The sequence below is a fragment of the Pelobates fuscus genome, chromosome 1, assembly GCF_036172605.1.
Source record: "Pelobates fuscus isolate aPelFus1 chromosome 1, aPelFus1.pri, whole genome shotgun sequence".
NCBI classification, from domain to species: Eukaryota; Metazoa; Chordata; class Amphibia; order Anura; family Pelobatidae; genus Pelobates; species Pelobates fuscus.
Window position 1 is genome coordinate 442,576,881 of NC_086317.1, and position 118,885 is coordinate 442,695,765.

A 118,885-nucleotide genomic window follows, 5' to 3' on the forward strand; every position below is an offset into this window, starting at 1 on the left:
GGAAGCTGTTTAGACTGAGGAGACCTCACCCGGGCTCCAGACCCCCCCCCCCTCTTCTTTCCCTCCTGTATCTGCCCCGCTCTCCCACCCCCACTTCCCTTTTACCAATCCTCAACCTGACGGACCTTTCACACTACAAGACACCAGAGGACTCTGGCTCCCAACTGACTAGACATTACACTGACTGACAGGTAACCCTATTCACACTCAAATGATTAAAATCGAAACCTGACCACACGACATAGTATGGAAAAATACCTTTTTGGGTGGACTTATGTGACAGGAAAAGTAATCCAGACGGACATAGACACGACAGTAGGCTATCGCTTAGACACGAACCCACGGACAGCTGTGGTCCATTAGACACGGCCGATATCCCCGAAAAGACACCCCACCGAGAAGGGAAACACCTGGGGCTGCTTAATCCCTACGTTATTCTCCCGGGGGACACACTGTTCCAATTACTACACACAGCTACGGAATCTGGTCCCTCATGAAATACCCACGCAGATACCGGGTACTCATATCCTGTTACGACACAGGTACTGGGGTAGTAAGGGGATGTCCCCGAAGTGGGGATACTGGAAATACGTTGCTAATAGGTGGGGAACTGGGAATGGGTACTGCCAACCTCAGAGGCGCCCAAATGATTCCAAGCAAACCCAGGGGGAAGCAATCAAGTGTATATGCCAAGGACAACTTTGCTACCTATGTTTCCTAGAAATCTGCTTCTTATTTATGCACCTCAACTAGTTTAACTGTTTCAATGTTGCCAAAGGTTAAATCTACATTTCCGTGTGACTTATGAGAAAATGCTGTTACTGTTACCTGTGAAACCTTACCAATAAAATATGATTGACATAAAACACCAACATAACCCCTGCAAACAAAACCCTGCATTCAAACACCAAAACTACACACAAATACATCCCTGCATTAAAATACTAACACTATATACAAACACTGCAATTGAACGACAACACTATATACAAACACGCCCCTGCATTTAAACACCAACACTACACAGAAAAGCACGCCTGCATTCAAACACCAACACTACATACAAGTACACCACTGCTTTCAAGTGGCAACAGTACACACAAGCACACAACTGCATTCAAATGCCAACCCTATACACATAGACTACGTCTGCACACACACACACGCACACTCCATACAAAACAATGCTTTCATTCAAACACATAAACACTGCTCACAAATAAAACTCTGCAAGGATGGGCAATAGGATGGTAGATCCCCAGTATCTTGGGAGATGTACAACAAATGGGAATCTACTTTCTTGCCGCTCTTGCAATAGGGGTGGGGCGCAAAAGAAATTGCACCAGGGTCAGCGCTTCCTATAGGCCAATTAGGCCGCTGCCTAGGGTGCTTAAAGGGGGCACCGGCACAAGCTTTACTGCTCTGCTCGTTTGGCCTCCCCTCTATGTTGGAGTAATTATACAAATCGTGCCGCCAGCCATGTTACTGGGCTTAGGGAGCACTTGCACCCGAAATAACATTGGTCCGGCGGCATCCACCTCAGCCTGCTGAACCAGGCACCCCACAACAGACACTTATTGCTGCACCAGCGTGATTTTCTCGCTCCCGCCCCTTGCCCTGTACGTGTGGACAAGAGGGCAGGAGCATAACAGGTCCAGGGCTGAGACGGAGTGAAGGCAGCCAGGCACAGTAAAGCTGACAGTTAGACAAGGAAAACAAAACCATACATGCAATAAAGGTAAAAGGGTCAATGGGACATCACAATGTGTGTTTCAAAGATTTGTGTTTGTGTGTGTCTGCATGGGTTAGTGTGTGTCTTTTTATGTGTGTCTGTATGGGTCAGTGTGTGTCAGTCTGTATGGGTCAATATGTGCTTGTATGGGTTAGTGTGTGTCTGTATGGGTCAATATGTGCCTGTATGGGTTAGTGTGTATCTGTATGAGTCAGTGTGTGTCTATATGTGTGACTCTGTATGGGTCAGTGTGTATCTGTATGGGTCAGGGTGTGTCTGTATGGGTCAGGGTGTGTCAGTTTGTGTGTCTGCATGAGTCAGTGTGTGCGCGTCAGTCTGCGTCTGTCAGTGCGTGTGTGCCAGTCTGCGCCTGTCAGTGTGTCCGCGTCAGTCTGCGTCTGTTAGTGTGTGTCAGTCTGCATTGGTATGTGTCAGTCTGCTTGGGTAAGTGTATGTCAGTCTGCATGAGTGGTTGGTAACATTTGGGGCGGCAAATTATTTTGTTTTGCCTAGGGCAGCAAAAATCCTTGCACCGGCCCTGCCAGGGCCCTGTCAAAATAAGTTCCACCACTAGAAAAAAGATCCACTTGAAAATAGTGTGGATGCACGTGGTTGTAAGTGAATGCAGTGAACCACATTGCAATTTTAACAACCAAATTCTGAAAAAATGAAACAAAGTAGTGAGTTGACCTCATCTAAATGCACTTTTTATACAGTGTTAAACCACTATTAAAATCAATACTCTGTGAGCCGAAGGGAGACCCCTGCTGTTCGATCTAAGTAACACACAGAACATCAAGCCAGTAGGCACAAAGAAATCTATATATTGTGTGAGAAGAAAGAAGACTCCTTTCGTTTGGTCTAAGTAATGCAGGTAGCATAACATTAGTGCAAAAACTTTTAAAAAGCACAGAAAATCCAGCCCACAATTCTGTTTAAAACGTAACCTTTAATATAAATTCATAATAATGGAATTCTATATTGTTAGAATGTTCATCTAATATAATGTTAATTCTAATTAAATTTGAACTACAATCTTTAGTACTAATTAATAGAGAACTAGCAATTGAAATTAAGAAGGTCGAAGAATTTGAAAAAGAACCACTGTTGGAAAGTGCTATGGAAACAAAGTTACAGAAAAATCTGGATAACTTTGGCAAAAATATTAAACAAAAAAAATCATCAAAAATTTCAGAGAGACTACAAGGACTTTCAGGAAGGACAGATTTTTAGACACAAATGACAGGAGAGAGACTAAAATTAAACAAACAAAACATCATCATCGGATGAAACAGATTGGTCTGAATCAGAATCCAGACCCTCTCAAACTACACGCCCTTCAAACAGATCGTCCACATCCCGTACAGGTATACTTAAACCTAGAGAAAATAATATTTCCTTTATCACTCCTACAAGTTTGAGTACTTCTAACTCAAACTCGATGAGCCCACAAACATCAACCAACTCTACTAGTTTGATTGCAACAATTCCATCCTCCTTGTCTTTTTTAGACCAGGAGTGGCCTCGACCTCAGAGGGAGCTGTTACAACACGGAGACAAATGGGCGTACAAAGCACATACAATGAACAATGAGAACACATTTCACAGACAATACAAAGTGGTCAAATTGTCAGATTTTATCCTTCAGAATATGCATTTAATGTTGCTGAATAAAGGATTATCATTTGTACCTACCCCAACCCTAAATTTGTTTGATTGGGCAAAGGATCTAAATCTCTTTGGTAGAAAATTGTACCTGCATGTACAATTCCATAAGAAAATAAAGATTAGAAATGCTAAAGATCTAGGACTCAAGGGGATGCTGGTGGTTATCAAATACTATTTGATCTAGTGACAGAACAGGAATCAAAAGCCCCTTTAACTCAAAACAAAATACCCAGTTGGTTCACTCCAAATTTGAATGAGGTGACCAGTGTCGATCTAATTTGAATAAAATGGAACAAAAAGCTCTCCATGAACTACAAAATCAGAAAAATATAGTTATCAAACCTTCAGATTAAGGGGGAATATTGTTTTACTTAACCAACAATACATTGATATGTGCATGGCCCATCTTAAAGGATCACTATAGTGTCAGGAAAACAAAGCGGTTTTCCTGACACTATAGTGCCCTGAGGGTGCCCCCACCCTCAGGGTCCCCCTCCCGTGGCGCTGAAGGGGTTAAAACCCCTTCAGCCACTTACCTTTAGCCACTTCCAGCGCTGGGCTCCCTCGGCTCTGGTGTCATCTCCTCCCCCGTCCGACGTCAGCAGAGCCGAATGCGCATGTGCGGCAAGTCCTGCGCGCGCATTCAAGCTGTCAATAGGAAAACATTTCTCAATGCTTTCCTATGGAAACTCTGCGCGATGGAGGCATCATATGCCTCCAGCGTCGCAGATGCGCCTCTAGTGGCTGTCCGGAAGACAGCCACTAGAGGCTGTCTGAACCCCAAATGTAAACAGCAGTTTCTCTGAAACTGCTATGTTTGCATCTGAAGGGTTAAAACCTGAGGGACCTGTCACCCAGACCACTTTATTGAGCTGAAGTGGTCTGGTTGACTATAGTGTCCCTTTAACCGATTCTACATGTTATAAATTACTTACAAATGATTCTACACTGGAATACCTTAAAATTCTGAAAACAATCATTCAAAAAGCCTTGGATGACAAAATCATTACGAATGAGGAGTATAAATTCTGCATTCCATTTGGTAACCCAACTGTGGCAACTTTTTATTGCCTTCCTAAAATCCACAAGGATTTCAAATAATCCACCTGGCAGACCTATTGTCTCTGACAGCTGCCTAAGGCCTCGTGCTACCTGGGGCCTTGCGGCCGCCTAAACTGCCTTAGGGCAGACTATGGTGGTCAGTGACCAAGGACCAGACACCAGGAGGAGGCCCGGCGGGTGCGATGCCCCGCCTGTCTGGTGGTCCAGTGGCCATAATAACAGGTCTGCAGCTCCACAGACCATGTGTCTCGCGAGATCTGGCCAATCAGAGCGTTGCCGCGGGTTCCTTGTGTGCTCCTTATACACACACAAGATGCAACCCTATTTTTTTCCACTTTGGGTGTTAGTGGGGCCTCATGTTTGAGTTTCGCCTAAGTCTAGAATTGCCCCTGGCTATAGTGCCAGGAAAACGAGTTTGTTTACCTGGCAGTAAAGTTTCCATTTAAGCTAAAAAAACTCAAAAAAATTAATGCATGTATAATCATATTAATGTTGGTGGTTTATAATTGTCAGCAATAATAGGGATTTTATGTGCACACAGTGAAGAAGTGAGACAGTGCACTTGTGGGCATTTTACTTCTAAAATCTAAATCTAATCTAAACCAATGACCAATAGCTTTATTGGGGTCTAGTCACTAAATGCCTATTTCAGCAGGAGACCTGCAGGCGTTGGAGGCTCATCGGGTGTTCGATGCACTCAGGGCGAACCCGAAAAGGCAAGTCTGAATACTATTTGATCTAGTGACAGAACAGGAATCAACAGCCCCTATAACTCAACACAAAATACCCAGTTGGTTCACTCCAAATTTGAATGAGGTTACCAGTGTCGATCTAATTTGAATAAAATGGAACAAAAAGCTCTCTATGAACTACAAAATCAGGAAAATATAGTTATCAAACCTTCAGATTAAGGGGGAATATTGTTTTACTTAAACAACAATACATTGATATGTGCATGGCCCATCTTAAAGGATCACTATAGTGTCAGGAAAACAAGCGGTTTTCCTGACACTATAGTGCCCTGAGGGTGCCCCCACCCTCAGGGTCCGCCTGCCGTGGCGCTGAAGGGGTTAAAACCCCTTCAGCCACTTACCTTATTCCAGCACCGGGCTCCCTCGGCTCTGGTGTCATCTCCTCCCCCGTCCGACGTCAGCAGGGCCGAATGCGCATGTGCGGCAAGTCCTGCGCGCGCATTCAAGCTGTCAATAGGAAAGCATTTCTCAATGCTTTCCTATGGACGCTCTGCGCGATGGAGGCATCATATGCCTCCAGCGTCGCAGATGCGCCTCTAGTGGCTGTCCGGAAGACAGCCACTAGAGGCTGGCTGAACCCCAAATGTAAACAGCAGTTTCTCTGAAACTGCTATGTTTGCATCTGAAGGGTTAAAACCTGAGGGACCTGTCACCCAGACCACTTCATTGAGCTGAAGTGGTCTGGGTGACTATAGTGTCCCTTTAACCGATTCTACATGTTATAAATTACTTACAAATGATTCTACACTGGAATACCTTAAAATTCTGAAAACAATAATTCAAAAAGCCTTGGATGACAAAATCATTACGAATTCCATTTGGTAACCCAATTGTGGCAACTTTTTATTGCCTTCCTAAAATCCACAAGGATTTCAAATAATCCACCTGGCAGACCTAATGTCTCTGGTAATTAAAGTCTATGTAGATGATGGAAGTGCACTCAATCCTTCGTCATGGAATTCAGGGTGCTCTAGTGGATAAGTCCCAGTACCAGAAAGTACCAAACATAGAATTTGAATATAAGAAATAATCCAGGCACTCCAACAAATTCCAAAGCAGAGGCAATTTTTATTGGAACAAGCAACTAAAAAGCAAAGTTTCGACCCATTAGGGCCTTTGTCAAGCTTTGTCGCACTCTAACCTTACCTGGAGACCGAGATATCGAGTTGCGGCCTATAGCAGACGGAGAAGGGGAGAGGCAGGCGCTTATCCCACTCCACATAACCTGACATGGACATGCACAGCTCCTACCCAATCCTTTGGACCGGTGGGGTATCCTCTGAGCTGCAATCACAGCATGTCTCACCATCTATATATGCCACCCAAGATGGCGGCCTATCCCCAGGACGAGCGAGACTTAAGCTTGTCTCCACAGTCTCTGGGCCATCAGTTGCTTACCACAAACAACCAGAAGCCAGAGCAAGCTACCATAGCTGGCGCAATTGAACGTTCTTTACTTAGGCTGGATGAAATCTTTAAACATTTTTGGGTAACCCTGGCGGTGCATGCGGCTGTGAATCCAATCGACCTCCTGACAGATGCTCGAGGACGCAAACTGAGGGGACAGATAGCCCACCCGGGCTGAAGGTCTCTAGGGGCTCTGCCCCAGTGCATCATGCACATCGCCAGAGGACCTACCTGTCACGGTTCTCACCGCGACATCCAGACTGTGAGACGAGGTCGCCCCAGAAGTGCCCAATAAGGGATTTGAACCTGGGTACTTTTTAGTCCTGGGCCTGCTATTTCTTCTGTGAGCCACCATACAGCCTGAAGTTTGTATCTTGTCTTGTATCCAGCACTGGGGGCTGGACGTTATTCTGTGGCTGTTCCAACATTCTCAGCACACCTGTAGCTGATGGCCTCATTAGCCAGGTATAAAACACTGCATCTCCCAGAAGGCAGTGTCAGTTCCTTGACTCTGGTGATCGGTTTGCTGTTTCCTGTTCTCTAGTTTGCTCTTGACTCTGGCTTGTGTTTTTGTTTATTCTGACTTCTGGCTTCCTCTGATCCTTGGCTTCCCACGACTATTCTCCTGGTTTATCCGTTCCAGTACCGCGACTCGGAATTATCCTGCACAGCCCCCATGCACCGACTCACAGGCCAGGTGAATTCTTGCCTGACCACCTCGGCCTGTGTTTTCTTGTAAGGGTGAGCATACATCTCTGCCTGCCGGACTCCCAACCCAGGTAAGCCCTGACACTACCGCCGCAAGAGGTGAGTAACCATCAGGTCCACCCGGCACCCGTATGTACGGGAGAGACTTGGACTCAGCGAGCTCTCAAGTCTGTGGCCCAAGAATGCTGGCATGCCTACTAACTCGGGGCGGATGGGAAGCCCTGTCCCGACCATGCTTTACAGCTGCTTTTTACGAATCCACTGCAGCTTCCTGTAACCTCCCAGTGTCTGGCATTGGTTGAATGAGGTCTCAAGCTGCCCACGGACCCACCACATAAGGCATACTGCCCCACGCTATTACTTGCCACCATCCTGATCTACTCTTATTTTTCATTTTTGGCATGTTGCCTTTTTCATTTTTTTACTTTTCTATCCTACCAACTGCCCTAAGGTGCTTTCTTGATCTGTGCTCCACTCCCAATGGTATTCTTATTATTGTATGCAACTAATAGCTCCACACCACTTATTAGGATATGTTCAAGCATACATGATCACATGTCTAAATGTTACTCTTAAAAAAAAAAATTGATGTTTTTCTTATATGGAGTATTGTGTGCCATGTTAAACTGATCACCAGCATTGTCTGTCGAGCATTCATACTCTGTTGTTTTATTCTTGATGTATAAAGCACTAATCACAATAAAGGAAAGATTGACAAAAAAAACAATATACCACTTGGTCAATATCTACAAGCAAAAAGGAATTGTTCAAGGGAGGATGACTTTGAAAGAGAGGCTAAAGATTTAAGAACAAGATTTAGGAAACTGGGCTATCCAAATAGGGTCTTAAAAAAGGCTTATCAGCAAGTAAAATCAGTGGATAGAAAGGAAAATCTCCATAAACCCACAAGAAAAAACAAAACTTACATCACGGAAAATAACATCAGATTCATTGGCACATTTGATCGATACCAGCAAAACTAATTTTCTAAAGGAATTGGCAAATCCTCAAGCATGACCACATCCTCAACAAAGCCATTCTATCTTTTCCTTCTATGACTTTCAGAAGATCAAAAAAATCTAAAAGATCTTCTGGTACACAGCCGTCTTGAACCTCAACCATCTATAACCACCTGTCCGCAACCCACGAAGGGAACCTACAGATGTGGGCATTGTAAAGCCTGTGATTATATTTTTCCATCAAAAATTACAATAAGCAATCAGACACACAAAACATATACCACTAATAGTTTTGTTAATTGCAGTTCAATCAATATTATTTATCTAACTTTATGTAATTGTGGATTTCAGTACATAGGGAAGACCTTCCAAAAATTAAGACGGAGAGTCTTACAGCATATAAACTCTATTATCAATCCCAAGATATCCACACCAGTATCCAGACATGTTAGACTTTACCATAACGCCGACCTCAAAGTACTGAAGTTTCAGGCGATACAAAATAAGAAAACTAAACTCCTGTAAAGGCAATACCAATTAACTTTTACTAAAAGCAGGCACGCCGGATTTATTAATTCAAGACCATGACTCCAAAAGGGTTAAACGAAGAGTTTAACTTAACCCCATATATACGTTAAATTCAATAGTATATTCAGACTCTTCAGTGTATCTTATACATCTTATGATGTATGCCTAGTTTATGGTACTTTTGCATATGAAGCATCTCTTTGAAATTAAGCTTATTAATTGATATGATATTTCTGGGTATTTCTTGGGGCTGATTATCAGTCCACAAAAGCCCCAGATGAAATGATTACGATATTCATTTTTAGTCTGTCTGTCAGAGTTAGACTTGAATGGTAGGAAAGCACTCATATTGTTGATATACATAGGTAAGCTTACAAGCCCCTATGTCTATATCTTATATTATTTTATTCTATTTATTCTTTTATGATTTGTCTATTGATTTGTTTATCCATCTATAAGATCAAAGTAAGTGTGTTCTCCCAAATGGATATTCTAGTACCGACAAATACAATGTTGCTTAGGTACGATATCGCAACATTGTATATGAATTACAGTTCATTAGTTCTTAATATGAGAAATCTTCTACAGTCGTGGAATCTCGTACTTATTTCGGATTAAAACTTACTGTTTACAAGATCTAACCCTTTGGTTCATTGTGGAGGAGTCCACAATCGATCACTTACAATTACGTCCATAAAAACCCGCCCTTGGGATGACGAAACGAGTTCCAATTGGATGCCGCAGAAACTCAAATGCGATTGAGTTTGTAAGAGAGCAGTAAGGAAATTTTCCCATCAAGAAAGATGCATTAGTGGGCGGTAGGTAGAAAAAGGTTGACTACCCCTGGTGTAGGTGGTCAGAAGACAAGACGTCCACCATTCTCCCAGCCACGTGTTTGCTTATACAAAATGGGGGCCACCCAGGAGAGCATTCATTAATTGTTTCCCTTGTGGTTTTGCACTTAAGTGGTTGGTGTTAACGTTCTAATGGGGTACAGGGGTGGTCCTTGTTCAGGAGACAAATGGATTCCATTCCTATGAAGTCTCCTGAACGGCCAAAGAAGAACCACACGAAATGACCGGCAAAACACACGAAATTACAGGGGGGAAGATATGGACAGCCAATATAGGGAATACAAGGTTGCAAATGTCAATTCCGCTACAGAGTTCTTACATCTATATAAAGCCCCTGACAGCATAGATAGTTTTCCCTTGAAGAGCCCGTTGGTTTGGCGAAATGCGCGTTGGGACTTCTTAAATCTGTGTGTGATGAGTTAGTATATGTGGGCAGTGATCACTATGGAGATATTCCGGGAAGATTTATATTACATGTTGACTCAGAGATTTCATCCCACACAGAAACATATCTACTTTTTAACTTTCGATTTATTATTCATCCTTTGGATTGCTGACAGCATATACAGTTGCAAGAAAAAGTATGTAACCAACACCTCCAATCTCATCTTATTGATTGGAATCCAGTTGGCTGACATCTCACTCCAATTAGCTCTTGGAGATGAGATAGTATAGGGGTTCACATACCTTTTCCACCTGCACTGTGAATGTTTACATGGTGTGTTCAATAAAAACATGGCAACATTTCATTCTTTGTGTGTTATTAATTTAAGCAGACTGTGATTGTCTATTGTTGTGACTTAGATGATGATCAGATCACATTTTATGACCAATTTGTTCAGAAATCCATATCATTCCAAAGGGTTCACATACTTTTTCTTGCAACTGTATTACAGCTTTAGGGTATAGTCAGGTAAGGGGAAGAGGAATACAGGTGTCCTAGTCAGCACTAGGCCCACTGGGCTCTTAATCTGGCCCTGGATGTGTGTATAGTGGATGCAATGTGCAATTTTGAACTTACTGGGTGGAATGGGGGCTGTATTGTGTGTGTGGGGGGTGGGGGGTAGAGAGTTTAATAATTTATTTGTACATTTCTTATTTACTAATACTAACTATTTTTAGTAAGTAAAGTTTTCTGAAAGACCCCAAAATTTTTAATTTTGGTCTTTCAGGTTCTTAATAAATTGATAGCTCCCTAATCCTTATGTGGGATTTCCATAATTTCGTATCCTTAAATATGGTACCAATATAGGTAGTTATCTACTAAACGGCACGGATCAGAATTTCATTTGTCTGAATGATATTCCTAAATGAAAATAATGGCTGAATTACATCCAAAAACAAATGGATAAGATTTAAAGGAACACTATAGGGTCACTAACACAAACATATATTCATGGCCCTATAGTGACAAAAGCACTATCAACCCAACCCCCCAGGCTCCTCTTACCTCCCTAAATATAGTTCAATCTTACTTTTATTCAAGTCTGCAGCTGCTGCCTCTGCCCGCCTCTGACCTGCCTGCTGTTTGCTGACATCATCAAAAGTGTCGGTCTACGCCAATACTTCCCCATAGGATTGGCTGAGACTGTCAAGGAGGCAGATCAGGGGCAGAGCCAGCACAAGTCAAAAACAGCCCTGACCAATCAGCATCTCCTCTTAGAGATGAACTGAATGAATGCATCTCTATGAGTAAAGTTCAGTGTCTGCATGCAGAGGGTGGAGACACTGAATGGCAGTACTGCACACTATGCAGCACTGCCCTAGAAAGCACCTCTAGTAGCCATCTGAGGAGTGGCCAGTGGAGTTATCACTAGGCTGTAATGTAAATACTGCATTTTCTCTGAAAATACAGTGTTTACTGCAAAAAGCCTAAAGGGAATGATTATTAAATACAATAAGCTGTAGTTGTTCTGGTGACTATAGTGTCCCTTTAATTCAGACAAAACAAAGTTTATGCAGAATACATTTGGACGAAACGAGAATTTAAGAGGCGCACAAGTCTACATATTTCTATACACAGAATCTCATCCATTAACCGAGAGAGCTCGGCTGATGCTCTCAGCCAATGAATGAGCGTCAGGATCATCACGCGGATCTGTAGAAGCCAGATATGATAACCCTCCCTACAGATTAGGCCCATTCATAAAAGGTCAAACCAAATATTACATTGAAATTTGCATAATTATGTTTTTATTTATGTGAGAAGGTGTTCCATTCCCTTAAATATACATTAAGAATCTTAATTTGAAAAAAATTGTTTATGAAATTAGATATCGCTGTGGGGTTCTAACCTTATTCCTTGTGGTCCAGTGGACTGAGCTGCTTGTCTGCACCTTCTGTGGGTGCAGGCCACTGAAAATGCTTCCTTCCAGTCTCTAACCGCTATGGAGCATTGGCAATAATCTGACTCAATGAATGTGCAGACCTATAGATGCTTCACTGGTCCCTGTAGACCTGAAGCTTTAATGGTAGCTCCAGCTCTTCTGCCTGGGATCTCAAAAGGGTATATATTGGATACTCACATATAAACAGGGATGTATTTATCACAAGGCAAACGAGGCATTTGCCTAGGGCGGCACTTTCAGGGGGGAAAGTGCGCCAAAAAACGCCACCCCAAGCTACCAGACAAATGCCTTGTTTGCCTCATGTTCTGGGACTGTCCACTGTGAGTGAGTGAGTGTAGCTGTCAGTGTGTGTCTGTGAGTGAGTGAAAGTGTGTGTCTTTCAGTGAGAATGGGTATGCGTGTCAGTGTGTGCATGTCATTTTCTGTGTATCTGAGAGTGTGTGCCTGTCAGTGTGTGTCTGTCATTGAAAGTGTGTGTTGGTTAAACAGTGTGTGCCAATGACTGTATCTGTCAGTGAGTGTATATCAGTGCATGTATCAATGAGGGCATGTGTCTGTCAGTCAAAAAAGTGGCCTTGACATGAATTGGAGGGGCAAATTTAGATTTTGGGGGTGCCCGAATTTAGTCGTGCCTAGGGCAGCACAAATCCAAAATACACCACTGCATACACACAATTCCCGGGCACGGTTCTCTATCTTGGGAATCATGTAAAAGCTTATGATTAAATACTGTGTTGTACTGTGAAATATACCAAGTGTTTTGCGTGTTCTTTTTTTGCACTATTTATACTGTATGTCCATATATCAATAAATACAAATTAAAGTTAGGGAGTGGTTCCCTTCCTGTGAGCATGACCGTGTGTGCCCACAAGTTTGATATTGCTAATTGTGTCTATAAAACCTTGGAAATAAATATTACCGCTAACTTCAGCAAAGGAATATAAAGAAAAGGCTGTATAAAATGGCCCAAAATATTCCATTTTAAATAGCTTTGGTTCTCTACTATTACCAATGGAGTGCGGTATGGGTGCCAGTTTAAATTTCAAGGCTACTATTCTGTCTACATGAGAGTTAAAAAAAAGTCTACCAAACTAGGGTGTGTATTTCTTTTCACCAGAACCACACTTCTCTGAGCTAAGCCTGGTGGTGCAGAACAGAGCTTAGCTCTGGAGAACAAAATGAAGCTCCTCGCAGGAGCTCTTGCTTCCAGTTGCAGAGAGGCAGGGAGCAGTGCATGGCAGACCGCAGAATAAGTCAAACCATTAGTAAACAGTTTAACTACTTTAACTGGGGGAGGGAGGCACCAGGGGACTCTTGGTACAATAAACACTACAGTGTGCAGTAGTGGTTATGGTGCTTGAAGTGTTTCTTTAAATTTGGGGTCCAAAATTCATACGCATTTTTTAAAATCCAAATGCCCATATCTAGACCAACAGGGCTGTTTACCGAAGTGGAAATTGTCAGTAATTTACCAGAATGCGTTATTTTATTTTTTGGGGTGGTGGAGGGCAAAATATTTAAACTTGAATCATTCTGTTTATCAGCTTTTTTTCCCCCCACATTAGCTACTTTGGCTAGAAGGCAAGGATTTGTAAATAGTGCTTCTTATAATATATAGTTTGCCATAATCTCTAGAAACTAACAAACCCCAGAGCACTTTTTACAACAGATTTAAGGATAAAAACAAACAAACAATCAACCTTTGAAATAAATAGATCACATAAAAGGAAATCGTCAGGTAAACTAATATAAATATTTCCTTTTCAATGCTCCACTTTAGATTTTTAAGTTTATTTTGGTCTTAATGCTGAAAGCCCCTGGTAAAATCCCTGAGAAATCTCTGTGAAGGAAAATAGTGGATTTGTTTGAGGTGATTTCGCCTGCCTGGCGCTCGGCAGCCGCTAGGTGGCGCCCGCCGCCAACTCGCTCTGCCTCGGTGGGCGGGTCGCCAGTCTGCCATTGGCGACCAGTTGCAGCCGCTGACGCCAGAGAGGCCGTTAGAGCGCTTACTTTTTTTTTTCACGGCGCCATTTTGAAGCGGAGAGAGCTCGCACCGTCTGCGTCCCGTTCACCGTAGCATCGCGTTACAGCTCGATACCCAGCATGGCGAACAGGAACCTGAGGCAAGTGCGCATCGAGAAGAGCAACAACAATAACGGCGGCGGTGGTAACTGCGAGGACATGGCGTCCCGCCCGCAGCCGCTGCCCCAGGGCAAGAACAAGCGGCCCCTGGAGGTGAGCGAGGGCGACCCTTCCCTCATGCCGCCCAAGATGGATGACGGGGAGGAGGAGAAGGGGGTGACCATCGACATCAAGAGCCTGCTGAAGCCCGGGGAGAAGCGCTACACCCAGCGCTGCCGCCTGTTCGTGGGGAACCTGCCCACCGACCTCACGGACGGCGACTTCAAGAAGCTCTTCGAGAAATATGGCGAACCGAGCGAAGTGTTCATCAACCGGGACCGCGGCTTTGGCTTTATCCGCCTGGTGAGTGGGGTGATGGGGCAGCGTGCTGCGAGGGTGTGGGGGAGGGGTGGCATTTGGTAAGGGGGGAGGGGTGGCATTTGGTAAGGGGGAGGGGTGGCATTTGGTAAGGGGGGGAGGGGTGACATTTGGTAAGGGTGGGGGGGGTGGCCTTATATTGTGCTGCACTGCTGTTATGGGACCCTTTCACTGCCTGAGGATAATGTCAGGGGTGATGACCATGGTCCAGCCCTGGCATGCCAAGCTGGGTTGCGGGCGGACCTCCTCCTGCATGCCAAGCTGGGTTGCGGGCGGACCTCCTCCTGCATGCCAAGCTGGGTTGCGGGCGGACCTCCTCCTGCATGCCAAGCTGGGTTGCGGGCTGACCTCCTCCTGCATGCCCAGCTGGGTTGCGGGCGGACCTCCTCCTGCATGCCAAGCTGGGTTGCGGGCGGACCTCCTCCTGCATGCCAAGCTGGGTTGCGGGCGGACCTCCTCCTGCATGCCAAGCTGGGTTGCGGGCGGACCTCCTCCTGCATGCCCAGCTGGGTTGCGGGCGGACCTCCTCCTGCATGCCCAGCTGGGTTGCGGGCGGACCTCCTCCTGCATGCCAAGCTGGGTTGCGGGCGGACCTCCTCCTGCATGCCAAGCTGGGTTGCGGGCGGACCTCCTCCTGCATGCCAAGCTGGGTTGCGGGCGGACCTCCTCCTGCATGCCAAGCTGGGTTGCGGGCGGACCTCCTCCTGCATGCCAAGCTGGGTTGCGGGCGGACCTCCTCCTGCATGCCAAGCTGGGTTGCGGGCGGACCTCCTCCTGCATGCCAAGCTGGGCTGCGGGCGGACCTCCTCCTGCATGCCAAGCTGGGTTGCGGGCGGACCTCCTCCTGCATGCCAAGCTGGGTTGCGGGCGGACCTCCTCCTGCATGCCAAGCTGGGTTGCGGGCGGACCTTCTCCTGCATGCATGCCAAGCTGGTGTGCGGGCGGACCTCCTCCTGCATGCATGCCAAGCTGGTGTGCGGGCGGACCTCCTCCTGCATGCATGCCAAGCTGGTGTGCGGGCGGACCTCCTCCTGCATGCATGCCAAGCTGGTGTGCGGGCGGACCTCCTCCTGCATGCATGCCAAGCTGGTGTGCGGGCGGACCTCCTCCTAAGATTATGTACACTTGGATATTCTCAACACTATTTTTTTGCGTAAAAAATATAAACAGTTGAAATATTTTGGGTGTACTCAAAGGACTTATGAATGAATTAAGGGTTTAATGTGACAAAACAAAAATTTACATCTATATCACATCAACGTTTCGACACCCAGTGGGTCTTACTTCTGAGAAAAACCCTGTTAGTGCACCCTTTATGTAATTTGTTTATAATTAAATGATAATGGGGACCATCGCATTGTATGCCATGCCAGTTTAACCGTTGGTTCCCCGGAAGCCAATTTTCATCCTGCTAAACTGGTTTATGATGGTCTGCCAAACACCTCTCCATCCTCTTAAACTGGATGACAATGGTGTATGATAGCAGGCATAGTTAGGATGGCTTCTTTAGTGATCTTACCCAGCATGCATGGCAAGAAAGTGATGCCCCGTGACAACCCCAGAATGCTTGGCTGCTTAATCAATCTTTCTCTTTATAGCAGTATCTTCTATCAAATGGAAACTTGTACTGGGGCAATCTAAATATTTGTGCTATTTACATTTTAAATTTTCTCCTCTTCAGGAATCAAGGACACTTGCAGAAATTGCCAAAGCTGAGCTTGATGGTATGATCCTCAAAAGCCGACCACTGCGTATTCGTTTTGCAACACATGGAGCTGCCTTAAGTGTTAGAAATCTTTCTCCTGTTGTTTCAAATGAACTTCTTGAAGAAGCATTCTCCATCTTTGGTCCTGTTGAGAGAGCTGTGGTTATTGTGGATGACCGTGGCAGAACAACTGGCAAGGGTTTTGTAGAATTTGCTGCAAAGCCCCCAGCAAGGAAGGCTTTAGATAGATGTTCGGAAGGAGCATTTATATTGACAACGTGAGTTAAACAAATTCTACTTGTTTAAGTGTGAAATCAGTATGGCACCATCATTTTGTCTTTATTGAAATTTTACTATTTTATCCAATGTTTAATTTTCTGTTGGAGAGCTGAAGTGCACAGTCTGTGTTTATTTATGGTTTGAAGTGGTCGTGGTGGAGGAGTTGGTATGTGTAGTGCTTCAGCTAACCCCTTAGTGACCAGACCACTTCAATTTTCTTACCGTTTGGTCAAGGGCTGTTTTTACATTTCTGCGGTGTTTGTGTTTGGCTGTAATTTTCTTCTTACTCATTTACTGTACCAACACATATTGTACACAGTTTTTCTCGCCATGAAATGGTCTTTTAAAGATACCATTATTTATATCATATCATATAATTTACTATAAAATAAATTATAAAATCTAATAACAAAATGTAAAAAAAAAAAAAAAACACCTTTTCTAACTTTGATCCCCATAATCTGTTATGCATCTACAACCGGCAAAAAACACCTGAGCTAAATAGTTTCTAAATTTTGTCCTGAGTTTAGAAATACCCAATGTTATGTTGTTCTTAGTTTTTTTATTTTATTTTTTTAAAAATTATAGGGCTATAAGTACAAGTAGGACATTGCTGTTTCAAAATATGTTTTTCAAATTTATCAATAGTGACATTGTAACACTGTTATCAGTCATAAATCTGTTATTACATAAATATGCACGTAGAATTTATATATATATATATATCTATCTAAAAAAGGGAAACACTTAAACACCATGTAACTCCAAGTCAATGACACTTGTGAAATCAAACTGTCCACTTAGGAAGCAACACTTAGTGACAATCAATTTCAAGTGCTGTTGTGCAAATGGGATAGACAACAGGTGGATATTATAGGCAATTAGCAAGACACCCCCAATAAAGGAGTGGTTCTGCAGGTGGTGACCACAGACCACTTCCCAGTTCCTATGCTTCCTGGCTGATGTTTCGGTCACTTTTGAATGCTGGCGGTGCTTTCACTCTAGTGGTAGCATGAGACGGAGTCTACAACCCACACAAGTGGCTCAGGTAGTGCAGGTCATCCAAGATGGCACATCAATGCGAGCTGTGGCAATAAGGTTTGCTGTGTCTGTCAGCATAGTGTCCATAGCATGGAGGCGCTACCTGGAGACAGGCCAGTACATCGAGACGTGGAGGAGGCCGTAGGAGGGCAACAAACCAGCAGCAGGACCGCTACCTCCGCCTTTGTGCAAGGAAGAACAGGAGGAGCACTGCCAGAGCCCTGCAAAATGACCTTCAGCAGGCCACAAATGTGCATGTGTCTGCTCAAACGGTCAGAAACAGACTCCATGAGGGTGGTATGAGGGCCCGATGTCCACAGGTGGGGGTTGTGCTTACAGCTCAACACCGTGCAGGACGTTTGGCATTTGCCAGAGAACACCAAGATTGGCAAATTCGCCACTGGCGCCCTATGCTCTTCACCGATGAAAGCAGGTTCACACTGAGCACATGTGACAGACGTGACAGAGTCTGGAGACGCTGTGGAGAACGTTCTGCTGCCTGCAACATCCTCCAGCATGACCGGTTTGGCAGTGGGTCAGTAATGGTGTGGGGTGGCATTTCTTTGGGGGGCCACACAGCCCTCCATGTGCTCGCCAGAGGTAGCCTGACTGCCATTAGGTACCGCGATGAGATCCTCAGACCCCTTGTGAGACCATATGCTGGTGCGGTTGGCCCTGGGTTCCTCCTAATGCAAGACAATGCTAGACCTCATGTAGCTGGAGTGTGTCAGCAGTTCCTGCAAGACGAAGGCATTGATGCTATGGACTGGCCCACCCGTACCCCAGGCCTGAATCCAAATGAGCACATCTGGGACACCATGTCTCGCTCCATCCACCGTCACGTTGCACTACAGACTATCCAGGAGTTGGCAGATGCTTTAGTCCAGGTCTGGGAGGAGATTCCTCAGGAGACCATCTGCCACCTCATCAGGAGCGTGCACAGGCGTTGTAGGCGGGTCATACAGGCATGTGGAGGCCACACACACACTACTGAACCTCATCTTGACTTGTTTTTAAGGACATTACATCAAAGTTGGATCAGCCTGTAGTGTGTTTTTCCACTTTAATTTTGAGTGTGACTCCAAATCCATACCTCCATGGGTTGAAAAATGTGATTTCCGTTTTTTAATTTTTGTGTGATTTTTGTTGTCAGCACATTCAACTATGTAAAGAACAAAGTATTTCAGAAGAATATTTAATTTATTCAGATCTAGGATGTTATTTTTGTGTTCCCTTTATTTTTTTGAGCAGTGTACCGTATATACTAGAGTCAACCCGAATATAAGCCGTGGACCCTACTTTTACCACAAAAAACTGGGAAAACTTATTGACTCGAGTATATGCCTCGGGTGGCAAATGCAGCAGCTACTGGTAAATTTCTAAATAAAATTAGATCCACCAAAAAATATTAATTTAATATTTATTTACAGTGTGTGTATATAATGAATGTAGTGTGTGTATATAATGAATGCAGTGTGTGTTTGTGTAGTGTGTGTGTATAATTAATGAATGCAGTGTGTGTGTATATAATGAATGCAGTGTGTGTGTATATAATGAATGCAGTGTGTGTGTATATAATGAATGCAGTGTGTGTGTATAATTAATGAATGCAGTGTGTGTGTATAATTAATGAATGCAGTGTGTGTGTATAATTAATGAATGCAGTGTGTGTGTGTATAATTAATGAATGCAGTGTGTGTGTGTATAATTAATGAATGCAGTGTGTGTGTGTATAATTAATGAATGCAGTGTGTGTGTGTGTGTATATAATGAATGCAGTGTGTGTGTGTGTGTATATAATGAATGCAGTGTGTGTGTGTGTGTATATAATGAATGCAGTGTGTGTGTGTGTGTGTGTGTATATAATGAATGCAGTGTGTGTGTGTGTGTGTGTGTATATAATGAATGCAGTGTGTGTGTGTGTGTATATAATGAATGCAGTGTGTGTGTGTGTGTGTATATAATGAATGCAGTGTGTGTGTGTGTGTGTATATAATGAATGCAGTGTGTGTGTGTGTGTGTGTGTATATAATGAATGCAGTGTGTGTGTGTGTGTGTGTGTGTATATAATGAATGCAGTGTGTGTGTGTGTGTGTGTATATAATGAATGCAGTGTGTGTGTGTGTGTGTATAAAATGAATGCAGTGTGTGTGTGTGTATAAAATGAATGCAGTGTGTGTGTGTGTGTGTGTGTATATAATGAATGCAGTGTGTGTGTGTGTGTGTGTGTGTGTGTGTGTGTGTATATAATGAATGCAGTGTGTGTGTGTGTGTGTGTGTGTGTGTGTGTGTGTATATAATGAATGCAGTGTGTGTGTGTGTGTGTGTATATAATGAATGCAGTGTGTGTGTGTGTGTGTGTGTGTGTGTATATAATGAATGCAGTGTGTGTGTGTGTGTGTGTGTGTATATAATGAATGCAGTGTGTGTGTGTGTGTATATAGTGTGTGTGTGTGTGTGTATATAGTGTGTGTGTGTGTATATAATGAATGCAGTGTGTGTGTGTATATAATGAATGCAGTGTGTGTGTGTATATAATGAATGCAGTGTGTGTGTGTATATAATGAATGCAGTGTGTGTGTGTATATAATATAATGAATGCAGTGTGTGTGTGTATATAATATAATGAATGCAGTGTGTGTGTATATAATATAATATAATGAATGCAGTGTGTGTGTATAGAATATAATGAATGCAGTGTGTGTGTGTATAGAATATAATGAATGCAGTGTGTGTGTGTGTGTGTGTATGGGATTGTTGTGTATTGGAACACTGTTATCATGGGTCTGTAACTTTTATATTGTAGTTCCCCACAAAGTCCATGTGGGAGAACCCCTTGTATGGGGAGTTGCATAAAAGGCCCGTGTGGCTACCAATTAATCGGTTAACTCCACCCTCAACACGCAGCCTCTTCTTGTGATTGTAGGGAGCAGCTATAACCCCTGCTCCTGGGATTGCTCTTTGGATTGCTATAACCACTAGCTCTTGTAAGAGCTTCACATCTATACTCTCTTGGAGCTGGATCCAGGAGTTTGGTCCAGGGTGGGAAGGGACGGCGAGACCCCAGCCAAGCTGCGGCAGCTAAGGGGCTACAGTGTTTATGGTGCCCAGTGCGGTGCTTATAGTACTAAAAGCGACTAGGAATCAGCAATTGACTGAGGCATCCAGTTGGGGTGCCAGACGGTCCGTCACTGTCTGTATATATGTCAGTGTGTGTATCTGTATGTAATTGTGTTTGTGTATGTGTGTATCTGTATTTGTATCTGTATGTGTGTGTATGTGTATGTGACTGAGTCAATGCTTTCCTGTGGGGAAGGCCACATGCACATTATGTCCCATCCGTCGATTGATGTCGTCATCAGAACACAACCCAGTGCTGAGAAACCTTGGCGCTTGTATCTGTTACATGTAAAAAGGTGTGTTTTTATATTTTTTAAAACCCTTTATTTGCTGTAGGGAAGGGATATTAGTGTTAGGAATACTATAGTGTTCATTTAAAGGGATACTATAGTCACCAGAACAATTACGACTTAACCCCTTCAGGACTGAGTCAATAGTACACATTCTGATCAAAAAAAATGTAAACAAAAATTGGAAATTGCGCTATATGTCTGTAATTCACCTCTTTCATATTATGTGCACCCACACGTATTCTATATCATTTTGTTCAGGAGAAACTGGACTTTAATTTTTCATGAACCATTCATAATTGCAACATAATTTATTATGAATAAAATAAAAAAAAACTGTGAAATTAAGATTTTCAAAAAAAATAAAATGCAAAAAAACATATATTTGGATTCAGCAAAGTCTCCCATTAACCGTTTTTACGGTGTTTTGGAAAGTTACAGGGTCAAATATAGCGCATTCCATTTTTCAGTTTTTTCACATTGAAATTTGCCAGATTAGTAATGTTACCTTTGAGACCGTGTGGTAGCCCAGGAATGAGAATTACCCCCATGATGGCATACCATTTGCAAAAGTAGACAACCCAAGGTGTTGCAAGTGGGGTATGTCCAGTCTTTTTTAGTAGCCACTTAGTTACAAACACTGGCCAAAGTTAGCGTTCATATTTGTTTTTGTGTGAAAAAAGCAAAAAACTAATATTTGGCCAGTGTTTGTAACTAAGTGGCTACTAAAAATGACTGGACATACCCCATTTGCAATACCTTGGGTTGTCTACTTCTGCTAATGGTATGCCATCATGGGGGTAATTTTCATTCCTGGGCTACCATACGGTCTCAAAGGCAACATAACCATTCTGGCAAATTTTGAATGTGAAGAAAATGAAATGCAAGCCTTGTGACTCTCTAACTTTCCAAAACACCATAAAACCTGTACATAGGGCTACTGTTATACTTGGGAGACTTCACTGAACACAAACATAAGTGTTTCAAAACAGTAAAACATATTACAACAATAATATTGTCAATAAAAGTGCCATTCATGTGTGAAAAATGCAAAAAAACTTCACTTTTACTAAATATACCATAGTTGTAATACAAGTTACCATTTTGAAACACTCATATTTGTGTTCAGCGAAGTCTCCTGAGTAAAACAGTACCCCCCATGCACAGGTTTTATGGTGTCTTCGAAAGATACAGGGTTAAATATAGTGCGTGCAAATTAAATTCTCTGCACTTTCTGCCTGGGTTGTCAGGCACGTCAATCAAAATGTAATTAATTAAATCACATAATGATGTTTAAAGATTACTTAAATATACACGTAGAATTTTATTATATATACATATATATGTATTTAAATTCTATGTGTATACTTATGCAGTTATTTATGTAATTATATATATTTATCTATAAATATTTGCAGTTATTTGTATTTTATAGATATATAGAATGTCATTCTAAGTGTATTTTGTTACACAATATATATATATATATATATATAATATATATATATATATTTCATTCACCGGAAGGGGTGGTATTGATTGATACGCATGCGCAGAGGGAAGTGGACCACGCTAGTGCACAGGTGATGGTGGTTAGGTAAGTTAAGTTTTTCCTGTTTAAGTTGAATTTTGTAACATTGTATTTTGTGTGCTGATGAAAGTACACAACGGTGGACTGAAACGTCGACCTTCAGACAAACTGGAATAAAGGTTTTTACTTTTGATTATTGAAAAGTCCTTGAGTGCTGGCTTTTTTCAAACTCTATACATTTGTGTAGCCGAGCACCGGGCAGACACTTAAGGAAGGCTGGAGTGCAACTCCCATCAATTTTTGTGTGTTTGTGTGTGTGTGTGTGTGTGTATGTATGTATGTATGTATGTATGTATATATATATATATGTATGTATATATATATATATATATATATATATATATACACACAACCACACACACACAGTGCAGAATTATTAGGCAAATGAGTATTTTGACCACATCATCCTCTTTATGCATGTTGTCTTACTCCAAGCTGTATAGGCTTGAAAGCCTACTACCAATTAAGCATATTAGGTGATGTGCATCTCTGTAATGAGAAGGGGTGTGGTCTAATGACATCAACACCCTATATCAGGTGTGCATAATTATTAGGCAACTTCCTTTCCTTTGGCAAAATGGGTCAAAAGAAGGACTTGACAGGCTCAGAAAAGTCAAAAATAGTGAGATCTTGCAGAGGGATGCAGCACTCTTAAAATTGTAAAGCTTCTAAAGCGTGCTCATCGAACAATCAAGCGTTTCATTCAAAATAGTCAACAGGGTCGCAAGAAGCGTGTGGAAAAACCAAGGCGCAAAATAACTGCCCATGAACTGAGAAAAGTCAAGCGTGCAGCTGCCAAGATGCCACTTGCCACCAGTTTGGCCATATTTCAGAGCTGCAACATCACTGGAGTGCCCAAAAGCACAAGGTGTGCAATACTCAGAGACATGGCCAAGGTAAGAGGCTGAAAGACGACCACCACTGAACAAGACACACAAGCTGAAACATCAAGACTGGGCCAAGAAATATCTCAAGACTGATTTTTCTAAGGTTTTATGGACTGATGAAATGAAAGTGAGTCTTGATGGGCCAGATGGCTGGATTGGTAAAGGGCAGAGAGCTCCAGTCCGACTCAGACGCCAGCAAGGTGGAGGTGGAGTACTGGTTTGGGCTGGTATCATCAAAGATGAGCTTGTGGGGCCTTTTCGGGTTGAGGATGGAGTCAAGCTCAACTCCCAGTCCTACTGCCAGTTTCTGGAAGACGATTTGGTTTTGTTTTTTGAATGTCAGAAATGTATATTTGTGAATGTTGAGATGTTATATTGGTTTCACTGGTAAAAATAAATAATTGAAATGGGTATATATTTGTTTTTTGTTAAGTTGCCTAATAATTATGCACAGTAATAGTCACCTGCACACACAGATATCCCCCTAAAATAGCTAAAACTAAAAACTACTTCCAAAAATATTCAGCTTTGATATTGAGTTTTTTTGGGTTCATTGAGAACATGGTTGTTCAATAATAAAATTAATCCTCAAAAATACAACTTGCCTAATAATTCTGCACTCCCTGTATATATATTAGTAACAAAATACAGTTAGAATGAGATTACTTATGCATATATCATTTTAATTTTTCAAAAAATATTTTATTTGTTTTATTTAATTTTTTAATTATGTGTATGTGTATATGTATGTGTATATGTATGTGTATATATATATATATATATATGTATGTGTATATGTATGTATATGTGTATATATATATACCGTATTTTTCGCTCCATAAGACGCATTTTTTTCCCCTCAAAAGTGAGGGGAAATGGTCTGTGCGTCTTATGGAGCGAATATGAAGCTTTACTTACCTGTCTTGCAGCGTTGGCTGGCAGCACAGGGCGCACCGCGGTAGTGGAACTTGAATTTCATGTTCCGGTTTCCGGCGGGACTGAAAGGAAGTGTGCACAAGCTGAGTGCGCACTTCCTTTCAGTCCCGCCGGAAACCGGAACATGAAATTCAAGTTCCACTACCGCGGTGCGCCCTGTGCTGCCGGCCAACGCTACAACACAGGTAAGTAATTATGGGACAAGGGGAGGGGGACAGTATGGGAGAGAAGAATGCTAATGCATTTTCATTTGTAATAAAAACTTATTTAATATTTTATTAACTTTGAAAATGTGTAGTAAATGGTTGATGGGGTTATGGTATATTAAAGGAATAGTCTAAATCTAATGGTATATTAAGGAGATACCAAATATTTAATGCATTGTAAAGTAGTGAAAGGGCTAAAAATCAAAACAAATATCAGTAATTGTTAAAAAAAAAAAAAAAACACAAAAAAACCAATGGATTACTGCTTTTTGGTGTGACCACTGACTAAAATTGAAATTATCTTACACCGTCAATACAATATGACATTTGCATAGTTGTAATATCAATATCTGGGCACATCTGGAGGCTTCTTATGAAGGCAGATTTATCTATGGGGAGGGGGGGGAGATGAAGTCTATGGGGAGGGGGGGGAGATGAAGTCTATGGGGAGGGGGGGGAGATGAAGTCTATGGGAGAGAGGACACTATGGGACAGGGGAGAAAAAAAATATTCTGTACAAACTGTCCCATAGTAAGAAACACTATGGGACAGTTTGTTCAGAATATTTTTTTTCTGGGTTTCTTCCTCTAAAAACTAGGTGCGTCTTATGGTGCGACCTCCACGGATCTGATTTGTTATTCCAGCACTTAACAGATTCTCAATCAGATTGAGATCTATGGAATTTGGCAACACCTCGAACTCTGTCGTGTACCTCAAATGTTTTCAGTATGACCGGTTGCACTATTCTGCTAAAAGAGGCCCAGGAAACAGTTGCCATGAAGGGATGTACATAGTCTGCAATTTCTAGGTAGGTTGTACGTGTCAGAAACAAATGCAAGGACTAAAAGTTTCCCATTAGATCACTGCCCAGAGTATGACAATGCCTCAGTTGACCTGCCTTCTTCCCACAGTGATTTAACATTTACCATACTGGCCATACATGGTATTCTATACTCTGCTATAGAATATGTTCACATCTCTACAGTGTTAAAGGGATACAGAGCTGTATTTTTGGCACTATGGGTCCCCAGGTGAATAAATGGTTAAAAGTCCATTATCTAAGCACATTTTCCTGCACCGATGTCACTTGGTGCTGGAGCAACACTTTCCCCCCCTCCAACGAGCAGGTGCTAATGCGCATGCGTGGCAAATGCTGCGCGCACATTTGAAAAATCTTATGCTGGTTGCCCTCATCCAGTGGATCCAGGAAGTCCTCAAATAGCTGTCTGGGAGACAGCCTTTGGTGCACCAATGTAAACACTGCAGTTTCTCTTGAACTGCAATGCTTAACAGTACTAAGTGCAAAACGGACACTGCACCTAGACCACTTGAATTAGCTGAAGTAGTCTGGGTGCCTGTAGTGTCCCTTTAATAGCTTGCTAGACTCTGCAAGAGCCTCCTGCAAGAGATACAATTGTTTAAGGTAAATTGCATCTGATTTAACCCCTTAAGGACACACGTCATGATTCCCTTTTATTCCAGAAGTTTGGTCCTTAAGGGGTTAAAGTGAAACCCTTTTTTTTTTTCATGCAGTGTCAATCAGGGGCGATGTGGCAAGGACTGCATAAACAGAAACAAAGTGATTTAACTCCTAATGGCAGTGAATTGAGTAGTGAACCTGTGATACACTAAAACTGCTTTATTAAACTAAAATTGATTAGGTGACTATAGTGTTCGTTTAATATATGGAATTGTTAATTGCAAATCATTTGAATCTGCTTGTAATAATTGTACAATGTTGCCATAAGCTGGTCTGGTGTCTGATCCACCTTTACCATAAGTCTAAAATGACAACATGACTAAAACCTTTTGATGGTCTATTCACATTACCAATGATCTGTTGCAGAACTCCTAGGCCTGTTATTGTGGAACCAATGGAGCAGTTTGATGAGGAAGATGGCTTGCCAGAGAAATTCATGAACAAGACACAACAGTATCTCAAGTATGTACTGTTTATTTTCAAAGTGTATACATTTTTGTTGTTTTTAATTGTAAGAGGCACTTCCCCTATATGCTGTATGGGTAACTCAGTGAATTAGTTGTGAATAAAACTTTTGTGAAAACCTTTCACCTTCGGGTAGTTATAAGGTATAAATTTATCTATACATGTTGCTACTGAAATCAATAGCAATCATATAAGTTATTTAAATTGCCTGAAGATCACTCCCTCCATGATAGAGAAGTCACAGGCACTAAGTACTGAGGCATATATGCATGGTGGCAATGAAGGAGACAATCTTTCTTGTCTGGGATTTGAATGTGAGGAAGTTTTACATTTTGTGGTAGTTGGTCAGTTAGACAGGTATCTTGGCAGAAGTGGTGACACAGCTGTTGCTGGGGGCTGGAGCTGGCATGGGATTGGTTGAAGGTCGCGAGCAGTAAAAGAGCGGGAAACTGGGACAGTATAAAAAGCAGTAGCACAAGTTAAATCCTGTCAGTGTACTGAAGCAGGTGCGGCATGGACGGACTCAGCCCTCCTTCCCTTTAATTTTATTTAATTGTATGGTTGTGGTGTTATGAAGCATTAAAGGGACACTCCAGGCACCCAGACCACTTCTGCATATTGGAGTGGTCTGGGTGCCAACTCCCACTACCCTTAACCCTGCAACTGTAAATATTGCAGTTTTCATAAACTGCAATATTTACATTGTAGGGTTAACTCCTCCTCTAGTGGCTGTCTACTAGAGGGCACGCTATGTGAGGACCTCCAGCGTCGCTAAAATCCTCCATAGGGAAGCATTGAAAGCATTTTCAATACTTTCCTATGGGGAGGTCTAGTGCGTGGCATTGCCACGCATACGCATTAGGTCTCCCCGGCCGCACATGCGCAATCGATTTGGGGAGGGCAGGGGAGGAGTGTGGGCGGACCCTAAACCACCGCCGTGGGACATCAGCGGTGGTCTCGGGTAAGTCACTGAAGGTTTTTTACCCCTTCAGCAACATGGTATGGGGGCTGGGAGGGAGAGGGGACCTGCAGTGCCAGGAAAACGGATTGTTTTCCTGGCACTGGAATGTCCCTTTAAGCAAAAGTCATCCTCATGGGTCAAGTTCTGAGGATGGATATGGTGGTAAATGGTTTTAAATAAAAGGCGGTCAGGTTAGTTATGACTGGCAATATGGTGGTTAATAAAGTTAAACGTGTTTAAGTGGATGTTATATGGTTACAACATTATGGTTGTATGCTCCTTGAGCTTTGAATAAACACAACAGCCAAGCCCATTGAAAAGTAATTAAACGTTGTCTGTGGTAATTTTGTGGTCTCATTTTATTTATACATAAATAATGCCCATCATACATAAATCATGTGTGCATAGCTTCATTGGATCGTGATGACACTTGTGGTATAATTGGTGCAGCTGTCATTTAAAGGAGCACTATAGGGTCAGGAACACAAACCTGTATTTCTGACCCTATAGGGTTAAAACCACCATCTAGCCCCCCTGAGACCCTCATGCCTCCCTAAAAATAGAAAACTTGTATTCAAGCCTGAAGCTGCTAGCTCTGGCTCTGTTTCCTTTAGACCTGCCTGCTGACATCAGCAGAAGTGATAGCCAAACAAAGATATTTACACAATAAAGTGCAAATCACACAAGGTGTCAGAGTGGTAGCAGAGGTACAAGTGCAACTCCCCAGTGTTTTAAAACCACTTAAAAAACACAAATACAAGTTAAGCAGAGATAGAGGAGTGCAAAAAAAGAATAATATACTTATTCACATTCGGTCATCTTTTGGATTTCACCTACATAAGAAAGTGAAAACATAGCATAATACTGTTTGACCAAACTATATAAAATGGAGAGGTATAATTTTCACTCACACTCTGCAGAGCCACATATAGTAGGCTCTGACTGTTTTGGTTCTTAGAGAAAATCCCTTTCTTATTGTCTCCACTCCTCCGGATCACTCCACTGGTACCAGGAACAACAGCAGATACAAATAACTCCAGGAGAGTGGGGATATTTGGAAAATGTAATAATATACAAATTAAATAAAAAACAGGGATATAGAATAAAAAAGATAGCAGCACTGACGCGTTTCGACTCTTTGAAGTCTTTCTCACAGTGCATGTACTATTCTATATCCCTGTTTTTTATTTAATTTGTATAATATAACATTTTCCAAATATCCCCACTCTCCTGGAGTTATTTGTATCTGCTGTTGTTCCTGGTACCAGTGGAGTGATCCGGAGGAGTGGAGGAGTGGAGACAATAAGAAAGGGATTTTTCTCTAAGAACCAAAATAGTCAGAGCCTACTATACGAGGCTCTGCAAAGTGTGAGTGAAAATTATACCTCTCCATTTTATATAGTTTGGTCAAACAGTATTCTGCTATGTTTTCACTTTCTTATGTAGGTGAAATCCAAAAGATGACCGAATGTGAATAAGTATATTATTCTTTTTTGCACTCCTCTATCTCTGTTTTAACTTAGAAGTGATAGCCTGATCCAATCACAATGCTTCCCCATAGGATTGGCTGAGACTGTCAATGAGGCAGATCCGTGTCAGAGCCAGCATGATTCAAACACAGCCCTGGCCAATCAGTATCTCCTCATAGAGATGAATTGAATCAGTGAATCTCTATGAGGAAAGTTCAGTGTCTGCATGCAGAGGGAGGAGACACTGAATGTTTGGATGCATTTTAGGCAGCCATGACCCAGGGATGATCTTTAACAGCCATCTGAGGAGTGGCCATTGAAGTTATCACTAGGCTGTAATGTAAACACTGCATTTTCTCTGAAAAGACAGTGTTTACAGCAAAAAGCCTGAAGGTAATGATTCTACTCACCAGAACAAATTCAATAAGCTGTAGTTGCTCTGGTGACTATAGTGTCCCTTTAAGGGAGGCCACATTTGGACTCTTGCTTATTGCTAAATAAAGGAGTCAGACTGAGTGTGTATATATGTATATATATCTTTTTATATATATATATATATATATATATACACACATATATACACACACACACACACACACACCTTTCTGTGGCTTTTGCCTGTACTGGCAACAGATACTCACCCCCCAAAAAAGTAAAAAATATTTTCTTTAGTGACACTGTTAAAAGGTGGTGATTTATCAATTTATTTTTTTTACTTTTTTTTATAAAACAAATCTGATTTTGACACTTGACATTCGTTCTGGTAGTTAATTTATGATGTTGCATTATATATAAATATAGTCATTTGTGTAACTTATCTCTATGAGGCCTCTTGTTTCTTAAATGCTGCCAGGGTCTTGTTAATTGCAGCACTCATATTCTGCAAGTCTACGGCTAGCAGCGAAATAAGTGGTTTGCAATCCAACAGCCAGCGTGCCAAAATTGGACATCCCTGTTTTAATTTCGTAGTGCTTTCTCTTAGCATTATAGTTTCAGTAAATGTTTATTTTTATTTTACATGCATTGCTGCTTCTCAACTGTCAAGATTTCCCAACTTTAGTTTGAGAAACATTGACCTAAAATAATCAACTCAAGGAGGCTTTTTTTGTTTTTTTCTTCATCTTTGTCTGACTAGTCAGTGGCCCGGTTAATGTTTCAAGAGTTTAAACTCCATTGTGTATTTCCTAATTTATTTATTTTTTAATAAGTATAAGAGTAAACTTACAGAAAATGTATTTTAGGGAACGGGAAGAACCACCACGTTTTGCTCAACCTGGAACATTTGAGTTTGAATATTCTTCAAGATGGAAAGCACTGTTTGAGATGGAAAAGCAGCAGAGAGAACAGGTTGACCGAAACATCAGAGAAGCTAAAGAGAAATTGGAGGCCGAAATGGAAGCAGCAAGACATGAACATCAGCTGATGCTCATGCGCCAAGGTGAGAACTGACGCACAGATATATTGTCTTTGTCTTTTGACTGACTTCAGCCAAATAAAATAGGATTTTAAATGTACATTTTTCAAATATAGAAAAATCTAAATAAGTAATCAAAGCTATCAAGGTGATGTTTCAGGTAACTTTAACTCATTCTGAAATCTACAATGTCACATTTTGTATGTGGAAATAAACCACTAAAAGGTGTTACTTGTTGTGCCTGGTCTCCTTTGTGTATGGCTGCATTGAGAAGTTTTTGTACTATAGACCGTGTCACCAGGGATTTTTGTCCATTTGGTACTGGAAGTGCCATCCCTTTCTGTACACACTGAGATAAACATCTCACATCTGTAATTAAATATGAGCTACAAAAATTATTCCAATCACCATGAACACTTTTGCTTTTAGAAGTGGTAATGGTGGCAGAGTCTGTGTGTGCATACACAGAGATATTTGCACTTGTGTGCTGGGAACTATAGGAATTTTTTATCCCTGGATGTTGGCATTCTTATTTTAGCTTGTTGATTAAAATTAATTCCAAAGGTGTTATCAGATGTTTAATCCTCCTCCCCCCCCCCCCCTCCCCTCAATCGTTAATAATTTGGGGCTAACAATTGTGAGTTATTTCCATTAGGATTGCTCTTTTCTTATGAGTATTTAAAGGGACACGGGGCACCATTGCACTCACTTTTCTTACTGGGGAGCTACTGATTTTCTTAGTGTCAACTAGGAAATGAAGGGGCACAGCGATCTGGTCCGGTTTTGCCAACTATGGGGTTAGTGTTCATTTAACTCTTATGTTAAGACGGCACCTGGGACTGCGTTGCACCTTTACAACTTCATTGCTATTGGCTATGGTGGCCGGAATTGACCTTTCAATCAAGGGGATAAATGGAAGCTTGCTAGTAAGATACTTGGTAGACTTACTGTTATCTGATCATGTTTTAAGATGTGCCATTTATTTATTTTTTTGTAGATCTCATGCGGCGCCAAGAAGAGCTTCGAAGACTGGAAGATTTGAGGAATCAGGAACTCCAAAAACGCAAGCAGTATCATATGAGGTAAAATTGTGTTCTTTATCTGAATCAACAAAAGAGCGAAAAATTATCCATGCATTGGTTAGTGCAAGTGATTTTTATACAATCTTCTCTTAGGCATGAGGAAGAACAGAGGCGTCGGGAAGAAGAATATGTTCGCCAACATGATCCAGAGGAAATAAGGCGTCAAGAGGCGTTCAAGTCAAGCTACATGGATGCCGTAAGTAAAATGTGTTTTCCCAACAACACCGATTTCATTATGGATATGGTTAACTACTCTTGCATTACAGACCTTTTTTGTCAGCAGGCTATGGCTTTTACATTACATTCTCAAAATGTTTGATTGTCCATTCTTATCAGTCGCTTGTTACTTTTGTATTGTATCAGTTGGGTCACATATTTGGGAACTTTGCTTTTGTTGTGATGCATATTTCAGGTAATGTTCCACAAAATGGAATTGTGTACTGGAATCTGGGGAATACCAATACTTTTCCCAGCGGGTGGATTGTGTGGCCAAATATATTAACCATCATCCTAATCTACAGGACTGTACAAGGTTTCATTAAAAACTTCATTTATAAATTTTCATTTTAAAGCTATTTTGTCAAAGCTGCTAATCAACATAAGGAGAGTGGATAATGTGAAACATTTGTGAATGTCCTATTGCTTATATTTTACCTATCACGATCTACATGTATATTTCACGTAAAATTTAATTTCAAGTGGCATCTCCAAAGAGGTGTTTTTTTGTTTGTTTTTTTGTGATGTCTTTTGAGGCAGTGTCATCTCTACTTGTGGTAGATATTCAAAGTCCATTATCAAGGAATGATGCATATGAATAAATGATAGGTTTGTTTAGTTGTTCCTAAAAACACACCTGTTATGTGAAGATCAGTAACATTTATGAATAGAAAAGTTTTTTTTTTTGTTTTTTTTGTGTGCCTCTTCCCCCTAATGTATATTACAGAAGGATCCAGTCAGTCTTTTAATTTTAACCCCTTATGGACTTCGGCTTTTTTGAGATGCAAAACATTTGTGATGAAGGTTTATTTCGCGTTTTTGCCAGGCATTCGTTCCAACAGTTTTTCCCTTTCTGTTTAAGCGCACCCATACATATTATACATAATTTTATAAAGGAAAAATAGAGCATTATTTTGATAACCTATATGTATACATTATTCACGAATTACTGCTGATTTGTTAAATTGCTCAATATGTCTAGGATTGCAATTCATTATAAAAGTTATAAAACAAATAACTGCAAGGAGTGAATTACGATTTTAAATTTTAATAGTAGTCACAGAATTCTAAACAACTACACAAAATTATATATTTGTAGAAGGTACATCCCCAGGCGATTGTAATTAAGAGCATTTTGACGATTTCATTCCATTATTTTATCACAAACCTAGGTCAAATTAGTTTTATTTATTTCTTTTTGGGGGGTATCCACCTCTCCCCCACTGTTTTATTTTGGGGAACTTCACAGAACATGCCTTTTCCACTACATGTTTGTATTCTGCTACTGTTCTCAAATACAATGATACTTAACAAGTATACCTATTCCCCTAATCCTTCCCATGATGCATAATTCAAGTCCTAATTCGACTTTTCTGGTGTTATTATAATAAGCATTAATAGTAATATTAATATTATATGTTGGATTGGTCCAACATATAATATTACTATCAGTGCTTATTATAATAACACCGATCTTGCTGCAGGGGGCAAGCCGGGAGACCTCTCCAGGGTCTTTTTAGGCTCTAGGGATCACCCTGACACTGGGGGCACTGTGCCTGGAGGGGCTGCCAAAATAATGAAATTTAGTGATTGAGCTACAGCTGCGTTTAAAGGGCTATGAGCAGTGCTCACTAGGAGTGCTGCTCATAGCCCTCCTGTAAGTCTAGTGCCACTAACTGTGGCACCAACTGACAGAGGGAACCCCCAGGTATCAAAAGATCCTTTTAAATTCTGCTGGCAGTGAAAGAAATACTGCAGTTCATAAAGTTCACTCAGCTGCACTATTTTAAGAATTCTGAGCAGTGCTCCAAGTCAGTCTTGGGGTCAAATTGCCCCAGCTTACAGAGGGAACCCCCAGGTATTCAGAGATACGTGAGGGTCCTTTGTACAAGCAGAGATTTAACTCTCTACTAGTACCTTAAATACATGACAGTCTCTGCTGTCACTGGGCATTAAAACCTTGCACGGTGACACAGACCGTCTTGTGGTCCTTAGGTTAAGATTTGTATTCATTAAAGGCAACCTGGCAAGAGCAAAACTACTTTTGGTTCTTTTTAGAAAGTGTCAAACTCCATCTATAAATTGTGCTAGCAAATTTATAGATTGGGAGAAAAAACTTACTAGAAACTGTCAGTAAATTATTCAGCATAGACTCTGCCGAATAATTTATTTATGAGAGCAAACAAGGCTACAAACATGCTGTCCTTTTCTCTCTCTGTTGCTATGGAAACTCCCTAGCCAACGCTGCCAGTACTTGCTAGGGAGCATAGGAAAGGAGTGACATGACATTACTCTTTCTATATGCCGACATGCTGGCAATGAAGCCAGTGTGTCAGCGTTGTGGAGAAGGTTTGCCTACTTTGTGTCCCCAAATGGGGCAAATCAGTGAAGAGACCAGGTGGAGCAAGGAGGGACTGTAGATGGGTGTTACAGAAGAATAACATCCACCTCTGCAAGCATATTGCATTGCAGGAGTGTATGGTTAGGTAAGTGATGACAGGTTCCCTCTCAAAGCTTTACCCAGAATTGTGAACATAGAACACTTAAGAAATAACTAAGTTGGTAGCTTGTGCGCATGTCTTCTAGAATCCCTTGCAGACAGGGCATCTGAGACACAGTATGCACCCTTCCTCCAAATCATTCCTCTAGATTTGCACCCTCTTTTTTTTGGTGAACACGAATGATCACTCACAAGAGTTTTTTTAAAAAAACAGACTTTCGTGCCAAAAAAGAGGGTTCGAAGAGGAAGAAGGGGAGGAAAAAAAGTGAGAAATATGGAGAAAAAGAAGAAACCCAAAAGTGAGGAAGCTGAAAAGGGGAGCGAAGAGCTGGTAATAATTTGTCATGTTTCGTTTTGAATGTAGTTTAGTTGAAGATTTTAAAGATAGACCGTTCCAGATAGAAGCAGAGAAGATAGAGAGGTTGTGGTGTTGGACCAACCAGCACCAGTCCCTCCAAAAGGTTACAGGAGATATGAGACTGGGCTTAACCCCAGAGCGTAATATAGCAAAACGTACAAAAAGATGGGGTAGACCGCCAACTCTAAAAGAGGAGGTGGGATCTACTCCAATCCACAGATACCTCCAAGTGTAAGTATAGCTAAAAAATGGTGGGGACCTTTATTGACAATCAAAAAAATATATAAATTAAAGTAAAGGCAAAAATGCTAGATACTCAAACGTAACTCCAGAAAACGTGTAGCTATTGTGAGAAAAGTGAAAACATCACCTAGTTAAAATACCCGGGTAGCTGATGTCATGAAGACAAAACATAGGTAATTAGGGGTTAATCGTAGCTTGTAGTATATGGGCCTTAATAGATCCCCAAGTAACTTCACGTTAACGCCAGACACCTGATGGTACCGTTGGAAACACCTCTAAAAATAGTGAGGACCCAACCCAATAGCCAAACACAAAAATCCCAGTAAGGGGGCGTGGCTTGACCGCGAAGCCGAGCGGTCGCATGTGAGCAGAGCTCCCGCCGAGATCAGGCCCTGAAGCAGACAAAAGAGCAAAAACTAGCTTCAAATTCATACCCCGCACATCAGCATGGATAAGAGTATCCAAAGGAAGCCCCAAAAGAAACCGACAGAGGCCGGTGCGTCAGTCGCTGACATGTTGGCGGCCGCCTCAGCCCGAAAGTGCCAGCAGTCCCTGAATCACCTCACGGCCCCAACTCACCGAAGGGGGACACCCCCCAAATTCTGGCCAAACTGATGGAGGTAAAATCCTTTCTGGCGGGGGGAATCAGCAAATCTACTGCCGAAGTAAAAGCAGAAATCGTGGCACTGGGACACCGCACAGCAATACTGGAGCAAAGACAGGAGACCACAGTGATAGCTCACAATGAAATTACCCTCCATGTGAATAGCCTCACCAAGCGGCTGGAAGCAGCAAAAACCGTGCTGGAGGACTTGGCAAACCGCTCCCGCCGGAATAACATCAGGCTACGAGGGCTGCCTGAGCAAGAGGGAGAAGGGAGCCTGACAGAAACAGTCATGGCGATCCTGAAACCCCTCGCACCAGATATCCCCGACCACCTCTTGCAGTTAGATAGGGTACACAGAGCCCTGGGCATGCGGAAAACGGATGCCAAACAACCAAGAGATGTTATCATGCGCTTTCAACAATTCGAAACTAAAGAAGCTATAATGAAGCGCAGTAGGGAAGGCCCCATTACCTACAAAGGGGCATCAATTCTCTTGTTCCAAGACCTTGCCCCAGCAACGTTACAAAGGCGCAGAGTGGCGACCAATCACAGAAATCCTGAGAAATCACAACATAAAATACGCCTGGGGACACCCCTTCAAACTAATGGCCCTCAAGAACGGCAGACCAAGAATACTAATGCCGGGCGGTGGCGCAGCGGCGTTTCTGCAAGCACTGGACATCCAAGCTCCACCGGAGTTCTACTGGCAGACAGCAACCACGGCGGACCTGCAACCCCTACCACAGGAATGGTACACAGCGGGAGAGTGAAGAAGCTGCCCACAGCACAGCTCCACCTGACCTCCATCAACCAGATCACACATCCGCGAGAAATATACCTAGGAGGAAGACTCTTGGGGACACTGGTGGCAAGTATGAACCCCTCTAATATGGTTCTGTACAATAAAGGTACAGCCCCTAGATATACTAAGATTAAAATGGTTACGCCAAAAGGAGCAGCAGGGCCAGACGTAGTCGGGCTTAGGCCACCAGCATAAGATACAGGAACGAAGAGGGCTATATCTTTAGAGCACGGTCACCGACCAGCCAACCGCTCCCAAGATGGGCACAGGTTCGCCTATTGTTACACGAAGGTGCGGGGCAGCCTGCTTCCCATAGAGCAGACGCCCAACACTAACACCCACAGACGACACACACAAGAAGGGCCAGAATAGAGAGAACCCCTCCAATATCGAGCATAACCCTCTTACACAACGCCCCCTAGATAACAGCACCAGGGGCGGGAGGGGTTACGAACCAAGATTATCCCCAACCTCATAAGTGCAACACGGACAGATGAACAAGATTGACAGGGCACAAAGACACTAAAGTCGTGCTCACGCATACCTCTAAAAAGGCCTAGTTAGGAATACACAGACTGCGGTTCATGCATCAGGGCGCTGAACCCACCGTTGATGGGCCGGCAGCTCTGATGAAGGCACCCCACACAAGTCTGGCAATAAGACCAGACAGTTGAATTATTTGTTAAGTTTGTTTAACTTTTTATGTTTCTTCTGTTTATTCATACATACCATGTATAATTTTCCATGTTCCTCCTCTTTCTCCTCCCCCCTCATGGACATCGGAGCAAACTAATCTTGAAGAGCGCACGCCTAGAGATAAGAGGCACCCCCACGCGAATCTCACGGGGCCAGGCGAAAGCGACCCCTGTAAGTCAACCCAAATGCACTCACCCCGGACATCACTACGCACGCATCACATCCCTAAATGTTAATGGGCTAAATTCCCCCCAAAAAGCGTAGACTCCTATATAGAGAAATCAAAAGACTAGGTCCAGATATAACTTTCCTACAAGACCCTAGGGTTATCCCTGAGAGACCACACATACAACACAAGCTACGAAGCCAGATCACACTCCAAACGGAACGGAGTAGAGATTTTAATACACAAACGGTGCCCGCTACAGATCACAACGCTAGACCCAGATCCGGACGGGCGATACCTGATATCAGTGATACTATTCAAACATACTATTCACCTAATAAACTTATATGCGCCTAACGAACCCTCCTGAGAATTTTGGGCCCACATGGAGGGAAAACTGATAGCACTACCACATGGCATAAAAATAATGGGAGGCGATTTCAAAGCGGCCCCATGCCCAGCCACAGATAGGGGAACCATAAGAGACCTACCACGTTCCCATGGCAGGGGCAGACAAGACAGATTAATACACAACTTAATTCACATGACGGGACTGATAGATGTATGGAGAGCCCAACACCCGGGGGACGTAGATTTCACATTTGACTCTGCACCTCACGAATCGACTACTTCCTCGTGAACGACCAAGCCATACAAAAGATCACAAAATACGCAGTAGGTTCCATCACATGGTCTGACCACGCAGATAAAAGCATTGAACTAGATAGCCTATGCACCAAGCCTGTGCACCACGAACCCGTGGAACTGGAAACTGAACGCCTCCCTACTAAAAGACCCAGCTATCAAGGAGACTATACGTAGGGAGATTGTAGAATACTTCCAACTAAACACCACACAGGACCTGACACCCACGACCGTTTGGGCAGCCCACAAAACGGTTATTAGAGGAACCCTCATTAGAGAAGCTACCCGAAAAAGTAACAAAAAAGATAACATTTAAAAACCCTCCTCCACGACTTGCACACACAGGAACAGTCAAACAAAACCAACCCCACTCCCGACGGACTTACCGCCTTACAGACCACCAGACGACACATAAGAGACACTAGTAAACAATGTAGTGAGGGCCATGACATGGTCCAGGCACATTCTATGAACAGGCTAACAAAATGCATACGCTCCTGACCCGCACACTACGTCCGCGGCCAAGACAATCACACATTACCGCCATTAGAGATAGGGCGGGACAATAGACCCATGGGTGTTCTTGCTATCTAGAACGATAGCAGACTGGTCAATGGGGGAACAAAAACTCCTACACAAAATCACCATAGCGGCCCGACTCACCATGGCGCAGGCATGTCTTAAACCTGCAAAATGCGGTTTTTCATAAGATAAAGATTTGGTGCTTATTGAGTAAACAATAGTGGTTGCAGGATTCTGTGGAAATAGTATTGGTATCAATAGCTGCAATGTGAGTTCACAAAGTAGCAATAATAAATAAACAAATGTATCAGCTACTTGTATCTTTTCTTCCCATATAAGGGCAAGAAAAAAAAATAGCTGAATAGAAATGATCTAGTAAAGGTTCCATCATATATATAAAGCAATACACTGGGGAATAGGTAGAATAAATGGGAGAAATATATTGTCCCACTGTAGTAGAAATTTTTAAATGCTATGTCATTTATATTGTGCAGCCGACAGATTGCTTAGAATAGAAAAGATTTTATTAGCAACAATACACTGTCTATAACTTACACATTTAATATAAAAGACAATAAAAGTTCCCAAGTATGAAGAGCAGTTGCTGCCAAGTCTAAAGTCTGAGGGTCCAAAAGATGTAAAAAACTCTTCTCACCGGCCGGATGAAATCGAGTGTGAACCTCCTCGTGCTGTAAACAGACTTGCTGCCAGCCGCGTGCGTTCCACTGCGGCTCTGGTTGCGTTCCAGCCTGCTCTCCTGGGAATCGATGTAGAATGCCGCCTTACGCGTTTCGTGATCATAGGATCACTTCATCAGAGGATGGCATTCTCGGTTTTCCCTTCTATTAAGTACTCTCTGGTCTAATTGCTCAGTTCACATGTTAACCCCTTATCTACTGGAGCATGATTTACTAAAAACGGATTTCTACTACATAAATCACTTTACATTTTCAGTAAAATACATACAGATAAAACCATAGCATAATTACAATGAAAAACTAAATACTGACATTTCATTTGGACACATTATATTGTAAACACAATCATATTGCAATGGTGTGGAACTACACTAGATAATGATTAAAATGTACAGAATTAAATGTACAGAATATCGGCAAATTATATCGGCTATCGGCCTGAAAGTTCACAGAATATCGGTATCAGCTCTAAAAAATCAATATCAGTCGATCCCTACTTAACACACCTTATAATAACGCAGAGAGAGGAGTCTGAAGAAGAGGAGTCAGAGGAGGAAGGTGGCTTTGAGGAGGTGGAAGACCAAACACAGCAGGCGTCCCAAACGGCTTGTTGTCACCTTTCGGGGACCCTTGGTGTTGTACGTGGTTGGGTGGAGGAAGAGACCTTCAGTGACATCAGTGAGGACAAGGAACGGGACATGGCTCGCTTGGTATTCAAACTTGTGCAAATGGGGAGTTTGCGGTTGTGCAAATGAATTGTTTGCGGTGCGTTAAACGGGGAGTTTGGTCTGTCACTGTGAAGCGGGCGTAATCCTTACGCTACCTGATCGATACAACATCATACCTGATGTTTTAAAGCACGTTATTCCAAACAATTTAGGAATGTTTGGTGATTTATGCCCTTTATGGATTAAAACCAGACTCTGCATCAACTATGTAATTTTCCATGGGAGTTTTGCCATGGATCCCCCTCCGGCATGCCACAGTCCAGGTGTTGGTCCCCTTGAAACAACTTTTCCATCACTATTGTGGCCAGAAAGAGTCCCTGTAGGTTTTAAAATTCGCCTGCCCATTGAAGTCTATGGCGGTTCGCCCGTTCGCGAACATTTGCAGAAGTTCGGAAAATGTTATGTTCGGGACATCACTATTCAAGTGGTTAAAAAAAAATATGCTGATATAAAGTATTTCCAATTCTGGTATGCGTCTTCTCATATCCTCTATAGAGGGAAATATCCGCTTGATTAAAACGTCAGACTTATGCTAATCCCCTCCTTTTCACTGTTGTGTTCTTCAATGGCTTTCCTAAATGGGAACAAAGAAGGTTTATACATTATTTAGCTAATCCCTTTTGCCTGAAATGACACAAATCTTCTTTGGTACTATAGAGTTTGTGGTCATCTGAGACTGTCCATAATCAGAGTGAAGAAAATATTGGAAAGCGAGTAGCCTAAGATGACCAAAACTGTGTCTGAATACTTAGGTGTCTAGAAATGATCAAATAGGAGAAATTACCCTGCACCTAAAAATGTACATTTGATTCACTTTCTTTTAAAATTTTACCAGGTTATTTCCTAAAGTATGACATTTTGGGAATATGTAACCCATGGACAGGATTGAGTGAGCTGAACTGCACAGTGAGGGCACCCAGGCAGACTGATACAAGTAATTTAATACCTGTCTGTCTGTTTCTCAGTGCCAGGTTAATGGTGCGTCATTCTGCAAAACATTTGTTTCTTCAAATTTCACAACAATTTGAACATGCACACATAGAGCATATTAATTTGGCTTTAAGCTGCCAAATATGGCGAAGATGTTTTGTTGACTGGAGTGTTCCTTTGACAGACATAATTTCTTCTTAGTTTGAATTGAATTATTTTTATGCAATGTTATTAACACGCTGGCATTACAATAACCAGTGAAATTTAGCCTCATTGCATCTAGAATGTAAAGGAACACTATAGCCACCTAAATTACTTTAGCTAAACAAAGCAGTTTTAGTGTATAGATCATTCCCCTGCAATTTCACTCCTCAATTCACTGTCATTTACGAGTTAAATCACTTTGTTTCTGCTTATGCAGCCCTAGCCACACCTCTCCTGGCTATGATTGACAGAGCCTGCATGAAAAAAAAAACTGGTTTCACTTTCAAACAGATGTAATTTACCTTAAATAATTGTATCTCAATCTCTAAATTGAACTTTAATCCCATACAGGGGGCTCTTGTAGGGTCTAGCAAGCTATTAACATAGCAGGGGATAAGAAAATCTTAATTAAACAGAACTTGCAATAAAGAAAGCCTAAATAGGGCTCTCCTTACAGGAAGTGTTTATGGAAGGCTGTGCAAGTCACATGCAGGGAGGTGTGACTAGGGTTAATAAACAAAGGGATTTAACTCCTAAATGGCAGAGGATTGAGCAGTGAGGCTGCAGGGGCATGTTCTATACATCAAAACTGCTTCATTAAGCTAAAGTTGTTTAGGTGACTATAGTGTCCCTTTAACAACTTTATGTCTGCAGTTCCAGCCAAGCCCACCTGGCTGTCAATAACATAGCATGTCTAATCACATCATGAAAATTAAATTTTTAAACGTATAGCAAAGTGTTTACTTTAGAAGTTCTTATCTTGTGATGTTAAATGAATTGTCTGCTGTTGTAAAGTAGCATTCTATATCAAATAGCTGTGGAATAATATCAAAACTTAACAAGAAATATCAAGAATTCTTTAAAATAGGCTTCTATGTTGGAGAACCACTTTTTTGCCACATATTGTAGCATAATGCAAATATTTTATTTTAGTCCTTTAATTTGTATATATTTTTTTTCTAAGTCTATCCTACTAGCCAGGCCTTAAAATGTACTCGCCATTGCATGCTCACCAGGTTTGTGGGTTGCGTGATAAATACTCTTGGCTGTGTAAGAAGTAGGATTTTATGGTAATAGGAAAACAATAAACACATATTGCATGCTTTTCTACCAAGGAGCCCTTTCACAGTGTTCCAGAAAACCTTAAAATGCCACTTACGAATTTTTGTGGCTTGAAAATTGTAAAATTGTGCAAGGTGGTATGACAAAACACTTCATCTGGTACATAGTCTCCACCAAACCTGTGAAATGTTTAAGTTGTTACTTGAATTTGATAGAAATTTATTTGCTTTCTTTACAGTTTTACAATAACAAAGATTTTAAACAAATTTTGGAAGTGTAAAATTATTTGAAAATATGGTATTGTTCCTTTCATTCTTAGTTTAAGTGGCATTTTGATCTATGCTAAACTATGCTTTGCGCTAAATTTTTCATTTTAATATTTTTTTATTTATTGTTTTTAACAATATTAACGATTTCTAGATTTGTTCAGAGGGATTTTACATTACCAGTCACTTTAAAGGCATATCATCCTAACTTTTCCAATGCAATGCCAATATAAGTTTTGTGCATTGTTTTATAATAAGGTCTGTCTTATTTATTTTTATACGATTATTGTAATAATTATTAATCCCAGTGTTTATTGACCTTCTGAAAATTAGTCTTTCAAACTGTAAATAACAAATCGTTGAACATTTTTTTGAGGATACGGTTTTAAGTTGGTATCTGTAGAATTTGTGATAACCACTTTTAAGACTAGCCATTTATTTCAATAGTTTGTTTACAGATAGGTGCAAATGTTTTGCTGTTATCCGTATAAATATAAAAATTTCATATGTGCAAATATTTTTATTGTTCAAGTCAGCTATGGATTGATTGCAAACATTTCTATGAAACAAAGCATGTAAACCAAGCATGATATATGAATGGACATGTATAATTCACGTGTGTTGTGGTTTGTTTTTTATGTGTTTTTTTTTTTTTTTGGTCTGATCTATGGCTTGATTCTGGTTACACTTTCTTTACGTCTTCCTGGATGTTTTTCTCGGACACGGTTTCCCAGAAAAGGGTTTTTACAGTAAGCCGCTCTATTTCATTAGCCTAAACTACCAAGTGATTGCAAGTTCTTCTTGTGGTTTACCAAATATATCCTACGTTCGTGCCATGGGGAAGGGACTATTTGTATGGTACATAAGCAGCTCAAATTGGTAATTCTCAGTAAAATAAAACAATATATTCTAGATGTATTGTGATATCAACATGTCTACCTACACTGGCCATAACTGTGTCCATTTAACATCACAAGTGAATAGTGTTTAAACATTGTGATAAATTATATTTTGCACAGATTACAATGTAGCCACCATGTTGGCACCTAGTTCATCTGCAAATGTGAGGCTCATGCAGCCTAGAAGAGAGGCATACTGCTTTTAATCCTTAAACATTCACCTTACAATAACTTAGAACTAGAACTTTGTACTGAATTTTTCATTTTTCTAAAATGTCTGATAAAATGTGATCTATAATTGCAAACTGCATTATAGTTACGAACTGTGGTCATGAATGTTCACCGTTGATAGATAAAGAAACATTATTTCAAATGAACTACTGTTGCTCTTGATATAAAATTCTGAATTTCGAGAACTGCAGTATTGGCTTTTTATGATTACAATTTTACTACATTTTTTTTTAATTATTCAATGTTTTAGATTGATATTATTAATATCCTCTTATTTGAGGAATAAGGATAGCAATTTATTTTGTATTTTTTCCGCTTGCTTTAGCATTACTGGGTAATTTTTACACTTTATAGATTGGTCTAGGTTTTGCTGTGCTCCTTATAAAAATACGTTTATTATATTTCTTTAATGTTCAAAACCTTGATAAGGACCATGTAAAACAACTCTTTACTCTGAATTAAGATTATAAAATGTTATTGAATCATTCGATTTTACTAAACTCATCAGGAAACAAAAATCTTTGTTCTGTTTGTTTTCATGAAGATTAATTCCTAATGAGTGTTTTCCTTTATAATTGGAAATGCCAAAGTAATATTATTGTTTGATGTACAAATAATAAGTTTTAACTTGAACTGTTTATCATAAATTAGATATTTATATCGTGAACAAATAGACACCCTTTTTCTGCAATTAACAAAATTAGTGTTTATATTTTAAATGCTTGTTTACCTTTAAACTTTTATATGTTGCTTCTATTTTTCTTACAAATGTTAAATACTGTTTGAAAGTGTTTTTCACAGTTGTTGTGGTCATTTCTCTTGCAACCACATCTTGCTCCTTGCTTGAAAAGAAAGAAATGGAGTGACAAACATTGCTCCTTTCAGACAGTTCTGTTGTCAATGAAGCCAGCATGTTGATGGTTTATGTATGTATTCAGTGTATCAGGAGTTATTGCTTAAAGGACCACTTCACACCCATAGAGCACTTACGCTTGCTCAACAGTTCTTTATGGGGAGGAGTATCCCATAATACTGACAGTTTATAGAAGTGCAGATTCTGTTAGAAAATATTCCTTTTTATAAATAATTAATGAAACTCCACCTGGCTGTTTGACAGGAATTTCTTCCTGCTTCCCTTAGCCCTCTTGAGCTAATAAAAGTGGTAGGCGTGCTCTACTTGAGCACTTAACTTCCCCTCTGCATAACTTAGACCAGCATCTAGACCTCAGTTCAGTCTGGTGCTTGTGCTTGCGTGCATGGAGAGCTCTGTAGAAGCTTCTAAATTTGAAGCTCTGGTTGGCTATTTCTGGGGAGGGAGGGGATGGCTTGCAAAGACTGCACTTCATAAGAACTGCTGCTTTAGCAGACTGTTTTAATATATACCTCCAATGTATAAATGAGTGAAAATACATTGGGTGGCGTGTAGGATGCAGGTGCATCAAGAATTCCCCAGTATTGATAAAACAGCTTAAACTGAATGGGAAGTTCTGCAAATACAAAAGCCTTATTAACCATTTTAATTAACCATAGCTATACTTTTTTTTTTTTTTTTTTTAAATGGATTGAATGCCCGTTTCATTGAATTGCAGTTTTAATCAAAATTTTAGTCCATTGGGAAAGTATTCTAATCTTCAAATAACCAATAATGAACTATTGAAGGGCATTTTAATGAGATTGGTATCTTGTGACTCAGTTCCAGGAGTGGATTTTACATTTTACTGAAAGCGGTTATTTTCTATCCTTGCCTCAGCTGCACATGAATAGTTATCCTACTCAGAGTACTGCTTAACCTCTTAATGTGAACTTAAATGTTTCAAACCCTGGTGATATTTTGTTTAGAGTTTTTCTTGGTTAATTATTTGGCAACGTAAATATCTCCTCAGCAGATATTTGTAATTTGAAACAATTTGTGCATCCTGAGGGATTACCAGTGATTAACATTATTTTATGTGCATTCAGTTTGCTTGTAATAGATTTACATACTATTATAATTCATGCAAAATGAATATTTATTTTAATATAATTAAATTGCCTCATATTGTGAATAATTTGTAATTTTTAAACCATTGACTTGTTTGCAAAGTGTTCTATTCAGTACATTTCATGTATTCTAGGAAAAGTGGTATAACTGGTAAGCTTAAAGAGTTACTCCAACCACAGTGACCACTTCCGCTTTTACAAATGTTTCAACTTGAAGCTTTGCACATAGTTATTTGCAGGGGGGGGGGGGGGGGGCTAGTCACACCCACTACACATGTGACTTTGTCTGGCTGTAACCCTGTTATGGGCTGCCTTATGTCAATTCTGTACATATTTTATGTCCGCACTCATTCTTTCTCCCATTGTAGACAGAGCCTGCAAAGGAAAGATGGTCTCTGCTCTCTCCTTAACTGTATTCCCTCACAATTTTTTTTTTGTTTTTTTCCCTTCTCTTACTCTCCCCCTTTATTCGCCGGCTCATAGTGTGTACACACACTCTGAAACGGTTAAATGATCCAAACAAAGGCTTCTCTATAAGATTCTTTTGGTTGGACCTCTGTCGGCTTCTGTGACATAACAAGGGAGCAAGCTGAGCAGCTCTGGGAGCTTTGCGCAGCACTTGATTCAAGGTAAGTAAAACTTAATACAAAGAAATAAAGGTGTATTGGCGCTACCAATAACCTCAAATCTAAAATTGCTGGTGCAGTGAAAAGGGTATCCCACAACACTTGGAGATAAATAATAAAACAATATAATAAATACTGCACCAGTACGAAATTACAATTTGGGATCAATCTAAAAAACACAAATAACAGTGCAAAATGTGTGTATATATATATAAAAAAAGCCTTGCACTCCAACTCACATCAATACGGACCCGGTGCTTGATTGCACTGAATAGATACAAGCGAAGAAAAATCAGCACTCCCAGGATTTATCCAAAGTGAAATGTTATTTCTTTATTCCAACAGTCAACGTTTCAGTTCCTCTAGGGAACTTTCATCAGGACAGAATACAAAACGCAAATAAAATCAATCGAGTTAAATAAGGGAAGTAATCAACTTTACTCACAGTTCAGGTTTGCAAGGAATCAATCAGCCTATCCTCCGAGCTTCTGGGCGGGTGCAGGGCGGTTCAATAGAGCTAAGCGCGCGTTCAGTTTACTTTCTGATTGCCCGCGTCCTCCATCACCATGGAGACGTCGGGCGCATGCGCTTCAAAGAGTCTTCCTCTGCTTTCTGATCGCCCGCGTCCTCCATCACCATGGAGACGTCGGGCTCATGCGTACTTGCAGATAGGAAGTCCTCTGCACCCTACCACTCGCACGGAGGCAGGAGAACGCCCAAAATCCTAAATTCTACATTAATAGGCTCCCTCTTTCCGGGGGAACATAAATAAATCCTCCTCAATAAGTAAAAAAAATAAAAATCTCTGTAAGCCAGGTACACCAATAGCCTTAAAGTGACCATCTGAAACACAGTGACCATATTTAAAGTGAAATATTGATACATTAGATAATTATCAAAAATACTCCAAATTGCATCTAGATGTACATATAATCAAAAAATCTAGATCCACATATAGTGAGAAAATCTATATGTACTGTTTATAACTACTGAAATATATAAATATATATATATATATATATATTTATATATATATATATAATGACCCCTCATGTAGAGTAAAACTCAAAGGATTAAAGCCGTCCCAGGCTCTATATAAGTGCAGAATCCAAAATGTATTAAACAAACTATTAAAACAGGGACAATAAGCAGTGTATAAATAGTAAAATATACTAGGCACAAAGCCTAAATAAAACACTGCAGAGTAAATAAGAAAAGGTCCCAGATACAATACTTTGGTCTAGCAGCAAACGCGTTTCAACTCCAGCTGGAGTCTTCTTCAGTGTTGTGGTGCTCTCTCCTCTGTGATTTTTAACCCCTTCAGGACGGAGTCAATAGTACACGTTCTGAACAAAACAAAACGTAAACAAAAACTGGAATTTGCGCTATATGTCTGTTCAACCGTAATTCACCTCTTTCATATTAAATGCACCCACACTTATTATATATCATTTTGTTCAGGAGAAACAGGGCTTTCATTTCATATAAAATATTTGTATATGAAACAATTTATTATGAATAAAATTAAACATTTTTTATTTTTTATTTGTAGTTCCGCCTCACATTTTAGCTGTAAATGTCATAATACTGTTAGGTTTTACTGCAACAAAAGGCACATATTTGTAATCAGCGATGTCTCACGAGTACAACAGTGCCCCCCATTAACAGGTTTTATGGTGTTTTGGAAAGTTACAGGGTCAAATATAGAACGTTCCATTTTCAAATTGAAATTTGCCAGATTAGTAATGTTACCTTTGAGACGGTGTGGTAGCCCAGGAATGAGAATTACCCCCATAATGACATACCATTTGAAAAAGTAGACAACCCAAGGTATTGAACGTGGGGTATGTTTAGTCTTTTTTAGTAGCCACTTAGTCACAAACACTGGCCAAAGTTAGCGTTCATATTTGTTTTTGTGTGAAAAAAGCAAAAAACTAATATTTGGCCAGTGTTTGTAACTAAGTGGCTACTAAAAATGACTGGACATACCCCATTTGCAATACCTTGGGTTGTCTACTTTTGCAAATGGTATGCCATCATGGGGGTAATTCTTATTCCTGGGCTACCATACGGTCTCAAAGGCAACATAACTAATCTGGCAAATTTCAATGTCAAAAAAATGAAATGCAAGCCTTATATGTGACTCTCTAACTTTCCAAAACACCATGAAACCTGTACATGGGGGGTACTGTTATTCTCGGGAGACTTCACTAAACACAAATATTAGTGTTTTAAAACCGTAAAACATATGACAACAATAATATAGTCCATAAAAGTGCAGTTTGTTTGTAAAAAAAATGCAAAAAACGTCACTTTTACTTAAAATATCACCGTTGTAATACAATTTACCAATTTTAAACACTATTATTTGAGTTCAGCGAAGTCTCCAGAGTAAAACACTACCCCCTATATACAGGTTTTATGGTGTCTTGGAGAGTTACAGGGTCAAATATAGTGCTTGCGAATTAAATTCTCTGCACTTTCTCCCTGTGTTGTCAGGCATGTCAATCAAATTTTATTAATCAAATGACATAATTATGTTAAAAAATTACTTAAATATACACGTAGAATTTTAATATATATGCATTTATAGGTATATAAATTCTACGTGTATACTAATGTAATCTTTTATGTAATTATATGTATTTATCTCTCTCTCTCTCTCTCTCTCTCTATATATATATATATATATATATATATATATATATATATATATATATATATATATATATATATATATATATATATATATATTTGCGGTTATTTGTATTTTACATATAGATAGATATATATAGAATGTCATTCTAAGTGTATTCTGTTTCCAATATATATATATTAATAACAAAATACAGTTAGAATGAAATTACATATGAATATATAATTTATTTTAAATTTTGTTTCAATATTTTATTTATTTATTATTGTAATTATACGTATATATATGTAGATATATGTAACGTCATTCTAAGTGTGTTTTAATACTAATATATACTAATATTAATATTAAAATAAATTACGTATGAAGTTACATATATATAATATGTATATATATATTATATATAATATATATATATATATATATATATATAAAGGCATTTCATTTATTTTATAACATTTTAATATTTTTTTATTTTTTTTTTACACTACCTACCAGCAGGGGGACTGTCTAATATTTTAGACAGTCCCCCTGCTGGCAGATCCATAGCCAGCTATAGGGGGCCATGTGATCGCTCTTTGAGAGCGATCACATGGCCCCCGGGGCCTCATTTGCCGGAGGGGGGCTGCCTGGGCTCTCAGGCAGCCCCCCAGAAGAGGATCGCGGTGGAGGTGAGTACACAGTACCTCCTGGGGCTGCAAGCCATTACGGCGTTCTATGCCGCCGCAACTGCTTTAAAGCACTTTAAAGCCGCGATGGCATAGAACGGCGTTAAGGGGTTAAATACCTTTCTTAATCAGTCTCCAAACTATCCCGGCTGTGTATCTTCTTACCAGCAGGATGTTATTTGTGTTTTTTTAGATTGATCTTGAATTGTCATTTCGTACTGGTGCAGTATTTATTCTATTGTAAGTAAAACTTATTTTAATCATGTTTTTTCAACTTTTTTTTTTAGGGAGGGGATGTGCCAAAAAACAATGCCAAAAAGGGCATTATTCAAACAAACAAAAAAAATACCAAGAGGTTGGAGTAACCCTTTAAGTGTTCCTAGTCCAATACATATTTCATCCATAATTGTTTTGGTTTTTGTTCTTTGTTGGTTGTTCTGTTGACATAACAGGAATATTTAATGTATTTTATTTGTTTAGTATTCCTTTATACTATATTTTTTTACAATAATTACCCTGTTTGAAGTACTTTTCTACCTTCTATGTGCTAATTATTTTGAACTTACAGGGTTTTATGGTGATCAATAATTAAGATATAATCTGAAATTTTCAGAAAACCATTCTAATATATTTCTTTAACTATTCTAAGTTGTCTCTTTGAATAGATTGTGTCGTTCCTAAATTTGAGTTAAATGTTTTTTTTAGGTTGACTATGAAAACTATTTTTATTTTCAGAGAGAACAGGATATGAGAATGGGTGATATGGGCGTCCGAGGATCAATAAACATGGGAGGTAAAGATCTCTTTTTTTTTAAAAACCAACAAAAAAAACCCAACAAAAACCATCCATAAAAATACTCCTTCATTTTGCGTCTTTCAATAAATTTTTGGGGTTGACTGTACATACTGTAACCAATTTTATAAGGGCATTTTAAAGTATGTCTTTAAATCTATGGAATGTGTTTATCTATGTGTTACATTTTTGCCTGTACAGTAGTATGTATTAAACTGGAAACATATCTTTAGGGTTTTCCTGTGAATTTAACATCCTGTTTTTTTCACTTTTCATAGTTTTCCTTGCATACTTCTGATTTGCTTTGTGTTCTTCTACTCACAGCAATATTTATGGTTATATTTGTTGCATTGTTTACAAAAAGCTAAATGTATAACCAAGATGAAAATTATTCTAGCTTTACGTCGTATGGTCTATATATAGAGATCATTTCCTGATCGTTTAGGGAAAAGACTTGCTTGGGTTTCTGGCATTCTCACCCTGGGTGAGTTAAATGCTAAGCACATTGTAAGCTTGACAGAGTTGCTTAGACCAGGGGTAGTCGACCTTTAATACCTACCGCCCACTTTTGCATCTTTGTTCATGGTAAAACTTCCCTAGTGCGATTTTTTTTTTTTTAAAGGGCCACTATAGGCACCCAGACCACTTTAGCTTAATGAAGTGATCTGGGTGCCAGGTCCATCTAGGTTTAACCCTTTTTGCTGTAAACATAGCAGTTTCAGAGAAACTGCTATGTTTACCTATGGGTTAATCCAGCCTCTAGTGGCTGTCTCATTGACAGCCGCTAGAGGCGCTTCCGCGCTTCTCAATGTGATTTTCACAGTGAGAAGACGCCAGCGTCCATAGGAAAGCATTGAGAATGCTTTCCTATGAAGACTGGCTGAATGCGCGCGCGGCTTTTGCCACTCGTGCATTCAGCTGATGACTGAAGAAGAGGGAGAGAGTCCCAGCGCCGCGGGAGTCCGGCGCTGGAAAAGAGGTAAGGGATTAACCCCTTCCTCCCCCTTCAGCGCCATGGTAGTGGGACTCTGAGGGTGGGGACACCCTCAGTGCACTATAGTGCCAGGAAACGAGTTTGTTTTCCTGGCACTAGAGTGGTCCTTAAAGGGTTTTATTTTTCTTTAAAAAAGTATGTAAATGTGTGTGAGGGGGGCAGTGTGTGTTTGTGTTGCTCTGACCAGCCTGATTGCAGGAGAAAAACGTAGCCTCCCAGGCCCTTCCTTCCCTCTGCTGGAACGAAGTGCCAGGGGGCTGGTGAGGGAGATCTTTGATTTCCTCACCAGCCTGAGAGGGCTTTCAGCAAGGCTGGTTCTGCATGGGCCGGCATGGGAGATGAAAGGATCTAGCCTGCCGGCCTTGGTCCACGACCATCTGGGCCCACTGGGAATTTTTGTGCAGAACCCACCACCGCCAACCTGAAATACCACACTGCCCACTAGTGGACGGTAGGGACCAGGTTGACTACCCCTGGCTTAGACAAATAGTACCAAAATGCAAATTGTATTTTCCCATAAAAGATAATGTGGGCTCTATTCTTAAAATATTGAGATGTTTGACAATTAATGCAGTCCCAGCACCTTTGCTGAAATGTATTGTTCTTTAATATCAATGTTGTCTCATACGTTTGAATTCACAACACTTAATTACAGATAGGAGTATGGCTGCTAGACGCTTAAAGGCACATTGGTCACTCAGGCCACTTTTGCTCATTAAAGTGGTCTGTCCACGGTTCCAGTCCGTTTATCCCTGCATTGGTAATTATGGCAGTTATTGAGGAACGGCAATAATTACATTGCAGGGTTAAAGGACCATGATGGTCATCCAGACCACTTCAGCTCAATGAAGTTGTCTGGGTGCCAGGTCCCCCAGGTTTTAACCCTGCAGCTGTTAACATAGCAGTTTCATAGAAAAGGTGCATGAAGATTTCACCAATTAAATTACCTTGGAAATCACCTCTAAGTGGGTAGGCATTATCAGTGGAATGTGCCTAGTGGTTCAATGTGTTTTACCCAATTAGTACTTTAGACGATTTTTTTTAGAAAATAACAGATAAATTCCACAGTGTTTTTACTCCTCTTTAATGCTTCCCTGTACTGACTGCCAGGTGCAATTGACAGCGCTTCTAACAATTATTGACCGGGAGCCAAGAAGGTGGTGCTCAGCTGTAGGATGGTGGAAGGAGGGGAAGGTGGTGTTTATTTTTACCATTAGTTTGATTCTGCATGAAAATAGTTGTAAACATAATATTAAAAGGGACAGTTTCTTTTTAACAGACCTGTTGGACTTGATACCTATCCTGTTCCTTTAAAAGAAGACAATGGTGCAGGTGGCATTGTATTAAGATTCTGTTAATGTACTTCCTCCAAATCATAATAGTTTGGGCAAACCACCTTGAAATGTCAGTTTAACAGAACTCTAATTATATGTTTTCTCATGTTCAAAACTATCCGTTTTCCATTAACATCTCTATTATTGGGTTACACTGTATTTAGTACATTTAGAAGCCTATGTTGTCATTGTTGGAGATTTTTGATACCTTATATATATTTGGTGCAGCCCTCAAGGGACGCTCTCTAAAATGTCATACTCCCAATATCAGTAAACTAAAGGCTGCACACAATTGTTACTTCAAAATAATCATTACCAAAAGCGTTAATGCATGTACAGTAAACACGCAAAATATGTAGACTAAAAAGTGACACATGGGTTAAATACAAAAGCAACTGCCCATAATTTACAGAAAGTCTACCATAGGTAGACCTATGACCAAAGAAACCCCCACATTTCAATGCCAAAGAGCGTGCCTTTCTCAAGGGATGCAGTGCGCGCTGGCAATAGATGTAATTTGTGCACAGATCTGACATTAAATACCATGAGATGTCCTTGAAAGCCACACCTTTGTAACAGACAGATTTTGAGAAGAACATAAAATCCACCTTGCAAAGACATTAACTGTTCTCACTGTGAATGAGAAAGTTGTTGTTGGCTGATTTTATTTATTGTGAAAGGTGAGATCTTACTGCTGAACTTGTTATCTTATGTACAGTCTTACCCCAAAAATGTTTTTTTTAGAAATTGAACTGATCAACAATGGTTCATAAGCCCATCCAGTATTAATAGTACTGAATTGTGCAATTATTGCAGACCATTTAGAAAGCTCTTCTAAGCATAGATTGTTTTACATAGATACCTATAGCCAAGCACCTGCTGTTAGCCAAGGCCCTCCTCCAATGATGGGGATGAGCATAAACAGCCGATCGACCATGCCTGGCCCTGCAATGGGTTCTGGTACCACGATGGCTACTGAGGGAGCTGCAAGCCTTGGAGCAGCGATGATGCCGGATGATGGAACAGTGGTAATGTATCCGTAGTATATTTTCTATATATTTTTGTATGCATTTGTATTGTATGACATAAGTAGACAGTTGTTTACATAATGTATAACAAACTTCTTGTTGCCTCCAAAAACTTGTGAATTCTGTGTTCAGCAAATGGAGCTAATCCAATGTTTGCTAGACTTGGTATTTCAAATGTTTGAGAGCCTTTATTTCTCATGATACTTAGACAAACTATAATCGTCAACGGTTGTACAATAGGCTGATAATCAGCTAGAGTGCCTGATAATCCACCACTGGACCAACTGCTGACCACTTTAAAATAGAACTATTAATAGTTTGTTTTTTGCTGGAACCTCTGCTGCAATAATTGTTTAAGCTTTTGAACAGTTTCCATACAGGTAAATACTTTTGCATATTTATTTATTCCCTAGGCATATGCTATTTTCATGTTTCTGCCACCCTGAATAAAGTTTTTATTTGTTATAGTTGTGTTTAACAACTTTACAGGCTGTTTTGAGAGCATTGTGAAGCTCTCCCTTATGACCATATATGTTGGGAATTAAATGTTTGAAATTTCTGTTGGAAGATTTTCTTTTTCTTTTTCCTGTTTGCAAATCCTTCACAGTATCACGAGCTTGTCATAATGGCACGATAAATCACAAGCAATGTAATACTGGGTCTTGGGTATGTGGTGGTGAGGTTTCTGTAACTGGTAAGAAACCACCCAACCTTTTATAGTACTGAATGGCACTTAAAGAATTAGCCCTTTTGTTTTGACACCATTTATCTAGATATTGCTGTAATTCCAGATCACTTTGTATAGTATTCGTTAGTCTTTATAGCACAGTCTAATTTACAAATCTCTCTATTTCAAACAAAGGTTGTGTTTCATGGAAAGAAACCCATTTCAGAATTCTCCTATAACAGCAGTATGATATCATGTGATGTGTGATAATATGATGACGTCAAAACTGCAGAAAATGTATATCCGCATGTTGATTTCTCAAGAAATACATATATAGAAATATTAGGGAAAAGTCGGGAACCACCCAAAAAACTTTAGGACACTGGTTGTTGGATATGTCTATTCATGAACTCCTCACCTATATATCTGCAAAATGCTTAATCTAGGTTAATCTCATTATTTTGAATTCAGTAGAACAATACACTCTGGCTTTTGTACTAGCAGTATTGATAGCAAATGTATAGATTGGGAGAAAATGTTTTTTTTTTCTCTTGTGAATTCGTTCTTCTGCATAGACCTCTTTGTCAAACAACTGACAGAAAGCATAAGCGACCTCCTGTTTCCCCCTCACCCCCCAAAAAGTGCTGTATCTTTATTTAACCCCTTAAGGACCTAACTTCTGGAATAAAAGGGAATCCAGACATGTCATGTGTCCTTAAGGGGTTAAACCTTTTAATTAGCAAAGTGTAATGTTTTCCTTTTTTTTTTTTTTTTTTTTTTGGCAAATACTTTTTTGGCAAATACTTTTTTGGCAAATACTTTTTTGGCAAATACTTTTTTGGCAAATACTTTTTTGGCAAATACTTTTTTGGCAAATACATTTTGAAAAATTATATGAATAAAATAGCTGAGCAGGAAAGAAATGAGATTTCCTACACGTGACTGCCCTGTATCAATACTATACTCACAACTGAATAAGTCTGAAACGCCAACGGCAGGCAACAATAAAATCCTGGTGTCACGATGTCTGCTGTTTGACTTCCAGGAACAGCAAGGAGTGGCAGCCATGTTGAATGTGACTAAATCGGGGAGAAACCCCAGTTTTGTTCTCGCAGAGCACTTGTTGGATATGCGGACTAAAAGTTAACCTGTCACGAATTGCCTTGAAAGCAATCCCCCTGCCGCGTCATCTGGTCTGCTGACCTTCCTTGCTTCGCTCCTCCAATGAGCTTATACTCATTGAGAACTTAGAGCGCATGCGCAACAAGCGTAGCGCCCCGCCTATCACACGCTTCACGCAGAGGTTCCTTAAATCTCTAGCGCGCTCTCAGCTCTTCACTGTCTAATGCAGGCACGCTCACATCGGAGCTCCCTGCATCAGACCCATGTGACGTTAGACATGCTCATGCAGAGCGTGAGGACGTCGAACGTCATTTAAGCCACTTTTGGTCCGGTAAGAATCTGGAAACACCTTCGAGCAGCTGTCTGAGAGACAGCAACTAGTGGTGGGGTTAGCCCTGTAATCAAAACACGGAGGTTTCTCCAAAACCGCAGTGTTTTGACTAACAGGGCTAAGGGGAGGGGGGGAAGGCACCCAGACCACTCCAATGGGCAGAAGTGGTCTGGGTGCCTACATTGTCCCTTTAACAATGGCAACTTTAATCACAGACTAGCATGTATAAATGTGTGTCGATCAGTCTTCATTTTGATTATTATTTTATTATTTATATAGCGCCAGCAAATTCTGTAGCGCTGTACAATGGGATCAGCTTGAATGACAAAACCACAAGGTTGAAAAGTGTTCACCTATGGTGTTGCAACAATCAATCTAATACTCAGATAAGGCAACAATAAAACTAAATATCACAACGTGAGTGCATGCAAGGTGTATAAAAACTTCTAAAACAATGTGATCTGAAAGAAAAACTTTTCACAAAAACCATATGAATGGTCTGGCAAGAATTTGGTTTTCAAGTGCCAAAATAGAGTTTCCAATATAAAACAATTTATACACATAGAGAAAAAGCTTCATCCGCTTGAATGATTAAATATAGTGCTAACCATATCAAAGAGCTACTCCTAGTGCATCTTTACAAAGCTTATGGTGTGTAGATCAGGGCTGTCCAACCTGCGGCCCCCTCCAGATGTTGCTGAACTACAACTCCCATGATTCTTTCAATGAAACAGATAGCCATGGAATCATGGGAGTTGTAGTTCAGCAACATCTGGGGGGGCCGCAGGTTGGACAGCCCTGGTGTAGATAATGGCTTATTGCTTTATCGAAAAGCCTGTCCCCTGGCACGCTCATGTCAAAGGAGGGTTTTTTTTTTTCCTTCTGCTTTGCTGTCGGAATTGTTCTATTAGGGCATGCTGTGTACACGCAGCTAGGAGACACATTTCTCTCTCTCTCCTCCCTTATAGAGAGCCTGCTAGATCCCTAGATACAGTATCTCACATTTTTGTAAGTGACTGAAGAAATTACACTCTGCTACAATGTAAAGTAGTAAGTGTACAGCCTGTATAACAGTGTAAATTTGCTGTCCCCTCAAAATAACTCAACACACAGCCATTAATGTCTAAACAGTCGGCAGCAAAAGTGAGTACACCCCTAAGTGGAAATGTCCAAATTTGGATCAATTAGCAATTTTCCCTCCCCGGTGTCATGTGACCCATTAGTGTTACAAGGTCTCAGGTGTGAATGGGGAGTAGGTGTGTTAAATTTGGTGTTATCGCTCTCACACTCTCATACTGGTAACTGGAAGTTCAACATGGCACCTCGTGGCAAAGAACTCTCTGAGGATCTGAAAAAAAGAATTGTTGCTCTACATAGTTATTTTGAGGGGACAGCACATTTACACTGTTATACATGCTTAACACTTACTACATTGTAGCAGAGTGTAATTTCTTCAGTGTTGTCACATAATACTGTAGGTTAGATTAAAATATTTACAAAAATGTGAGGGGTGTGTGAGATACTGTATGCATATCTGTTGCTCATTGCACACAAAACTGTTTACTTGACTGCATTTAAAGTGAAAGCAGCCACAGTATACAGTACTTAAAGGAGTACTATAGTTCCAGAAAAAAAAAACTAGTTTTCCTGGCGCTGTAGTGTTATTAGGCCCCCTCCCCTCCCGCTGGGCCAAAGGGGTTAAAACCCCTCTGGCCACTTACCTTAATCCAGCGCAGGGCTCACTCGGTTGTTGACCTCTTCTCCTCCTGCTGACGTCTTCTCCCTAGTGGAGACAAATGCGCATGCACGGCAAGAGTGGCACGCGCATTCAAACCGCCCATAGGAAAGCATTACTCAGTGCTTTCCTATGGGGATCTGAACTCGCACAGCGTGAGTTCAATACGATTTTCTGACTGAGAATCGCGAAAGTACCACTAGTGACTGTCAGGGAGACTGCCACTAGAGCAGTGGTTCTCAAACCAGTCCTCATGGCCCACCAACAGTCCAGGATTTATGTATTTCCCTGTTTTATTCCAATGGAGATATTAACAAAACCTGTACTGTTGGTGGGTCTTGAGGACTGATTTGAGAACCACTGCACTAGAGGCTGGATTAACCCTGCTATATAAACCTAGCAGTATCTCTAAAACTGCTATGTTTTCAGCCGCACGGTTAAAACTAGGGGGACCTGGCACCCAGATCACTTCATTGAGCTGAAGTGGTCTGGGTGCCTATAGTGGTCCTTTGTGTCATCGGCTGATGCAGGGACATTGTCTCACCTCAAACCTATCTTCAGGCTTTCACTCTCTCTTTTGGCGGCAGCTCCTAATGTTCTACCTGCCTATAAATTACATTGCCTATAGCTGCTGTACCTTTGCTTTTAGTTACTAACTAATCTATTCTGATTCTTAGCTGGTGGTTCCTATCTTTAGGATTTATATTTCTCCTGCAACGTATTCAGTGTTCAATTTACTTACTCGGCATATAATAACTCATTATGTCTAGTTTATGCAGGAATAAGTTTATCGTGTTTTTATTACGACATATGCTCACACATGTGCCTAGCCTGTTTTGGATCAGTATCCTTATGACTTAAAATTGCAGCAGCCCATGCTAGGGATTTATTCTTGCAAACTTTTTGACAAATTTTACAGCTAGACACGACTGACTCGCTTGTTACTACTACTGACCTTTTATATAAAAAAAGTGCCATGTTTATACATGCCATGCGTTATACTACTATGTATGTCATTAAACGACTTGTCTATGCTGTCGTGGCATTGCAAGTGATTATGGTCCTGCTGTAACTCGGTGAAAAATAAAGAATAAAAAAATCAATTACATGCTTTGTAACTCAATTTAATAAAATGTATATATATTTTTTATTTTTTTTATTTTACCATCAGCTTTGGACTTGGAATGAAAATGCCTTACCTTATGAATTACACTTTGAAAAATATGATTTGGGAATGGGGGTGATGTTATCTAGTGATTAGACTTTTTCTAACATTAGAAATCCCATGTTATTGCTCTATGCTGTTGGTATGTTTTTAATAGGGTGGCAGAATATTGTAAATATGCATATTTGCCTGCAGAGGTTCCAGATTCTAAAATGTTAAGCCATGTAAAATATTGGAAGTTGGGTTTTCCCATCAGTACAAATTTGTGCAATTTTATAACTCTGCCCCAAATCTTCAAAAATTGTTATACTGTTGGTACTCTGTGTTTGAAGTGTGTCAAAAACTGTTATTTCATATTGCATCTATAAGAAACTTTATTTTTTTTTTATTAGTTGCTTTAAAAAAAAAAAAAAAAAATGGTTTTAAATTAAAGGGTTACTCCAAGCACTATGACCACTTCTGCGTTTTGAAATGGTCATGGTGCCAGAAGTCTGTGTAGCATTTTGCTATGACATGATGCACATTGTTTTAACCCCTTTGCTGCTGGAGGTGTAACTCCACCTCGAACAACACCAATGGGGCATCATTAGTCAACCTGGAACACACTGGCTAATGACAGTTCAGTGCATATTTCTACACACAGTGGGACATTCATTGGCTTAGAGAGTTCAGATGACACTATTAGCCAGTGGATGAAATCCTGGTTCTGTAGAAGTCAGATGTCTTAAATGTGCCTACAGAAGAGGCTTGGTGCCCGGCTGGATCAGGTACGAGGACCTTTGCAAAATGGCTTGCCAGGGAATGCCAGCAGGGTCTCCTGTCATCCTTACCATTACAGCGGACTGTAATGGTTACGATGATTTGGAGTAATTCTTTATAGGATTTCTTTTACCACCATAATCACCTAGCCCCTTGCTTAGCATATTTCACGATTAATACAGTATTGAATGTTACACTTAAACATTGCGATACCAATCTTTTCGGTATATTTTTATTGTGCTTAGAATGCTCATTTAATGATTAAATATGCTATGGTTTGGTTATAGAACTAAAGTCTCAATTTCTAAACCTAATATACCAATACTTTTGCATTCCATTTAAAGTGGATGTATGTTTTTTTTTAAAAAAAAATAAACTCCAAATATTCTCCTTCATATCGTGTTTTGGGAAGGTTGCTCATAAAAGGTATTTTCACAGCTACAAAAACATAGGCTATAGTTTGTCTTTAACCAGAATTCCCCCTTTCAGATTTAAGAATACTCTCTATTAGACAAGTGGCAGTGGAAGCTTTCAATAAACAAAAGCAGTTTCTATATTTAACCCCTTAAGGACCAAACTTCTGGAATAAAAGGGAATCATGACATGTCACAAATGTCATCTGTCCTTAAGGGGTTAAAGGTACAAACCAGTCACCAGAACGACTACAGCTTCATGTAGTGTTTCTGGTGTGTGGATAGCCTTTTCCTGCAGACTGAGCACTGTAAACACTGCCGTTTCTGAGAAAAGGTAGCATTTACATTGCTGCCTAGGATACACTTCTAGTGGCACGCCCTCACTCAGAAGGCCCACCAGAGGTGCTTCCTAGTCCTGTGCAGCAATAGCATTCACCATCTTCATGCTCTGCATGGAGGTGCTGAACTTTTTCCTTAAGGTTCATTAATTCAATGCATCTCTATTAGATGCTAACTGGCATAACGCATCCTTTTGCCACGCATGTGCAATAGCTTCACAATGCTATGGGAAAGCATTGGATTGGCTGAGAACATCAAGATTAATGATCTCAGCCGTGGAGGGAGGGGCAGCCTTGGCGAAACCGGCGTGACGTGTGAGAAAAGGGTAAGTAAAACTCTTTTCAAATTTTGACTGAAATAGGGGAGGCGGGTCGTGAACCTAAATAGAAACTCTATGGTGTCAGGAATACTTGTTTTGTATTCCTGACAATATAGTGTTCCTTTAAACCAAAAACTTTGTGTTTCTCTAAAATTCTTGATGCTTGATTTAAAAAAAAAAAAAAAAATTAAAAAAAAAATTCTTGTTTGGTATACTTTAACTTTGTATTTATTAGGGAACTTTTTCAGATTGGTACATGCTTCAAAACTATTGTATTTTTAAAAAACACTGTTATTTAGTGGAATGTGTAATATAACTTTTAACTATTTACAATTTTTTTCTTTAAACTATACTGTTTTCAATTTGATAGGTATGACTTATTTAAGCAACCATCCATATAGTGTTCCTTGTAAATTCTGCAATATGTGGTTCTATAAGTAAGAAATAGCATTGTTTTGAGGCAGAAACCATTAATAACTTGCTTTTTTTGTTTTATTCTATCATACTTGTAGTTTAGTGACTAATGTAATTGCTCCTTTCTTCCTTCTATGTATGATGCATCCACCGGACTGTCTTCTGAACTCCGTGACTGCGCTTTTTCCAATTATGTTGCCAATACATTTAATCTTCTGTATGGACTACGTGCTGAACGAATGCACTTTTAGCGCAATGATAGATTCCCACAAGCATCTCCATCACAGATGGGCTCCCCCCTGGTTAACAGAGCAGGAACAGAAGCTGCTCAACCAACCATGGTTGGTGTAAGTGCAGTTGGTGGTGGTGGTGGTGGACCTACTGGCTTTGGTAGAGGAAACCAAGGGGGAAATTTTGAAGCGGCTAACAAACGACGTCGTTATTAGCACATCATTCCATACTGTGTAGAATACATTCAGTGAAAGATTCCAGTGGAATGCCTTTATTTTTATTTTTAAATTGTCATTTAAGACCTTTTTCTTGCCGTATGTGTAGTATTTGTAAGAACCTCTTTTGTTATGTAACCTCATACCTTTTGTGTTTTGGCCAATAATATGTGATTAACATGCATCATTGTGAAAAGTTTGAACGTGACTGTGATTTACACTAAAAAACATGTTATAGTTCGCTACATGCGGTTATATAAACACAATAAAAGAAAACGACATGTTGGATTGTATAATGCAATTTTTAACCGTAGCAGTTCAGTCTGTAGCCTCAATAAAGGAAGAGGGAATTTTACTTTGTGGTTTTGGTATTTTTATTTTTTTTCCTTTCAGTTGTTTTCTTTGTAATAGCTTCCAGAAATATACTTTACTTAACTTTTTAGTATCTCATTATCAAGTTATCCTCTGTAAAATTGGAAACTTAAAACCATTATAGGGACATAATTTTCTTTATCACAGGATACATAAAGAACCATTCAGCTATTATACTTCTAGATGTTTTTTACAAGTTTTCTGGGGCAAACCCAGCTTAAAATATTTGGGGGAGGGGAGAGAGAGGGGGGTTGTGGCTCCCTTGCACTTCTTACTTTATGCTTTGCCCTACAAACCATTATGTTTGGAGATCTGATAACATGTTACATTGCGACTTGATTAACTAATTACAACAAATATTTGAAGAATAGTACACTTGTAGTCTTTTCCTATTTTAACAAATGTATAAGCATTCGTATTTGCAGCACAATGTATTAAATTACCATATGCTAAGCTGACCATTACTTGTGAATGATTGCCATGTCAACTTTGTGTTATGGCACCTATTAACTGTGCAATGAAGTTTAAAACAAACAAAAGTCTGACAAGTCTATTGCATCTACTCCGTTTTAGAAATGCATTCGCTGTAACTTGGATGGAATCAATAGTTTTGGGTATCTAATAAAATGACCAGTGTTAAATATTATTTCATTTTTCTAAAATATATTTGCAAGACCTTTTATTATGTGCATGTCTGTCTGTAGAGGAAAATGTCAACTCCCTACAATTGGTTGATACATTTAGCAGTTTGTTAATTGATCCGTGCTTATTAGACAGCTTACAAATTAAGCCGTGTTTGCCTAGTTGAAAACTGAGTTTTAACTTGTCTGAGTCAGAAAAATGTAAACTATATTTGTTTTGCTTTAATTTTTTTTTTGTCTGCCACCACACATCATCTTGCTGTTTTTGTCAGTGAACCACATTAAGAACAGTAGGATATTAGTCAAATTTAAAGTGTTCCTAGTTTTCATACTTTTACTATGACCAATTTAAATTGATCATGAGAAACTGATTTATTGACCTTAAATTCCTTAAAACAAAAAAGATGCACATTTGGAAAAAAGTATATTTTTTTTTCTGAGGCATGGGCCATGTTTAACGGGAACTGTCACTTCCCTCGAATTTTTACACCTTTTACTAAAACATTGATAATCAGCTATAACTTGTTTTTTTCCCAAGAGATGTGCTTCATTTTCTCATTTCTACTAAATATTTAGCATAATCCAGATCAGACCAGGAAAGCTGTGGCAAACATTTCAAATGAAGATGAGACGTAGAAACCGTGTATAATTTCTCCTCGTGCTTTCTCTATACTGACTGTGGTGCAAATGAGTCTAGCTGCAGAAATACATAGTTGCAAATTGTAGGCAACTGACATTTCCCTTTTACCAGGCGCCACCCTCCTTTTTTTTTTTCCCCCTGCGGTTTATAAAACGCTTTATGGCATAGGTAACGGAAGTAAGATGTTACTCAACTGTAATTTCCGTAATATTTCTGTATTAAATCACCTACACAAACCTGACTAAAGGCCTTGTTTCTCAAATCTAGTTCCGAGATGAATAAGATCCTTTCATTTTGTCTTCATACCACTTTGAAAGGTACTACTTCGCTATTAGTGTTGACTGATGACAATGATTTAAAAAAAAAAAAAAAAAAAAAAACACATGCAATATAAAAAAAATAAAAAACGTTTTTTTAATGGGGATCTATACTTATGCATGGGGATCTATACTTATGCACATCACATATTGGTTCTAGTTAATTTCCAACTAATAGCTCGTCTTCAAAAGAGGGGGGAGGTAGGGCGGGCAAGCTGGGTTTTACTATGGCCCTTTACCTCTTTTCATTGGTGTGGTTTGTATATATTTTTGCTCCTGGCCACCAGACCCTGCATGATAAATTTAGTTTCTGATTGCATAACCTCTGACATAAAAACCTAAGGAAGTTTTTCAAGTTCAGTGCTCTAAAATAACTGGGTTCTTTGTTTTAGTATTATAAATGTCTCTATCTAAACTTGTCTAAAAATCTTTATTTTTAAAATTAGTTTAGACCATTTTATTTTTACTTTTCCATGTGCATATCATTAGTTATGTGATTAAATGTTAAATCACACAAAATGTTTAGACATTCCAATTGCCTTTAAATTAAAACCCTTTACTTTATTAATTCCTTATTAGAGACTTAACACCAACACACCAGTGTTTTAAAACTAATTCAGTCTATTTAGACTTTTTATTGTATTAATAATTTAAATTGCCTGAATATGACCCTTTGTCAGGCAGGATTTTTACCATGTTTTAGATGACGAATGCTAGTAAGCTGCTCCAGCTGTTTAGTTTCATAGCTGAGATCAGCCAACACTCATGCCATTATGTAAAGTCCCTCTAAATAGGCTAGAGCAGAGGGAAAGGTAAGTTACTTACTTTTGAGTAAATGTTGTTTGCACTAGTTTTGCACAGCATGAATTACACAGTATGTATTTGTGCCTCTACTAAAGTATCATACCCGCTATAGTTTATCACATTGGTTGTGGTGCCAGTTGTCTTTGTGTGCAGTCTTATTTCCATCTTACATTTTTTGAGTAGTTTGACAATACCCAAGACTGTTTCTGTTGAGGTAATAATGAACATATTACCATATCAGTGCACATTTAGATGACCATGATGGGTTGTGAACTCTGAGGGGATGCTTATTTTTAACTCTCAAATTGTAAGGACTGCATCCAAAGACTCTTGTTTCATATATACAATAACCTTTAGTAATCATGGTGCTTAGTGTCCCTTTAATTTTAACGAACACATTTTTAAATATTGCAATCATGTATATTATTAATGTATATTTGTAACATTTACAAAATAATTATTGCACTCTGATTATGGTTCACCAGTTTAATTACTTAATTGATTCACATGACACACATTTAAATAAAAAAAAAAAAAAATTATCATCTTTTTTTTTTGTGGATCCTCTCTCAAAGTTGAAATGCCAAGTCTGGTGCTTTTTAAGGAACACTCTAAGCTCCATTAACACAATAGTAGAGTTAACACTTTTAGTACAGCTTGACTTATCTGCAGTCACCTGGCACCTCTGCCCTGCCTCTACCTTAACCAGAAGCTCTGACATAAACTTGTCAGTTAAGGGCTCACTTTATTGGCAAAGGTCGATCAGGTGATGCTCTCAGGCAATTGGCTAACGGAAGTTCCGTGCAGATTCTTCAGGCTCACGACCAACTGTACTGAGGTGGGGAATGGTGCCCTGCGGACCCCTTTTATGAAATCAAAGCGCAGGAAGTAATTTTGTCAGGTAAGAGAATTTTGTTATCTCAGAAACAATGGTCTGACTTATATTGATGGGCTATTAATCCCATTGACCAGAGTAAATGGCTCTTGAATGGTGGAGACTTCCTGATCATGGCTTTCTCCGGCAGCCGCAGCACATACCTCTGCAAGTCTTGCCAGTTTTAGTGTCTGTAATTGTAAAACCTGTACATGGGGGTACTGTTTTACTCGGGAGACTTCGCTGAACACAAATATTAGTGTTTCAAAACAGTAAAATGTATTACACCAATATCAGTAAAAAGTTTTTCACACACAAACGGCACTAACACTGACAATATTGTGATATGTTTTACGGTTTTGAAACACTAATATTTGTGTTCAGCAAAGTCTCCTGAGTATAACAGTACCCCTCATGTACAGGTTTTATGATGTTTTCAAAAGTTAGTCAAATATAAGGCTTGTGTTTCAGTTTATTCACATTGAAATTCGCCAGATTGGTTTTGTTGCATTTGAGACCGAATGGTAGCCCAGGAATGAGAATTACTTCCATGATGGCATACCAATTGCAAAAGTAGACAACCCAAGGTATTGCAAATGGGGGTATGTCCCGTCTTTTTTGTAGCCACTTAGTCACGAACACTGGCCAAAATTGGCATTCAAATTAGTTTTTTGCATTTTTTACACACAAACAAATATTAACGCTAACTTTGGCCAGTGTGGAGAATTGCCATGTGAAAAAACTAAAAAATGTAACATGCTATATTTTACCCTGTAACTTCCCAAAACACCATAAAACCTGCACATAGGGGGTACTGTTTTACACGAGACATCGCTGAATACAAATATGTATTTTATTGGAGTAAAAGCTGACCGTATTACGACATTCACAATTAAAATGTCATGCAGAACAAAAAAAAAAAAAAAGTCTTAACTTATCACTTTTTAAAACATTTTATTCATATTAAATTGTTTCATAGCTTACCGTATTTTTCGCTCCATAAGACGCACCTCACCATAAGACGCACCTAGTTTTTAGAGGAAGAAACCCAGAAAAAAAATATTCTGAACAAACTGTCCCATAGTGTTTCTTACTATGGGACAGTTTGTACAGAATATTTTTTTTCTCCCCTGTCCCATAGTGTCCCCCCCCTTCCATAGTCTTCTCCTCTCTCCCATAGACTTCATCTCCCCCCCTCCCCATAGACTTCATCTCCCCCCCTCCCCATAGACTTCATCTCCCCCCCTCCCCACAGACTTCATCTCCCCCCCTCCCCACAGACTTCATCTCCCCCCCTCCCCACAGACTTCATCTCCCCCCCTCCCCACAGACTTCATCTCCCCCCCTCCCCACAGACTTCATCTCCCCCCCTCCCCACAGACTTCATCTCCCCCCCTCCCCACAGACTTCATCTCCCCCCCTCCCCACAGACTTCATCTCCCACCTTCCCACAGACTTCATCTCCCCCCCTCCCCACAGACTTCATCTCCCCCCCTCCCCACAGACTTCATCTCCCCCCCTCCCCACAGACTTCATCTCCCCCCCTCCCCACAGACTTCATCTCCCCCCCTCCCCACAGACTTCATCTCCCACCTTCCCACAGACTTCATCTCCCCCCCTCCCCACAGACTTCATCTCCCCCCCTCCCCACAGACTTCATCTCCCCCCTCCCCACAGACTTCATCTCCCCCCCTCCCCACAGACTTCATCTCCCCCCCTCCCCACAGACTTCATCTCCCCCCCTCCCCACAGACTTCATCTCCCCCCCTCCCCACAGACTTCATCTCCCCCTCCCCACAGACTTCATCTCCCCCTCCCCACAGACTTCATCTCCCCCTCCCCACAGACTTCCACCCCCCCCTCCCCACAGACTTCCACCCCCCCCACAGACTTCCACCCCCCCCCTCCCCACAGACTTCCACCCCCCCCCTCCCCACAGACTTCCACCCCCCCCCTCCCCACAGACTTCCACCCCCCCCCTCCCCACAGACTTCCACCCCCCCCCTCCCCACAGACTTCCACCCCCCCCTCCCCACAGACTTCCACCCCCCCCTCCCCACAGACTTCCACCCCCCCTCCCCACAGACTTCCACCCCCCCCTCCCCACAGACTTCCACCCTCCCCTCCCCACAGACTTCCACCCTCCCCTCCCCACAGACTTCCACCCCCCCCTCCCCATAGACTTCATCCCCCTCCCCATAGACTTCATCCCCCTCCCCATAGACTTCATCCCCCTCCCCCTCCCCATATACTTCATCCCCCTCCCCCTCCCCATAGACTTCATCCCCCTCCCCCTCCCCATAGACTTCATCCCCCTCCCCCTCCCCATAGACTTCATCCCCCTCCCCCTCCCCATAGACTTCATCCCCCTCCCCCTCCCCATAGACTTCATCCCCCTCCCCCTCCCCATAGACTTCATCCCCCTCCCCCTCCCCATAGACTTCATCCCCCTCCCCCTCCCCATAGACTTTATCCCCCTCCCATATTGTCCCCCTCCCCTTGTCCTATAATTACTTACCTGTCTTGCAGCGTTGGCCGGCAGCACAGGGCGCACCGCGGTAGTGGAACTTGAATTTCATGTTCCGGTTTCCGGCGGGACTGAAAGGAAGTGCGCACTCAGCTTGTGCGCACTTCCTTTCAGTCCCGCCGGAAACCGGAACATGAAATTCAAGTTCCACTACCGCGGTGCGCCCTGTGCTGCCGGCCAACGCTGCAAGACAGGTAAGTAAAGCTTCATATTCGCTCCATAAGACGCACAGACATTTCCCCTCACTTTTGAGGGGAAAAAAAGTGCGTCTTATGGAGCGAAAAATACGGTAATATTTGATCTTTAATGAAAGCACTATTTCTCCTTAATAAAATGGTATATAATAAGTGTGGGTGCACGTAATATGAAAGAGGTGAATTACGGATGAACAGACATATAGTTACATTCCAAGTTTTGTTTACGTTTTATTTTGTTCATAACGTGTACATTTGGCTCAGTCCTTAAGGGGTTAATGTTTGTATGTGTATATATATTTACGTAAGCTTAAGTTGATCAACAATTGAAAGTGCAATAGACTCCCTACCTGGGAATATTTTACCAAGGAATCTTGCTTTGCAACTTACTTTTATATCCTGCTCTGGACTTTGAACTTTAACTACATCCAGGAGGCTCATGCAGGGTCTAGAATGCTATGAATAGGGGAGAAAATAAGAAATTCTAGAATAAACAGAATTTGCAATCAAATAAATGTAATCATTAGCTCTCACTTTATAGGAAGTGCTTAGAATGGCTGTGCAAGTCACATGCAGGGGGTGACTAGGACTATAAAAACCAAGTGATTTAACTCCTAAATGGCAGATAATTGATCAGTGAGACTGCAAGGGCATGCTGTATACTCAAAACTGCTTCATTAAGCTAAAGTTGTATTGATGACTATCGTGTCCTTTTACGTTTACTGGGAAATTGTATACCCATTAAAGTACATAATTAGTTGATTGCTCACAATACAGCCCATATGACACAGTTATGGTATAAAGAAGTTTACATTTTAAGTGATGTGTTATTAAACTCCTTCTCTCCTCCCCCCCCTCCCCTTGTGTGTATTGTTTTTTTTGGGTTTTTTTTTTTATTAAAGTGGGTTTACTTTAGGGTTGCCTCTTTTGATACCATCGCCTGATAACCTCTTTCAGAACTTCTATTAGCCATAGTTGTTCTGAATAATCTTTATCTAATATCAATATCTAGATGAACTAATCGTTTTGATAGTCAAATCACAAACAAACCTATTTGTTTGTCCAGCATTTAATAGGCATTTGATTCATTCGGTGCAACTGAATGGGATTTGTGCACAAGTCTAGTTAATACAGCGTATGAAATGCTTTTATTTGCTTTCTTAATTGTGTTGATATTTTGGGGTAATCAACTTAAAGGGACTCTCCAGTGCCAGGAAAACAATCCGTTTTCCTGGCACTGCAGGTCCCCTCACCCTCCCAACCCCCATCCTTGGTTGCTGAATGGGTGAAAACCCCTTCAGTCACTTACCCGAGACCCCCGCCGATGTCCCTCTGCGGTGGTTTTTGCTCGCCGCCGCTCCTCCTCTTCCTTACGTCAGCCGGTGGGCGAGACTGATCCTGCCCGCCGGCTGAGGAGACCTAATGCACATTAGAGCTCCCCATAGGAAAGCATTTAAAATGCTTTTCAATGCTTTCCTATGGGGAATCTGTGCTTGAGACACGGAAGTGCCCTCTAGTGGCTGTCTAGTCGACAGCCACTAGAGGTGGAGTTAACCCTGCAAGGTAATTATTGCAGTTTATAAAAAAAACTGCAATAATTACACTTGTAGGGTTAAGAGTAGTGGGACTTGGCACCCAGACCACTCCAATGGGCAGAAGTGGTCTGGGTGCCTGGAGTGTCCCTTTAAGTGTATCTGGCGGAAACAAAAAAAAAAACCCTCCCTATTCAATTATCAGCAACAAAAGTGTCTAAAGGTGTGTGTGTGGGTGTGTGTGTGTGGGGTGCAGTTTTATCCGGGGTGTATTTTATGTGGAGAGTCAGGGTATTCATTTAGAAATCGCACTCCATTATATAAAGTAAAATATAGGATATAATTTTAGTAATAAACCTGTTTTTTGCCATATGTATATATTTATATTTTTCACTGAGCGTAAGAGATTTTTAATGGATGAAATAAACAGATATTTTACCTTATATCTATAATTGAGTGTGGTATATGTATTTGAATTTATTTAAGGTATTTAATGTGGGCTACCTTGATACCTAGCACCATTAGGGATAAAAAGAGTGCCTGTGCATATTGAATCTTTTGTATTAATTTAGAAATATGTGAATGAAGCTTTGTATGTGTGTAATGGTAGTTATTGTACTTTAACCCCTTAAGGACACATGACATGTGTGACATGTCATGATCCCCTTTTATTCCAGAAGTTTGGTCGTTAAGGGGTTAAATGGAATATATATATATAGTCTCGAAAATAACAATCGTAATTTCAAGACTATTGCTTCATTTCTGTCCACCCCACTTAGCTATAAAAAAAACAAAATAGATTTCTCACCTTGTTTACAGCACCATAACTCCTTTACACAATCTCCTTGAATCCATTGCTTCTCATAAAAAAGCAATGGATTGTTGGTACCCATGTGTGGTCAAACGCTACGCTCCACCAATTAAATGCTGTTAGCAGCATTTGCTTCCCAGCCTGAGTTTAACTTGTTCTGAATGAGGAAGTGCTTCTTGTTGCAGTCAGGAAGATGGCCCCTAGTGTTAGATTAAACTCTTTAATGTAAATACTGCAGGGCTATAATGGCAGGACCACTGCACCCAGGCCACTTCATTGAGGAAGTAGTCTAGGTGATTATAGTGTTCCTTTGAACAATAAGGATGTGAAATTATCTGACTGAAGAAGTTGTTTTATCTGAGTCCATACATATGTTCAAACCTCAACTAGATGCACACTTGCAAAAACAGAATGTTCAAGGATATAATTTTTCAATGTAGGGTAATAGCTTCTTCCAAGGATTAATCTGACTGCCATTCTGGGGTCAAGAAGGAATTTCCCCCCTAGTTTGTAGCAAAATTGGAAGTACTTCAAACTGTTTTATTTTTATTTTTTTGCCTTGTTTTGGATGAACCGCAAAAAAGCAAATGTGAGGAAGGCTGAACTTGATGGACCCAAGTCTCTTTTAAGCTATGTAACTATGTATGTTGGTCTGTGTGTGTATATTTGAGTTCTAGACATTTGTATTACCTGCTCTCCTTTATGCTTCTGTATCTTCTCCACCCCTCCTACCTTGCAATCCTCTTTTCATGCTTGCCACTCTATATGTGACTCTTCTCAAGTCCTTTTCATAGTTGCCCGTTTACTGTTTTTTTACAATGTCTATTTAATTACCAGTAATCTTCCTTTTTCAGTTTCTCCTTTTTGCTTCTTTTTCACTCTGCACTACATACCTTCTGAGTGATCTGTCTCACACCTCTAAAGCTCAGCATGACCTTTTTCACGATCTGTTATAATTCAGCATTGTTTAGCTTGAGCAGAAGATGCAGTAATGGTTTCTTTAAGTTGATCTAGCCACGATCAATAATTAACTGTGCCAAATGGTATCTGTTTAATAAGGTTTGTAATTGTAGCAGGTTTTTATTCCTCCAACGTACATATAATAAAGCGCACTTGGAAATTAAAACAGCCGGGACCATTATGACAACTCCAAAGAAATGCAAATACCATCGGAAACGTGATCTGTGCTTTGTATTCTTACAATGCATTAGAACGATTTTTTTGTTTTTATATACCTGCAATTACATCATACCCAAGGTATGGGACATTTATATTGTATGATTGTTTCCTTACATTTTCATAAAGAATACTGGGCATGTAAAAAATATTCCCTCATGTATTTGCCAATGTGTTACTGCCTTTTATGCAACTGTAATTATTAAATACATAGCATTTTGTGATTATTTTATTTAGAAAATGTAAAACCTTATTATAGATATATAGGTATATGTGCTTATTGCCTGTGTACATTTGCCGTTTAACATCTTTAATATTTTGGCCTTCATGTAACTTGTGTTCTGTGGCATATTTGTATCTCACGTGTAGGTTTGCCCTTTTGGAGTATTGATTTTATTTTTTTTTTTTCCCCAGCACCTAAGCTTGAAATATGCAAATTATTCATTGTGTTGTTTAAAAGAAACCACCAGTAGTAAAGTGATTAGTGCAAACACAAAATATATATATATAATAACTTAACTTGTAGGTGCAACAGCATCCCACGGTTACCTCCCAGTTGGTAACCATATAGCATAAATGTATAGGAAGATAGGGATTTTGGAATATCGCTGAAGTGCCTAGAATAAAGAACAAAAACGTAGTGCAATATTGTCTGAAACCAATATAAAACAGGGTATTCCATTACACTCACAAAATTCGAGCGTTTAAGGCGTGTTACAGGTGCCTCCCCACGATGGTTTTTTTTTCTTATAGAAATCCTCCTTCAATAATGACCGCAGGGTGCCCCGGTTGCTAGGATGATCCAATGATCCAGCCTCACCAAACAGCTCCCAGAAAAACGGTTTAATTGATAAATAAAATCAAAAGTACAAAATAAGTGTCCGTGTGGCAGCCAGTATGTGGGGCCGTACAGAGGTGTCTAAAAGTGAGATTATTGGAACACAATAATATCAAAAAGAAATTGGAAACCCACTCTGTTCCCCTCCATTGTAATAGCTGCCCCCTTTTTTCTTTGAAACAACTACGTTGTATAGGTATAGAATGTGTATTACCCCATTGGAGGGGAGGAAATAGAGAAAGGAGATTGGCACAGAGGGAAACATACTGGATCCACCAATTAGGAACATTATTACCAAGGGGTTTAAATATAGAGGTGGATCTAGTGTGTTTTTTGGGATGTTAGTCATTCTAACATTCTAGTTCCAATATATTTATACTTCCCCTTTTTCTAAACAGCTATTTTTTTGGAACATTTTTTTTATATTGGTTTCAGACAATATTACACTACGTTTTTGTTCTTTATTCTACGCACTTCAGCGATATTCCAAAATCCCTATCTTCCTATACATTCATTGTATTGTGTAGGATTTTAGGTTTAGTTCCACCTTCCAACGCTGCCTTTGTATATGTCCGTGATCTTTGAAATAAGTAACCCATTGCATTTAACTTATCACATTGCTAATTATTTCCACCTGTTTGTTAACTTGTCTAATTTACTTTCTAGTGCCAATTATTATTCCCATCCAAGCTACCCCTTCCTTTGCATTCAGCTGTCCTGCTCTTAACATATTTTCATAAATACTCTGCACTTGCTATTCCTAACCAAGTGCACCTACCAAATCTTTTCAAATCTACAGTGAGAAATTTTTAAAATATCAATTGGATCCTGTCCGTTATTCTTCTGCCTGCATACTTGTGGAGAAGTTGACAAAGTAGATGAGCAGTTGTGAAAATGTGAATGACCAGACCAGTGATTTCACAAGAGATTCATAAATTAACCGTTAAATACCACCAGTAATCTTGAAATTTTACCAATTGTGTTTTACAACACCTTGTACTTAACAGTTTGATCTCAAAGGAACACTTTAGGGCCCCATATCAATGTCATTATGGGATCTAACAGTTTAACACCAAATTTGTCTTTACCGCTGCTGTCTGCTCTAAAGCATTAAAGCATTTCCTGTGGATGCTGGGGATAGAGTGAAATGTCAACTGATGCTCTCAGCCTATCGCTTAACGCGCAATGCATGAAATGGGCGCTCTTAGCCTATAACTGATGCCCATGGGACGCGCTGCCTCAGTAGAGTAGGTGCCATAGGAGGAGGCAACAGGATATAGCTGACGTCACCATGAAGACAACTTTGGGATTAAACCATTCAGGAACCATAGTACCATACTTAGACCACTATACAATGAGATTTGGAGTTTTTATGGGGACTTTTGAGAGGAGTCTTGATTAAAGTTGCAAATGATGCAGTTGTGTAAGAACAGCAATTCTGGCATTCTCTGCTGATGCTGACATTTTTGAGTCTAATTACTATAGGCTACCAGTGAATCCACTGTCTTCAATTAGAGCAACCCTCATACACCTCCAATCCATGGCAAAAGATTAAAACGGGATAGGCGAAACAGATGTTAAAAACAAACAAACAAAAAAAAAACCGCTTTTGGGGTTTGGTTCAATGTTGCGACTATAAATAAAGTGGAGAGTTGTACACCTAGTAAAGTAATTATGTCGCCCAAATCAAACTATCTTAATTGAACGCTTCACATCAGAAATGCAGTCCATCTTATGTTTATGATGTCGGAGTATATTTTTATCAGGAAACGTATTTGAAATGGGAGGCTTCTTCAGCATTCACTCTTTTTACACACCATATTGTTTTATGGTGTGCATAGTGTTGTTTTTTTTCTTCTTATTTTAAATTTTTAGAAGAATGTCTGTCTCAACTCAGCCATTATATTTCTATTTATCAAACAAGTTAAAACATACTAAAAGGTTTCTTTGTTGCAAACTGAACAGTTACCATACTGATTCACATGTCTAGTGCAAAGCATTATTTACACAGATAAATTATACTTTTTATCTGTGAGATATTGAGCTGAATAGGATTTACATGAAAATGAACACATGCTGAATGGAAGCAGTTTTTGTCAAGCATATCCCTTCCAATAGTGTCAGTGACACAGAACCTAAAAGCAATGATGTGTTCTCTTATGTGGCTCTTTGTTTTGTCAGACTACAGTTAGTGTTCATATGAAGTAGTGTTACAGTGCCCTCCAGTAATATTGGCACCCTTGGCAAATGCAAGCAAAGAAATCTGTGCAAATTTGTTTTACCTATTGATCTTTTGTTCAAAAAAAATACACACAAATACTCTGCGCTCAGGGCAATAAAAAATTGCACACTCAATTTTTAAAATTTTAATTGATAAATGTGTGGCACGATTGGCACCCTTTTAGTCAATACTTTGTGCTACCCCCTTTACCAAGATAAGAGCTCTCACTCCTATAATGCCTGATGCAGTTGGAGAATATATAGCAAGGGACCATTCCTCCATACATCATCTCACCAAATCCTTCAAATTTTAAGATTCATGCTGGTGGACTCTTAGGTTCACCCCACAGGTTTTCTATGCGGTTACAGTCAGGGTACAGGGATTGCAATGGCAGGACCTTGATTTTGTGGTCAGTAAATCTCTCTACCGCTTGTATTTGTCTGTGTATATGGTACGTTCTCCACTACTTATACAGCGCTGTGGAATCTGTTGGCACATTATAAATACCAGTAATAAATAAATAGTAAACATTTTTTGTGTTGATTTTGATCATTGTTCTGCTGGAAGATCCAACCACGGCCCATTTTAAGCGTTCTGACAGAGTCAGTCAGGTGTCGTTTAAAATCTATTGAAATTTGATAAGAGTCCATGAAGCTATGTATCCTAACAAAATGTCAGTCTTCTGACAGAAAAACACCCCAAAAATTTAAAGAGCCATATGGATACCTCTGTGTACGCCAAGCCTCCCTCTGGTGTTTATTGCCTAAAGGCTCTGTTTTTGATCATCTGACCATAGAACACGATCCTACTTGAAGATCAAGTAGTGTCTGGCAAACTGAAAATGCTTGAGTTTATTATTGGATGCAAGTAAATACATAAAATTAATATATATCTTGAAAGCCTTATAAACAACTTGTGATGTTGGTGACATCGAATTATAGTTTTGAAGACTTTCTGACCCCGAGACGCAAGCAACTTCTTCAATTCTCCAACTAAGATCCTTGGAGATTTATTCCCAATCAAACAATAGTCTTCACAGTGTGTTGAGACAATATAGATCCATGTCCTCTTCCAGATTGATTTATACAATTTCCAGTTGACTGGAATTTCTTAATTATTGTCCTGATGGTGGAAATGGGCAATTTCAATGCTTTTGCCATTTATAGTTTCTATTGTGTGAAGCTCAACAACCTCTTGCAATACATTACAGCTATATTCCTTGATCTTACCCATTGTGATGAATGACTAAGTGAATTTGGCCTATTTTATATATATATATATATATATATATATATATATATATATACACACATACATACATACATACATACATTCCTATTGAAATAGGAAGTCACGATTTAACAATTTCTTGTTCCTAGTCACCCAGGTGTACTAAAAATATATATTTTTATATATATCTATATCAATGGGTATATACTTAAAATATGTCTTGTATGAATTCATAGGGGTGCCAATAATTGTGAGACACACACACACCCACACACCACCCCACTCAGGGACTTGTAAATATCACTAAAACTTAACTTTTAATGTCCAAAATAAATCGAATCAACTTTTCAGCCCCATATTTGGGCTTTCATCAGGATGGTAAAAAAAAAAAAATATATATATATATATATATATATATATATATATATAAAAACCTATATTGTTTGCAATTGTTTATCCACGAGACCAGGGTATTTTTTTAACAAACGGTCAAACAGCAAAGCCAACAGTGGAGGGCACTGCATGTGTTTTAGTTTGTGGCATACATAAAATGCATTAATACCAAATGTGGTGGTATAAGTAGCGCAAAAATGCAAGGTAGGATGAAGCAAAGGATATGAGCTAATAGAGAGACACATGGTGAAGATAACAAACCGTAAAAGCAATATAAAATGACTTGACCACAAGTATGGTTCAGTGGATGGTAAGAGTAAAAAAATAAAAGGGGAGGTATGTATTGTGAGGTAAAAGGGTTTATTTTGATTAAAACCTTAATTTTTATAAAATGTAATATATCGGTGGTTTAGAATCTTGGTAAATACAAGATGAGTCAAATATAGAAACCACCCAAATGCTTATAAGAATAATATTGCTGAATTAATATGCCAATGAGTATACCTATGGTGTAGGTAATTGTAACCCTGAGACTTTATCTTCATGAAATTTTGTGTTATTCCTTCCTTTGACTTGCCTTGTACATTTTACACATTATTTTGTAAGGGAAATGCCTTCCTTCCTTGTGTTTTAGCCTTGCCTGCTGTACTATAATTTACTTAATACTTTGCATTCAGAAAATAGTTTTTCAGAGAAATCCATGCGTAAAATGCAGTGGAATTTACAAAGAAGAGCACTTCCAATGCATCTCTACATCTGCTTGAAACTGAACTACCAATAATTCAAGATTTCTTTAGTGCTGAAATTAAATAACAAGGCTACAGGGAATTTTATATACCACGTGTATTACTTTGGCTGAGACTGTAGCTCTAATGATCACGGGCACTCACTTTGTGTGAACTGAAAGCATCTATGAAAGCATTGCCATTTACTGTATGTGACAAGTGGTACAGCTCTTGTGAGATAAACTAGTTCTCCCATAAATCCTGATGGACATAAGTTCATGGGATGAGAACATATCCCATAGTCTGCACTATAACTTGCAGTGGGCAGTAACACAAGCTGACATAGACAACCTATCACCGACACATGTTCACTACGACAGCCGAGAGAAACAAGGAGAGGAAGTGCGGTGTCTCTTGCTGGGGACCAACTTCAGGGTTAAGCCATTGGAAAACTGGGTGCCATCTTAACTTCAATGGTTAAACAGTCACATCTGTCTATTACAATTTCAAATAGTTGAAGATGTTTTGAATAAAAACACAAAAAAAAGTACCTGGGTGCATGCTGGAAATATATGAAATGATGAGTATACGTTGTATGGATGGCACTAAATGTTAAAAGAATGGATTTCCATTCCCAGCTGATACCTTGAATATTTTAAACAATATAAATGTTCTTAAACCTGTTTCAACATATTTGTGATGGGAAATATACCAAAAATATATCTAGATATACTAAATGTCTTTCCAATATAAATTTGCTTCTATTCAAGGAAAATTTCACGTACAAATGTGTACATCCACATTACTGGTTCTTCTCAACTAAACTTGTTTAAACAAGGACAAGGTAAATGTTTTTTTTATTCATGTATTGTAGCTGTATAACTAAGGGTATATATGCTTAACGGAAATCAGGATGCCCCTATCTATTTCTTTACTCCCTTGAGTTCTCAAAATTGCATTCCACTTGGCATATTCTAAACGTATATCCTATCTGTTGCAGTAGTCTTGGGTGAAAAGACATATATGTGGGTATTAAAATGTTGTCTTCACTATCCTCAGTTAATAGCACTATCATGCAAGGTCAAAAAACACCTAACAGCCTGAATTTAGTACACTGCAGTCAATGCACTGGTTTCAGCAGTAGTAAAGTTTCATGACCATTTACGCAACCTGCACATTTTTAATTTCAAATAGGGCAATAAAAACATCGACCGCAAATTTTGTCATCACTTGTGTCGATTCACTTTTCAATTCTGGCACAGAATCTGACTTGTTGAGCAAATTAAAAAAATAAAATTATTTTGGGGCATATGGCTTAACAGGCGAGCATCTAAACTACGGAGAATAAATCTTAACCCAATAAAATAAGGAAAATCTACACCTACACTTCCACTTTTAATGTATAGTGTAATTTTTTTAAAATTTTTTTTTTTTTTTTTGCTCTAGGCAAGAAAACCACTATAGTCAAAAGACGGTAATTGACATACTACAAATACGAAAAATGGTCAAGATGTAAAGTTTAATATTCCGATCAATGATTTTTATCAAGATTTACATCTCTATAAAATAGGCCTTTCAAGCAATAGGATTACAGAATTTACTCAAAAAGGAGTTTTGTTTGCATATCGCATCTTTAAACCTAGTCTGTAATCTTAAATTGTATTTGTTGTAAACACTGCAGCAGCCTTAGTCTAGTATACTCTGACTGCAGCACTTGGCAGCATCAGGAATAGGCTTTAAAGTCTATCTTCTCTTTTGGCTATTGATAAATCATAGTTGATACCACTTATATGAAGTGCACATCTTACCATGTTGGAACTAAAGAAAATACAAATGTCTTAAACCACACTTTGGCTTTCACCACAGACCTCCATGGTTGCAAAGAACATGAGTGCCATTCCAACTTTTCATTTTATTTCCAAACTAAGCTCCTAGGACTATGGGGGTACCCCCAGCACCATGTTGTGTGTCTTGAGAGAAAGTGGAAAAACCCAGTGACATTTCCATGAAAACTCCTAATTACAAGAGACCATGAAATATATGTATTAAACGTGTTGTGAAGATTCCTTTTTTCGTTCAATGGTGTAAATCTCCACGGAGCTTCATATACGCAATTGGCCTTCAGTGATCATCCACAATGCATTATCTTTACATACTTTAATACTGAAGGCATACTATGATCTTTAAAGTGTGTGAATCTGTTTTGCTACAAGACCAATCTGGTTGTTCTCTATTTAGCCAAATGCTGCAATGAATCATGTTGGCACTTGGGAACATTTGCAACCAGGTTCATTTTATCATGTAATTTAATTGGTATTTAACTAAAAGAGAAATAGTATTTTATTCTGTGTAATAACTTAAATGTAATCACCAACAATATTATAAATTGTATCAGTCCTCAGACTCCATGTTACTATTGTCGGGGGGGAGGGGAGAATGAATTTATGGAATGCTACCAAAGTATTTACATCATGCATATATTGCTTTAAGAAATTAATCAACAGTAGTATCTGCACTCAAAGAACAGAGCATAGCTTTTCATTCGATTTAGTTGCATGGTATCTTGAACATTTGCTAATAACTACTTACAGTTCAGCACTTCTGTAACAGTGGAAAATTGTATTGTCTCTGACCATTTTGACCAGTGATCATCAGCGTTCACTTGTGATATAAATCAAGCAATTCATCTCATCGGTTTATTAGCCCATTATGGGCAAATTCTCTAATACTTTGTCATGGCTGAAATTTGAAGCTCAAAATGTAATGTTCAAATAATATAAAAAATAGTCCTTCATTTGAAAAAAAAATTGGGATACGCTTTTTGTGTACACTAAAATGGCTATTTTCAAAATCTTTAAAATATCACTTTAAAAGGTTATCCAAAAATATTAAATCCAGGCCAGAGTTTCTTGGAGGGGGACCAGATTGTGGTCTTTGGTTAATGTTGTCAACATGGTTTCATAATGGATTAACCATTGATAATAAAGTAATTAATCTCTTATTTGTCTTGTGAATAAGTGTATAGTTCTTTAGTCAATCTTTTAATGTAGTCCAGCATTTGCCAATAGAGAAAAAATTTAATGGGACATTTAGAGCTCCTGTTTTTACTTAGTAAATGGAATAATTTATCCAGAAAGCTTAGCTGGATCATGGATGTATGTCCTTGTCTTGCATTTGAGCCTGTTAATATAAAGGTAAGGGCACTTTGAAGAAAATTTAAAAAGTAATTTTAAAATTCGTACAATGTTAAGAGAGAAAATTGCTTTCTAAGCAACTATTACAAAAACACATTTTTATTCCAACTCATTTTGTAACTTTCAAATGTATACTTTTTCAATGTGTCTATCATGTTAAGAAATTCAAGTCTTCTGGAAATATGACTTGATAAATAGTTTCTAGCTTACCTCCTTATATTATGAAAATTAAACACATTTGAATGTCTATGTAGATTATAATTCATATAAAAGGATCATGTGTTTAACCAATGGCTTTCTCTTTGACTGTTGCTTAAAGGGACACTATAGTCACCTGAACAACTTTAGCTTAATGAAGCAGTTTTGGTGTATAGAACATGCCCCTGCAGCCTCACTGCTCAATCCTCTGCCATTTAGGAGTTAAATCCCTTTGTTTATGAACCCTAGTCACACCTCCCTGCATGTGACTTGCACAGCCTTCCATAAACACTTCCTGTAAAGAGAGCCCTATTTAGTCTTTCTTTATTGCAAGTTCTGTTTAATTAAGATTTTCTTATCCCCTGCTATGTTAATAGCTTGCTAGACCATGCAAGAGCCTCCTGTATGTGATTAAAGTTCAATTTAGAGAAACATAGAAACATAAAATGTGACGGCAGATAAGAACCATTTGGCCCATCTGGTCTGCCCAATTTTCTAAATCCTTTCATTAGTCCCTGGCCTTATCTTATCTTATAGTTAGGATTGAGATACAACTATTTAAGGTAAATTACATCTGTTTGAAAGTGAAACCAGTTTTTTTTTTTTCATGCAGGCTCTGTCAATCATAGCCAGGAGAGGTGTGGCTAGGGCTGCATAAACAGAAACAAAGGGATTTAACTCCTAAATGACAGTGAATTGAGCAGTGAAATTGCAGGGGAATGATCTATACACTAAAACTGCTTTATTTAGCTAAAGTAATTTAGGTGACCATAGTGTTCCTTTAACTGCAATGTTATGTGTTTACAAAATTTCGTCATAATCTTGTACCAGTCAAGTAATTGGCGAGGGAATTTCAGCCCACATTTTAAATAAAATGTTTTTTTGTTTTTTTAAAACTAATAACTTAAGTATAGTAAAGTTAGTAATTTAGGGTTTTTTTTTTTTTCCATTCTTTAATTGATGCACTTTGTAATACGATACAGAAAGAAAAATGTATATAGGGGTTTTAGCGAATAAACACATCACTAGAATATAGCATTCATATTCAAGAAACTCTTGAGTATACCAGCCTCATATCACAGTAAATAAATTGAACGTTGGAGATATTAATAGTGCTCTTTAAAAATATAATATTAAAGTTTGAACTATAGGAGCACTCTTCTGGAAGTAAAAGAACCTCCATATACTGTACCTATTGCAAACCTAAAGTACTACAGCAAATATGTGTGTGCATATATATAGAGAAAATAGGTAAGGGACAAGTGTAACGATCATTTTCCAAAGTGTGTGTAAAACGTATTCTGCAATATGTGGATGTAATGGTAACATTGACAGCTTATTCTAGACCTCATTTTGTTGTTTGTTTTTTTTCCTTTCCCTTACAAATATTTTTGTCTGCGTTCTTTTACTATCCAATCTTATATTTCTGGAGTAGAGGTCTGCTTGCCTGATGAGATGTTGGAACATTCTTCCCAGATTCCCTATGGCCAGATGTTCTGCCACATTGCTCTAATTAAATCTACTATAATAGCGCAGGATACAGGTATTATAAAGACCGTGTCATATGGAGTTTGTAAGTTTTACATATATTTCATTTTGAATGGCTTTCGGGGTGGGGGGGATATGTTTATTCCATTATGTTCTCTCAAAAACATCAGACCACTAAAGAAAAGAAAATGCTGCTCTTATCCAGAACTTTATTTACTACATACAGCTATTATGTAGATGTATAAATAAAACTAGTTGAATATCTTTTAAAAAATCTTGACTGAAACCACTGTGTTCAAATCTGCTGTTAGTGCAGATGGGGTAGAACACTCTACAATTTATCATTAGATTATGAAATGGCTGGGATTAACTTAAAGGTCTAAGTGTTATCTAGTTATAGAGGACCTCTGTGAACAAACAGCAGGTCCATGGGGATTTTCTGCAAGTGGAAGGTGAGTTTTGTGAGCATTGTCTTCATAATCCATGAAATGGTTGATGGGGTCATGTCTAGTCTCGAATTTCCAGTTAGTTGCAGATCTTCTCACATGAATTATAAATGGTTATATTTAACCTCAGATAAGTGGCTTAGATTGACGAGAGAGGCTTATACATGACTGCAGCTATAAACAAGCCCTCTGCGTGTTTTGTGTCTTTTACTTCTAACTTGTGCATGCTCAGGTAGAATAATCTCTCCTCTCCAGAGAGACGATTCCTAGTCGGCAGTCTGGCACATCTCTGCGTACAGACCAGTTCACAAAAATATGAACTAGGCTGTGTATGAACTGATGTCTGCCATCCGTTACGGAGCAGTTTCACTCATCCAATGTGATGAGCAGAATAGTGGCTTGATGGTAAACTACTGCCTCGTTTCCACTGAGCGGGTCGGTACAGTTTGGAAGGTTTAGAATGGTCCAGCCCATTCTGGTGAGCGTTTCCACTGCAAGCCAGACCTTCAGGGGCCATGCCGGGTTTTGAAAAAAATGCTCTTCCTGTCCACCAATCAATGGGTTGTCTAGTAGCTCCACCCTAACCGAACCGTTCCATTTCCTATAGCCCTACATCTGAAGCAGGACCCTGAATGGATCGGTACGGTTCGCTTATATGGGCCACTTTCATAATGGAAACACCGAAAATAGCGAACCGTACCGATCCGCTCAGTGGAAACGAGGCATACCTATTGGCCTATTCTGGATAGGGGTTTATGGAAAAGATTAAACCAGATTGAGAGATTCCTGATTAACGGAACCTCTTCCTTGTCAGGAAGTCTGTTGCAGCACAATCTCTTTAACCCCTTAAGGACCAAACTTCTGGAATAAAAGGGAATCATGACGTGTCACACACGTCATGTGTCCTTAAGGGGTTAAACAGAACTTGAAATTTTTATGAATTATCTGTATACAATACATTACAAAATAGGTATTTATTTATAGTTTTCTATAATTTTGACATATATGCCTATCTTTGCAACAATAAAAAAAAAATACTGCATCTATAGAAGGTAATAATGCTATGCATAGCACAACCCACACACTAGCTTTGAAGGTTAAACATTATACATTGTGTGTTTATATTAATGTTCATTTACGCTTTCTCAGATGATTTACAATTGTATTTTTCATCAAATATTTTGTAATGTTAACCTTATTTACTCATCTCATGAATTTCTTTGATTTGTGTGTAGTGCTTACACAACACCCGTGTCCACTACAGCAGTTAATAACTTTTAATTCAGTGTTCAGTTCAATCTGATGTGTAAATTGTACATCTGTTTTTTGAAAAAAAAAAAAATTTCTTCTGATGTTAAAACTCAATTTTTTTTATTTATTTTTTTTTTTTAAACCAGATCAAAGTTAAACTACATTCACAGATCTCAATTATGTTTGCAGATAAATGATGGACAGGGTTATTCACTAAAGTGAGAATTGTAGGGAATTCAAAGTAAATTTCAAATTCGTCACAATTGCCAAACAGAAACCAGAATTGACTTGAACCTTGTTTATATTGGTTTAAACTTTGAAATTGCTGTTGAAATCACTTTATATAAACAGCAATTCTCAATGTCTCTCATTAGACTCCAATGTTAAGTCTGATCTATTTTCTTATTGATGTACCTGATGGGCTACATATAAAAATTTTGGAACATTAATTCCAATATATTAGCCTTAGAAGTAATCTTGTGTATTTTGTTTCAAAAGAAAATGGAGCTGTTCTAGAATGTCTCTGTTCCAAAAAAAAATTTCAGCATAATACATTGATCACATTCAATTAGTAGCCATAATATTGGGAATAGATCCACGGTAAAAATCCACACAAATATGTACCCTGAATGACTGCAGTGTATTTCAATCATTTCTGGTGATTACATTTTCACCTCGAACTTAACTTAACACTGTATTACATTAAATGTAGATCCATTGTTGTTAACACCAAAATGCAATACTTACAATTCAAAGTATTACATACTTAACATTGTTTTTAGCTTTCTGTTAACAGGGATTTAAAATGGACAAACAGCTGAAATTATGCTTTAATATTTAAACGCAAGTATTTATTTTAAACTAACCTGGTTAGGGCTGATGGAAGGCTACATAGTGAATGAACTTGTATGTTGCTTCTAAAATTCACCATCTGTGGGACACAACGTTACACAGTCCCTCAGTAAAACTGCAGCAAATTCAAGTATATGATTACGTTTCATTTAGCCTTGTATATTGTAAAATAAAATGTGCCTCTCTAAACCTGTCATGAATTTTGTATTAAATTCCAAACCTAATTGTCCTGAAATCAACAACTCTACTTAGATTTCAGCCAAGTAGTGGGAATTCATATGATATGATCTTGCCTCCTGCTTTTAATGTTTTTTCCCGTAGTTGGTGATTCTAGGATTTACAATTCTAAACTGCCTGAAGTATAACACAAGAATTGTTTGCAGCAAGTTTTATGGTGGGTAAGTACATTTTCTATAATCTTGTGCATTGTATTAATGCACATCTTCCTTTTGTTCCTTTTAACAAATGTAACCTTAACCAACAGTCTTGCCCTTTTTACATTCATAGCCTTGAAATTGGAAAGTTTGACATGATCTTTATACTATGCTATAATGTTCTTAATATACTTGTACAGGTAGCAAAAGGCTGCCAGGAACTAAAGATACAATGTTTGGTCATAGTTCTTTCCCCAACGGTATGAACAGAATAATTTCATCTTTATGTAAGCCAATCATTGTGTTTTGTAGTTTAAGATCACATAATCAAGGAAAGGTTGGGTCAATAACCCATAACATTTTGACTGCATCCTAACTTTGCATTCTAATACTAGGCCATGGACAATTCAAAAACTCAATTTGGTGGTGTTCTTGAGAGATTTATAACGAAACTTTACCTTTTTTATTTTTTATATTGTATATATTTTATTTATTTTTTTAAATGTCCTTAAATGCTTTTGGATAAGGACAAATATCAGGCAAATAGATTGATTTTCTCTAACAAAATTCATAGTTCATAACTATATATACAAAATGTTGTATATGCAGGGATGTTTGAGAATGATAATATAAAATAGACGATGACTGCCTTGCGGTACAGATTCTTTTTGGTGCCAATGCCAAACATACACCAAGAAGCAATACAAGGAAGCTAGGAACACAATTAACGAGTTAACAAAATTACTTGATTACGAAGGCATAAAATGGATAAACCTAACTGAAAAAAACGGCTTAGGTGCAGACGTTGATAGAACTCTAATAGATGGTGTAAGCATGACCTAAAACCACTGAACATACCCGGTAGGCCTTAGTAGATCATTTTGTGATTGTCTTGGCTAATTCCCCAGAAGAGGAGCCATACACAGTGTTTCACATAAAGAAAATAATAAACTACAACGTGAGGTTTTTGGTCTAGTGATGTTTAAAAGACATCCAGCTGTTCCTTTCCAGTAGAAAGAGAGTCTCACCTAAGAGACTTTAAATCAGACATAGGATGACTACATTATGGGATTTGTAAAGCTTTACATTATGGGATTTTTGTTAAGCTTTATTTAAATGATCCTAATTTGAATATGTATAAGGTATTTAAGATGAGGCCCAGGCAGTCATTATAAATTCAGTGAAAAAGTTAATTCACGTCTAAAACCTGCACTTCGATTTAGGCTCGATGGTCTTACAATATGGATGATATATAGGAAATGTAAAATGATATAGTTGTAATGCCAACACATTTCATTATAATGCCAACAAATTCCGCAGCACTAAATATAATTTGCAAATGGATTTTTTTTTTTTCTATTTTTTTTTTACTTGCCTTGCACTCTTAATATATTTTGTATGTCTTAAACTATTTGTAGTTCATTTAAATCTACGTATAATTTCACTAGAATTCTGCTCATTACACCGGGGACTTTTAAAAGGGATCAGATGTGGATTTGGTTTTCAGATATCATTGAAGTTTAGGATAAAATATATTTTTGCACTTGCAAGCTTTTAATTTCATTTTTTTTTTCGCATTCTGTTTTATCTGTTCTTACTCTGTTGGATTCTACTGTGAGATTGTCCTTATTTACTTTTTACAACATCCTTAAACCATATAGAAATTGCGGATGTAAACAGTTCTTATATGCAGCTAATGATAACACAGTCTGCAAGATAAAAATATTTTGTGTGCTGCTTTGTTAGGTAAATAATTTTTATTTTTTGTACTATTATTTTTAATTTACCCCTTTACGGGGGTGAGCCTGTAGATTTCCTCATTTTATTTTGGCACCTCAATGATTATGTAGAAAATTGTACTGTGTTCTATAATAGATGTTTGTATATATTTTTTTTCAGTATGTATATAATAAAGCAACACTCTGAACACATCAAGTACCCCAGTTTGGAAAGATTTTTCTGACCAACAGAGCTAAAGGGAAGTGGCAGGTGCTTGTCCTGAGCACACTGACCTTTAAAATTCTCTGACTTGTAACAGAGCTTATTGAGAAGTCTGTGATTGGACAGCCATGCCCACATGTGGCTGGTCTGCGTGCTTCTTAATGGAAAGCCACTGGTTAATCCGTCGGCACAGAGAAAGTATTTGCCAGGGAAAAGGGGAAGGGCGGGTATTTGCAGCTTTTTTATTGACCCCAAAGAAAATGTGCTAAAAGAATTGCTTGCACGTTTTCTACAATTCAGCCTTTTTTTTTTTTTTTTTTTGTTTTTTCTTCCATTGAATGTTCCTTGTAGGACTTTTTTTTAACAAATATTTCTTGGTTTAGACATTAATATATACCTGTATGGAATCTGATATCAAACCGTTTTTCATCGTCTAAGAAAACATTTTGTGATTCAGTAAAATTATAAGAAGAAAATAACCGTTCTCTTTCTCGAAAATCTAGTAACGTGGCTTTTGTTGAACCAGTGTTCCACATACAAAATAAAATGCAAGTACATTTGTCACTGCAACTAGCATTTTACTATGGCAACAAGTATTTATATATGTGGTGTTTTGTTTTTTTTAATTTCCCTTCTAGCTGATTAGGGATAAATTGATCGTTTTCTTAGCATTTAATCAATCCTCTGTATTTTTTCACATTTTAAAATATTTCTAGCTTTCAAGTAGCTTTTTATAAATATGTATTCAAACTGTCCTAGATGCTCTTTCCTTCAAATGTATGCGTCATCTTAGCAAGATTGTTCAGCAGCCCTGAAACTGCTATAAAAAGGTACGCCGAGCAACCTGGAATCTGTTCGGTTTTCCTAGCCCTGCCCACGATTCTACTTTATTTTTGTGTGTACTCCGTCCAATTTGACATTTATATCGGTCCAACAAAGTGTTCATATTTGTTTTTTGTAATTCTAGCCTGATGTGAGTATGTCTTGGAGCCAGAACTCCTAACACTTAATCTGCCAGAAAAGATAAACTGGCGATTTTGTTGTCCTTGTTTGAAAGATAATATTCCTTCAATAAGGCTCAATGTGGCATGTGTGAAATAGTATAATACTGTTAATGTAAACAATGTACAATTATACCTGTGACAGACAATCTATGAAGTTATGATGATTTCATTGTCCCTTTAAATTTGGAAGATTTGTCAATGTAGATGGTGATAGAGAAATTATTTGGACCATAATCTCTTGCTGGTCCCGGCTACTGTTGCTTCTCTTCTCAGTAGCGATTTTCACAGAGCATCATACTTGCAGGATAAGAAACATGGGGGGGGGGGGGGGGGTAGTGTAATATCGTATCTTATTCCCATTTGCAGTCTTCCTGTAAGAATGGAGTATATTTAAAAGGGAATTTAAAATAATATAGACTTTAATATAACTTGAAACATTTTGTGTGTGTGTGTATATGTAACAATTTTTTTTAATTAGCCAAGTCATTCAAATACAGAAATGCTTTCCCATAATAAAACACAAGTCATATCCTCCTGCATCTGTATTGATGATTTTTTTTTTTTTTTTTTTATTATTATTATTATTTTTTAATCAAGTTTCCTTTAGTACAGTACTGCGGAAATTGTTGGCATTTTAAAAATAGCAAAACAGAACGTGAACATCTGATCATTATTTATCGAAATAACGTTAATACTTCAATTTAGTATTTTCCCTACAATTTTTTTTATTTTATTTATTTACTTGGTACAAGTATACAGAAATAGATTTAGCAGACTTACATTTCAAAAAGTTTCCTACAACAGCAGTGCTTAGAGGGATCCTCTACACACCATAATTCTACAGCTTATTGTATTAATTCTAGTACAAGCTGTTTTGGTGCAATCACGGTCTCCTCTGTCACCCAAAACCTGCCTACTCTGCTTTTGTAAGGAATGTCACTCCTTCAAAATACATAAAGAGCATTTGTTGCTGCCCAAATTGGGACAGATTTGTACAGATAATCTTGTTGGAAGAACCTTTGTATTTGTTCAGCCCCTTCGACAGTTTGAAAAAAAATATGGTCAGCACCGAAAACACTCTTTGCTCCATAACCACTGTCAAACTGTACTGGCTTTGGTGCTGCTTGTCTCCTTTTAAACACACATTGATATTTGCATTCATGTATTGTCTAATTGAATATGTTTAATTTGTCATTGATCTTTACAATCATTATACAATGTTTGTAGCTTTTTCCAGTCAACTGTTGACAAAGGAGGTACATGTAAAGCTTAGATTATTATACCTGGAAATAAACAGACCATAATAGCTGCTTTATTTAAAATGAACTCCTTACTAAAAGAACATTCTATATGAGCATGATATTGTATACAAGTGCATAGAATCAAAGTTTCTTCTGTTTATGCACTGTGTAAACAGAGCGTTTATACAGATTTTTTTATTTTATTTTTTATGCACCTCTATCTAACGTATGGCAATTACATTCTGGAGCCTGCAATCTTTGTATATATAGTAGTGTTTTTTAGAACACAAAATTGTACTGTTCGTTCCTGAATTGCAGTGTGCGTGTAGCTCAAAAAACTAAATACATTTTTATTTTGGGGTTGTAGTCATAACCCTACTTTAACAAAATCTGATAATATATTATGGTACACATTTTTGACTTTACAGTTTATTACCCTTGTAATCTCAAAGTTTTCCAAAATGTTCAGCAGTTTGTTATAACACTGTTCTATATTGTAAGTAATTGCACCTGCCTCTGTATAATCAAATACATCTACTTGTTAAACAAATTCCAGTTATATGCCATAAGGCATGTCTGGGAATGGTCCAAAATTGCCTAGGAGACTCTAATATTGACAAATGATGTGCCTCAAAGGCCAAATGTGGATTTAGTTCTGCATACTTGTCCACCCAAAATCCAAGACTCCACTCTTTTCTGAGCGGAGTCCGACCCTACAAGAAGTAGGAGGGTTCCATGAGTAGATATAACTGATGTTCTTTATGGCTTTGCTATTCAAGCAAATGTAGGACTTCTATAAGTGTGCGTCTATATAATACTCTTGTATTATTCATTTTGGTTACTAGGAGTCATCTATTTTGATTTTGTACAGAAACAGATTTGAAACTTCTCAACTGTAATAGAGATCTAGTTAATATATACTCTTCGAGGCACACAGGATTTCTTGAATATAGTGGGTGGACACAGGACAGAACTCTGAGCAGTCAGTCACCTCCTTTAGGATGCTAATTATATGTACAGGAAAATAAACACAAGGTACTACTTTTTCCAAACGACTAGAATTTTTGTTTGACTAGCCACTGAAAGCAATTTTAAGCCCTCAGTCTTCTCGCCTATTTCTTTTCTTGCAGTTTCCATGTCTTAAACCTAGGACCTTCTCCTTTCTCTAGGGAGAGCTGGCTGTAGGTTCCCTATTCACAAATAAATGTCTCAAAATATGCATACAGTATGATTTATCCAGTAGGGTATGAGGAATATGGTTAATAGTGCTGAATGTGTGTAGTCATGTCATGTAAAGTGCCCCAGATATCAAGCACTATACTTTGACTTTAAAAAAAAAAAAAATCAATTACTTTGTGAGCGTGATGCCCAAGTGCATCTTATGTTTGTGTCAAGGACAGGTTCTCACTCAGAATATGTAAGTAGTATATTTGCTCAATACTACTCATTTAGGCTAGATATGTACAGTTCTTTGTCACCCTAACACATCTATTAACATTTTTAGTAAGTGCTATGCTAATTGATTGTATATATTTTTTTGTTTTAGGAGTGCCTCCCCGTATTCAGTGGTGGATAATGTGAGCACGACTACATCAGAGGCCAAGGTTTTACGACAGAAGAGACTCTGACCCCAAATGTTCACTCATTGTTTTCAGGTAAAAACCTTAAAAATGTACAAAGTACTAATTTTATGCTCTAATAATAAACAGGCTATGCAGATCTACTTTTATATCCGGAGCCAGCATAAACATATTAAATACTGTGGGTCAAATCGGGGAAAGAGGCACACTTATGCCGTATGTTAGGTTGCGCCTGGCCACCCCTGGCACACATATATGCACAATCCATAGTGTTTAGAAAAAAACTCACTATAGTGATGCTAAATTTATGTAGTTTAACTGGATTGGTTGCTGTAATGTATATCATTTTGAATAGTCAATGTTTATTCTATTATTGACTTGGTAGTAATGACAATTGCAAAATGTGGGGGAGGAAATCCCAAATTAACAATTACCTTAGCATGCGTTAAACATAACATAAAATTGCAAATAATAACATCCCACAACCTATAACCTCTTCTTTCTTGATTCTGCTAAATAATAAAACAAAGACAAAATGTAAACAAAACATAATAACAATAACCTACGGTGTTGAGAGGAAATCCAACAAGAACAAGTTTGTAAGATGTATTCATCTTCACCGGAATAGAACATATATGTATGTATGTATGTATGTATGTATATGTGTATGTATGTATGTATGTATATGTGTATGTATGTATATGCCAATCTACTGTTACAGAATAGTGTGTGTGTGATATATTCCTTGCAAACCAAGGAAAAGACCTTGGAAGCAATGGCACCTCTTGTAGAATGTGCTCCAAAAACTGAAGTGTGTATGCCAGCCATAGTCCTAATACATTTCACCCAGCAGGCTATGGTGATCGTAAACACAGGGCAATTAGGATTCATATTCCTTAATACAGGAGACTGGACATGATTTTAAGTTGAGGGAAAGAAGGGTAGACAATCGATGCAATAGAAGTTTTTTTGTTTTTTTTTATATTCTTTATTTTTGTCGTGCAGGTGATTACAAAGCGTAGTCTTACGCCACAACAGCGTGCATTCGTAGTTAAACATAGGATAAACAGTGGCATTAAGGGTTCGCACATTTTTGTTTTTAAAAAGACACATAATAAGCCAGGTAAATATGTACAATCGAGTATAGATCAGTTGTAGTAACTGCATTGGGTAGCAACAATAGCTTCGTCAGGATGCCACAACAGTGTATTCATGCAGTTGCGTGTGGATTAGTTAGTGGCATGTATTTTTATACATTTTTTTTTTATGTAAGTTAACAAGCTTAACCTCATGAGCAGCCGGTATAGCTCCTGAGAGCCTATCTACTATGCTTATGGCACAGAAAGGCAATACGGTCCGGTCGGTTATATTACAGGCAGAGATAAACACGAATAACATAAACAAAACAAATCATAACTGGTGAAACATACACAATAGATTGCTGTAAGTTACTGCCGGCTAATCCTGCCCCCACTTTATAGGTAGGGGGGGTCAATCAGCAGTATGATGTTGGTCAGGGCATATACATAAGGGGATTAGTTGCTATTCAATACCTGACTTTGCTGTGGGAGATTACTGCGTGCCCTCCTTCCATCTCATAAGTTCTTTAGTTTGTGTAATGCCGATATCAGACATCGCCACATCAGCTGGTGTGGTCTAAGCAAAGGCATGCACAAACAGTTGCATGGCATAATAACATTGCTCTATTGTGTGTGTTTAATACAGGGGGATAAGAACAGTCGATGATTGACCGGCTTTGGTGGGTAATGTAGTTTAGGTTACCATTTAATTCGACGTTGCTACACATATCCCTATAAAGTATGTGAGGGCCATAGATTGCTGGATGTATGGGCCACGTGGATGCTAGTGAGTTGTGTAGACCGTTTTAGTCCAACTCTCTGGGCTGGGAAATGAGTGTTAACTGGGGAGAGATGGAGTAGTGTGTGACAGGCGGGTAGATAAACTAGTTGGTCATGTGGGTGCACATACATGTCTTGTACTAGTGCCGGCATAAGGAGGTGTCCTATTGCATCTGCATCTGGTCGTGGGACCCGCATCTAGGTAATGTCAGTGCACATGCTGCTGTCTGGGGATGGGTGTCAGACCGTGAGCAGGTTAGCAGATGGTTAGTTTGCCCTTCATACTAGTCTAAGTCAGTGTCGTTGGCACTCGAGAGCATGGCTTGTCTTGCGTGGGGAAGTTCCAGTAGCTAAGTAGGTAGGAGCGGGCTATTCGTGTTCACGTGTAGCTCCCTAAGGGGTGCAGGTAGCTAAAGTGTCCCCTGGGTTCCCATGTAATGTCGTGTGTAGGGGGGTGGGCGTCAAAGTGGACCTGGTAGGTCTATAGCCGGTATGGTGGAGAGTTCTGTCAAAGGCATGAGGACTAGTCCGCCTTTGTAGCAGCTGTGGGAGTGCATGAGGTGGCTGCTTTGTAGGTATCGGCTGAGGTTCTCCGAGGAACAAACGGGGCTGTGTGTGCTGGGTCCCAGACATGTGTCGTGGATGGTCCTCTGCGGCTGAGGAATTCTCTCGGGAGACCTAAGGGCTCCAGGATAGTCTCTGCTCCGGCAAGGTTCCTGATCGGATAGGAGGTGTCTCCCTTCTGGACCACCAGTGTGTGGTTGGTCTTCCAGCGGTAAGTAATGTTGTTAGCTCGCAATACCTCTGAGTGGCTGTAGCGATTTCCTCCAGGCGAGGGTGCTCCCTGATAGATCGGCATAGAATGAGAGCGAGGAGCCTTCAAAGCTGTATGGGGAGTTACCCCTGAGTGCGCCCAGCACCGCTGCCTTGTCTTGCCCGCTTTGGAATTTTGCTATCACATCCCGTGGAGCTGTGGCGGGTGCCTTGAGTGGTCGTGGGATCCGGAAGAGACCCACAGTTGTGATTGACTTGGCTTGTTTTGGGGTGAGTAGTGCGCCGAGTAGCCGCCTTAGAAAGTGCGGTTGCTCCTCATCAGGTACTGCCTCTGCTACCCCTCTGATCTTGAGGTTCCTACTGCGTCTGGAGTCCTCTTGTTAGGCCTTGCAGGTCCTTGCGGAACGTGGCTATATCCGTGTGGATATCCCTCCGGAGGCCCGCCAGCATCTCCAGCATGATGTCGGCTTTCGTCACCGGTGCAGTATCCGGGTTAGGGACCACGGGTGGTTGCGGTGGAGGTAGGTCTCGTGGTATTGGTAGGTTATGAATTTCAGGCTCCAGAGCTTGATCGTCCGAGAAATCGGAGCTCTCTCCCATATAGGAGGCCATTTTGGACAGTGAGCCGCCATGTGCTTGCCGCCACATGTCGCCTATGTTCATGTCCATTTTCGGCTTGTCTGCTTTCTGTTTTTTCGTTTTTCTGCCCATGGTATCGAGGGCCGTCGGTGGATCCAGTTGGGGTTCGTAATGTTCGGGTGTGAGTGATAAATATCGCTGTAAATAGTGTTTGGCTCTCGGAGCTTTGCAGACATGCGACCGCTCAGTTCGATAGCTTGGCTCCGCCCCCCGCAATAGAAGTTTTTGACCGTCTAGATATAACAAAATAAACCCTGTTAAGGGTAAAGGAACGTATCAATATTCAGTGCCCAAACGTCTGTAACCTGTTTGGAGGATATCAGACATAACAGCATGACTAGTTTTGCTGCAAGTTGTTTGAGAGCGATGTCAGGGTAATTTGGCTGTGATTCAAATAGACAAGAATCTCAGGCTTCACGTCTCACAGGGAAGAGTATATTTAATTTGAGGTGGCTGAACAAACCTGATGCACCAGAGGAGATGGAAAAAATATTTTTACCTGCCAGAAACAATCAAAACCATGATGTCCCGCAGAAATTGGCGATTGATAAAGACTGATCGTGCGGTAAGCCACCCTTGGTTAAACAGGTGTGTAAGGTAATGTAAAATGTGATTCACGGTATCCCCATGGTGGTCCATGCACCAACTATCCCATGAATTCCAGGCCTGGTAGTAGGATCGTCCCATTCGCAGAGCCCAAGCTCCTGCCCTCAAAAAAGTCACTTGTGGAATGTTTGGAACAAACCAGGGTCTTTGAAGAGGAGCCAGGCTAGAAATCTGATGAGATCTCCCCGAACCAGAAAGGGATGGAAGCACCTGTTGGAGGAGGTCTGAGGATAGAGGGAGTAGTCTCAGGAAGTCTATGGACATTTCCATAGTTACGCAGTCCAGAAAGGTGATACTAGAATCAAAGAAGTTCAAGAAGTAGAATTCAAGTTATCAGGGAGAAAGAAGGAAAAGCATGTCAGGTGTTCGGCAAAAGTTGGAGGAAAGCGTCTGATGCCAGCATCTTCGAATCCAGTCTCCAGCTGAAGAAAGCTGGAACTTAAGAGTTCAATTGAGACGCAAACAAATCTATGTCCAAAGGACCCGTAAGTGATCCTAATTAAAGGAAAAGAGAGCATTTTATTTGCCAATTGATGGTGCCTCATAAATGTCTGGAGTTCCAGTCTGCCACTATATTAGACATGCCCGTGACATACTCTGTTTGCACCTACAAATTGTGATCCAGGTAGAATTGCCAGTACTCATACGCAAGGTGCGCTAGAACCACCAATTTCATGCCTTCCATGTTATTTATATATTGTACCGCAGATATATTGTCCATGCGCAGTAGGATCAAGCAGTTGGAGCAGTGCGATATGCGTCATGCAGGTCGAGTTTGACTATCCCGTTTTCCAACAGGAGCAGATCCTGGAGGCAATAAAAATATGCTACATTTTGAAATGTTGATATGTAACGAATACATTGAGAGGGCTAAGATTGATGAACGGGTGGACAGCAACCCCTTTCTTGCGAACCAAGAAAAGGTTGCTCAAGAACTTGATTGAAAGGCAGAATCCTCATGATTGTGCCTTTTTCTTTTTTTTAAATCTGGATCTTTGTTGATACCAGGAATTCGTCAAGCGCAGAAAAAACGATCCTGTAATGCATGGTGGTACCTTGGAATGTATAAAATCGAGCAGTTAACATGAGTCTGCCCACCACTTTGGTTAGGGAAGCAAGGTGGGTCGATAAAGGATTTATCATAAAACCAACGGCCATTGGAGGCTTTTCGATACTGCCCAAGTGTCTGCCCCTGACTGGAAAGAAAGATGAAGCCAATGTAACCTCTGTTGTGTTGGCTCTTGTTAGAACGGAGCCCAGATTCCCGCAGATGGAACCTCTGGATCAACTGCTGGACTGATGGCCTGTCAAGAATCTTTGCGGAGAACATGCGCTTTGTTAGACTGTGCTTTGTCAAGTACAGTGAAAGTGCTGACATACGTGCCAAGCTCATTTACAAAATTATCACCGCTGTGGCCAAGGCTCAGAAATGGCTAGATTCACTAGCTTAGGTTCTATTTTAATCAGAATTGACTTTCGAATCTATGCAGTTAACGCTGTATTTGCATTCCCTATCGTGCAAATTGAGTATGGATCAAACCTTTTTGGTATTGAGGTCAACGGAGGTTCCTTCTGCCAAGGGATTTCCCTCATTTTGAAAATGCTGGCATTTTGTCCCTGAACATCTAGGGTCTTGTCTTGGCAGTTGCATAGCATAAAATCCAGGCCTTTTTTGGCCTTCCACCTGGATTTTCCCTGGAAACGTGCGATTATTAGGTTAACAGCAAGAGTGACGCAGGCCATGTTCAGGACAGTTGTGCAAAGTCATCGTGTAGCATGATTCTCCTGCTGTCTCCTGTCACTCTGTTATCGGCATAGATGCTTTTCCATCATGGATGAGGAAACAGACAATATTTTTTTTTCTCATAAACGTATGAATTTTTAATTTGTTGTAAGTTGTGCGTACTTTAACAGGGACATTATAGTCACCAGAACAACTACAGCTTATTGTATTTGTTGTTTTGAGTATAATCATTCCCTTCAGACTTTTTGCAGTAAACACGTTTTTTTCTGAGAAAATGCAGTGTTTACATTACAGCCTAGTGATTACTCCACTGGCCACTCCTCAGATGGCTACTAGAGGTGCTCTTTGGGGGCAGTGCTGCCTAGTGTGCAGCGCTGCCTTTCAGTGTCTCCACCCTCTGCATGCAGACATACTTTCCTCATAGAGATTTAATTCATCTCTATGAGGAGATGCTGATTAACCAGGGCTGTGTTTGACTTGTGCTGGCTCTGCCCCTGATCTGCCTCCTTGACCGTCTCAGCCAATCTTATGGGAAGCATTGTGATTGGCTCAGACCACTACTTCTGATGATGTCAGCAGGCAGGTCAGTAGCAGACTGGGGCAGAGGCAGCAGCTGCAGACTTGAAATGGTAAGATTTTACTATATTGAGTGAGGCAAGAGGGGGCCATGGGGTCTAGATGGTGGTTTTAACACTATAGGGTCAGGAATACATGTTTGTGTTCCTGACCCTATTGTGTTCCTTTAAATCCAAGCTCACTTTTTTTTCTGTTGCCCCCTCCCCCTGCTTTTTTTTTTCTTTTATTTCCGAAATACACATAAGTACACATAACAAAAGCTCTGACTGTGCTCAAACAGCCCTGCTACTTGTTTTAATTTTGTTGTTCTCTAAATTTATCCATTTATCATTTTGTGACTCTTCATTTTATTGGAGAGATGCAAATTTAGTCCTGGAGTATAGGTGCTTCTGGCAGGTTTGAAAATAAAGCAAATTGTAATAACTTATTTTGATTTACAGTCCGTATTACACAAGAGGAGGTATTGAAAGGTAGATGCCCTAGCTTTTGGCTGCCTCTGCTTTAAATGATCTCGAAACCAGCCAATGGCAAACAACTCCCATGTATCTTTGCAAATTGTAAACTTCTTCTAAAGAAATATAACATCCTACCTCCTCTCAATATTCTGAAAATAACACAGAACTGATGCTATTTATTTTCACAAAGTCAACATGTTTCTCTTTCTTTTAAGGCTCATGTGTTGCCATTGAGTACAGTCTGTCTCATGATGCTGCTGCTGCTGGCCAGAGTATAACGCTATGGGAAATAGTCGAAATGTGGTGGACAGACTCAAGAAAGAATGCTGTTGAGCAGTAAGTTGAGTATTACTGTACATTGCACAGTTAGGTCTACCTCTTGTGGCTTGAGAAAGGAAAGGCTGTTTGAGCAAAAATGTTGGCTGCAATATGGGTTAGGGCATAAGTGTGTGCCCAGATATTTTTATTTTTGTCTACGTCTTCTGACTGTCAGAGCCACTTCCGCTGCAATGACCAAGTAAAACTGGTCACGTGATGGAAGCCCCATAGGAAAGCTTTCACTCAATGCTTTCCTATAAGGAAGTTTGAATAGCATTCGATTGGACCATTGCGGAAGAGGCCATGTCTTATCTGTGAAGTCGCAGGAGGTAGAGGTGTGAGGCCCCCTCGACTCTGGGGAAATATATGAGTAAAACCTATATTTATTTATTTTACTTTTACTGCAAACTGGCTGTGTATCCTATGTAGAGCTAGGGACAGGGACACTATAGCGTTGGGAATACAGGTTTGTGTTCCATAAAAATTCTCACTGGCTTTTAAATATAGACAGTTTAGGCAGCATAAGGCACCATGACAACTTTATCTAAATTAAGTTCTTTGTGTGCTAGTAGGGGCCCCGTGTGCATTATTTCCTTTAAAGGTTTTTTGAATGGGTTAATCACGAAGTTGACTCCAGCATCGATCTCGGCTCCCCCTGGTCGCATCTGGCTTGTGAAATTTCAGATTCGGGAAGCGTGGAGTGCCACCAGGCAGGGGTGCCACTGATTGGCTGAAATCATTTAGATGAATTTGTTTTGGTACCTGGAGTGTTCTTTTAACTAGTTTAACTTAAAAGGACACTATATAGTCATCAGAAGAACTACTACTTATTGTATTTGTTCTGGTGAGTATAATCAGTCCCTTATGGCTTTTTTCAATAAACAATGTATTTTCTGAGAAAAGGCAGTGTTGATATTACAGCCTAGGGATACCTCTAGTGGCCACATCTCAGATGGCTACCAGAGGTGCTTCCTGGGGCAGTGTGCAACACTGCCATTCATTCAGAGTCTCCACCCTCTGCATGGAGAGACTGAACTTTCCTCTTAGAGATGCATTTATTCAGTGCATCTCTATTTGTGTTCCTGACCCCATACTGATCCTTTAAATACACCATTTTATTGGTGTTAAATCTGTTGTGAACAAAATTAAACTTTGGATGGTTCTGTAATTAATATTAATCGGGCATATTATTTTTTCTTTCTTTCTCCCTACAGAAAGATAAATATTTGAAGAAAAATGTGTTCGCTTCCTCTCTGATGACACTTTCAGCTGGAAACGGCAGGAATCTAAAGCATATTTAACAAAAAAACAAAACTTCCTCTGCTATCCAAGAATGTTCATAACAGCAATGTATTTTTTTTTTTTTTTGTAGTATACGTTTGTAGTAAATTGTAGTATACGTTTGTTCCATATAAATGTAACTTGAATAAAAATGAAAATCCCATAAATTTGTCAATGGAATTACTTTTTGTTTTCATGGCCCTAGGTAACTTAAAACCTTTGTACATTGTCAATGCCATCTGAATGGACCACGGGGTAAGGTAACACTGTGATCCCTGAAACATTGTAGACGGCTAGCAACTGTTTCCTTGGTAATGCTTGCATAAGATCTGGTTTCAAACTGTTGGAGGGAATACATAGTGGCATTTTGGCAGGTCAGCAGTCTTGGTCTCCTGCTGATAGGATTGATCATATATGAAGCACTGCAGCTAAAAATGTGCCCTTTTCTATGCATTATTGGCACGAACACTGGGCTCGGATAATGATCACTTTACATTTGGTGGGAAACCTATTTTGGCCTATGCTGCCGTTTTAAAAATTAGTTTACAAAGAGACAAAAATGGCAAACCTTTACCATTTGCCCTCCTCCTGTCCCCATGAAACGTAGTTATAACATTCTTCATCTCCTATCTTTTGTAACCAACAGTGCCCACACCCAGATAATCTCATTTTTGTCCAATAAGCCTATTTTATCATCATTCCATTGCTTCCGTCTCTTTCTATAACACTCTGCTTATTTCCCTTTCCTTACCACCAAAATGCCCTACCACAGAATTCTATTCTGATGTGAGCTGATTGTGGGGCGGGGCCTGACAGGCAAGATGGCTGGTCGCATACTCATGGATCTCCCACAATGATGGCTAAAAGAGAGCTGCTACAGAGAGATCTAAAGCAACCAGCGGCAAACAGAGACCGGGTACGAGCAGAGCACGATAAAAGCAACCGATTGACACCAGCCCGGCACCTGAGCGCTGCAGGAAAACTTGCACCGGCCATGCGGCCTACAACAGAGCGAAGCCTGGAAACCGGGGGAGGCGGCCGATCTCCTGACCCGAGCCGAGCTCAGACACGAAAGCACGCTTCAGCCCTGCAACCCCCCCCTCTGGACCGGTGGGGGACATCCCGGTCCTCGCTGGGACCCATCACCCCAGCACTTCTGCCTACCCAAGCGAAGAAGCCCGCACTCACACAGAGAAGCCAGGGCCCAACAAAGATGGCGACGCTACACACGAAGAAGCACTCGCCTTCCACGCCACCCACGGACACAATAGAATTCTTCCGCAAGCTCTACACCTACCTGTGGGTAAAACTTAAAGCCAGAACGCAACCCTTCACACTGGCGGTGAAAGAGGCTGCAGCCTGGATCCGCCCGAAGACTCGCCGTCGCCTGCGGTGGAACATACCACGTGGCCCTAGCGGGACCACCCGACAGGAAAAGAGAAGAGGAGCAGGGTGGCGGAAAGCAACACAAGGCACTGTCCTCAAGCCCAAGCATGGAACCCGCCGGTGTACCCGACCCGCCCATCACCCAGCGGTCCCAGCAACATTCGCCTCGCATGCCACAACCCAGCGCGAGGGGACCGGCGGAGCTATCAGCGACCCCACTTGTGCCACATCGGGGCGAGGGTCCGACCGGCAGGGAACCTACCCACGGCCAGACGGGAGAACACCGAAGGGACGAGCGCCTCGACGTAACAGCACATCTACCACTCCGCCATGCGAGCGGGCTACCCCCGGGCGGGACCACCCAATGATGGACACATCGAAACACCCGGTGGGTATAGGCTGAACGGGGTAAGATCTCAGGCAACTGGCGCGGGACTCTGGCTCCTGCCTTTTACACCCCACGGGGCAAGGCCACCGCTGGAAATGCCACACAGCCCAAACATTCACATCATGGCATCTTGAATTGGGGACTTTGGGGCTCTCACTTATTCTCTGCCGAGATGGTGTGGGTTAAACTGAACTCGAACTACACAGCTTTGAAAACGACAGGATAACTCAGCTTGCATATCTGAGCGTTTTCTTGTTGTTTTGAGAGACCCCAGCAGTTTCTAATCTCATTTTACCTTACCTAGCTCTTGCTAAAGAAATCTGTTCCAGCCCAGTTATCATGTTAAGATACATGCCAGCAATTTTTATGTAATTTAATTTCGATATTAGCATTATGTAGACAAACAGAAATTTAAGAGGCTTATATGCCCTAAACATGTATGCATCTATCTAGGAATTAACTAGCCTTTACATATTTGGCGAATCCACACAGTTAGACACATACTCATTAGCTACAGTCAGGCCAGTGGATTCTGTTCCTAAACTGTTAATAAGCATGTTTTACACCTTACGTGTCAAGTGTACACCAGCTGAATTACAAGTTTACCTTACCTTTAATGTTACATTCACCTCATAATTTGCCTAGCCTGTACTAAAAGTTATGTTGAAGTTTGATTCTTGACTCAATTAAGCAACTCACAAAACGGAATCAACTACGCTAGTTTGCCGGTATAGTTACCATTACGCTGAACACAGCATCTTAATTTTATTCCATGAGCAGAAAGTTAAGCGACGTCATTTTAGTTTATTATATAGTTTATTTTATGTTTTGAATATGCTTAAGTAATGACAACGGAAACCGCATAACAACCTTATAAAAATGTGCAAGATCAATACTGTACCTGTATGTTTAAATGTTTTATAATGCGCTGGAGGATTGCCTTTGGGGTACCTCACAAGCGACTGTTCGAAGCTCCTGCACTACAAAAATAAAGAATTAAAAAAAAAAAAAAAAAAAAATGTGAGCTGATTGTGACAACCCCCTGGCTACATGTGGGTGAATTAGCCCCACACCACAATGGGAAATATGTGTACCATAGTGAGTGGATTTGATTTGTTACCTCAATTACATGGCTTAGTTTAATGAGAAATCTCGTAGTCCAACCCAGCCTTTGCAAATGTTTAAAAGCTACATGTCCCATAATAATAATGTAACCGTATGCAGCGGCATTCTTGACCATGTTCTGCTTCCAACCTTCTGGTTCCATTTTCGTAAAGGCTCCTTTCTTCTGTATCAACAAAAGGCACTTGAGATCATGCGCTGTGCATGATTTGCTTATAGGTGTTTTTATGTCTAGCCATATTTCCATAACACTGTATAACATACACCCTGACAGGAACCTGCAGCACTGCTTCCCAGAGCAGTGTCTTCACATTCAGTGTGGCAGCATCTCAGGGTAATCCATTTAATTCTGCTTCTTGTAACACAACCACCTGCCCTGGAGACTTCATACAGTTTGGTCCCTAGTACTTTTGTTTAAACCCCAGGTGTCTTACGGAGCTGTCGCTGATGGAGATGAATTCATACAGCTTTTCCAAGTCCATAAGCTTTAGTGACTCCTCTGCCGTTCCAATTGTCAAGCATTTTTTTAAACTTGCTCCTCAAGTTTTATCAGATTGGGTTTTGTCTGGAGTAATCTTCTAAACAGTAAAAATGCAGATGGCTGGCCTGTAGCAGGGTGAGAGGTGTGTTCCTATATTGTAGAAGAAATTTCAGAAGTTTCCGGGAAGTGGTTTTTACCCACAACTTATGTGCTCTTGAAAAATCATTTTGAGTGTCTGATCGAAATGCTCAGCTTGCCCTTTAGTTGCAGGCGTTAAGAAGCAGTACAGTGATGTCATATGCTAAGGTCAGTTAGAAAAGCTTTGAGGTTCAAAGACACCAGTGTGGTCCAAACTAAGGCCCTAGAAAGAGAAAACCTTTCTAATAAGGCAATGGTAGCTTCTGTAGTGGTATATTTAATTGTGTAAGCTTCTGACCATTTGGGGTGGGCTACCACAATAATGAGGAACATTTGTCCCTCAATCGGCCTTGCAAAATCAATATGAATGTGCTCCCAAGGCTTTAGGGGTCATGTCCACTGCTGTACATGTCCTCTTGGCATTTCATGCTTAGCCTGAGCGCAGCCCAAAAATGTGGAAACATGTTACATAGTTACATAGCTGAAAAGAGACTTGCGTCCATCAAGTTCAGCCTTCCTCACATATGTTGTTGCAGTTGATCCAAAAGAAGACAAACATCCTAGTCTGAAGTGCTTCCAATTTTGCCACAAACTAGGAAAAAATTCCTTCTTGACCCCAAAATAGCAGTCAGATGTCTCCTTGGATCAAGCAGCTATTACCCCACTAATTAGAAATGATATCCCTGTATGTTATGTTTTTTGTAAGTATTTATCCAATTGCAGTTTAAACATCTGTAGTGACTCTGACAAAACCACCTCTTCAGGCAGAGAATTCCATATCCTTATTGCTCTTACTGTAAAAAAACTTTTCTTAGCCTTAGATGAAATCTCCTTTCTTCCAGCCTAAATGTGTGACCTCGTGTCCTATGTATAGCCCTGTATATGAATAGATTTCCAGATAAAGGTTTGTACTGGCCCCGAATATATTTGTATAAAGTTATATCCCCTCTCAGGCGCCGTTTTTCCAAACTACACAGATTTAATTTTTTTTAACCTTTTCTTCATAACTAAAATGCTCCATTCATTTTATCAATTTTGTAGCTCGTCTCTGGACCCTCTCCAGTGCCATGATATCCTTCTTTAGAACAGGCGCCCAAAATTGCACAGCATATTCAAGGTGTGGTCTTACCAGCGATTTATAAAGAGGCAAAATTATATTTTCATCCCGAGAATTTATGCCCCTATTTATACATGACAAAATCTTACTGGCCTTAGCCACTGCAGATTGACATTGCATATTGCTGCCTAATTTGTTGTCTATAACAATTCCCGAATCCTTCTCGTGTGTGGTTATCCCTAATTCACTACCATTTAGTGTGTAAGTTGCTTGTGCATTCTTAACCCCGAAGTGCATAACTTTGCATTTCTCTACGTTAAATTTCATCTGCCATTTTAGTGCCCAGTCCCCCAATCTATCCAAATCACTCTGCAGCAAAGCAATATCCTGCTCACATTTCATTACTTTACAAAGTTTTGTGTAATCTGCAAACACTGATACATGGCTTTCAATGCCTATCTCAAGATCATTTATAAATGTTAAATAGAAGTGGTCCCAAAACACACCACTTACCACTTTTGTCCAGCCTGAAAATTTACCATTAATTACAACTCTATCCTTAAGCCAATGTTCTACCCAAGAACAAGAATATTCATCTAGACCAATTTCTTTTAGTTTGAAGACTAACCTATTGTGAGGAACCGTATCAAATGCCTTGGCAAAATCCAAGTAGATCACATCCACTGTAGCACCCTGATCTATACTTCTACTTACTTCTTCGTAGAATGCAATTAGGTTAGTTTGACATGACATATGTTTCATAAAACCATGCTGATTATTGCTAATAACAAAGTTGTTCCCAATGAATTCCTGAATATTATCCCTTAATAGCCCTTCAAATATTTTCCCAGTTACAGAAGTTAAGCTCACAGGTCTATAATTTCCAGGCAAGGATTTTGAACCCTTTTTTTATTTTATTTTTTTGAATCATTCTTTATTTATCACGGGCTCCAGGGAGAGGGCAAACAGCAGGGGTGACAAAGGGCACCCCTGACGCGTGCCATTAGTGATAGGGAAGCGCGGGGGTGGAATGTTGGGCAGTAGGAGTGCTCCTTGAGGGGCGTGGTATACCGCCTTTAAGAACGAGGTGAATTCTGGCGGTAGTCCTGGTGTGTTAGGGTTTGGTGTAAGAACGGCCATGTTAGGCGATCGAAAGCCTTTTCAGCGTCGAGTGATATAACTGCAGTTGGAATTCGTCTATGGTTGGCGAGCCATATGAGATCTATGGCTCTTCGAGTGTTATCCGCTGCCTGTCTTTGGGGTATAAATCCCACCTGGTCTGGATGTATGAGTGATCCTAGGTGCGGATTCAGTCTGTTTGCCATGACCTTAGTCATGATCTTAAGGTCGACGTTAAGTAGGGAGATCGTCCTGTAGTGAGAAGGTTCTAGATGGTCTTTTCCGGGTTTGGGTAGGAGGCAGATGTGTGTGCCAGTCATGTCAGGTGTTAGGGTTTCCCCCCTTAGCGTGGCGTTGAATACCTTACATAGGTGGGGGAGTAGGAGAGGGCTAAATTCCTTATAGTATAAGGCTGAGTAGCCATCAGGGCCCGGACTCTTGTTGGGCTTGAAGGATCCGAGAGCTAATGCCATCTCTTCCACCGTGACCTCTTGTCCCATTGCGGCTCTAGCCTCCTGGGTCATGGAGGGCAGGGTCGCATTCTGTAGGAATTTATCTATGCGGGTGTGTAGGGGCTCTATATTGATTTTGGAGTGTCGGGTGTGGTTGTATAGGTCGGTGAAGTAATCTTGGAAAATGCTGCCTATACGTGTTGGGCTATCGCTAATGTCACCTTCTGTGGTGCGTATGGCTGAGATCTGTTTGGTTTCGATTTGTTGCTTGAGGCGGCGGGCCAGCATAGTGTCCGCCTTGTTCCCTTTTTATAAAATGTTCGTTTTAGCCACATCAAGACTTTATGTGTCTTTCTGTGTGAGGGTTTTGATTAGGTCCCGAATTGCTGTCAGTTTAGTTAGTGTGGTAGGGTGAGGACTCTTTTTGTGTAGGGTTTCTAGGCGGCGGAGTTCCGTCATCGGTAATTTGCTGTTGTGCGCGTTTTTTCTTATGTGAAGCTAAGCTGATGAGAGTACCTCTGATGACCGCTTTATGAGCAGCCCATAATGTCGCGGGTGCGGTGTCTGCCTTTGTGTTTAGGTCAAAGTAGTCTTTTAACGCTTTGGTGGTTTTATCTTTGATTAGTTTGTCATGTAGGAGGAGAGGGTTCAGCCTCCATGTCCATTATTTGTATATTGTCGGTAGGGTCAGGGTAATGGCTATCTCCGCATGATCGGACCATGATATGGAGCCAATTTCCGATTTGGTGATTTGGGGCACTAGGTTAGGGGTCACCAGAAAGTGGTCTATGCGTGAGTACGCGCCGAGCGCGTGGGAATAGAACGTATAATTTCTGGTTGTTGGGTGTTGTGCTCTCCATATGTCTATTAGGTTTTGTGATGTCAAGAATTGGTAGAATAGAGTGTTGTTCTGTGATGGTCGGGTGCGTGTGGAATTGGTAGATGTCCTATCAATGACAGGGGTGTGGACTGCGTTGCAGTCACCCCCTACCACTAGGCGTGCATTGGAGTAGGTGTTGAGGTGTGTTGTCAATAGTTGCCAAAACGAGGCGTCTGGCACCGTAGGTGCGTAGATCGAGAAGAAGGCGCAGGCTGTGGTGCCCACCTTCCCCTGTATTGTGACGTAGCGTCCCTGTTGCATACAACATCTGAAAGGGGGCAGTTGGCTCTCAGAATAATGGCTACTCCCTTTGTTTTGGAGTCTGGAGAGTGAGCCATATAGCTTTTTGTGTAGTATCTGTCAGGGGAAAGGCGCGGTGGGCAGTGAAGTGGGTTTCTTGTACAAGTAGGATGTCTGTTTTGTTTGTGTGCCCATCTTAGTATGCCGTGTCTCTTGGTGGGTGAGTTGAACCCTTTTGCGTTAATGGATACGCAGCGTAAGTGCGTGGGCATTGTGTCGGCGGTTTACCTGTATGGCGCAGGGGTGGGGAGTGTAGGTAAATGAGGGCCGCGCACCCGAGCAGTTCAAGGCTGTGGAGTTGGAGGGAGGGTAAGAGGGAGGGGAGGGAGGTTTCTGCTCCCTTGTCCAAGGGAGGGGGAGGTGGGGAAGAAGGTCTGGTGAGGGCTAGAAATTAGAAGGTGTGCGCTACTGGGCTTATATCGTTGACAGCAGTAAACGGGGGTGAGCATCTAGCCGCTCGGTGGGTAGTCTCACCCAAGTGGTGTCGTGTCGTCAGGGGTTGTCGGTCTCTCTAGTAGAGTCGCCAGCAGGCAGTTTTGGTGCTGATGTGTATACGTTGGTAGGTAGTGGTCGGTCCATGGTTCAGGTGTTACTGTCGGTTCTATTGTTCCTCACCTCGTGTGAAGGTTCGGGTGTAGTGGGTCAGTGCGTCAGTGCTGCCAGGTCGTGGTTATATAGGTGCAGCGTCTAAGAGGTGTCTGTCCAGGGGCGTATTAGCCGCGAGGCAAACAAGGCATTTGCCTTGGGCGGCATTTTCCAGGGGGCGGCAAAAAAAGCCGCCCCCAAATGCCCAAGGCAAATGTCTTGTTAGCCTTGCGGCTAACAGACATGCCGGCGGGCTGCTGGGTGATCGGGCGGCACTGCCGGGCGGGCGAGGGAGCACTTCCCCTGAGCTGTCTGCTCAGCTCCCTCGCCGGCTGCACAGTGAGGCTGGGAGGCGGAGCCGGAATATGACGTCATATTCCGGCTCCCAGCCTCACTCTGAGGCGCGCGAGGGAGCTGAGCAGTCAGCTCAGGGGAAGTGCTCCCTCGCCCGCCCGGCAGTGCCGCCCGATCGCCCAGCAGCCACTGGACCACCAGGGAGGAAGAGACACCCCCCTCCCCAGCATTCCCAAAGGTAAGGAGGCTGGGGGGGGGGTGTTAAATTAAAAAAAAAAAATGTGTTAAAAATAAATTTTCAAAAATGTGTTAATGTGGGTGGGTGAGTGTGTATCTGTGTCTGTTAGTGTGTGTGTCAGTGTGTGTGTGTCAGTGTGTGTGTCTGTTAGTGTTTGTGTCTGTTAGTGTGTGTGTGTGTGTCTGTTAGTGTGTGTGTGTCAGTGTGTGTGTCGGTTAGTGTGTGTGTGTGTCAGTGTGTGTGTCTGTTAGTGTGTGTGTGTCAGTGTGTGTGTTAGTGTGTGTGTTAGTGTGTGTGTGTGTGTGTGTGTGTCTGTTAGTGTGTGTGTGTGTGTGTGTGTCTGTTAGTGTGTGTGTGTCTGTGTCTGTTAGTGTGTGACTGTGTGTGTGTCTGTTAGTGTGTTTGCCTGTGAGTGTGTGTGTATGTTAGTGAGTGTATGTGTCTGCTAGTTTGTGTCTGCTAGTGAGTGAGTGTGTGTCTGTTAGTGTGTCTGTTAGTGAGTGTGTTTGTCTGTTAGCTAGTGTATGCGTATCTGTCAGTGAATGTGTGTGTGTGTATTTAGAATGCGGGGCGGGGGGAAAGGTTGGGTGGGGGTGGCGCGGGGGGAGGGGGGGCGCCTGAGTTTTGTCCTGCCTAGGGCAGCACAAAACCAAGATACACCACTGTGTCTGTCAGGTCCGCTGTCTGTCTCGTCCCAAGTATGTTAGTGGGCACCGTCCATGGTTTGGTCTTTGCTTGGACTAGGGGAGGGGGGTGCGTCACAAGAAATAAGGCATTTAAAAACATAAGTATAACATTAACAACATGAGTGTACCAGATTTTGATTTGGCTTTATAATCACTGTGTCCTAGGTGCTAAAGGATCCCTCGGGGGATTGTGAATATGGGGAGAAAGCTGCACAGGGGTGTCTAATGATGGGTTCCCCAAGTGCCTGTTCATCTTACATCATGCGAGGTAGTATTCTGGTGTGTGTAGGTTTTAGTGGGTGATGCATGGGTTAGTGTGTTCTCGTGTTCCCCCTCTTAGGATCAGTGGTGATTTGCTTGTCTGTCCATTCTTTTGTCTGAGAATAAGTTTGTCCGTCTGTCTCGGGGGTCCACCTTGAGTCTTGTGACTCGTATGCCTTTTTGGATTAAGTCAGTCATCTAGAGTGGTCAACGTGCTGTACGTCTTCACCTGTGGGCTGCAAAGCATGTAGCCAGGGCATAGTAACCTTAGTGGGGCAATGAGCTGTGGGACTCACTGGCTCCATGGGTGGGACCCGTGTCCCTCATTGCGTCTGATTGCCCAGCAGACTGTGCGCCTTTGAGGTCCCTAGGTCCCTAGGTGCCTGTTTGCCTGAGGGTAAGCTGGTGTCTTTGCCCGGGGTCAGCTGGGCGTGTGTTTGGTGGTTGGTCTAATGTCACCCTTGTTCTCAGTTTCCAGCAATGGGGTCAGTGGCCTATGTCGCATGTGCATGCGTTGGCCTGTGCCTGTACCCATCGGGGTGTGTAGGTTTAACGGGGTCCCATGCCTCCGGTTGCTAGGTGATGTAGGCTCATACTGACTTCCACTGGCGGGGTCAGTAATGGATGAGGAACTGTACTTGTAAGTTCGGTTAATTCTTTTTTTTTTGGGGGGGGGGGGATAGCGGAGTAAGGTGTCCTTAGACTAGGAGCCAGTGTTGCATTTGGGAAGTCTAGGAGTGGCCCCGAGGGGTAAACGTGGCTTCCTAATTGGTATATGGTGTTAAAAGTAAAGCTACAACTGAAAATTAGAACGTTACTCAGTACTGTCACACATTTAGGGGTAGTGCTTATGGTCAAGGTAAAGTCATATCTTATCTGGTTCTGGACGGTAGTCATTCAGATAGTTCGTAGTCTTCTGGTAAATGAGTCCATGGTCTCGGTGGTCTCAAAGGCGTGCCTCCTGTTGTCCTGGCAGTTTGGCGTGGGTGAGGGTTGTGGAGAGAGTGGTAGTCCGTGCCGCAATGATGTGTTCATCTGGTCGTGTTTAGTTGGTAGGTGGAGGGCGAGATTCACTGGGAGCTGGGGTCCCATTCGGGTGCGGTGGTGGGCCTCTGGGTGTTGGCCTCCCAGTGGGTCGTCTGTTGGCCAGTTCGGCAGTGAAGTCGATAGCGGGTATGCCCAGGCGTTCTGCGAATTCAGTTGCTTCTGAGATATTGTGCAAGGTGAATACTCGGTTGTTCTGTCTAACTTGTAGCTTGAAAGGACGCCCCCAGGTGTACCTTATGTGTCTTCTGGCTAATTCCAGGGTGAAGGGTCTTAGTTCCCTCCTTTTGCGTAATGTGCTAGGGGCCAAGTCTTGATAGAAGAATACTTGGTGCCCCTCTATCTGGAGCGGGGTGTCTCTGGCTGCTTGCATAAGCGCTTCCTAGATGTGGAAGTAATGCATGCGGATAATAATATGTGCTGCGCTAGGAAGGGGGGCTTTGAGGGCCCTGTGAGTTCTGTCTAATAGGAGCTCTGCTGGCGATGCTTTTGGGGGAAGGCCGCAGAACAGCTCTCTCAGTGTGGAGGCCAGTGTGTCTATTCCAACCGTCTCTGGCACTCCGCGAATCCGTATATTATTATGGCGGGAGCGGTTATTGAGGTCTTCTTTGGCCTCTTCTAGCAGGCGTACCTGTTCTTGTAGTGCTGTAATGGCATTCTCATTTGCCTGTGACCGCGTGGAGGTACGGTCTAGGTGGTCCTCAATGGCGGTAGTTCGGCGTGTGAGGTCGTTAAGGATTTCTGTGATGGGCGCCAGGTGTCTAGTGAACTCAGCTGCCATGTTCATTTTAATCTCCTGCAGCAAGTGCCGAAGGTCTTCTTTTGTGAGAGGTGTTGGGGGCGGTTATGCGGCTAGTATCGCTTGCCGCCGAATCAGTCTTCATCGCGGCCATCTTCCCCACGTGTGGAGCTCTCTTCTCTGCAGGTGCGGAATATCCGTGTTTAGTTTTGCGCACTCCTCCCATGTCAGGTCGGTTGAGCGCCATGGCGGGGATGTTATGGACCGGGTGGGGTGTTGGTTCGTCGGGTATACGTGCTGTTAGAAGCTGGTGATATGCCTGCCGGTACGGAGCTCTAGCAGAAAGCAGCCATCTGCACCGGAAGTCAGGCGCCGCCCCCTTGAACCCTTTTTAAATATAGGAACAACATCTGCCTTCCTCCAATCCTCCGGTACAACACCTGAAACAAAAGAATCTTGAAAAATTAAATACAGAGGTTCACTTATTTCCCCACTTAGCTCCTTAAGTACTCGTGGGTGAATACCATCAGGCCCCGGAGCTTTATTTACATGAATTTTCTTTAATAGCTGTAGCACCTTGTTTCGGGTTATCCAATCACAAGTTATTTGCAAGTTTTTTGCAGCAATCATTTGCATATCTCTTGCCATAGGATCCTTATTAATATATACTGAAGAAAAAGTTATTTAAAATTTCTGCCTTTTCCTGGTCTTCATTATCTAATAAACCCACTGTACTATATTTTCATCTATAGTGAGCCACCACACGTCCCCTTTCTTTTTGCTTCACGTGGACTGTTCTTTGGTAACCTTCATGTACTAGATGTAGTGTTTGCTCTTGTAAGATTACTGGAATAATTACTTGAATAATGAGGTTACTGTAATATTTACCTAATCACATCTTCCCAAAAGAGGCCGTCACCTTTTACTGCTACTGCTACTGACTGACTGATAGACTGTAGAGGGCCATCCACTTCAGACAAAACCCAGGACTTCTACCAATACAATAACCTTGTCCATTTATGAAACAATCTTATGCCAGTGACTTGTACACTGAAAAAGAGAGCTGGCCTTACCTATTTTGAAAAGTATATCCAGGCAATTAAAGATGTGAAAAAGCATCTGCCTTAGAATGTATTTTATTTGATATTGGTACAATTCCACCAACAAAGCACATTGTTGCAGCATTCCAGCAGTTTTGGTAGAGATGCCTTTTTGTGGATTAAATATGACTAGCGGGGGGGGGGCGGAGCCAGCACCTGAGCTAACTGGCCGCATTCTTAGACAGCTCCGTGCGGCACACTCTATTAACCCGCCCGGAGCCATAATCCCCGCACCCACCGGACCTCTAAACCGGCTCACAGCTTACCGACAGTATGGGGAAGAAGAGCAAGAAGCAGAGAGCTGATCCGAGCACGGGATCCAGAGATATAGGGGCTTTTCTCCGAGCTGCGTCGCGGCCTGCAGACTCCAAGATGGCGCCCGAGATCTATGCCTCACAATCCTCGGACGAGGATAGCTACTTTGCAGAGCCTGACCCGCGCGCAACAACTGCCACAGAGACCTGTGGACATGGGGGACGCTGCTCCAGCCACCAAGGCTGATATCAAAGCTTTGGTGAAGGACATTCAGGCCATGTTCCAAGCGGACATGGCGCTGGTAAGGGCAGAAGTAGCCACACTCACTAATAAAGTGGCAAACGTGGAGGTGGGCCTGGGGGACACTAAGCTAGCGCAAAGTGCCACGGACGCGGCGCTGAGCTTACTCCACAAGCAGTATGCGGACCAACAAGCCCAACTGGCAGGAATGGAGGACCGGTAGAAAGCAAGAAACCTGCGGGTTCGTGGAGTGCCAGAGACACTCACCAGCACGGAATTGCCGCACTTTTGCCGATGGCTTATAGCCACATTGCTTACACCACGACAAGCAAAGTTGATCACAATAGACTCCTGTTTCAGACTCACAAGGGCGGCCTCTACACCACGCGAAGGAGCCGTTGACGTACTGATTAAATTTATACGGGACTCTGACAGGGGCAAGATTATGGGGGCTATAAGAGGCTCCCCCACGGTGGAGTTTGAAGGGGCGCAACTGGCATTCTATAAAGGCTTCTCCAGGCACACCATGATATGGTGGAAGTCCTTCCGCCCGGTCACCCAGCTACTCCGAGACCAAGCTATCCCCTACAAATGGGGCCCACACCGACTACAGGCAGAAAAGGCGGGCGAAACATACAAGCTATCCCACGCATCTGATATACCAGCCTTCCTGCAGGCACTCGGCCTTCCAGCGCTAACAACACAGCAACAGAACCGTCCAACATGGACTGTAGCGGAGATTACCCCTTTCGTGCCTAGAAGAGAGGCTCAGAAAACAAGAGACATACCTGACCCGTTCCACGTTTGTAATTTCCAATGCTGTTGCTGTTGGTTTGTTTTTATTCTCTTTTCTTTCACCATACATTGTTGTGTTTTTTATCTTTTTTTTGGCTCCGTAAGCCTTCGAATAATATGTATTAAGCCACTGTCACCCCCCTATTACACCCAGAGTGCGTAACACAGCTTGAAACATACTGCACTACCTGCCGCACTCTCCTCTAGCAACTTAGTCAACCACACCCAGCTGCGATACACACACCTACTTGAGCTCATCTAACTAAGGTCCCATGCTCAACACACTCACATTTTGAGGTGCCTTAATCCCTACTACAAGACGTACCCTGACACTAAGCACGCAGGCACTTAATGCTAAACAGCGCCTTTAATACACTTTACTTAAAAAAAAAAAAAAAAAAAAGAGGCAGACAATCTTCGGAGATGATGTATAGTGAACTGTGATACCCCATCCTGTATGACTTTTTATTGTCTCCCTTTTCTATTCTGTACCCGTAAATTTCATGCCTCAATAAAAGAAAGATTGACAAAAAAAAAATATATGACTAGCAGTGGCTTGTGATGTGTCAGTAGAATCTAACATTCCATACATGTAGGAGTGAAGCCCGACACAATGGCTTATGCTTCTTTATCCATTTGGGCTTAGTTTTTACCTGTTGTAAGAGATCAAGAAGCAGATGCTATTGGACCTGTCTGTGCAAACTGCCATAGAGTGTGGCAATACAGCTCCCAAGCTATAAGGAATGCATCACAGGCTATATACAAAGGCATCTGGAAATCTTAGTGAACTAGGACTCTCAAATTCTGTGCTTATGCCTTTGAATTTTTGAGCATCGTCACATACTGGTGTCCAGTTCCACTTACAATTTTTTTCTAGTAAACGGCATAAGGGAAACCACAAGTTGGGTATAAAATTGGGTATAAACCTAAGATTGTTGTTTAGGAGATCTAGAGAAGATCGTAACAGAGTAGTGTTCCGTGGAACAGCAGCATTCTGGAAGACTTTAACTGTGGTGTGAAGGCCAATGTGACAGAGCTCCCATACATCCGACTGAGTACCTCTGCCAGGTCTGCATCTTTGCTGCTATCAGAAACCCCAGAGTGCTTCAGACCCAGTTGCTGAAGCTTGACTGTGGTCACCGAAGAACTCTTACACCGGACATGGCTGCAGTGAATATATCTCTGGAGACCCTTTCACCTGTAGAGCAGTGGTTAAAGATTTATAATAGCCCCCCTACCCCCCACACATTAGTAGAGTCTGAATGTAGGGATTAGAATGAATCCTTATTGCATGCACACAGCTATTTATAGGTAACAATTTACTCTGAATGTTCACTGATTGAAAAAGCCACTCAACACAGCGAAACGCATCTCAAAAGATTGGAGCACCTTGGAGTTTGTGTATACTTTTTTGTTTTAACAATTGTATCAATAAATATCTGCCACATTTCAACAACACTGGTGGGCTGCATCTTCGGAATCTACTTCTACTTCAAAGAAAGGGTTGTCGCCTTAAAGTGACACCAAGCTGTTTCACCTAGAGCCAGACTTAAGAGGCTCTAGAGAAGGTGAGCACTAGTTACCAATATATTGCTGTACAGTACTAGAAGCCACTGCTTCTGCTTATTTTTGTCTCCCCTTTTTCTGAGCATACTTGGACAAAGCAGAAAAGGGACTGTCACCTGAGGGCACTGCTCAGTGAGCTGAGTCTGTCCTTTTGGCTCTATCTTATGTGAGTGTGTAGTATAATACCTTATATACATACTGATCAACAGATTATATTGTTCCTTTTATTTTTGTTTAGTATCTGCTGTATACCATACTCCTTATTGTGTAAGATTATGATTTAGTGCTCCACTATATGCACTGCTGGCAGCCACTCAGTAAACTTTTTTTTCCCAACAATGTTTACTCTTCCTGCAGAGTGTCTTTCATACAACAGAATGTACTTCACAATTTTCCCTCCCCAGAGCCACTATGTCTTTGGACTTAATCACATTATCCCCAGTTAACACAATTGTCTCACTGCTGTCACCTCACAGTTCTAAAGGTACAGCAAAAAAAAAGTGACCACCCGAATCCCCATTCCCTGGACTGTACCCACATAATATATATCATTGGAAAGCTTGTCACCAAGCACCCTTACAGTCCAAATAGCTGCCTGATCAGAGAATCCACACCTGAGATACAACGTGCTAAAGTTTTATCTCGTCAGCTATTCTCCAATCCAGAGATGAGCTCCAGGCATGCAGCAGGTTAGTCTGTCTTTTTGAAAAGGGGTTCCTGCACCTTTGGAAAGCGGAGTGCTCTCAAGCCCCAGGTACACACAGAGCCCCCCTTCAACTGTCCCTCCAAATAGAGCTCTATGTGGAGGGTCATGGGACTGAGCGATACCGTTGAAAGATTGACAGGATCTTGGCACAGTACCAATCCTAGGAACCATTCCAAGGAAATTCAGGCGCTCTAGGTGTAAAATGAGCACAGATGATTCCCAGAGATAAAGTCCAGCTGGGAAGCAGAGCAAGCTTTCGAGTCCTTCGCAGTGACATAATCCTCTTTTAGGGACTCTTGAGGCCAAGCCCATAGTCCATGGGCAGGAGGATGGCCTTCAAAAGGCCGTGGCACAGGAGCTTCCATCACAGCCATTTTTACTTCATTTGTCCAATAAGAACTCACTTGTCTAAATTTATTTTTAGCCCATGTTCCATGAGCTTCGTGAGCACAGTTTCCACCACTGTGCATCCAGTCACTAACATGTAAGCCAGAAGGCATTTTATACCTGGAATTCCTACTAATAGTTTGCCCATAGTGCACTGCTAGATGGCCGGTGCAGATGCAATTTCAAATACAATGTGCGTATATTGGGATAGCCTCTTGTGTATGTTAATAGGAATTTCCTGGAGTCTGGATGAACAAATTCATCAATTCAATCTTTGTAAATTGCTGTCTTCTAGTCAAAGAAGCAAAAATATCCTCCACTCTTGGCACAGGTTTGTTTTGATGGCCAATTATGCATTTAGCGCCATGCAAAAATCCCCACAAATCATGTCTCCATTCTTCTTGTAAACTGGAACTATAGGGGATGCCCAATCACTTCCCTAAACCTGGATAATGATTCCAAGCTCTTCCAATCTACATACCTCTGCTTCAATGCCTGTTTGCACTGCAAAAATAACTTGGGTACTGCCCCTTTCTGCAGTGTCATCAAAAACACATGCAAATATACGTTTCAGCTGGAGTCTGAAGAAACTGTACACCATTGCATGGCATTTTGGCTACAGTCAGCATTCCTAGCACTTGGAGCTATTCCTTGAAAAAACAGTGTTGGAATCCCAAATGGCAAGATATAAAGGGGCAATGTTGCAGAACGCTTCGGTAACTGTACAGAAACACACCCGACTGGCTTTTACAATTCACTTGAATAAGTCTGTAAGCACATTTTAGTAGGGGAAACTGGTACAAATAGGTGTAGGTTTCTCCAATTGTGCAGGTTATTAATGGACACCCCTGTGTCTAAGATGTCATGAAGTCTTTGCCTTGTACTTTAACCCCTTACGTACACCACTTCAGAAATAAAAGGGAATCATGACGGAATATTTCCGTCATGTGTCCTTAAGGGGTTAACAGAAACATTGAAAGCAGCTTGTCTTGACTTTCGTGTGTGTGTGTGTGTGTATATATATATATATATATATATTTTTTTTTTTCTCAAGGTGCTGAAGAGGAATGTGCTCATCCTCTAAAGACTCCTGTACTTGCACTCTGTAAGCGTGCTTTCTCTTGTCATGATCAATGTCTAGACCCGTTTTGGATTCCCTTGCCAACAGATTGCAAATGTCCTTAACGCAGACATGACATCTAGCTTCCCTAAATCTGCAAGTGGAGGCTTCATGTGATGTTGCACCCCAGCGATGACAGTGAAAATGTTGTCCCTTCCTAGCTGAAACTTATGATACTGCAGTCCATCAATAGCTTCTTTAATATGGGCTCACTAGACAACCCCATTATGAACTGGTCTCTTAAGTGCTGTTGGCAAATAGTCTTCAAACCAGCAAGTACTTTTAGGTTTCATTAGGGAAACATTGACAGAAATTGAGTTATCACAGGCTCTTGCATCCAGACTAGTCAGGAATAGAGACACCATTTGCTTAGTTTCAGGAACATCATTAACTGTCTTGTATTGTTCCAAGCACTCCACCTATGAAAACCAGGAATCTGTGTCTGGATCAAAGTCTCAAACATCTAAATAGCAGGTTCCACAGCCTCGTCATCACTTTAGTAATTTTCCATTGATTTAATGAATAACTCATGACAAAGTGGTAAATAAGCATAGCTTTATTTACTTGGATTTGTAAAAACCCTTAATATGCAGGCATGGAAATACTTAGTGCTAGTAGGTACATAATTTACAGCCTCAACACTTACATATTACACTGTATGACATATACCCAGACAGGAACCATTAGCATTACTTCCTAGAGCAGTGTCCTCGTGGTAAATCCCCTGTACTCTGCTTCCAGCTCTCCAGGCAAAACATGCACAATGACTGCAGTTAAGGAAATAATTCTGCAGCACCCCACAGGATAATAGCAACACATTACAAAAGTTTTAAAATATCCCCCCTGCTCTAGGTATTTAAGGGGGTACCAGAAGACGGACGATAAGTTCAGGTGATGGCAATGAATGATAACCTGGGACAGTTCACCCAGGACTGATATATTGTGGCTTGATGTACTGTTAGCACTAGACCTCTGGTTACTAATTTCTCTATCAACACAGCAACCTTTCTGTCCAGGAGGATTTTTAATAAACCTCTGAGTTCATCAAACATTTCTTCAATTCATAATTGCAGGTCATGAGGTGGAAACTCTGCATGCTCAGTCACATCGGACACACAGAGCAAAGCCAATACAGGGATGAACGGATGTTTAAGAACTTGTCTGGCCTACATACACTGATGTAAAGCAGAGTTAATACTTTTTTAGGGTAACTGCAATGTCAGTGCTGAACTAAGCTAATGACTAGACTCTAATTTCCACAAATTTCAAACACCCCTGATGGATGCAGACAAGTAGTAGAGTGTTGCACACCAGTATCAGTACCAGTGAAGTGTCACAGGCTGCACAGCATAGGGTGAACCAAATAGTTTTATTGCGGAATACGTGACAAAACACCCATGATGAATGGTTTTAGAAGAGAAGGTTCTACTTGTATGGTGTGCCTACAATGCCAAACGGTTCCTAGGCTGTACTGTAAGAGGCAGTGTTTACAAACACTCCACATCCCAGCATGAGTGGCTTGGAGTGTTAGTCCCTGCATGTGATATTTGTGAGAATGGCTGAACTATAAATACTTTTGTTGAGATTTCTTTTTGTTTCCATATGGCCGCCTTCTTTTGGCCCTGTGCTTAGATCTTAGTTTTCAGCCCCCACAAAATAGAACAGCACTATACACATATAAATCTACATATTTGTCTTGTATACAGGTCTTTAATATATATATATATATATATATATATATATATATATATTTATATTAAAGTGCTACACAATAGGCTGGTGCTAAATACCAGTAATAATAATTATATATAATCAATAAGTGGAGCTATGTTTATGTGAAAAACCCCATACACAGATAGAAAACAAATGGCAATAATACTTATATTCCCAGTAGATAGCAATCCCACATTTAGGGTTGTATAGTACATGTAAAAAAAAAAAAAAAAAAAAAAAAAAAAAAAAAGGAAGGCAATAATTGACTGTACATACAGTGATCCAAGTATAGTCAAATCCAATATAATAACTGGTAAGCTTATATTAAAATGTTATTCAGACAAAGTAAAAAGATCTTGATAGAAGTGTAAATCAACTATCATAAAACAAAGTGCAAAGTGCAAAGAGGCTGCCGCTTACAAGATAAAGTGGTGAGTATGATGGTACATGTACCCATTACTCACAACCACACTCAGTCACAATGGGGGTTATCCATGTGGTTATGGAGTCTCTGCGGTTTTAACTGCTCGAGTGCCGTTCGTCTTTCCCGGTCAAACTCAGTTTTGCCCATCTAGATGTGTATTGCATCACATCTACGCATTTCACTGTACAAGAATGGCATCAGACTGTAAGCGTGGAGCTTTCTGAATTTTAACCTAGTTTGTACATTTGCTAGAAATATGGTCTTAGCTCTAACAGGTCATAGAGCTCTATAGCTAAAATCCTGGAATGCAGATATGTTCTCTAAAAGTAGTTTGTAGAACCTTTCCAAGGACAGCTCAGTTATGGGACTTTTAGATAAGGCGTTTAAAAAAGCAGCTGAAGGCAAGAAGGTGTTCCTGCCTCAGTTTTGTAAAGATTTTACAGACCATGGAGATACTTTTCCAGATCAGCTTAAGAGAACAAAATACATCTACATCCTCCAGAGCATCTAATCACCCTTTCTGAAGTTTTTGTTCCACAGATTCCAGAAGTTAGAGCTAGCTTACATCATTTTTGGGAAATCTGGGCACTAAGATCTTGACCCTTGGCAAGTCCTTTATCAGATTAAAAACTACAATGAAAAGTATTAAGTGACATATCAAAGCTTCTGAAAGACAATTATCTCAAGAGTACCTATGAACAAAATATTTAAAGAATCCACTTTTTCTTGCTCCAACGTCTTTAGGCGACTGGAACCAGATTCTAGATCTTCACAAGCTGAACCTCTCTCTCAACATTCGTATATTCAGAATGGAATACCAGTCTTCAATCATCTCTGCAGTGTATAAAGAAGTCTGGTTCAATGTCCATATATGTGAAGGTTGCATATTTTCACATACGTATCACAAAATGCCATCAACGTTTATGGGATATTTTGGGAGATCACTTCCAGTTCAGAGCTATGCATTTTGGTGTGAGCACCGCCTAAAAACAGAGGAGCCGGAGTTCAAAGGGCTTTTCGGAAGCAACAAATTTAGTTGATTTGTACACACAGGCCATCCAAATCCTGTAGTATGTGGAAGAATTAGATTTTCTTCTTGATTGATATAACTTAAGTTTTCTGAAGTGTCCCATATTTCTGAATTTGTTCAGGATGGCCTTGACACGGGTCTTAGCCTAAGTTTTGTGTTCTGAGTTTCTTCCTTATCTTGATTTCTTACAGCTGTAAGAAAAATTAGACCCATCAAATCCTTTTCACCTCCTTGGGATCTTCCATTGGTGTTGGTGTT

At 40.5% G+C, this 118,885-nt stretch overlaps 1 protein-coding gene across 5 annotated transcripts; it reads left to right on the forward strand.

Moving 5' to 3' along the window:
- Positions 1-13,992: 13,992 nt before the first annotated feature.
- PSPC1 (paraspeckle component 1) lies at positions 13,993-98,152 on the forward strand. Of its 5 annotated transcripts, XR_010085201.1 has the most exons (12): positions 13,993-14,502; positions 16,199-16,500; positions 26,419-26,514; positions 30,189-30,385; positions 31,359-31,443; positions 31,537-31,639; positions 34,374-34,490; positions 49,882-49,939; positions 53,126-53,295; positions 89,836-89,944; positions 96,738-96,858; positions 98,055-98,152. XR_010085201.1 is itself a non-coding variant. In XM_063429914.1 (10 exons), the coding sequence occupies exons 1-10, from the start codon at positions 14,122-14,124 to the stop codon at positions 61,003-61,005; spliced, it is 1,704 nt and encodes a 567-aa protein (XP_063285984.1). In that variant the 5' UTR covers positions 13,994-14,121; the 3' UTR covers positions 61,006-61,360. The 5 variants fall into 5 exon arrangements, 2 of the variants coding, with proteins under 2 accessions (XP_063285984.1, XP_063285993.1); XR_010085202.1 differs by lacking the exons at positions 49,882-49,939; positions 53,126-53,295; XM_063429914.1 differs by lacking the exons at positions 89,836-89,944; positions 96,738-96,858; positions 98,055-98,152 and adding an exon at positions 60,811-61,360 and having other exon boundaries at positions 13,994-14,502.
- Positions 98,153-118,885: the final 20,733 nt, after the last annotated feature.

Coding starts and splice junctions, on each gene's coding strand:
- PSPC1 (XM_063429914.1), top strand. CDS start 14,122: ATGGCGAACAGGAACCTGAGGCAAGTGCGCATCGAGAAGAGCAACAAC. Junction 30,386..31,358: donor GCTGATGCTCATGCGCCAAG/GTGAGAACTGAC, acceptor ATTTTTTTGTAG/ATCTCATGCGGCGCCAAGAA. Junction 31,444..31,536: donor CGCAAGCAGTATCATATGAG/GTAAAATTGTGT, acceptor ATCTTCTCTTAG/GCATGAGGAAGAACAGAGGC.